Source organism: Felis catus, chromosome A3 (assembly GCF_018350175.1).
Source record: "Felis catus isolate Fca126 chromosome A3, F.catus_Fca126_mat1.0, whole genome shotgun sequence".
Taxonomy (NCBI): Eukaryota; Metazoa; Chordata; class Mammalia; order Carnivora; family Felidae; genus Felis; species Felis catus.
The window spans coordinates 114,971,814-115,073,291 of NC_058370.1; the positions used below are offsets into that span (position 1 = coordinate 114,971,814).

The window sequence follows — 101,478 nt, forward strand, 5'->3', positions numbered from 1 at the left end:
TGGGTTCTCATCCCAGCGGCGTCTCTATCTGTGTGACCTCAGTCTGTCACTTCCCTTTTCTGTGCTTTTCCTTACTCTAGAAGGAAAGAACTGGACTGGACTCATCTCTAAGGCCTTCCCTGGCTCTGAAAGTCTATAAATATACGACCCGAAAACTCCAGTTACATAAGGGATCTGCAGCTATCAGAGACATGGCTCCCTTACTGTGATGTGACATCTGGGCTTATTGAACTCTGCTTCGATTCTCACAAGTTCTAGAACTTGGTAAAGAGCACAGGAGAGGAGCAAGCATCCCTCTAGCTGTTCCCACAGGTGATTTCTTCGCTGTATGGTGCTGGGTGAACGATGTGACATCATCCTGCGCCTTCACTGCTCCAAACACCCAACCTTGTCCCAGATGGGGCCATGGCTCTGGCCATGGAGGGAGAAGAGGGGAAACTGTACAGTTGAGCCCAGCGCTTGATGCCACTAAGAAATGAAACGGTCAACTGGTTGGCATGTGAGAAATGCTATTAACCATCATGATCTCACCAAATGCGAATATCTGCCATACCTTAGCCAGTCTTCATTTCTAGAGAACACAGGCACACAAAACACTCACACACGTGCCCACACACTACACACACACACTTTCTTACAAAATTCCTTTCCTCAGAATAGTCTAGATATGCCAGCCATGTTACAGCACAGTTAAAAGTGAGGAACATTTTATTTTGTTTTATTTTATTTTATTTTATTTTATTTTATTTTATTTTATTTTATTTTATATGTAATTTATTGTCAAATTGGTTTCCATACAACAATCAGTGCTCATCCCAACAGGTACCCTCCTCAATGCCCATCACCCATTTTCCCCTCACCCCACCCCCCCCATCAACCCTCAGTTTGTTCTCAGTATTTAAGAGTCTCTTATAGTTTGCCTCCTTCCCTCTCTTTAACTCCCCCCCCCCATTCTCCTCCCCCCTGGTCTTCTGTGGAGTTTCTCAGGATCCACATATGAGTGAAAACATATGGTATCTGTCTTTCTTTCCTGACTTATTTCACTCAGCATAACACTCTCCGGTTCCATCCACATTGCTACAAATGGCCAGATTTCATTCTTTAAAAGTGAGGGACAGTTCAAGTTGAACTACTAGTTCCATGGAGATCCATGCAGGTCCGTTTCATTGACTATCTGGAATGTTCTAGAACATTAGGACAGTAGCCCAAGATGGAGATGTGTCAGCTGTTATTAGCCAGGCTGTAAGCACTGGATAATGACTGTGAATTCTCTCCTGAGCTTAGCAACAGAGGCAAGGCAGGGTGGTTAAGAAAATCAAACAAGCGAGCGCTCTGTGCGCTGTACATCACTGTTATGCCGAGGTGGTGTTCTCAGACACCTGGCCTTGCCCTGCTGTCCTAACCTGTAAACCTTCTGGAGTCTGTGAGGCAGGGTGCCTGGTGCTCCTGCCAACAGCGCCTGCAGTATCGCACCGCGACCTGCAGAGGGCGGAAGACGACCGGACACGAGACCAAAGCCTCCCCAGGGGCACCACCTCTGGGATCAGTTACCAGGGAACTGACTGAGCATCTCGGAGTGGACCGAGTGTCTTCAAAGGCCCCTCCAGGAGTTGGACCTACAGCCGACTTAGGGCTTCAGAATGGCAAAATCTCCGCCAAAGAGCCCGTGGCAGTGAGCTTTTGATGCGGGGCTAGTATGGGGAAGGGAAAGGCAAGTCTTCTTTCCTGAGCATCTGCAACTTGCCAGATGCCACATTTCCTGCTTTACCTGCAGGGTTTCCTTGAGCCCTCCCAGGGGCCTTAAGAAAGTGTTCACTGAATCTCTGAAGGAGAGCCCTACCCGCAACTCCACAGAGGACTTTCCAGTCGGGGGTGTTTACTGCTGGGGAAACACCACAGGCGGTGCCCTCGGCGAGCCTGCTGTAGACCGGGAGTCGTTGAGCCTGACTTCGCGGACTCGGGCTCAGCAGGCTGGCAGAGGCTGCCGGAGGCCCCTGGATGCTATCTCTTCCCCCGGAGGCCGTGTTGGGTTGTAACGCTGGCGTGGCCAAGCTGCTGAACTGTTGTCCAAAGGCAGCTGAGGAACGTGGCCCTACTCCAGAGCTGGGGTGGCTGGAGGGCCAGGCTGGAGACGACAGGATGCATGGAGATCACAGGAGGAACCCCAGGCAAAGGCTGGGAACAGAAAGGGGCCTAGCAATGGGGTTAGGACTGGGAACATCCCTGAGCCTTGGTTATTTTTATCTCTAGCCGAGGGGGAGCCTGGAAACCATTTGCTGCCTATTTTAGGTCCTGGGATAAGGCTATTTGGAACATGTAGCTTCCTGGACCTGCTGAAGCTTGACATCACCCTGCGGCCCCTGGGCCCGGGGGCCTGCCCTTTTGTTTTGTCTCTATCCTGAATTGGAAGAGTACGCGTTCCCAAGGCAGGAGACAGATCTTGTGACAATCTTGTCACCTGCAACACAGCAGCCCATGGGTGGAAGGGGAAATATGAGGCTTTGCCCTTGAACTGGCCCAGCCCTGGTCTTGCACCATCCCCCAGACCAACTCAGCGCTCTGGAGTGTGGGTACCATCAAGGTCAAGCTCTTTGTTTCAGACATGAGAAACCTAAGCCCAGAGAGGGTAATTGACTTGTTTGGGGTCCCACAGCCCTTCAGCGTGGAGAGACACGGGCTTACGACAAGGGTGCCAGATTCCTGGTCCAGACTCTCTAAATCACACCTCTGCTCATCAAGTGGGCCTTCTCTTATGTAAATGGGTCAGATTTCGGGGGGGGGGGGGGTCAGATAGAAATCCAGTTATGCTGGTTGGGAAGAAGATATGGAAGGCTTGGGGCCCAAGACAAACACTGTGGCAAGGGGGGCAGGATGCTAAAATGGGATTCTTTCTTAAGCCCCACAGATTGGAATAAAACAGTAAGTGGAAAACATTCCCCTCATTCCAGAGTAAGATGCTCACTCACCTACCCAAGACTTGTAGAGGGGGTGGCTGGAAACGGAGTCATTTAGCTCATCCCCTACCTCCAGGAAACAAAGGGTTGAAATGGAATTTGAGAGACTGGAGAAAGAGGATTTCTCTGAAGATAGCAAGCTGTACATCCTCCCTGCCAAAGAGGAGAGAGAGGGGTGGGGTGGGAGGGGGAGAGAGAGAGTATGTGTGTATTATAGGGGGAAGGTCTCCCCAACCAGGCCATTGGAGGGGGAGTTTCCAGTGGACCACTCAAGGACCCAAACCGTGACCGTCGCTTGAGAAGCTGTGGTTGGATGAGCCAGAAGCAGCAGGAAGGGAGTGTGAGCGAGCCACGCATTCTCCAGTGTCCAGGCAAGGGTACCAGTGTGACCACAGGGGAAGTCGAAGGTTACTCTGCATCTTGTTTACACTTGGCTTTTCCATCTTTAAAAAATGTTTTTTACATTTAATTTTTGAGAGAGAGAACAAGAAAGGGAGAGAGAGGGAGAGAGAGAGCCCGAGTAGGGGTGGGGCAGGGAAAGAGAGAGACACACAGAATCAGAAGCAGGTTCCAGGCTCTGAGCTGTCAGCACAGAGCCTGATGCGGGGCTCAAACTCACGGACTGTGAGATCATGACCTGAGCTGAAGTGGGACGCTTACCTGACTAAGCCACCCAATAGTTTCTCAACTTTTATTTTTTATTTTTTTTTATTTTTTAATAATTTGAAATCCTTTTTTATTATTTATTTTTTTCATAGGAAATTGATTGTCAAATTGGTTTCCATACAACAACCAGTGCTCATCCCAACAGGTGCCCTCCTCAATGCCCATCACCCACTTTCCCCTCCCTCCCACCCCCCATCAACCCTCAGTTTAGTCTCAGTTTTTAAGAGTCTCTTATGGTTTGCCTCCCTCCCTCTCTGTAACTTTTTTTTTTCCTTTCCCTCCTCCACGGTCTTCTGTTAAGTTTCTCAGGATCCACATAAGAGTGGAAACCTATGGTATCTCTCTCTGTATGACTTATTTCACTTAGCATGACACTGTCCGGTTCCATCCATGTTGCTACAAAAGGCCATATTTTATTCTTTCTCATTGCCAGGTAGTACTCCATTGTGTATATAAACCACAATTTCTGTATCCATTCATCAGTTGATGGACATTTAGGCTCTTTCCACAATTTGGCTATTGTTGAGAGTGCTGCTATAAACATTAGGGTACAAGTGCTCCTATGCATCAGCACTCCTGTATCCCTGGGGTAAATTCCTAGCAGTGCTATTGCTGGGTCATAGGGTAGATCTTTTTTTAATGTTTTGAGGAAGCTCCACACTGTTTTCCAAAGAGGCTGCAGCAGTTTGCGTTCCCAACAGTGCAAGAGGGGTCTCGTTTCTCCACATCCTTGCCAGCGTCTATGTCTCCTGATTTGTTCATTTTAGCCACTCTGACTGGCATGAGGTTATCTCAGTGTGGTTTTGATTTGTATTTCCCTGGTGAGGAGTGGTGTTGAGCATCTGTAATGTGCCTGTTGGCCACATGGATGTCTTCTTTAGAGAAGTGTCTATTCATGCCTTCTGCCCATTTCTTCATTGGATTATTTGTTTTCTTGGGTGTGGAGTTTGGTGAGTTCTTTATAGATTTTGGATACTAGCCCTTTGTCTGATATGTCATTTGCAAATATCTTTTCCCATTCTGTCAGTTGCCTTTTTGTTTTGTTGATTGTTTCCTTTGCAGTGCAGAAGCTTTTTATCTTCATGAGGTCCCAATAGTTCATTTTTGCTTTTAATTCCCTTGCCTTTGGGGATGTGTCAAGTAAGAAATTGCTGCGGCTGAGGTCAGAGAGGTTTTTTCCTGCTTTCACATCTAGGGTTTTGATGGTTTCCTGTCTCACATTCAGGTCCTTTATGCATTTTGAGTTTATTTTTGTGAATGGTGTGAGAAAGTCATCTAATTTCATTCTTCTGCATGTTGCTGTCTAGTTCTCCCAGCACCATTTGTTAAAGAGAGTGTCTTTTTTTCCATTGGATATTCTTTCCTGCTTTGTCAAAGATTAGTTGGCCATACTTTTATGGGTCCAATTCTGGAGTCTCTCTTCTATTCCATTGGTCTATGTGTCTGTTTTTGTGCCAATACCATACTGTCTAGAGCTTTGTGGTAGAGGCTAAAGTCTGGGATTGTGATGCCTTCTGCTTTGGTCTTCTTCAATATTACTTTGGCTATTTGGGGTCTTTTGTGGTTCCATAGAAATTTTAGGATTGCTTGTTCCAGCTTCGAGAAGAATGCTGGTGCAATTTTGATTGGGACTGCATTGAATGTGTAGATTGTGTTGGGTAGTATTGACAGTTTAACAGTATTCTTCCAATCCGTGAGCACGGAATGTTTTTCCATTTCTTTATATCTTCTTTAATTTCTTCACAAGCTTTCTATAGTTTTCAGCATACAGATCTTTTATATCTTTGGTTAGGTTTATTCCTAGGTATTTTATGCTTCTTGGTGAAACTGTGAATGGGATCAGTTTCTTTATGTGTCTTTCTGTTGCTTCATCATTAGTGTAGAAGAATGCAACTGATTTCTGTACATTAATTTTGTATCCTGCGACTTTGCTGAATTCATGTATCAGTTCTAGCATTCTTTTGGTGGAGTCTTTTGGGTTTTCCAGTTTTTCATCTGTTAAATGTTAGCTATTCTAGTGGTGGATGGATATGATTTTACAACACACTCATGCACAAGTACTGTGCATTGCATCTGGATATACACATAGAAAATATACAAACATGAATGGGAAGGATGGACACCGACCTCAGGACACTGACTACCTCCAGGCTGAGAGGAAAGCCTGAGGGTAGAAGATACAACAGAAGGCTTCACGATACTCACAACATTAATTTTTAAACACGGCAAAGAAACATTTTTAGAACTGGGTGGGAAGTGTATGTGTGTCTTTGATTTTTCTCCATGTTACTTAGGTTTGATTTATACTATAATTAATTTTTTCATTTAAGGAAAAAAGCTCTTAAAAGAAAAACGACACCCTTCATACGGAAGCAAACAAAGTCACAGTGTATCTGGTTATAAAATACACCACTTGAAACTTGGCTAATAGATCAGACATTCCCCTCCTGGGTATAACTGTGTGAATATATAGAAATGTTTTAAGAAACTGTAGTACAGAATAAATAATAGGACTGGAAGCAAATATTAAAGGTGGACATCTTCATAATACATGTATATATTGCAAGGAGGGTAATTCCTCATGCTTGGTGATACCTCTAGAGTGTCCATTTAGAAAAAGACTGGGAGATCATGACCTGAGCCGAAGTCGGGTGAGCCACCCAGCCGCTCAGGTAATTGTGACATTTTTAACCTGCCCTCTGTCTTTAGCAAAGGAAACATTTATTTACTATTCATACGCTGTCAGCACACAGAGAAGAACCTTGAATGCATCCACTGGGATCTTCATCTCCCACCACTCCGTCATCACTGAGTGCTGTTTCCCCTGCTTGGAACAGTCATGGCGGTGTTATTCCTGAAGAGTCCGATATTTACTTGTACTCATGTTTAGCTTTGGTTTTCTCATCCCAGCTTTCATAACCCACTCCTTCCTTCTGCGTTCACTTTCCTTCTTTCAGAAACACATCCTTTAGCAGTTTTTTCAGACATTATAAATGGTCAACTCAGTCTTTTGTAAAAATGTCTTTATTTTTTCCTTCCTTCTCAAATAATGCTTTCGCTGGGCACTGCATTGCAGGTGGCAGTGGTGTCTCCCAATCTTGGACCATGTTTTTTTGATGTCAACCTAAGGGTCATTCCTTGGCAGGTAAAATACCTGTGTCACTAACTGCTTTTCTTCTTTTTTTTTTTATTAGCTTTTTTGAATAATTCCTTTTTAAATTTTTTTTTTATTTTTTAAAATTTACATCTAAATTAGGTATCATATCGTGCAACAATGATTTCAGGAGTAGATTCCTTAGTGCCCCTTACCCATTTAGCCCACCCCCCTCCCACAACCCCTCCAGCAACCCTCAGTTTGTTCTCCATATTTATGAATTTATTCTGTTTTGTCCCCCTCCCTGTTTTATATTATTTTTGTTTCCCTTCCCTCATGTTCATCTGTTTTGTGTCTTAAAGTCCTCATATGAGTGAAGTCATATGATTTTTGTCTTTCTCTAATTTCACTTAGCGTAATACCCTCCAGTTCCATTCATGTAGTTGCAAATGGCAAGATTTCCTTCTTTTTGATTGCCAAGTAATACTCCATTGTACATATATACCACATTTTCTTTATCCATTCATCCATGTAGGGACATTTGGGCTCTTTCCATACTTTGGCTATTGTTAATAGTACTGCTATAAACATGGGGGTGCATGTGTCCCTCTGAAACAGCACACCTGTATCCCTTAGATAAATCCCTAGTAGTGCAAGTGCTGGGTTCTAGGGTAGTTCTATTTTTAGTTCTTTGAGGAGCCTCCATAGTGTTTTCCAGAGTGGCTGCACCAGTTTGCATTCCCACCAACAGTGCAAAACAGATCCTCTTTCTCTGAACCCTTGCCAACATCTGTTGTTGCCTGAGTTGTTAATGTTAGCCATTCTGACAGGTGTGAGGTGGTATCTCATTGTGATTTTGATTTGTGTTTCCCTGATGATTAGTGATGTGGAGTATGTTTTCATGTGTCGGCTGGCCATCTGGATGTCTTCTTTGGAGTAGTGTCTATTCATGTCTTTTGCCCATTTCTTCACTGGATTATTTGTTTTTTGGGTGTTGAGTTTGATAAATTCTTTATAGATTATGGATACTAACCCTTTATCTGATATGTCATTTGCAAGTATCTTCTCCCATTCTGTCAGTTGCCTTTTAGTTTTGCTGATTGTTTCCTTTGTTGTGCAGAAGGTTTTTATTTTGATGAGGTCCCTAGCTCATTTTTGCTTTTGTTTCCCTTGCCTCCGGAGATGTGTTGAGTAAGAAGTTGCTGCGGCCCGGATCAAAGAGGTTTTTGCCTGCTTTCTCCTCGAGGATTGTGATGGCTTCCTGTCTTACTGAGGTCTTTCATCCATTTTGAGTTTGTCTTTGTGTATGGTGTATGGTCCAGGTTCATTCTTCTGCACGTCGCTGTCCAGTTTTCCCAGCACCACTTGCTGAAGAGAATGTCTTGATTCCATTGGATATTCTTTCCTGCTTTGTCAAAGATTAGTTACCCATACGTTTGTGGGTCCATGTCTGGGTTCTCTATTCTGTTTCATTGATCTGAGTGTCTGTTCTTGTGCCAGTACCATACTGTCTTGATGATTACAGTTTTGTAGTATAGCTTGAAGTCCGGGATTGTGATGCCTCCTGCTTTGGTTTTCTTTTTCAAGATTACTTTGGCTATTCGGGGTCTTTTCTGGTTCCATACAAATTTTAGGATTGCTTGTTCTAGCTCTGTGAAAAATTCTGGTGTTATTTTAATAGTGATTGCATTGAATATGTAGATTGCTTTGAGTAGTATTGACATTTTAACTCTATTTGTTCTTCCTATCCAAGAGCATGGAATCTTTTTCCATTTTTTGTGTCTTCTTCAATTTCTTTCATAAGCTTTCTATAGTTTTCAGTGTATAGATTTTTCACCTCTTTGGTTAGATTTATTCCTAGGTATTTTATGCTTTTTGGTACAATTGTAAATGGGATCGATTCCTTGATTTCTATTTCTGTTACTTCATTATTGGTGTATAGGAATGCAACTGATTTCTGTGCATTGATTTTATATCCTGCAACTTTGCTGAATTCATGATCAGTTCTAACAGTTTTTTTTGGTGGAATCTTTTGGGTTTTCCATGTAGAGTATCATGTCATCTGTGAAGACTGGAAGTTTGATCTCCTCCTGGCCGATATGGATGCATTTTATTTCTTTGTGTTGTCTGATTGCAGAGGCTAAGACTTCCAATACTGTGTTGAATAAAAATGGCGAGAGTGGACATCCCTGTCTTGTTCCTGACCTCAGGGTGAAAGCTCTCACTTTTTCCCCATCAAGGATGATATTAGCGTTGGGTTGTTCATATATGGCTTTTTGATCTCGAGGTATGCTCCTTCTATCCCTAGTTTCTTGAGGGTTTTTATTAAGAAAGGATGCTGTATTTTGTCAAATGCTTTCTCTGCATCTATTGAGAGGATCATATAGTTCTTGTCCTTTCTTTTATTGATGTGATGAATCACATTGATTGTTTTGCGGATATTGAACTAGCCCTGCATCCCAGGTATGAATCCCGCTTGGTCATGGTGAATAATTTTTTTAAAGTATTGTTGGATCCGGTTGGCTAATACCTTGCTGAGGATTGTTGCATCCATGTTCACCAGGGAAATTGGTCTATAGTTTTCCTTTTTAGTGGGGTCTCTGTCTGGTTTGGGAATCAAGGTAATGCTGGCTTCATAGAAAGAGTTTGGAAGTTTTCCTTCCATTTCTATTTTTTGGAACAGTTTCAAGAGAATAGGTATTAACTCTTCTTAAATGTTTCGTAGAATTTCCCTGGAAAGCCATCAAGCCCTGCACTCTTATTTTTTGGTAGGTATTTGATTACTAATTCTATTTCCTTACTGGTTATGGATCTGTTCAAATATTCTATTTCTTCCTGTTTCAGTTTTGGTAGTGTATATGTTTCTAGGAATTTGTCCATTTCTTCCAGATTGCCCATTTTATTGGCATAAAATTTCTCATAATATTCTCTTATTGTTGTTTTTATTTCTGTTGTGTTGGTTGTGATCTCTCCTCTTTCATTCTTGATTTTATTTATTTGGGTCCTTTCCTTTTTCTTCTTGATCAAACTGGCTATGGTTTATCAATTTTCTTAATTCTTTCAAGGAACCAGTTTCTTGTTTCATTGATCTGTTCTACTGTTTTTTTTGGGGGGGGGCTTTGATAGCATTAATTTCTTCTCTAATCTTTATTATTTCCTGTCTTCTGCTGGTTTTGGGTTTTATTTGCTGTTCTTTTTCCAGCTCCTTAAGGCATAAGGTTAGGTTGTGCATCTGAGATCTTTCTTCCTTCTTTAGGAAGGCCTGGATTGCTATATACTTTCCTCTTATGACCACCTTTGCTGCCTCCCAGAGGTTTTGGGTTGTGGTGTTATCATTTTCTTTGACTTCCATATACTTTTTAATTTCCTCTTTAACTGCTTGATTAGCCCATTCATTCCTTAGTAGGATGTTCTTCAGTCTCATCTGATATACTCATCTCAATACTTTATACCGCTGGATAAAGTATTTGTTACCTTTCCAAATTTTTTCTTATGGTTGATTTCGAGTGTCATAGCATTGTGGTCTGAAAATATGCACGGTATGATCTCAATCTTTTTGTACTTACTTAGGGCTGATCTGTGTCCCAGTATATGGTATATTCTGGAGAATGTTCCATGTGCACTGGAGAAGAATGTATATTCTGCTGCTTTAGGATGAAATGTTCTGAACATATCTGTTAAGTGCATCTGGTCCAGTGTGTCATTCAAAGCCATTGTTTCCTTGTTGATTTTTTGATTAGATGATCTATCCATTGTTGTGAGTGGGGTGCTGAAGTCTCCTACCATTATGGTATTACTATTGATGAGTTTCTTTATGTTTGTGATTAATTGGTTTACGTATTTGGTTGCTTCTGCCTTTGGACCATAAATGTTTACAACTGTTAGGTCTTCTTGGTGGATAGACCCCTTGATTATGATATAATGCCCTTCTGCATCTCTCGATACAGTCTTTATTTTAAAGTCTAGATTGTCTGATATGAGTATGGCTACTCTGGCTTTCTTTTGTTGGCCATTAGCATGATAGATCGTTATCCATCCCCTTATTTTCAATCTGAAGGTGTCTTTAGGTCTAAGTGGGTCTCTTGTAAATAGCATATAGATGGCTCTTGTTTTCTTATCCATTTTGTTACCCTATGTCTTTTGATTGGAGCATTGAGGCCATTGACATTTAGAGTACTGAAAGATATGAATTTATTGCCATTATGATGCTTGTAGAGTTGGAATTTCTGGTGGTGTTCTCTGGTCCTTTTTGATCTTTTGTTGCTTTGGTATATATATACATATATACCATATATATATATGTATATGTATGCTTTGGTATATATATACACACACCATATATATATATGTATATATATATATTTTTTGTTGTTGTTGTTTATCTGGGAAACTTTTTATCTCTCCTTCTATTTTGAATGACAGCCTTGCTGGATAAAGAATTCTTGTCTGCATATTTTTCTGATTCTAGCTGCTTTTCTTCTGTTAAGATATTTTATTTTAGGGTGTTCCATTATCTAGGTAGGGAGAAACTTTTTATTTATTTTTTATAAATATATATTTATTTTGGGGGTGGGGAACAGAGAGAGGGAGAGAGAGAATCCCAAGCAGGCTCTGATGTCAGCACAGAGTCTGATGCAGGACTCGAACTCACAAACCGTGAGATAACGACCTGAGCCAAAGTTGGACGCTTAACCCACTGAGCCACCCAGGTGTCCTGGTATGGAGAAACTTTTAATTTATTATGCTAGGGATTTAGTTTCTTCATTCCCATGTCGACATCAAAGGATGTTGGTGGGGGTCTACTCTACATAGTCACTCAGAGTCCAAGGATAACATAGGCCCCCCCATCTGGTAGTTGCACCAACTGGGTTAGGAATCTCTTTTTGGAGCTCTTGCTCTCGACATTCTGACTTTGAGTTCCCTTTTCTTTTCCAGAACTTGGGGATTTCCCCTTCTCTCTTTTGAGCTCAGCTGGGTGCTAAATGATTTTACATTTTCTACATTTATATCCATTTGAAGCAGCAGAAGAACATTCCTTTAATTAAAACTTCATGTTGCCAGAAGTTGAATGTTTTAAGAGGTTATATTCTAAAACATTTTAGATCCCAACTTTCCTATTTATTTTGTGTACGAATTTACATCTCAGAGCCAACTGCCAGAGCGCTCAGATTCCAAGCATCCAAAAATTAGCATATCCTATTTCTGCACATTCTGGGTTTTCTTAGGCTGTCAGTTTCCATCATCAGTCGGCTACTTCTCTGGATATCTGCAAATATTTCTGGGGTCCATTACCACAGCAATTCATTTTATTAAACAATAGCCACCCATAGAGGTCATGGGACATCCTTCCAGCAAAAATTTAACAGTGTTTACCTACGAGGTATGTGCTATGCCCTGGAAGGAAAATAAAGATGAGGAAGCCTCAGATACGGCCCCAAGTAGCACACAGTCTGGTAGGAGAGACAGGACATGTATGTAAATAACCTTTATATAGGTGGACCATGATAATGGCTGAAGAAACTCAGGAGCAGCAGAATGCTTTCAGGATTCAGAGGGGACACACTCATTTATAGATGGAGAAACCAGAGAAGGCTTCATGGAAGTGGTGTTTGTACTGGTGCTCAAGGATGGTGTGTTAGCTTTCCATTGTTAGCCTAACAAATTACCACAAGTTTAGTGCACGGACACAACACCTTGTAAGGTACAGCATGGGGCTATTGTGAACAATACTGCATAGCCTGTTTGAAAGCTGCTAAGAGAGTTACTGTCCTGAAGTTCTATAGGTCAGAAGTGCGAGTACAGTGAGGCTCCTCTGGGTCCCTTGCTTAGTTTCACAAGGTCAAAATCAAGGTGTTGGGAGGGCTGCATTCCGTTCTGGAGCCCCTAGGGATGAATCTCAGGTTGCTTAGTTCCTTGTGGCAACAGGACCGAGGTCCCATATCCCTGCCAGCTGTCATCTGGGGGCCTGTCTTTGCTCCTAGAGGCCACCACATTCCCCCCTGTGTTTTATATGTCACCCTCTTCAGCAGTGGGAGGTGAGTCCCTCTCAGGCTTTTAATCTCTCCTTCTGCTACATCTCTTCTGACCCCAGCTGGAGAAAGTTCTCTGCTCTTAAGGGCTCCCGTGATCATATCTCCACCTGGAGAGTCTAGGCAACGCTCCCTGTTTTCAGGTCTGTAACCTACATTGCACCTGCAGAGTCCCCTTTGCCATGCAAGGTAACTAACATGTTTACAGGATCCTGGAATTAGGCCGTGGGCATCTTTGGAGCACCATCACCTGGTGCCTACCCCTGATGGTTAGAATTTACACATGCTGGGCCACGTCAGAGGGTTCCTCGTGCAGAGGGAATGGAGAGGACAAACCGTGGAGGCAGGAGACCACGTGCAAGGAGAGTGAGAACAGCTGGCTTTTCTAGAGTATAAAATGGCCAGCTTCCTCCAAATGATGAGATACGTGGGCAAGCTCTTGGGTAGAGTCAGACCTTCTGAACGAGAGTAAGGCAGCCACAGACCCCCGAGGGCCTGGAGAGTGACGTGCCATTGCATCAGCACCGCGGGTGAAATTGCTGTGGTAGCGCTTCTACGCTTCCTGCGCAGACTTCCTTCCTCGCGATTTAACCGTGTAAAAGCTGGGCGCCTTCAGTAAGTAACTTTTACATATTATTACATATCCGTTGCACAAAGTAGTGGCGAATCAGAAGAACGTAATAATCACCCATCACCCGAAACTCTCAGAACTGTTGCTATGTGAGATGCTAATGCTAATGCTTTGTGAGATGCCTTTAAAAGTTAGTAATGCATGCACTCAGCTTTCCATGTCTATTAATATTCTCCCTCAATGTTATTTTTAATGGCTATGTGGTTTTCTATTGTATGGGTGGCACCACAGTTTGTTTACTGCGTTCCCCGATGTTGACATTTGGCTCCCTCCCAAGTTGCTTTACTATCATAAACAACTCTGAGATGAACACGACAAGAATTGTTTTTACGGGGCATGTTGACCAGGATGTCAGCAGACCCTCGGCGGGACTGCAGAGGGGGGCCTGGGTGTGGTCCCAGCTGTAGGGTGCGTGGCCCCTTTCCCAGTTTCTTCACCCAGGCCTCTCGGCTGTGCCCAGGTGTGTGGTTTGTTGTTAACTTGATCCAGCTGCACCCGAGGGTTCTGCCTGGGACCCTGGAGCTGTGGCAGGAGGAGGGGCATGGAGCAGGGGCTGAGGGCTACGGAGGGCAGTGGGAGCTCAGGTGCGGGGGGGGGGGGGGAACCTGACGCAGGTGTGGGGGGCTGGGCAGGCCCTGAGTCCTGGTGAGAGGGGGCCTCTAGGGAGACTCAGCCGAGCTTCCCAGGAGGTCTCTTGGAAGTTGTTTCCCTTGGAAGGAAAGGGAAGAAAACAGCAAAGGCATGTTGCTTTAACAGGCTGTAGGGAGGATGAACAAACCGTGGCTGCAGGCTGTAACTAGGACAGTGACAATATTTGTGCTTCCTTGGCTGCTTCCAACTCCTGCTACCCTGTTTTCTCCTCCCCTGCCTCCAGCTGCCTGAGCAAAATGGAAGGTCTGAGTGGGAGACCGCACAGGGATCTTTCTGGGGCCATGGAAACATTCTGTCTGTTAAATGGGGTGTGCGTTTTGCATCTATTAAAACTCACGGAATGGTGCACTTAAGGGCTATGTATTTCACTGCATATAAATGATCCTCAATATTTAACAAAAAAATTAAGGGTTCTACGTTTGCAAACCAGCAGGATCTTGCAATTTTTGTGCAAGGGAACAAATGGTTTAAGGCGGAGTACAAACAGGAAGGAAGGCCCAGGAGGGGCTGACCTCCTCGGTATCCAAGTGAGGGGATCCCTGGTGAGAGGCTCAGTGTAGTGGGCTCTGACCCTCAGCCCTCATCTGCACAAAGGAGACAAAGCCCGCCTTGCAGGGGGGTGCTGTGGTGCAGGTTTAAGATCCTGTATAAGACAGCCGAGCACCGGGTCTGACGAAGGACAGGGAGTGAACATGTGGGAACCATTCCTAAAACTTTGCCAGGGATATCAGGCTGCTGCTGTGCTCTGTGATTCCCTATGCAGGATGGGGAAGAGTCAAGGGTTCCCCTGGGAAGAGGGGAAAGAAGCTAGGCCTGGGGATGCTTCTAAGTATTTCTGAGTGCCAGGAAACCCCCCATCCAGGACTGCTACCCTATGCCTTGGCAGGGTGGGCACTAGGGGAAGGGGCGAGTGGGGAAAGACTCTAAGGGGGCGAGGCAGGGCTCCAAGGACTTGGCAGTTCTGACCGAAGGTGGTAGCACGGGGTGCAAAGCCGGCAAAAAGGAAGGGCCCCGTAGCCCCGCGGGGGCGCAGTGCTGGTCACATGACTCTTCTTGAGGCCGGCCAACCCCACCCTTTATTCTGCTGCCTGTAAAATAAACCTGGTTACAACAATAAAGTATTAATCTAAAGTAAATTTTGGAGAGATTATAGAAATACACATCTGCTTTAGCTTTATATTATTCATACTTGAACAGCAAGCTGCACGTGTTAAAGTCTAGTTCCTGAGAACGCACGAATAGGCTACGCTCGTGTTGATATCTGTACCCACTACTACTATAGGGCTCACCACGCACCCTGTAATAAGTTAAATCAACAACGATGAACCAACCATAAGTTATTACCAAAGGCTTAGAAGAGCAGCAATTTAAAATCATGACAACAGGGGGCGATCCTCTGATTATAGTGAGTCCTTCTAAACCTACTGGGGACCTGCAGTGAGTTTTTTGGACATAGGCCTCATAGAGTCCACAGGATGGCCTTGTACTGCATGGCTGCCCTCTTCCTGGGGAGAACAGTGAGTTGGGGTCCACTGTAAAACTGAGTAAATTTTATTAAATTTTTTTTTAAATTTATTTTTGAGAGAGATACATAGAGCGTGAGTCGGGGAGGGGCAGAGAGAGAGGGAGACAGAATCCAATGCAGGCTCCAGGCTGTGAGCAGTCAGCACAGAGCCCAATGTGGGGTGGAACCCACGAACCCGGTGAGATCATGACCTGAGCCGAAGTTGGATGCTGAACCGACTGAGCCACCCAGGTGTCCCTAAAACTTAGTAAGTTAATTTTTTTTTATTAGAGAGAGAGAGAGAGAGAGAGAAAGCATGAGTGGGGGAGAGGGGCAGAAGGAGACAGAGAATCTCCACACTCAGCATGGAGCCCAACTCAGGGCTCAATCCCACAACCCTTGGGATCATGACTTGAGACAAAATCAAGAGACACTGAACCAACTGAGCCACCCACGTGCCCCAAACCTTAGTAAATTTTTAACATGAGTTTACAAATCCCAAATAATAGTAATTCACTTAATAACTCATTAGATAGGTATTTGCTAAGTAATCTTTTGATGTAAAATGAAATTATATACAAATGAAAGGGAGGGTCGGTGAGTGATTTACCAGAACCCTCCCAGCACTCCATGGGACTAAATATTATACACTGCAAAGCCTTGGCCTTGAGCCATGGACTTGCCTCAGCTGGTTATTGAAAATGCAGCTTCTAGCCCCCCGCCCCCCCCTTGCAGAGATTATAGGAGTTAAAAGTGGGATCTAGGAATCTGCACTTTAAACAAGCTCTTGAAGGGATGCTAATGTTAAATGGTCCATAAGTAGGAAATGATTGAGAATGCCCCGGAAAAGAGGGGGTCACTCTAGGCCAGGTGCCGTGCACACCTGCTATTCTGAGAATGTCTCCAGCATGCCTGTGTGTTTCTTTATGAGTTTTGGGTGTATCAGGGGTTAGGCTGGTTCCTACAGCCAGAAGCAGGGAAGGCAGTGAGGAAGGGCCCAAACACGGTGGGCTCTCTATTTGGGAAGAATGTTGTGGTTGGTCAATGAGTGGTGACAGCCTAGAGAGAACTCAGGGCCTCTCACTGAGGGTGGGGCTGAGGGATGAGAGACTTAGAAGTTGAGGAGAGAGGGGAAGAGGGAGAGCACCATGGAGAAGACTGGAAAGTCATGGGGGAAGTAGCAAAGGAAAAGTAATGCGCACAGCACCAATTACCTACCTCATTCACAGCTCTGAGCTGGGCACTAGCATACCCTCCTACATGTGGGGAGATGGTGCTGGGCAAGGTTAACCAATTGGCTAAAATGAATATGGATGTCAGGTTTCCATTCCAGGCTCATACAGTTCCTGAGCTCTTCTCTTTACCTAATGCTTCGTAAAGCAAGTAAATGATTTGTAGCCACTCCAGCCAATGTTTTATCAGTATTTTATTCATGCACCCAGCATGATTGAGCTTCTACTAAGTGTGAGGTGCTGAGATAGGGGCAGGGGTTTGATTGGTAAATTAAAAAGACACTTTCTGAGACTGAGTTACGTGTAACTCTAACTTTGCAAATAGTTGCAAGAACTAAAAAGGAAAATCACAGGCTTCATAAGCAAGACAGCAGGGGCTCTTAATTTAGACTGGGGGAATCAGAAAAGTCTCTGCAAGAATGTGATATTTGAGTTGAGACTTGAAAGATGGGTAGGAATTAGCCAAGCTCAAGTGTGAAGAAGAATGTTCCAGAACTATACTTCCCAAAGGAACTTTCTGTGATGATAGAAATATTCCATATCTGTGCAATCCAACATGGTAGCCACAAGACACATGTGATGATTGAGCACTTGAAATCTGTCTAGTGTGACCGAGGAACTGAAGTCTTTTTTTTTAATGCTTTATTTTGATTTCTGAGAGAGAGAGAAAGAGAGTGAACTAGTGGGAGAGGGGCAGAGAGAGAGGGAGACAGATGATCCAAAGTGGGCTCTGTGCTGACAGCAGCAAGCCTGATGCGTGGCTTGAACTCATGAGCCATGAGATCATGACCTGAGGTGAAGTCAGATGCTCAACTAATTGAGCCACCCAGGCACCCCAAGGAACTGAATTTCTAATTTTATTTAATTTCAGTTGATTTGAATATATATATATATATATAGAGAGAGAGAGAGAGAGAGAGAGAATGAGAATGTGTCACATGTGTCTAGTGGCCATTATATTGGGCAGCACATCTCTAGAACCAAGTGAAAGTTTGTGCAAAGCACTTGAGTTCAAAAAGGCTTCTAGAATGTTGGGTAAAAGGGGGAGGCAGGAGGCGGGAGCAGGCAAGGCCTGGAGGGAATGGTGTTCAGAGTGCAGGCACCTGTGGGCTTCATGGGGTTTTCAGTTTTATAGCTATGGGGACGTTGAAGGGTTTTGAGAAAAGGAATACTGTGGTCAGTTTTATATTTTAAGAAAATTGCTCAGGCACCTGGGTGGCTCAGTTGGATTGAGCATCTGACTTTGGCTCAGGTCGTGATCTCACAGCTCGTGGGTTTAGGCCCTGCATCGGGCTCTGTCCTGACAGCATGGAGCCTGGAGCCTGCTTTGAGTTCTGTGTCTCCCTCTCCTTCTGCCCCTCCCCTTCTCATGCTCTGTCTCTCACTCTGCACTGTGGCAAAAGCATTATAGCAGGTGAAAGTGGGAGAAGAGAAACCAAGGATGAAGAGATGCTGGTGGTTCACTGGAAATGATGACAAGTGGGTGGATTTGTGGTCTAGTTTTCAGGTAGAACTGATGGAACCCATGGTTTGAAAGGCACAGAATCTGGCTTCCTCGATCTGTGTTGTCTAATATGGTAGCCACCAGCCCCTGTGGCGACTCACATTTAAATTCATTAAAATAAATGAAATAAATGGTGTTGCTTGCCTGCACTGGGCACATTTCATGGGCTCAGTGACCACATGGGCCCACTGGCTGCCATTATGGGACAGCGAAGCTTTAGTGACCTTTCCCACCATCGCAGAAACCTCTACTGGATAGTGCTGAGGTCACTTGGAAAAGTATTTACAATAGGATCTAGAAAAGATCAAAGAGGTCATCAGGTCAAACACCTTCATGTTAGAGGTGATGGGCCAGAGGACACTCAGCTGATGTCCCTAGAGTGGTACATACACCAGGTTCTCAGCCAGCAGCCTCCTCCACTCGCAAGCTTTGTAAGCATCACTGGCAGAAACACCAGCTTCCCAAAGGGTTTTGCTTCCCAAGGGAAAAGCCTTGCTTCAAGAACAAGAACAGAGCACTTCTTGCTTTTCCCCAAGTTTTGTCCGGAGGAGGGGGATGGGAGCAGGGGAGAAGGGCATGCGGATGGCCTGATGACCCCATTGACAGAAGGTTAAGTAAAGAGCTACTGGCAGTGGCTGAGTAAGCAAAGCCCTCTGGAAGTCTCAGGCCTGATTCTGATTCAGACCATTTAATCATTGCATAGTAGCCTGGAAGAGTGAGATACAAACAGCAAGACGCAACCGCCATTATTGTTTCTAGCTAGCATGGCCCAGTGCTGGAGGCCCAGGGACCAGGGTTTCCATCCCTTCTGCAGAAAAGAACTTGCGGCCTTCTGAGACCACACTGCACACGGCGGGGCCCATTTTGTCATTCAGCCCTATACCCTCGCTTGGTGTCTCCAAAGACATCGCAAAGAAGTGGGTGCCAAAGAACTACCACCGGCTTACACTTTACATATGAGTCTAGACCCCAAGTAGGTCTTGTTTCCAGAGAAGCAAAAAGAAACAATAAGGAAAAAAAAAACCTGAGCTAGCAAAGCTTCCTGGTGACTTGGTAATTCTGGGAACAATGAAGTGAGTACACAGGAAGTAGGTAAAAAGAGAAAGAAAAAAAAACTTGTTTTTGTCACCTCTGAGCTTTTGGTTATGGTCAGGGCTTAGTTTCAGATAAGTCAGGTGGTAGAAGGGGAGGGGGAGGCTGCCTGAGAGCGGGCTTGGGAAGTTGAGGAACACACAGTGGAAGCCAGCAGATGTCTAAGGGCCTGTGATGCTCCAGGACCTTGACTTGCTGAACCTGAGACAGCTTCCCTGTGGACAGTGGCATGGGTTTCTCTCCATCTCCCCTCCCAGCTCAGGCTGCTCAGGACTGCAGGACTCAGGTTCGCAGCTCACAGTAGACAGCCATATTCCCCCTTGATGAAGGTAGGTGTGTTCTGATGACCTTTCAGCATTTCCTGCCACTCTCTGCCTTCTTGGACTATGGGCAGACGACCCATTATTATGACACAGTAATATGTCCTCTCCTTCAGTCAACGCTTGGATTCACATCTCTCCTATTAGTGTTGTCATCAGTGTTTGAACAGGGCAACCATCAGCTGAGCGCTGTGTGCTGGGCACTGTGGTGAATGCTTCTCGTGCATTAGCTCAAATAAACATCTCAATACTCTGTAGGACTATGTTATCTCCACTTTACCAGTGAGGAAAGTGAGGCTCAGAAAAGTTAGAGCAACCATATGATCCAGCAATAGCATTCTTCAGTATTTACTCAAATGAGCTGAAAACTTATGTCCACACAGAAACCTGCACATGGATGTTTATAGCAGCTTTATTCATAATTGCCAAAACTTGGAAGCAACCAAGATGTCCTTCAGTAGGTGGAGAGATAAATAAACTGTGGTATAGCTAAACAGTGGAATATTATTCAGTGCTAACAATAAATGAGTTATCAACTCATGAAAAGACATGGGGAAACCTTAAATAGATATTACTAAGTGAAAAAAGCCAACCTGATAAGGCTACATATTGTAGGATTCCAACTACATCCCATTGTGGAAAAGGCAAAACGATGGAGACAATAAAAAGACAAGTGGTTGCCAGGGGTTCAGGGGAGGGATGGATGAATAGGTGGGACACAGAATTTCCAGGACAGTGAAATCATTCCCTATGACACTATAATGGTGGATACGTATCATTTTTTATTTGTCCACATCCACAGAATGTACAATACCAAAATGAACCCTGATGTAGGCTATTGGCTCTGGGTGACGATTTGTCGGTGTAGGGTTCATTGATTGTAACAGATATGCTGTTCTGAAGGGGGAGGCTGTTGCAGGGATTGAGGTATATGGAATGCTGTGATTTCCATTCAAGTTTTCTGTGAACCTAAGAGCGCTCTAAAAAATAAAGTCCATATTAAAAAATGTTTCAGTACCTGTCCAAGGTCATAGCACTAGTGAACAAGGGGACTGGGACCCAAATGCTGGACTCTTTAATTCCAAATACAGTAAAACCTTGGATTGTGAGTAACTTCTGCAAGTGTTCTGTAAGATGAGCGAACATTTCTAGTAAATTTTAACTTGATAAATGAGGGATGTCTTGTAATATGAGTAGTACATGATGCCAAATGTCACATGATCACAACTGCATCGATGGTTCTTGAAATTCGGTTTGATAAACAAATGCTTTGGATTACAGGCATGCTTCTGGAATGAATTATGCTCACAAACCAAGGTTGTTCTGTACCATATCCTTCACCTTCATGCTATCCCACCTCACTATAGTCTTTTGTACCTCACAAGTAGTTTTATTTTTCACTGTGATTCCATGATGTGGCGATTAATTCCATTTTCCAGATAAGGAAGTAGGCTCAGAACGCCTAGCCAACTCACTTGAGTCACCAACTTGATGGGGGAGTAGCTGAGTGGGAACTTGAATCTATGTCAACGGATTCAAAACTCTGTTCTTATCAGATAACACTTTGACCCTCTGATCTAGAAACTCAGTTGGCCTCGAAACACAAAGTAGTGTCTTGACTGATTGCCTCCACCTCCCACGTACTACATTGCTCCATGTTGAGTTATTCCATCAGCTGCTGAAAGTGGATGGAGCCCTGTGAGTCCAGGACTTGGGTCATGTCTCCACCAAGGCAAGATGCACAAAAAACAGCTTTGTCACTGGTCCACACCCTGAATAAAGGGGTGTGTGATAAATGCAGAGAAGGGATCAGGGATGTAACTGGGCTCCCTTCACTTCTCACCAGAGAAGGCTCAGTTTTTCCTGTGAAGATAATGTGATTCTGGGCTGGCCAGACCTCCTGGTTTTGTGGGGGGAAACTTGCAACAGGGATGGAGAGGCTCTTTGGAAACACCGGGAACATTCAGGACTCCCTTCTTTCTGTGTCCCCTCTTTGGAGGGAAGTTTGACAATGCCTTCTCCTCCTCTGTGGGCTGAAATGTGCCTGAAATAAATCCTGACTACATTGGTCTTCCCCTCCTCCTTGTCTTTCTTCCCTTTGCTTCTAGGTCATGCCCCCTTCCCTGTTCACTCAGGAAAGATGGAGGCTGCTGGCCATGTCTGTAGGATTCCATGTCTGTCAGTCTGGCACCTCTCTTTCTTGGCCAAAATCTACACTCTAGCTCAATGATTTCACTGTTCTATGGGGCGGTGGGGGGACAACCTGCGAGACAGTAAAATATTGAGTGCACAGCCACCCTGCTGTGGAAAAGGAACTCAAAACTTAGGTGATAACCATTGAGGCTGCCAATGTGGAGTTAGGCAGGTTGTGCACTGTCCAAAGGTGGATGGTGGGGGAAGGAGTGATGAGTGGGGTCTGAGATAGAGACCTTCGTGTCTTGACCGAGCCGTGCCACCTCAGTCCAGAGAGGTGTTCTAATAAACACAGAAGTGCCAGGTGGCCTGAGGTGGTTTAGAGAGCAATGGTGATCACTGTTCATAATCAGCATTACTGTTATTTTTATTCCTAAATACTATTTGGCATAGCATGGAAAGGGGCTGGGCTTGGGAGTCATGTCCTGGGTTCAATCTAACTTCTCCACGTACCAGAGGTAAGAACTTTGTAAGTCTCTTGGCCTCAATGCATCACCCCAAAATGCTTCCAAATACATATGTTCATACACACACACACACACACACACACACACACACACACACACACACACCAAAGAACAAAGGCTCTGTAAGGAAAGCAAAGCATGGGTCACCATTCTTGTTTAACAGAGGTAAAGTTAAGTGATTTGCTCAAGGGCACTGAGTTGTAAATGGCAGAGAAAGGATGGAAGCTGGTCTTCTCTCTTGGCTCCAGCACAGCTCACCCCCACCCCCACGTGCACACGAAGTGCTTCATACCTGTGTGTACCAGCATGATGTTCAGAGCACTCACATGTTCATTATCTTACGTGAGTTTCAAGGAGAAGCAGGTGAGGAGGATGGTGGATGCATTTAGGGTGATCAGACAGATGTCTGTTTTATCCAACACTAGGGCATGCGTATCCAGCATTAGCCACGAGTACAGTTAGGGAACACAGTTCACCAGCCATTTGCTGAACGATATTCTTTAGTTTTTGCAGAGACCTTTGCAGTTCCAAATGCACTTCCAAATATAATATTGAAGATCTCGTTTGATCTCTACAGCTCAGGAAGGAAGTGACTGTTTTGCAGATCAGGGGGTGGGGGCTGTGAGGAGCAGGCTGGCCAGAGTGCACCCATCTGAAGGGCCAGAAGTGCCACCCAAACGGCGTTATAGTGCTGAGCCAGCACCCTCCCCAGGACACCCTTTACCAAGTCCATGGCTGCCTTTCTGTGTATCTGTGTATCCCCACCTATTCTCTCTCTCCCTCTCTTCCCTTCACACACACACACACACACACATGCACGCACACACTCTCTCTCACACATTCACACTCACACATCATTAGGCTATAGACTTGGACCTCCCGCCCCCGACCTGGCCACAAACACACATCCTAGAGGTGGGGTGTAGACTTTAGCCCCCTCCATACATGTACACACACACACACACACACACACACACACACACACACACACACATACCAGCTGTGGGGTGTAGGCTTGGACCACAGCCTGCTCCCTCCAGGGTGGAAACTTTCCTTTGCCTCAGCCCCTCTCCTATACACAGGGCTGGCTCTCCCCTACACACAGACCCGGGCTGTCCTCATCCCGAAAAGGCAAGGAAGGTCCTGGAAGCTGGAGTCGTGGAGGAGGCATCGGGGAAGCAAACTTACCAACTTCCCGACTTGGTGGTCACATAGGCTTTTCTGTTTTTACTTCATTGGACTTTACAGCTATCGGGGAAATACACAGAACTTAGTCGGGTTTCTTTCTAAGTAAGAATCAACAGGGGCGCCTGGGTGGCTCAATCGGTTGAGCGTCCAACTTTGGCTCAGGTCATGATCTCGCAGTTCGTGAGTTCAAGCCCCGCGTCGGGCTCTGTGCTGACAGCTCAAAGCCTGGAGCCTGTTTCAGATTCTGTGCCTCCCTCTCTCTCTCTGACCCTCCCCCGTTCATGCTCTGTCTCTCTCTGTCTCAAAAATAAATAAACGTTAAAAAAAAAAAAAGAATCAACAGGCCTCCTGTATCATGTCTTCTAGGACCTTCCAAGCCCCAGAAACACTTCTGTTTGCAGTCTCCTCACCAAAGGCCCTCAGAGCAAGGCCTAAAGGCCCTGTGGCAGTGGCTGCAGCCTCGCTTCCTCTTCTAGGGGCTGCTCTGTGTTAGGGCCCTGGTGAGGAAGGTGACCCTTTAAGAGCTCTGGATATTTTCAGTCATGGAGCATTCATGTGACCTGGAATGGGAAAGGGCTTAGGGGGAGCTCTGTGGGTTTTCTCTTATTCCTAGACCCTCAGTGGAGCAGAAATTCCAGGCTGTGTGTATTTTTTTAAAGGTTAACTTATTTTTGAGAGAAAGTGGCAGGGTAGGGTAGAGAGAGGGAGACACAGAATCTGAAGCAGTTTCCAGGCTCTGAGCTGTCAGCACAGAGCCTGATGCAGGGCTCAAACTCACAGACCATGAGATCATGACCTAAGCCAAAGTCGGACACTTAACTGACTGAGCCACCCGGGAGCCCCTGCGTTGTGTGTATTTAGAGAAGGCCACAGGAACCCTGAGAGAGGAAGGTAACACACTGGCCTCCATTCTGATGGGTACCTGGGAGTTCAGAGGCTTCTCCTTTCTATTCCTGATGCTCCAAACCCAGGACTCTGTCCAGGGGCTCCCCTAGCTGTGCCAGGGAGAGAGGGGAACCCAGCAGCAGAGTCTCTCATGGGCCTGGCTTTGGACCTGAGCTGTCACCCACCTCTGCCCCTGCCAAGTCTGCAGGTATTTCCAGAATGTCTCTTGTGGGTGTGCTGTGCTTTCCTCAGCCCCGGGGGAAATTGCTGCACTCTGGGTCACTTAAGGAGGGACCTGAGAGATGGTGATGCCAGCCTGGCCCCTGGTGCATAGGACTACCCAGTAAATACTCAGGAAGTGGGTACTTATTCCTGGCTGATATCAATAGCCCGTTGCTGACTCTGTATGTGAGCTTTCATTCCAGCCCCAGCTATAGCTACACCAGGCCACGTGGCAGCCCCCAAGGGTGTGAAAAGAACAGAAAGCAGGCATCACAGTCTGCTGATTTAATTACTGCTCAACAGAGCAGCCGAGGTTTGGTCTGGAAAGCTCCTAATGGCAGGTCTGTCTGTGCAACAAGAGCAGACATTGTGAGCTTTAAATAAGGGGTTGACAGGCCACTGCTCACAGCAATGTCAGACCAGCCAGTCAGGGCAGACTCCTCTGGCTTCCGCTCACTTTCTTTTTGGCCTCAGGCATCAGGCGTGGTGCTCAGATGAGCTCCACACTGGCCTGGAGGAGCCTGTGGCCAGGATGGGTAGAGTGAGATGGGCCAGCCCCTCTGCGAAAGCCGAGACTCTATTGTGATGTCCAAAATGTGCATGTTCTTTTCATTTATCCACTCAAACGTTTATCAAGCACCTAGCGTTTGCCAAATGCCGTCCTTCCCTGGGGACATGATCATGAATGGGGTCCTTTCCTGGGGATGTGATCGTGAATGGTGAATCTGGTGGTGAATGGTCAAACACCCTGTCTTTGTGAGACTTTTTGTTCTCCAGTGCACTTCAGCCGGTGCTTGTGCCTGGCTGTGAGTTCATGGAACAAAGGAGGGCTCTCCAGCCAGTGTTCTTGTGCATCATGTGGAATTTGGCCCCAGGTCTGAGGTGACTTCAGTGTTGACCCTCAAAACCCCCAGTGAAGGAGTGTGGTCCTGTTTGCATCCCACTCCCCAGGCAAATCATGGCTGCCCTACATGGCCTGAGGGGCCAGTCAGTCCAGTGGCCACCGCTCATGCTCCCCCAGGTGTCCACTTTGTGCATGTGCGTGTGTGTGGTTGGGTAATTTCATTTGTGTTCAAGCTAGAGGTCAGTGCCTCATTTATCCTACTTAGTTTTTTTTTTTCTCCTAAATCGGGATTATTTTCTTTTTCTTGATCAAGTTGAAGGCCTTGCTTTTTCTTTCTTTTTATGATGCTAGTGTAACTTTATTTTAAAAATTTTTAATTGAGAGATAGTTGACATGTAACATTATGTAAGTTTCAGGTGTGCAACATAATGATGAGAGAGAGAGAGAGAGAGAGAGAGAGAGAGAGAGAGAGAGAGAGAAAGTGAGAAATGATCACAATATGTCTGTTTAACATCCACAACCACACATAGTTACACTTTCCTCTTTCTGGCCCAGATGGCCAAACACACACAGCATGTGTTTTGTGGGGGAAGGGCAAACTTTTCTCTGTAAGGACTGGCTGTTATTTCAGATCTTCTCAGGGAGGAAACTCATAGGCAGCCGACGCATTTCCCGGGGCATGTATGTAGACTGAACTGTAGGATGTCATGACCCATCCGCTTGCATCGGGGCTGTTCAGAGACGCCACGCAAGGCCTCTGTCAGGGCTCTGGGGGCTGCCCCACTCCACCCCTCCTTCTACCCAAGCCAGCGAGAAGGAGCCACGCCATCTCCCCACGGACCGCTCTGGGTACACATCCCTTCCTTCGGCCTCCGTGGCATTGCTCTTGCCCTTGAAGCCTTCAGTCTGGTATGGCTGAGAATGAAGAACCATGCAACGCGGTGATGTTAGCATGGAGAGGATTCAGACAGGACACCTGAACACCAAAGGATCAGATGGCCGGTTCCCTCTCTCTGTGTTATTCTCCGTTTACTCTCCCAATTTCTTGTCTCACGTACTTTCATTTGAAACTAATAATGAGGGTCAACTCCGTGCCGGGTGCTGCATTTGTATGAATTGTTTGGCCCAGTATCTCCATGGTCTGACCTCAGATCTCCTGCCCCAGTCACTGCAGTATGCAGACCCTCCAGGACAGGTGATGCCCATGTCATGCGTGTCTCATTCACGGTCAAGGCTAAACTTTGTCCTTGAACCTGTCATTCAATTAGTTCAAGAAGGTGGCTGACATTTTTTTGTTTCTTGCTTATAAGACCTGAGGCTCCACCTCTCCATGCCCTTGGGTGAAACCTGCCCAGGCCTATAGCCCACAGGTCCCATAAGCATCACTTGCCTTTTCTAGGTCCACCATCATAGATGCCCCCAAAAGGGACCCTCCCTGGGGGGGGGGGTTGATGGCAAAACTACCCATGAAGTCCTGCTCCAATGTCCATTCTCTGCATGATCTTTAGGCAAGTTCATAAAGCCTCAGTCTCATCATCTGGGAAATGGAAGTAAAATGAGAATCTACCTCATGCTGCTGTTGCTGAATTATGTGCTGTATCTTGCTGTAGTCATTTAGCAGAGTTGACACATAATAAGCACTCAACAATTACTACCTATTATAGGTCCACAGCCTGTTATCTACAACTATAAAGTAGAAAAAGCTCTGAAAATTGTATGGTTGGTGTCAAAACTCATTTGGAAGCAAAGCCTATCCTGAAGTGGCACACAGCTATATTTAGAAATGCTAAAGAGCGAGTGCTCTGGAGCCCGCGGGGGCTGTTACATGATGTACACGCTGCATTTCCCGTCTAAACTCTGAAGCATTCTGAATTCTGAAACACACCTGGTTCCCAGGGTTTCAGATAAGGGATTGTGAACCTAGACTACTTAGATGTGCAGAGTCAGTATGTCCTCTGACTGACTTTCAGTAGCAGCGACTGTCAGCTCTGGAACTCTGAGAGCCAAAATCCTAGAAGGAATGGAATTAACTCTTTTCTCCTAGAAGAAGTCACAGATTGGTAATGAAGGGCAGAAAGGACCAGGGGTGAGGCCATCAGTTGAAACAATATATTTCTTGCTTCTTTGCTCTTGTGATCATTGGAGAGTTTCTACAGGGATCTGGTCCTGGAAGAGAACTATCTTTTCAGCCCATTTCCGTTCCCAGATCCCAGGGTGCCGTGGTCACTTTCTGCTTGTTCAGTGTTTTGCTAGGCAGAGCTGGGGAAAGGAAAGCAGAACAATTGTCTTGTCTCCAGTAATCTCTGGTCTTACTGAGGATAAAAGGTGTGCACTCTTGAAACAGGTGGGAAATACGTTAGAAGATTAGGTTAGATAGAATATGTTAGAAGATTAAGAAATCAGTGTTCAAGTGAGTAACAGAACTAGTAAGTTCTGTATGTAGGAGTCCAGAAGGAGACCCCCAGGGTGGAGGGGCTAATCTAAGGCCAGTTAAGTCTTAGAAAAGCCCATGGAAGGAGGAATAAAGGAGAGAAGAAGCAGCACTGACATTGGAACAGAAGGAAAAGCGGAGACTTTGGAACTCAGTCTATACCCCTTGAGTCCCAGCTGTGTGGTTTGGACAACCTGGCTAACTTTTCTGAGCCTCAGCTTCCTCACCTCTACAGTAGAGATAGAGATAGTTGATCTCACTCCAGCTACAGTTATTATACATGTTAGGTAAAATACTATATGTAAAGGGTTATCAGAACACCCCTTCTTCTTTTGGTGGCCATTGTCCTTGCCCTTTGTCTTTCAGAATCTTAGCTCTCATTGGTTCCATGGCAAAGGCATATCAGCCAGGAGGAAACAAATAACCAAACAACCATTCAATTGGTCAAAACCTCGAACAGATCTGCCTCTCCCCCCCCCCCACCCCCCCCACCCCTGCCGGGCAACATTTGACAGCTCTCTGGCACTCAGCCCCTCCCATCGCTGTAGTGAAGTCACATCTTCCATCACGCAGTGGACTAGGAGAGGTGGTTGGCCAGTGGAACTTTGCCCTCAAGTCAGAGATATTTGCTCTCAGGAGATCTCATTTTATTTTCTTCTTAGGACCTCTTGGCCTGTTGACACACAGCACCACCCCATGAGAATATTCCCCATAGATGCCAATTGTCCTGCTATCTTGATTCCAATGTCCCTGTCCAGCTTCAATAGGTCATAAAAATACCCAAACTATATAAATCCTACATATCAACTAGGGGAGAGGTCAAGGGGAAATGTAAAACAAAGGAGAGCAGAGGTTATCCTGGTAGAAATGCAGGGTGAGAGAAGGCTGAACCTTATCTAATATAGTAGGAAAAGGGGAAGAAATAGCCGCCAGGGAGGAGTTAACGCCAGAGCCAGCCACCCAAGCAGGGAGCTCAGGAAGGCTGTCTCAGTTCTGAGGGGAAGCATCCGCACCCCAATATCAACACTTTGGAGAGCTGGAACGGAGATGGCTTTGGCCGAAGGGAAGCTTTCATAGTATAGCAGCAGGAGTCTGGGAGCATTATCATCATCATCTAGCTTCATGAAGGATGAAGGTTCACGAGGATCCTTTCTCTTGCGGGGGCTGGTCAGGAAGAGCAGCACCGGCCTCTGTGACCGGTGACAGTGGGGACAGCAGTCTGGCTCACGTAGACAGGATGCTTGGTGGTTTAGATGCAGAGATTGGGGGATTTTGAACACCGAACTGAGACTTGATCTGCATTCACTGGGGTGCCATTGGGCATTGTTGAGAGATCTAACATGGTGACTAAAAATGGTGTGAAAGGAGCCCTGTGATGACAGGTGAGTGTGAATGTTTATATGAGGAAGGGAAAGAAGTCGGGGAAACTAGTAGGAATAAAAAGGAAAGGATGGTCCCTGGTGATTTTTGTTTATTTGTTTATTCCAATTTGTTTTATGTTATTTTATCCACTTAAGTTTTTATATGATTTACTGAGGTGAAATTCACATGCAATTAACCATTGTAGAGGGAACAATTCAGTTGCACTTAGAATAGTCATAACGTTGTGCAACCACCACCTTTCTCAAGTTGTAAACTTCTCCGTTACTCCAAAGTAAGACCCTGTACCCATGAGACAGTTTCTCTCCATTGCCTTCTCCCTCCAGCCCCTGGTAGCCACCAGCAGTCTTCTTTCTTTATGGATTTATCCCTGTGGGATGTCGCATCAATGGAATCACACAGTATGTGACCTCTGGTTTCTGGCATCTTTCACTCAACATGTTTTCGAGTTTCATCCACATTGTAGCACACATCAGTACTTCATTCCTTTTAAGGGCTGAATAGTATTCCATTATGTGGATAGACCAGATTTGTTTACTCGTTCATCTTTAGTGGACATTTGGGGTGTTCCACAATTTGGCTATTGTGGACAGTCAGTAAGAACATATGTGTACAATCCTGATGACATTAAAAAAAATTTATCTATTTATTTATTTTGAGACAGAGAGAGCAGGGGAGGGGAAGAGAGAGAATACCAAGCAGGCTCCACGCTGTCAGTTCAGAGTCCGATGCAGGGCTTGAAACCACAAACCATGAGATCATGACCCGAGCTGAAACCAAGAGTTGGACGCTTAACTGACTATGCACCCAGGCACCCCTCCCCCTCCTGAAGACATTTGGAAGATGACTTTAATACTGTGTCTTTGTGTGTACTTTGCCTGGATGCTGTGAACCTCTGACATGTATTTCAGAGGTTAGGGGCCCAATTTTAGTCACTGGTGAGCCAGGACACCAGCATCAGTAGGCAGAAGAAGCTATACATTGAATATCCCCCATCCTGTTGAAACAGCTCCAAGTCAGCTCAAGAAGCCTGGGAGAGAGAGAGAGCACCATCTGGTCGCAAGCACCTTAGGTTGGGGTCAGAAAGCAGGCCAGTGTTTAAGTGGTGGCCCTGCCACTCCCAGGCTGGGCAGTAGCTTGTACGTCTCTCAGGGTGTGCCGTGACCCCTGCTGGCCTTCCTCATAGTGTGTTGAAAGGCTGAAGGACCTGTCTTCTGGAGGGGCTTCTCAAGCAGTCAAGGATCACGCATTTGTGCTCTATTATTTCCCTGTTAGATGATGTGCAAGCTGACACTTCTTAGTCACCCTCTGTACACTCGTGTGTTAGTCACAAGGCGTTATTTGCAAGTATTAGAAAATGAAAATGTTCAGAAGGCGACTGGGTAGCCCACAGAATTGGAGAAATGAATAATCGGGCTCACAAGGGCAGGGACCGCACAAGAACTGGGTCATTTTTCTGCCTTGCGTGGCTCCACTCAAGGTTCCCGCTCCCAGGAGAGGGTCTGGATGATGGGCTACTCACTGGACCAGGGGAGGGCAAGACTTCCTGACTGAAAGCTCCATCAGGCCTGCCCCCTGCAGGGGAGGAGGTGGCTTTCCAAATGCAAACAAGGGAGCTGGTACCAGAAGGAAGAGGAAGTGAATGCTGGGAGGCCCCAGAACCTCAAATGTCCACCAGAGACAGTCTTCGAACGGTTTGTGCAGAAGCCAGCTGGGGCTCTGGTGCTGCCCTTTTGTGCCACGTTCTGCACGTGAGGTCCGACAGCTCTGCCCGAGAAGTTCGGACCAAATGGCATCTGGCAACTAAAAATACCCTGGGCTCCGGGGAACCAGCAGAAAGAGGTCTTCCGAAGCCAGCCAAGGTCCTCGATGTATGTAGGAAACTATTAATCACACCCTGTGATTCTTCTTGGCAGGAGTTGTCTTTACACTTTAAAAATAAATCAATGTGAACTGAGGCCCACCGGCCCCTCCTTTCTTTAATTATCCATGCCGGAAGTAGTTGGTAACCCCCCCACTGTCCATGCCCCCCACCCTCCAGCAGGGTGCCCTGCTCCATGGGAAGACAAGAATTTCTTATCAGGTCAACAGGAAATTCTATTTTTATTGATGTTAGAATTAAAAACACCAAAGGGAGAGAAAGCACTCTCCTATCCGAGGCGGGCACTAAATTTATCCCCTCCCCGAGGCGCTCCCCTTCGAAATCGTTACTCCCAGCACTCAGTCCTGGGTTTGCTCCCAGCCACGGTGACGCAGGAGATGTGACATCCTGACTTGTTTTTTCCCTCTAACCTGGGGCAGCAGTGCTGCCATGAAGGTCACATGTGGCCGCAGGAGGGCCGTGCTCCATGCGGGCCATGGTCAGGCCTGAGGAGCTACGCCAAAGACGCTCACAAATCTGCTGAGACAGCTACTTCAGAGGTCCTGGCCAAGAGTGGCCCTTCAGCGCCAACACTCCCTTCCCCCAAACAGTTAGGAGAACAGCATTGGTTTGCTGTGAGAAACCAGCCTCAGGAAGATCAGGGAAGGAAAACCAACATTTACTGAGGCCTGACTGTGTGCCGAGGATGTACCTGGCAGGGCCAGGCCTTTCGATCTTCCCAGCAGCCGTCAAGTCGCATCAGCACCTTCCCCATTTTACAGGGGAAAGAGCAGAGACTCAGAGAGGATTCTCAGGCATTGGAACCTGGGTCAACTCGATTCCAGAACCCACACTCTTTTCTCTTCACCACCAATATCTTGTTTAACATCCTGCTGCAGTTCAGAAGCCAAGCTAATGGACCCAGTGGCCACTAGTAGGGGCGCTGCTGGCTGGGGGAGGGGCAGCCCTGCAGGACTCCTTTCTCTTGGAAGGGACATCTGTCTGTTGTGCAGGGAGGCTGCCTCCGCTTGGCTTTCAGTGTAGCACAAATAAGCACCTCCTGCAGAGGGTGGTAAGAAATTCTCTCAACATGCAGCTTGCTTGGACTGAAAGTCACGTGACTCCTTATAACGCTGCTAATGTACCCTGAGCCTTTTGTCTGGGATTTGTATAAACCAACATCTTATTTGCTTGCCGAGTGGCACTTTTTGGTCTCTTCTGGGTTTTGTTTTGGTTCAGTTTGGTTTTGGTTTTAGCGGTACAGCTAAAAGAATGTTGCATAACACCTAGGCTTTAACTCCGCCTCGGGGGCTGGGATCTTGATGGAATTCACTTCTCATCTTGGGGCTTCAGTTTCCTCATCTGTAGTAATAAGAGGCTGTTACAGCTGTGCCCTCAATCCAGAGGCCACGAGTCACAAGTGAGTACCCTAAATGTGACTCATCTAAACTGCGATGTGCTGTAAAATGTAAAACACACGCTGACTTTCAAAGATAGCGTCCCCCGAAAGAATGTAAACTTGCTCAATAGTAATTATATTGATTACCTGTCAAAATGATATTAGTTTGGGTATAATGGGTTAAATAAAATGTATTATTCAAATTAATTTTACCTGCCTATTTGTTTTTACTAATGTGGCTATTAGATCATTTGAAATATATATATGTGATCAGGAGAGTGGTTCTCACGGGCAGGTCGAATTACACCTCCTGGGTTCCTTTCCATCTGTGGTCTGGTCAGTTAACTTGTGCAGGCTCAGGTGGAAGGGGAGCTTCACTGAAGGCTCTTGAGGCGGCAGGGACCCCCGCCTCTGGCTGTTCCTCCTCTGCTGTTGGTCCTATGTCCTCCACGTTGCTGGCTCACAGTGGAAAGGGGCAAGTCCGCAGCCGCCAGTGTCCTTGTGAACCGGTGTCTGTGGCAAAATGTTTGCTCTGACAGGCACTGCACTAGCTCGCAGGATCTCTGCCCCCAGTAAGAAGAGGTCACCCGTACTCTGAGATCCTTCCTGCTCTGGGGTTGACCACCCCCTTAAGAATGCGAGGCATGTGGCTAATGGCTGAGGGGCAGCCCCAACTTTGCCACCGTATTCAGGAGTATGAGATAGTCTGCCACATGTTAGAACCATGATAAGTGTCTTAACTTTCAAAGAATTGGTTCTTTTTGCGCAGAGACGACCTAGAGAAAGGAGATCAAACGACAAAAGAAAAGGGCTTAAGAGCTAGTCCTGGACAGAAACACAATGACCCAGTTAAAAGGCTGAAAGTCTTAGGATACTCAAGAATGGGGGTGTGATAAGAAAAGACAAAAGAAGCCCCCTCAGGACGAAGCAAGTCCACACCTCTCCTTGTAGCGCACACCTACTGCCAAGAAACAGGTACTTTTGTAGCATCAGTTAAGGTCTGTGAAGGTTCATTCAGGGAGGGACAGCTAACAGCGGGGTCTGGTGGATGAGACCAGCAGAAGCTCCTGCCTGTGGGCAACTGTGTGGGGACCTAGAAGGTGGGAAGGGAGATTCGAGAGTGGGTCAGCGCCTCTGCCTGGCCTTTGCCCCACCTGGAGAAAGCAGTGTTGGTCATTCCCACGGGAGAGCTGGGATACGCCAAAGACCACTGTGGATCACATCGTAAGTGCCTCCTCTGTGCAAGGCACGTAGTGAACGCTGTGGGGAAGATCATGCACACAGAGGGGCACATAGCAAGGCAGACTCAGAGGGGTTTTTGTCCCATGTTCTCATTCGAGAAGAGGAGAAACTGAGGCCTGTGAGCAGGAGTGACTTACCTAGGATCACATAGCTACATCATGGTGGGGAGGGGTTGGGATCCCAGACTCCTGTTTTAGGTCCTTGTCTCACGGATCTACAGGATGGTGTCAGGAAAGAAGCATTGGACCAGAGGTTAGGGGAACCTAGTTCTAGACCTGAGTCTCTATTAATGATGGGAACTTGGGCAAGTCCTTTCACTTCTCCCAAGCCTTAGTTTCCTTACCTGTGAAGCAGAGGATGGGACTAGGTGGCCTCTTAGGTCTCCAGTTACGGCCATCAGGACAAACTAGATTTTGCCATCTCGGTGGCTCAGGAAACGAGGGCGACTTGGAGAGCCAGTAGGAGGGGCGTGTGCCTTATCTTCTAGGCCCTGAAAGTTCTGAGCAGGTCTGTGAACTTGTAAAGCAGTGTGGGGATGGCACCAGCAGCGCCAGAGAAGGGGTGGGGGAGACCAGGTAGGAGGCCACTGCTATCCTCGGGGCAGGAGGTGATGGGGATGGGGGGTCGATAGTTGACGGTGTATAAGGAAGAAGAGGGAGAAATAAATATAAGCAGGAGGTTTTGAGTTCATATGACTAGAAGAAAGGGGTATTATCTACAGAATGAATGAAATCAGGATAGGGAGCTGGTCTGGAGTGAAGGAGGTGGGGAGGTGCCCTCAGCTCTAGAAGGGGGGGTCTGTTCTCTTCTCCAGGGAGGACAGAAGGCAAGGGAGTGTGTGGAGAGCCCTAGACAATTGTCGAATGTGCAGGTGGGCTGAAGCCGTCCCCCTGGGTGTGAAATTTCAAGCCAATTTTCCCAGAACCCCCATAGGGGATCCTCTAGCTGTCCAGCCTGGGCTGTCTGAGCATGTGCAGATGCCCCGAAGGGCACCCTGTGGCTTTCCTGAGAGGGAAAAGGGGTAACTCCGAAGGCTTGGGGGGGCTCCCTCCTGAACTCTAAGGTGAGAATCGGGCTGAGTGACAGGAAGGATACTTCTTCCCGGTCTAGAGTCATGGTCAAAGGGATGGGCAAAGTGCCTTGACAAACGAAGGGCAACCCCATGCACCAGATATCCCTTCTCACTCCCAACTGGCCATTTTGTGCATTTTGTCCAGATCTCAACTTGCCATTTCTAAAGCAATGGCCCTGAGTTAATCTAGAAAAGATGTTGACACACCCTCTCAACCCCTGCTGCTCGTGAGGATCCGAGACTCGGAGGATAATTATTTAAAGTAATAATGAAAAGCAAAACAGGAAATTCTTATCTGTTTTGGCAGGAAATTCTTTAGCTGCATGGAAGGTGCTGCTCTGGGGGTTGGTGCCCTCCAGGAACTGTTTGGAAATGATTTATGGTTCAAGATGGTGCCAGTCCTTTCTCAGCCCACTGCAGTAGACAAGGGAGGGATAAGCTGGACGCTGGGAAGCAGAGCCTGCCCTATCTCGGAATGTGCGTTGCTGTTGATAACACGTTCATTGTCTCCACTCATAAGTTATGGTCCTGTTTTCATCTTGCCCCTGGAATGGGACATGCCAAATTCAGGCAAAATAAAGATGTTCCATTTCAAACTTGTTCCTTAGTATATATTTATGAGGAGTCTGAGGTAGTATGACTTAGGCGGGGAACGTTCACATTTATTGAGGACACATGAGGTCCACGTAGTGTGACCCTTATACACATGTCGCATTGTCTTCTCTAATTCTGGGTGTTATTATCCCCAATCTCATGGATGTGAAAATTGAGGCTCACTGACATTAAGTAATCTGGCTTAAGTCACATAAGTAGTAAAGCTTAGAACCAGAAGAAATGATGCTTTCGGTAGACTCTGAATTATCTGAATCCACTGTGTCCACGGCACCTGGTGTTATGGGCTGAACTGTGTCCCTTCCAAAATTCATATGTGGACTCACCCCCAGTACCTCGGAATATGACTGTATGTGGAGATACGGTTTTCAGGAGGTAATTAAGGTTAAATGAGATCATTAGTGTGAGTCTGAATTCAATGTGACTGGTGTTCTTATAAAAACGAAGCCATCGGGACACAGAGAACACAGAGGAAAGACCATATGAAGATACATGGAGAAGATGAGCCAAAGAGAAAGGCCTCAGAAGAAACCATTGCCCCTTGATCTTGGACTGCCAGTCTCTAGGACTGTGAGGATATGAATTTCTGTTGCTCAGGCTACCCAGTCTGTGGGACTGCATTACAGCCACCCCAGCAGCCTCATACCACTAGTTTCTTTCTGTGTCTCATTACCTGTTGGGCGTTATGTCCCTCTGTTGGCTTCTTGAACACTTTTTATTGCACTTTTATCTCAGAATTTGCATCAGGACAAGGCCAGTGTTGAAAACGGTCTGAGGCTCATCTTGAGCTGAGGATCACAGAAGATCCGTGTTCGCGCCTGCCTTGTCCACAGGCCCTTGGCTCTCCCCTGACATCTGAACAAAGTGTTGCTTGTGGTCAGAAGGTCTACATTCTCTTAGCAGGCCTGCCATAAACTGGCAAGCTCTTCAACTCTTTCAGCAGCTTTCTAGATCCCTATTTGTTTGCTTGGCAAAGGTTTTGTTTTTAACTGTTTTTTTTTTTAATGTTTATTTATTTTGAGAGAGAGAGGGCAAGCTTGTGCATGTGACTGGGAGGGGCAGAAAGAGAGGGAGAGAGAGAATCTCAAGCAGGTTCTGCACTGTCAGCACAGAGCCCAACATGGGGCTCGAGCCCACAAACCATGAGATCATGACCTGAGCTGAAACCAAGAGTTGGAGGCTTGGGTGAGCCACCCAGCTGCCCTGCTTTTGACTGATTTTTAAATATCTCCCTATTAAAGGACACACATTCTCCAGCTCACCACGAGACAGTAGGTCTATTGTCTTAGACCTCTGTGCTTGACTTGTCTCCATTCAGGTCTACACCACGTCTGGCTCCCACAGCCTCTGTTATGGGATTCTAGGATGGTTTAGCACACAGCATATACCATGTGCTTGGCCTCATAGGTAGCAGGCTTCTCATGGCCAGAGCACAGTCTGCCACCATGACACGTTCTCTGTGACCAGTGCTTTGCCCCTGGTGTGCTGCCATCTTGTCTGTCTTCACACCTCCGACTTACTTCAAACTTCTGTCTTCGCGAACTTGTCTCTGCTCACATTGTTTTTATACCTAGGTTAGCATTGACTGGGTTATAGGCTCTGCACAGGTCTGACTGACCTTAGCGATTCCACATTTGTCCATTAATTTATTCATCCATTCAACAGATCTTTATTGCTGGGCTTTCCAGTATGTCTTTTTTAACTGATTATTTCCTCCTGTGCTGCCAACTTATTTATGGCATGTCTAAGAATTTACAATTCCTTTTTTTAAGGTTTTCATTTTGTTTATTTTTTTTTTGAGAGAGAGAAACAGAAAGCACAAGAAGGGGAGGGGCAGAGAGAGAAGGAGAGAGAAAGAATCCACACTGTCAGTGCAGAGCCTATGCGGAGCTTGAACTCACGAACTGTAAGGTCGTGACTGGGACTGAAGTCAGACACTCCACCGACTGAGCCACCCAGGTGCCCCAAGAATTTAGAATTCTTTATAGTGTGCCTAAGAATTTTGTTTATCCTTCTCATTTGATTAGGCTGGCCCTGGGCAGTAGGTGTTACACCCATTTTACAGATATAGGAATGAAGGCTTAGACATCTTGAATTACTTATCCGGAGGCACATGGCTAACAGTAGCACAGCCAGGGCTGTTCTTGATTTTCTAGACACCTTGTTTTCTTCTAACTCCTGCAGGTATAAAGGGGAGAGGTTTGTCAACTTTGGAGAAGTTCCTAAACTCTGAGAGAAGATGCACTACACAGGAATTGTGTGCCTAACCCGTGCTCCTGGGAAGCCACTGTAGAAAAAAGTGGGTCCCAGATGTGAGAGGCTGGGTATGACACAGTGTCAAAGGGAGATTTCAGGATGTGGGCTCCATAGGGATGTCACCAGATGGGAGGGGAGGAAGGGTGAGGGGACATTCTAGAACGTCTTTGGGCATGCTGCGGGCCCGGGTGCTTCCTGCCCCTGCAACATTTCAGAGAAGCCTGGCCTGGGGCCTCGGCTCCCAGGAACTATATTTGTCAGGAACTGAGGACTCACAGTGAAAGTCTGAGTTAGAGAGTTGAAGAGTTGGAGAGCAGAGAGCTGGAAGGTTAGTGACCAGAAGGCTCTAGATAATTCAGTGAGCCAATCAAGAGCATGAAATGAGAACTAGCATAGATACCCAGACTTCACCCTGCGCCAAACTCATTGAGCAACTGAGAATGTGTTTCTATAATTCATACACCCACGTGTCCTTTGTGCACCGGGATGCTTCTCGGTAGCATGAAAATGGGCGTATGGAGAGAATTCATTGTCCTTTTTCGGTTAGCCTTTCTGCCTCTTCCAGGATCCTATAAATCTCTCTCTCCATCCCCATACTGTCCTATTTGCATTTTGTAGGATGACTTACTTATCTGGGTTTGCCTGGGTCTTTGCCAGTTTTAGCACTGAAAGTCCCACATCCCAGGAAACTTCTCAGTTCTGGGAAAACCAGGATGGTAGGTCACCCTAAAGATCTTTCCCTCCACTGGCTCTTTCCTCACCTGCGAACAGGCCCAAGACTCCTCTTCTTTAAACAATTCTGCCTCCCCTTGATGTCCTATTCCACTCCCTTTCACCTATGGATTGCTAGACTTCTTCCACATGGAATCCATAATCTCACTATGTCCCTTTACTTTCCAGACAACTTCTGAACCTTCCCTATCAAACTTCACCAGCCCTCATTCTTGATAACCACTGGGTTCTGGGATCCCATTTTCTCCTTCTGGCTCTGAAGCTGCTGCTTCTCTGTCTCAGGTCTAGGGCATGAGCGCTCCCTCTGCTCTCTCTCTGCCTATTTGCAACACCCCTACAGGCTCAGGTCTTGGCCCTGTGCCCCCACTGATCTGCACAAATGCCTATACAGGTTGGGCAGGTAGGTAAGGTGATCTATTAGGCAGACTGAGTAAGGATAGGGAGAACTGGAGACGATGTGCTCCATCTAGAGAGGTTTTCACATTAGCAGGTTTTCATGAGAATTAGTCACCCTTGGTTTGAGTGCGCAACTTTTTTTTAACGTTTGTTCAGTTTTGAGAGACCAAGCCAGACAGAGCATGAGCAGGGAAGGGCAGAGAGAGAGGGAGACACAGAATCAGAAGCAGGCTCCAGGCCCTGAGCTGTCAGCACAGGGCCTGACGTGGGGCTTGAACCCACGAACTGTGAGATCATGACCTGAGCTGAAGTCAGACGCTTAACCCACTGAGCCACCCAGGCGCCCCTTCAGTGCACAACTTTTGAAGTTCGGCTATTACATGAAGTAAGGAGAAGGAGACCTTATCAACCAACCTGGGAATAGAATATTTCCACCCAAAAGCATAGAAGGAAATCTGGATATATCTTTGTCAAGAACTCTGAGTTTTTGGAAATCTCCTGTCCTTCACTTGGGAGAAGAGTTCTTGTCCTTACGTTGGCATGAGAAGGCTCTCTCTTCACCTGCCTTTGTACCCTCCCCACCCCCAACCCCTGACATGTAATCAAGTTCCTAATCACAAGGCTCTCAAAGTACAGTCAGGACCCTGATGGGGACAGGTAAGAACCAGCTGGTCAAATCCTGGGAGCTCTGTTCACATGGAAAGCAATTCTCCTAGTTGATAAAGCTCTTTTCACTCATCGCAGGCTCATTCATTTTTCCGTTGGAATTCAGGGGCAGAACGGGGCACTCCAGTGAGTGATGATGGTCGGAAACTAATGAACAGGTAGGTCACACCAAATTGCAGACATGAACAAGGTCAACAGCTTGATTGGTTAAGCTATTTTTAGTATCCAGTGTTAAAGTCTAGAAAGGACTTTGAAGAATAGTTTGTCTATTCTTTTTGTCTCTAGTGGAGCTGTATGAAAATAATCTCTGATTTTCTATATTCTAATTCCTATTTCTCTGAGGAGTTCACGCCCTTTTCTCCTGAAAAAAAGACAAAAACAACAAAACAAAACAGAAAACCTCCTTCGTTCTTTTATTAAGCATTTTTTTGTGTTTAAAAAAAACTATATAGTTGGATATAAGACAGGTAGAAGGTATACTTTTTATCCTTAAAAGTCTCCAATTACAGATGGAAAGACAAGGCATACATAAGAATAACAACTCTTGAAAAGACTTCCTGTTGCTTTTCCTAGACTTGCCACTTAATGGACGTCAACTTTGAGCAAGTAACTCTGACATCTCATCTGAGACTTTTTAAATTTCTTGCCTGTCTAATAGGGGTCATAAGAGTGCTTACATTACGAGACTGTTCTGGGGTCCAGATAGCCTGGTATACAGTAAGTACTTAACAAATGTTAGTGATCATTAATAACTTTAATTCTTACAAAAGTTCTGGGGTAAAGCATCATTGTCTTTATTTTATAGGTGAAGAACACTAATATTTAGTCACTCGGGGCTAATATATGGTAGATTTGGGCTTCCAGCTTGGGTCTCTGACTCCCTAGAATCAGTAGTTACGCACAGCTGGATGAGTACCTTCCCCATGCAGGGTAATAGTGCCTCCCTAACACCAAGAGCTCCTGGAAAGTAAACTAGAAGGCTTTTGTGCTCGGGGAGGTGAATTTCACAACTGGTCCAAAAGTAAGTGATGGTTATAGAAGTTGAGGTTATGTAGGTTTCTGGGTATCTGGAGTCTCCAGTGGGGAAAGGGAGCCACTGACATCAGGCACCAGCTTGCCTTCCAAGATCTGTCCTTGTTGCCTTTGCTTGCCTCAATTTCAGAGGATAGAAGAGGCACAAGGTTTGCATATGGGAGGACTGGAGAACTCTCCTCTAGTGGCCAGAACCTCAGGCTTCCCAGCACTGTTGTGTGTCCCACACAGCCCTGCTGTGCTGGAGACTTCTCTGGTGGCAGACCTCCCGGGACTCAATTGTCCCAATTTGTCCAGCACCAAACACCCAGCCTCAGGTTAGTCCAGGCAGTTTAGGAGGAAACAAGAGGCACAGGAAACTCCAGCCTGCCTTCTGGTACCATATAGTCTGGTTGGCAGACAAAACAAAGACACTTGAGACCCTTAATAAGCAGCTCAGCTTTTTGTTATTAGATGCTGACTTCTTGGGTACTATCAAGTTCAGGAAAGGGAGATCCACTGTGGACTTGGAACCGGGGCTGAAAAGAGGGGAAAGTGGTGACAGCCAGAGCGGGCTCATTCCCTGGCCATTTTGTGTGGAAGTGTGTCCAGCAGGCAGGGCCGGGAGGGAAGGGTATAGAGCCATGCCTTGGCCCCAGTGCTACAAAGAGGGGAGGGGGAGGAAGACGATTGCTATTTATTGAGCATGTCTTCTGTGCAGTTCCATTGCAGACATCCTCCAGTTTTATTCTCGGGACAACCCCATGACAGTGGGTTAATTATCTGTAGTTTACAGATGGGGTTCAGAGAAGGGTTCAATTACCTGCCCAGATGATATGCTGCAGAGGCACTGGTAATGCGCTTGGCGGCCTTGAGAGAGGACTGTTTCATAATATGTAAACATTATCCTGAATCTTCAAATTGCTCAGCTGGAGGCACTTTTCAAAGTTGCTTTTCCAAAGCCAGAATTGCTTAATAGAAGCAGGATTGGAAGGTTCTGTTACGGCATTTTGCAAAGTTGTTCCTGAGGACTCTCCAGAGCTTTGGTACCACTTAGAGAACCAGGACAAAACTGTTAACACACACATGCACAAATAAACACACACAAGGCACACACACAGATGAACACAGTCTCTCTCTCTCTCTCTCTCTCTCTCTCTCTCACACACACACACACACACACACACACACACACACACTCACAGATGCTGAATCCCTGTAGACACTGCAGTACTCCCAATACATACTTTGCCAAAAATGTTGGATTAGGGCCAGAAACTACAATAACTGAAATAACTTTGTAAGAAACCCTTGCAGCCTTGCGGGCAGTGGGAAAAGCCAGGGGAAGGGCATTAGAAGGATTCTCTTACTTTTCTTGCTTGTTTAATGTTCACAGAGAAAGGAAGCAGTCTGAAATTGATCACCCTCTCTAACCCAAGCTCTTTTTTCATTAAAACAAAAAAAAAAACAAAAAAAAAAAAAAACGAGACAATGGTTTGAGACACATGAATGATACATTTGGTTTTCAAAGGAAATTTTATTTTTGCATTGGGAGACATTTAAAGAATTTTTTTTAGACTTATCTAGAGAGTTGCATTTCCTGAGCTGTAAAGGAAAATTCTTTCCCTTCTCGCAACTTATCTCCTTTTCTTTCAACAACAAGTCATCTTGAGTAATTTTTTTTCCATGCCCAGACCAAACGGGACCCACACCAAAGCGAAGTGACCTCAATTAAAGAACCAAAGTGGGGTGCTGAGAAGGGGGTCGGGGGACAAGGGAAACCCTGTGTGCCCAAGATGAGTTGCCCTTGTAAAGATAAGGACATTGCAGATAATTAATTAGATGAGTATCTATTTACATCTTCTCTCTTTTCTTTTTTTTTTTTTAATTTTTTTTTTAATGTTTATTTTTGAGACAGAGAAAGACAGAGCATGAACGGGGGAGGGGCAGAGAGAGAGGGAGACACAGAATCGGAAACAGGCTCCAGGCTCTGAGCCATCAGCCCAGAGCCCGATGCGGGGCTCGAACTCACGGACCGCGAGATCGTGACCTGAGCTGAAGTCGGACGCCCAACCGACTGCGCCACCCAGGCGCCCCATCTTCTCTCTTTTCTAGACCCAAATTCCTCCAACTCGAAACCCAATCCCTCACAATACCCAACAATCATGCATTTTATTTTGCCTACATGAGATGGGAAAGAGCCAGGGAACCCAGCTGGTTGACCCCAGAGTTCATGCCCACAGTGTGTCTGTCAACACTGCATAGAGGTATTAAGCTCCACGTGTACAGGGAGGGCCTGACTTCTTTCTTCCTTTCTTAAAATTGATAAACTATTTTCAGAGAAGTTTTAGGTTCACAGCAAAACTGAGCAGAAAGTACAGAGTTCCCATTATACTGCCTGTCCCCACGCAGACACCTGCTCCCCTCTCTCAGCACCCCACACAGCACGGTCCATTGTTACATAGGAGGAGCCTATGCTGGTGCAGCGTCATCATGCAAAGCCCACAGTTGACATTAGCTTGCTCCTGGTGTCCCACATTCTATGGGTTTTGACAAGTGTGTATTGACCCTACTTTCTTTTCTGATGCAGTTCTATGTGCCTGTTGATAAGGCAAAGTATTGTAATAACCAGATAGTGACTGCAGGAAGATATTGCATCCAGAAGAAATAGGTCCTGACATGTGGATGGCCAGGGACAGTCATAAGGTGACAGAACTCCATTGGTGGGTGTCTGAGGCTGTGTGGACACGATGATTTCTAAGGGCTCATGCAGCTCCAGGTTCTGTGGTTCTATAACCTGGCCATCCACAGTCAGGAACAGACCTATGAAGCCGTATTCCATGGGGGCGCTGCTCCCCCATTCTGCCCACTCTGCCCAACAAATCTTTATCATAATGATCAGTTGGGATTCATGGTGTCCAGGCTTCTATTTGTTTGATATATCTTTTAAAAAAATTTTTTTTAATGTGTATTTATTTCTGAGACAGAGAGAAACAGAGCATGAGTGGGGGAGGGGCATAGAGGGAGACTCAGAATCTGAAATAGGCTCCAGGCTCTGAGCTGTCAGCACAGAGCCCAATGTGGGACTCAAACCCACGAACCATGAGATCATGACCTGAGCCAAAGTCAGACGCTTAACCGACTGAGCCACCCAGGCACCCCTGTTTGGTAGTGTCTTATGAGGATTGTCTCTTGCCACACTTTGCAAAGATGATAAAACGATTGAGTGTATGGAATAAGATCTGCATGGCTTATTACACTATTAACTGTGTATAGCATATCATTGTTTATATAATAAGCTTCATATAATATGCAGTATGGCTCCGGTATTAAATCTGATTCCCATCACCAGGGCTTTTATATCAAATGTAGGAACGTTAAAGCATCTATATGCAGTTGTCTGAGCTCCAGCTTAAGGACAGCCTCTCCAACCCGTTTTGTTCCTCAGGACGCGTCCTTCCCTCTAATGCTTACTTCTTGAGAAGCTGGGGCTGGAGTTGCGGCCCAGGAAAGAATACTGTCTCCCCCGACTACTGATCTCTGTCTCTCTCAGAGCTGTGGCGCGTCCCAGAACGCGAGGGATTTGCTTTTGGTAAGAAGGGCAGAAATTACAGATTGAGGATGGCTTGCAAAATGGTGTCATTCTGCGCAGAGTGAGAATCTTGCGGCCTCTCACTCGTAAACAGCCTTCTGGCTGGAGCCACCTGAGGTGTAATTCCGAAATTCCGAAGCCATCTCTGGCTTTTCCCGTATGTGCCATCGCTTCAGCTTCTCCCGATAACTCAAAGCGGCCTGCCAAGTGGGGTCTGGTGCCCCGTGGCACTCATTCCCTGGCAAGGCCGCTGCCCCTATTTGCATGGTCAGCTTTCTAGTCCCCGTGAGGCCATCCCGATCGGATTTGCCACAGAGGCATTGGCTGTTCAATTATGCCAATCAGCATTTATTGAGCAGCTCCTGTTTGCCGGGCCCTCTGCTGTAGGTTGGGTGCCCTGGGGAAGCCAACTCTGAGATGGAGTTTAGCATGCAGGAAGTTTGTTAGAGAATGCTCTTGGGTTCAACACTGGGAAAGGGGAGGGGAAGGAGGCAGAGTGGGCGGAGGCGGTCACCCTGCTGCCGTGTGGTCACGAGGGCTCAGCTACCCCGCCGGGAGTTCCGAAGCCCGGATGGCCCAGCACAGCTATTCCAGGTTGGGGGATATTTCCTCACTGACCACTCAAGGATGCAGCTGTCCCGGGAAGAGGGTGTGGCCCCCACGGAAGCAGATTTCTGCAGCCGAGAGCAATTTCTGGGGTCAGCCGGAAGTTGAGGGCTGGCAGCTAGCAGGACTGCCTGCGGCGGGGGCAATAAACACTCCAGGACGACTTAGGGGGTGCGGCGAGGAGGCCACAGGACCGTGCTCGGCGCTCTGTGTCCTTAAGGAGCTTATTGTCTGGACGGCGGAGTTCAGTAATGCCAATGACAAAGCTAGCAGGCGGTGGCAGGCAGATGGAGGGGAAGAGGGTGGAGGGAGACGGGTCACATCTGCTTGGGGAGAGTATTTGGTCTTTTAATTTTTTTAATGGGTATTTATTTTTGAGAGAGAGCGAGACGGAGCACAAGTGGGAGAGGGGCAGAGAGAGAGGAGACACAGAATCCGAAGCAGGCTCCAGGCTCCGAGCTGTCCGCACAGGGCCCGACGCAGGGCTTGAACTCATGGACCGTGAGACCATGACCTGAGCCGAAGTCAGAGGCTCAACCGATTGAGCCCCCCCAGGCATCCCTTGGGGACAGCATTTGAATTGAGTCTTGGAAAATACTGCCTCGAGTTTTGTCATTACCCTGTCCAGGTAGCCTGATTGAAATGGTCGGTGCATGACGTGGGGCTTTGTTTACACAGACCACTGGGCCAAATCCCAAACTAGACGTCAAGTCCATCCCTGGGACTGAGGAGTGCCGTCTGGTCCAGTGCTGCGGCTCAGAGGCGGTTTGCTTGCTTTCTCTTTATCTCAAGAAGTTCCAGGAAATGTCGCTGAAGAGTTCAGGGCTGCTGTTATCTCAGGCCTCACTTCCTGTGGCCACTGGACACGCCAGGGTATCAAGAGGACAAGCCGCATCTGTTCTGGGGCCTAGGCAGCGACTCTGCTCGGGGACAAGAGTGCCAGCTGACCTCCCTGGAGTGAATTCTGTCTTTTCGTTCCGCGGCATGTTCCTGAGGAGTAGGATTTTCTGCAATGAGGGGAATTACTGTGTCCTGCTGGGAAAGCTGTGGAGGCATTTAGGAAGCAGATAAGATCCAGAGGGGAAGTCTGCATGTGAGCAGGTGCCGGCGTGGGGTCGTGCCCCAACACCTGCCTGACCCTGACGCTCTCACCTTCTGCGCTGCCACATTGCCAGGAACCTCTCTCACTGGGCTCCTGCTTCACTCCTAGCTGGGATTGACCTGTGACCAGAGTCCCAGCAGCAGCAGATCCCACGGTCACACGAGCAGACCCTTGGTTCCCCAGATTGGCAGAGCGAGACCCAGAGCAGACCCTTGCGAACGGTGCGTGTGTATGTGTGCGCGTGTGGGGGCGTCGCTGGCCTGCACAGGACAGAAGCCCGGTCAGGAGAAGGGAGGTGCTCTGGCCTCCTGGGATGGGGGTGGGAAGGAGAGCAGGAGCAACAGGGAAGGAGGTGGCAGTGGCCTAGAAGGGAAACCTGGACCGAAGTCACATTTTACCAGTTTCGTCATTATGCCAATACGTGTGAGATTTTCTCCAAGGTGAACCGAACCCCGGTTCTGCCCCAAGATGGGACTGGGGTGCAGTGAGGGTCATCTCTCTACATTGAGCTGGCCTTTGCTACTTAAACAAGGATTGAGAAATGCTAGGAAAAGACACTGGCTGGCAGAAAAGGAGCCTTCACCTTACACAACAGCGTGATCCGGAAACTTTGTGGAGGAAGAGGTTTGCCATCTGGGTTGTATATTCAGTGTGCCCCGGGGTCAGCCGTCACCTGTGAAATTCTTGGGTGGCCTGCATGGGAGTCCATCGTGTCGCCACCCTCCCCTGCCAAAACCCACCCGGATGGGTGCTTCTTGAGCATCCACAGCCTGCTGTCAGCACGAGCTCACGGTGGCTAGGAGGCCAGGCAGGGGCCACAGAGGGCCAGACCTGCAGGTCCCCATCAGTCTCCCCGCCCCAGGCCACCGTTCAGATATGCAAGCACTCTTCCCTTCCCTGATCCTCCACAGTCCCTTTCTTCTCTGCACCTTTCCAGGGCTTTCCTTCCTGTCCGTGGGATTCTCACCCCTTCTGGAAACGAACCTCTTCTAGCGACATCAACAGCACTCACACATGCGTTAGTGTTCTGGGGAAACTGTCCCTCTCTTAGCATTCCTCACGATATCTCCGAAACACTGAAATGACCCCCACCTAAGGGGAAAGTAGATGGAGGCAGAGAGGCCACACGACTTGTCCTGAGCTGGAATCAGGGCGTCTGTTGTTCCCTGTCAGTCACCTGCTAACCTGGCCTCAGGCCCTGGTTCCACCTTAGTGCTTCAGTACGTCCCCTGGGGTCGGGGTGTGAAACCACCCTGTGAAAGTGAAATTCTGAGTGAGGAGAGAGAACTGCTGTTTTTAAACATTTCTTCGGGGCACCTGGGTGGCTCAATCAGTTAAGCATCTGACTTCTGCTCAAGTAATGATCTCACCGTTCATTAAGTTTGAGCCCCGTGTCAGGCTCTGTGCTGATGGCTCAGAACCTGGAGCCTCCTTGAGATTCTGTGTCTCCCTCTCTCTCTCCCCCTCCCCCACTCACACTCTGTCTCTCTCTCAAAAATAAGCATTAAAAATAACATAAATAAACATTTCCTTATCCTATGGTCTCAAGTGTTCTAAGTGCACACATTCCTACCATCTGGATCCTTAGAAAAGGATTATTACTTTGAAAGTTCCCCAGCCATCGTTCCCTCTGGAAAGCCCTGCGGTACCCTCTCCTCCTCACTTATGCAGCAAGAACCACTGCAGTGCATCTTTCCAACACACACACACACACACACACACACACACACACACACCCTCCAGGAAGCCTCCCCTGCTGCAGTCCGGGTCCCCTCTGCCCATCGCAGCAGTGCTCAGGCACCATGGTTAGGTAGGCAAACACTAGGTGGCACATGGCCGATTACCACTGCTTCATCTGTCCTCACAAACAAGACTCCCAGCCTCTTGAGCGTGGAAAGGCAGCTGCAAAGCCAGGAAGATGTTGTGTTAGCTGCCGGGTCTGCCTCTGGTGTGGTCTGCTTCGGCAAACTCTCCCATGAGTGTATCTGGTTGGCAGGGCCAAAATCATATCCTGAACCTGGTTGCAAGGGGGTCTGGGAATTATAGTTTGTCTCTTTCCAACCTGCACACCCTCTGCTTAGCTCTAGGCAGACGAAGGCCCTGTCAGTCCCCAGCATCTATATCGTTGCAGAAAAAAGACAGGTCCCCTCAGTGTCTGACTCCATTGGTGCCAAGTTCCCCAGCCTAAATGGTGATGTTGAAGGGCCAGCAGTGATGTTGGGAGATGCTACAGAATGTGGCTCAGGCAATGAAAGACGGAACAATTCTCACATGTCTTCAGCTCCAGGTGGCCTTGGTTGTTGAGAAGACGGGAGCTCCGTCTCCCAGAAGTTCTCTCCTTTACACCCACTCAGTGAGCTAAACTACTGGAAGAACTCACCGGGTACCTTGGTCATGATAGTCTAGGTTATGAGGTGGGATAAATAGCCCACAACCACCAGTGTTCTGGCATTAACATGACCAGGGCTTCCATCATGGTCATGCCACCTATCCAGGGCAGACTGGTCAGGGACTTCCGAGTGCCCCAGGGCCTTGGGCTGACCCCAGCTCCCTCTTCACGCCCGCTCCTGCATGCATTCCTGGCGAGGCAGGAAAAATAGAAGGTGGCCAACTACACACTCGCTTCTACAAGGAAGGGACACGTTGTTTACACTCGTGTTTCCCTAGCCCAAGCAAGTCGCACAGTTTGCCCAGCGTCAAGGGGGTAGAGCTTCAATCTTCCTTGTGCTGGAAGGATGGAGAACCAAAGTGTAGTGAACGACACGATCACCTCTGGTGGGAGGTGGACAGGAGAGCCGTGCCCTGTCCACTGTCCTGGTCCCCTCATGGCTCCAGCTGGGGCAACTTAACATTCCTCTATTACCATGTTTCTTCTTCCTCCAGGCACTGAAAAGTTCAGCTTTAAAGATACTGATAGTTTTTTCTTGAAAATGGCCTGTGAGAAACCATCACAGTCCCCAGAGGCAAAATTCTCATCATGCTTTTCTTCAAATGCATCTGTGGTTCTCAGTGGGTCATGATTTTGTGGGCTGGGAATGCTGCGTGTTTACTTTTGCATAAACACTCTGCTTATCTTTCCTGAATTAGGGAGGGAAGGTGACTGGCACGAAAGACGCAGCCGGGCAAGTTTCTCAGGTTCAGGTCAAGTGCCTCACCCCCAGCCAGGCTTGCTCGGACCACCTTCTCCCCAGCTGGAAGCCATCTGCTCTCATGAGTCCCTACGTGGCCTGTGCTCTCCCCACCCCCCACCCCTGGCACAGTCTCCTGCTGCATTATCAACGTTTGTATAAATGCCTCACTTCCCCCACTAGCTCTTCGAGAGCCAGAACTTGATTTGATCCATGTAGAATTGTCCCTGCAGCACAGATGGTGTTTACTAAGTATTTTTGAATGGGTCAGAGAATGAATCTCTACCTTAGGGCTTTTTCTGCTGGACAGTCTCCGTGTCTTGTGACTCAAAGAAAGGATGGATGGATGGGTGGGTGGGTGGGACAAATGAAAGAATAAAGGATTGAATATGTATAGAGGCCAGTTAACCTCTCATAGGGAAAATAAGCAAGCCTGTTCTCTCCAGATGCTTCTGCTGATTCTGACCAGCTAACACATAAATATAGACTCTTGGAACAGAGGGGACAGGTGGAAGTGGGGTGTCTCGGGGCAACCTCTCTCCACTCTACAGACTGGGGCGGGGCATAGGGCATTGCTCTCCCTGACGTTTTCCGTGGCCCCCGCTGAGTAGTGTGGGGGAAGGAGTGACAGGACATTGGGTCTCTAGGGATTCCTGCCTGTGAAACTGCCGTGCCCCTGTTTTCTACCTCAGATAGTTTCCAGGCTGAGGCCCGAGCTTCAGGCCCCGAAGCCTGAAGGAGATCAGTAGGCTGAGACAGCAGGAGCCAGAGGGACGGCTTCAGAGAAAGTGCCTTTTGAATGTTCCCTCGACCATGGAGAGGAGCCTCAAGCACCATTTCCTCCTTCTCAGGAGATCGGCACCACGCTCCCACACACTCCCCTGCCTCACAGGTCCCTCGAGGCCAAGCCGGAGTCTTGAAGAGGCGGGGAGGAGAGGCAGATATATGCGGGGCAGGAAGGTGCCCACGGGTCCAAGTGGCAAGGGGCGGAGGGGCTACACACACCCTTCTTTCTTCCGCGATAAAAAAACAAACACTTTACCTCTTTTCGCTGCCTCCTTCGTCTCAAAGAAAGGCATAGAGCTGAGAAATGGTCCCTCTGCTGTGCTTAGCTCTCAACTTAGAGGAGGTTAGACCTCTTGGCTTTGGTCTTCCCTTGCCCTTCATTCCGTGAGAAAGCGAAATGTGCATGCAGAAGGGAACGCAGAGCTGGGGGCCATCTGCACTCCAGAGGGCAGTGGTTCCCTCCGGTCAGCCTGGACGGTCCCTGGGCCTGGAGGCTTCAGGCCAATGGGATGCTCCCTCCCTCGACCTCCCCCAGCCTCCTGCGGAATGATGCTCTGTGGCCAAGCAGGTACCAAAGGATAAATGTGCTATATTAACGTGAGTACGACGGACAAATGCACTGCAGTAGTAAGCACGTCATAGATACATAGAATATTGTCTCTCTAGTCTGAACATAGATAGAAAATAAGTTATACTTGTTTTTGTTTTCCATCACAGTAGGAGGATAGCATACAAAGTGATTGGTTCAGTGGCCACAAAGCAAGCCAAGGGAGAAACCATAAAGGAGGGCGTAGGGCACGGAGAATGGTGGCGATGTGCCAAGGACGCTGCAGAGTCGCGGGGGCTCCTGCAGGGAACAGGACCTCAGACCTCTCAGGACAGCCTTCTGAGTTAGCACGAGGTCCCACTTGACGACAGCCGGTGGCTGCATCTGAGCTGGGATGATTCAGGCCCCTGGGTGGGCGGCAGAGCGGGGACGGGCGCAAACAGCATCCAGCAGGCCAGCCCACTCTCCCGCTGGCGCTATTGGACTTCTGTGATTTTAGGAACACGGGCCGCAGAGCCAGACGGCACGGTTTGCTTCTGTGATGTGACAGATGGCCAGACTGATGGCCCACCACATGCTGGCTGGCCCTCCTCCCTCACCAGCCGGCTCTGGGCGGCCGAGGTGCCCTGCGTGCTTGGCCTGTTCTCCAAGGTTCATAGCCCACTAGCGATGCTGGGATCCTGCACATATCGCCACAGCAGAAGGAAGGGTCTGAGGTCTTGGCTCTGAATCCTTTCTCTACCACGTGACCTCTGTGACTTCGGGAAGGTCACCTGAACTCCTCTGAGTCTCAAGTTCCTCATCTGCAAAGTGGGGGGGACTGATGCTTACTTCCTTGGGGGCTGGCAAGGGCCGGGTGGGATGCTGTATGTAAGGTGCCCAACATGGCTGGCTCCTGGCACACAGGAGGGGCTGGATACATGGGAGATGGATCTGAGCTTCCAGACATCAGGGCTGGGTGAGAAAACACCAACCTCACAAAATCTGGGGAATAAAGCCACCTTGACTGGCTTAGGGTTGAGGATTTAGGGCAATTTCTTTACCTTCTTTCCTGCCAATTTTTTCTCCTCTCTCCAGGTCTGGGATTCTTTGAAATGAAGTAGGGGTAGGGTTCAAGGGCAGGTCTGCCGAGGCAGACACAGCCCGAGCCTAGGAAAGCACACAGCTCAAGGTCATGTCTCTTCACATCTGGGACCAGGTAGAGGATGCTTCTTCCTTCCCCGCCATCCCTCCCACCAACCCCTGCTCCCCACAGCAGCCCCTAACTCCCATCTCTCAGACCTGGACCATTTTTCCCCACTGGGAAGCCGAAGAGTGGGGGACGGCACTGAAAACAGTGAGCGCCTATTGAGTGAGAAGCATTTTCCATCTGTTCTGAGCCCAGGGAATCTGGAGGTGGATGGGCCACCCGCGGACAGGTGAACTGCCTCTGCGGGTGGTGGGAGATGGGAGGGAAAGAGGGATGGAGACCTGGTCTTGAACCTGGGGCCCTGGGAGCACTCCTGTGCTTCTACCAATGCTGAGAACTTGGAGATGTGTCCAAAGACCAGCCTGGAAGCCTGGGGCTCCCTGTCCCCTCTCATCTGCAGTGTACTTCTCAAGATCTGTGTGTGTACATGTGTGTGTATCTGTGTGTGTGTGTGTGCGCGCACGCACACATCTCATTCTCCCCCGTCCCCTCTAACACCTGCCTGCCCTGAACCTCCTCCTCCGTCCATCACTCAGCAACTTTCCTCTTGGATGGAGGCAGCAGGTGGGCGGGCAGCTCGTTGGGCAGCTCGTGCCCCTCCAGCTTGACCTTGATCAGGTGGTTGGCCAGTGCAAACTCCTCGTCATCCAGCATGCCGTCCTTGTCGATGTCAGCCAGCTTCCAGATCTTGCCCAGCACGCTGTTGGGCAGCTTGGAACGCACCATCTCCTTCTTGGCATTGGCCCCTGTGATCTTGCCGTCCACCGGTGACAGGGTGTAGAAGATCTCGTCGTACATGGGCTTGTCCCTGGCCACCACCCACTCGGCGTCATCGATGCCCTCCCCAGCCCCCTCCCCATAGCCATGACCGAAGGGGCCGTGCAGGGTGCCCTCGAACGCCCCGCCCTTCACCATCTGCACAGGCCGCTGTGTCTCCTCCTGCCGCACCAGCACCATGAGCTGGGCGATGTCGTGGGCCAACATATCATCCACCACCTCCAGCAGCTTGCTTTTCAGTGGCTGGAATTTGCTAAAGTCCTGGGCCTGCAGCTGGTCCTGGGAAGAGGAAGAGAAAAGAAGGTGAGCGTAGGAGGCAAGGGAAGGAGCTATTTCCCCTTGTTGGGGATGCTGCCTTCTGCTAATGCTGGAATGTTCACAGCCCTGGAAGCTAAACTGATCGCAAAATAATGAAATATTGAAAGATAGAGGAGAAGAAAAAAAGGCACATTGGCTCTTGGTGGAAGTTTTCAGGAGAGGACAGTCTCAGGGTCTAGGGAAGAAAAGGAAATGGAACAAATATTGGTTTGATCCATTTATCTGGATTCCCTTTAATACGCTGGAAAGCAATTACATTTCTCTTTCAGCTAGTTTTGGCTATTGAGGGATGGTTCCTGAATGCTTTGTCCTCTGAGACCGAGGCGTATGTGTCTCTGTGCTCTAACCACGGTGGTAGTACTGGGAACACTGCAAATGCCTCACTGCGTGATCTCATTCGCTCTTCCGGGGTCTTTCTGAGGGAGGGGAATCACATTCTATCCCCATTAAGGGAAGGAAAGACGGAGGCACAGGCAACTGAAAACAAATCCTAATAGAAGCCAAGGCTCATCTCCAAACCAGTGATTCTTACTCATGCTGCTCATCGGAATTAGCTGGAGAGTTTTCAGATACCTGCGTCTCCCCTGAGGGTTCTGACACAGTAGACACAGGCGGGCAGATTCTGTAAAAGCCTGCCTTCCCGTGACACCCACACCACATGGTGGAAGAAATATGTTCCACTTGGCGCATCTCTGCGATTTTGAGGCGTCTGAGTCGAGAACACCCGGCTGCTCCTTGGCCTTTTCAGTGACAAGGTGAGAGCTTTCTGCTCCGGCCGTTGGCTCTGACCACAACAAGCTCAGGACACTGGGCAGAGGCCAGTGCACAGAAATCTCAGGGACAAGCACATCGAGTTCCCGGCAGAAAAATTCAGAAAACACCCACGGCGACATTTTAAGAGCGAGTGTCAGCTTGTGCGTTTCTCACCTCCCCTCTAAGGCAGGGCCAAGCCTAGGAGGCAGGTGGGGGCCGGTGGGGGTGTGCAGGGCAGAAGCAGACTAGCCCAAGGTCCCTGGCATCTCTCTCAGCCCGTCCACGTCGAGGTGTGTTTGGTGGGCTCCCAAACGGGCAACCTAATATCTTCCAGGGGGCACAGTGGGTGCTCCCATCACCCCACATCGATGGCCCGCCAGGCGGCCATTTACATGGTTGGTTCAGGGCACCAGACGACAGATCCTAACCTGTGACTGGCAAACAGATAAGAAGGTGAAATCTGTATGCGGCAAAAGGATTCCTCACATTAAAAATGGGGTCGTGTGGTCCCTTTCGAATGCTATCTTCCTAAATGTTTGCTTCTAGAGCACAACATTCTTTTCTAATTTTAATTTGTTTATTTTAGAGAGAGAGAGTGCATGCACGCACATGAGCAGGGGAGAGGACAGAGGGAAAGACAATCTCAAGCAGGCTCCATGCCCCCAGCATGGAGCCTGATGCAGGGCTCGATCCCACGACCCTGGGATCATGGCCTGAGCCGAAATCAAGAGTCGGACGCTCAACCGACTGAGCCACCCGGGCGCCCCCAGATCGTTACCTTCTTAACAGAAAGAGGAGCTGAACGTTGAAGTATTCCAAGCCACGGCTGAGTGACAAACCTGAGTTATGTTAAAGTAATTCTGAAATTAGTAACTGGCTTGTGGTAGGTGGTTCCAGGAATGAATGGATACATGAACGCATGCACTATTTGAATGTCTATTTTTTTCTCTTCCTTTTAGCACATAGGAAGCTAAAAATGCCTGTTTGGGACCGTACTGATGTTCTGAACCTCCGGTCTTAAACTGAGAAACGATCAAAAGATCAAAACCAGCAACGAGAGCAAAAACAGTTATTACAACTACATGTGCTGCTATTCTTAAAAAAATTCCCTAATTCTCAGAAAACTTTTTTATTTTTTTTAATGTTTATTTATTTCTGAGACAGAGACAGAGCATGAATGGGGAAGGGGCAGAGAGAGAGGGGGACACAGAATCCGAAGCAGGCTCCAGGCTCTGAGCTGTCAGCATAGAGCTCGACTCGGGGCTCGAACTCACAGACCATGAGATGATGACCTGGAGCCGAAGTCGGACGCTCAACCGACTGAGCCACCCAGGCGTCCCAGAGAAAGCTTTTATTTTTAAATAATTACAGAACCATGAGATGCTGCAAAAATTGTACAGAGAAGTAGGTCCCCGTGTTCACCACTCAGCTTCCCTCAGTGGTGACATCTTACCTAACTCGAGGCTGCATTTTAAGAGCCAGGCCCTGGGCTAAGCACCTTGCAAATATTATCTCACTGATGATGCTCACAGCGTACATCTAAGGTGGGTGCATCGGAGCCTGAGGTTACAGATGAAGAGTCAGAGGCTCAGAGAGGATCCAGTTAGCATTGGTGTGGTGGCTTCTCGCTTGGACTGTGGGGATATTCTGGCTTTTCTACCAGCAGCCTGTGTGAACAGCGCACTCAGAAAACTGCCAGCCATTAATTACACAGGTCAGTTAGCTTTGTAGACCTCAGTTGGCTCCTCTGTAAAAGGAGGAAGAAGAATGCCTCCCTCAGAGGACGGCTTTGGGGACTAACGTGAGAAGCCAGGTGTGATGGTGCTAGGCCAAGATAGGAACCCACGGTGTACCCCAAAGAGAGCAGGCTTCAGTGCAGGCTTCTGCTTCTTCATGGCTTGTGTCCCAAACTGCTCCCAAGTGGGAGCTCAGAGGTAAACTTAGGCACTCGAGGGCCTGGAGACCCTGTGTCAGGTGACATTCCATATCACGTGGCATGGCAGGGATTTCAAGCTTGTGGTGGCTGTGACTGGGGGAGGTCTAAACTGGAGGTATCGGGTCCCAAGCATCATGATACCCCAGCCTCCCTGGGAGCATTGGGGCTCTGTGTTCTCCCCAGACCCAGGTAGGACACCTGCTGGGCCAGCAGTGGTCCAGCACGGAGGGCAGACCTGGGGCCATCTCCTTGCCTTCTGATTCTGGGCAATCGGACTGTCCCTTGTCCTGGAGCCCCAGACCCCTAGTTACCTGCATCCTTTTCAGGTTGGGAAAGTCCCCAGGTGAGATCTGGTGCTCGCGCTCGATCCGGCCGTAAATCTCAGCCAGGTTGTTCACCAGCTCCTTCTTCTTATTATCCTTTCCGAATACCGACGGCATCTCCTTCTTCAGGGAGCTGATGATGTAGGCATGAACCTGAGAACCAGGAGAAGAGAGCAATCTTCCGATCAAGACCCTTGATCCGTTTCTTCCCTCCAGGGTAGCTCTGGCCCCCTCTCTTTCCATAAATCCCTCCTCCTGCTGCTACCTCTGCAATCATTTCTATCTCACCCCCTTGCTCTCTCATCGCTTGCAGCGCTGAGCTGTTTTCCTAGATCACATGGGAAAGGTGAGACTGTGGGGGGGAGGTTAAGGTCAAGGCAGTTATAGGGATGGTAATACTGGTGATGATGTTGAGGACGAGGAAGCCAGCAACAGCTAACGTTTCCTGAGCACCTCTAACGATGCCAGGCACTGTGACGGGGCTGTGACATTCCTTACCTTACTTCACCCTCCCACCCCTTCATTTTACAGATGTGGAAAGAGGCACAGGGAGACTAAGGACCTTGCCAGGTTGGGATCACATTTCATAAACTCCAATCTGGCCACCTGACGCCAGGGCCTGTGACCAGAACCACCACACTATCCTGCCCCCAGCTACTGGGGGGCTCAGCTGGTGCCCATGATGCAGGAACTAGAGGACACCGACCACCCCAGCAGGCGATAGCTCAGGGTTGCAGGCGGCAGCCCCTGACCGACCCACCCCGAACCTCCCCGTCTTCCGGGGGACAGCCTCACCTTGGCCAGCCTGGCTCTCTTGATGAGGTCGTTGAGCTTGCGCAGGGCAGCATTTCGCGGCAGACTCTGAATATCTCGGAACAGGTCCTGCTCCTCCGCCTCGAAGAGCTTCCGGTTGTCGGGGATGAGAAGGGGGTGGGACCAAAAGGAGCCGATGTAGACCCGGATCACCTCCGGGGTGTTCACAATCTTCCCCAGGGACCACATGAGGGCCCCGTACACCCGCATCAGCTGCTGCGTCTCGATCTGGTCCGCCTTGTTCAGCACCACACGCATCTTGTCCTCGTGGTTCTTGAGGGCCTTGATGACCTCTGAGAACTCATCAGAGATGTCCAGCTTGTGGGCGTCAAAGAGCAGGATGATGCGGTCCACCCGCTCGGCGAACCACTCGAGGACGGCCGCGAAGTCGTACCCTGCGGCAGAGGGGCGGTCAGGAGGGGGGGAGGGGGGCTCCGTGGCACAGGGAGGGGCCTGGGGACAGGAGGCCAGGCGCCGGACACAGAGTCTAGGAAGTCACACCTGGGTTCCAGCCCGCCCCCCCCCCCCCCACATGTCCACTCTTTGGCCTTGAACATGTTAGTGTTCCTGACTGTTCTCTCACCCATAGATGGACATACTAATAGTAATTGACTAATGGAATTATAAGGACTAAATACACTCCGAGCCCAGCACATAGTTATTAGTAACATCATTATTCCCATTTATTCTTCTCGTTCAGGCAAAGAGGCTCTTTCCATTCAGCGACAGGGCTCAAGAAAGTGCTTCGGGGGCGGGCTCTGCCCAGCAACCAGGCAGGGGCGTGGTCAGTGCCACGGAAATATGGGGGCACAGTGACTCAGCCAAGACCACCTTGCTGGTAGGCAGCCGCTGGGGCATGGAACCCAGCTCTCCAACCCCAAGTTCAGCGCTTGCTCCGGCGGGCAAGACGTTCACTTCATGGCCCCATTTCACCCCCGCAGCATACTTTGAGATCCGCAGGATGAGGAGACTCACCCTGGCTTTTCAGAGGAGAAAACTGAGGTCCAGAGATGAGGTGACAGTCAAACGGTCCCTAAGCGGTGGGGCCAGGGCTGGACCGCACCACCTGGGCCCTGGGCTCCCCGAACATGCGGAGGGCAGCTGTCTTACACATGGCCACCTCCCTGCCTCTCCACCCTTTCTCCTTCCCTCCCCAGGGCCCAGGCTCACCCAGTAGCTCCCACAGAGTCCAGGAGGCCTGTGCATTCCTGCTCCAGGCGAGCCTGCAGCCTGCACCCACTCTCCTGCTCTCTGGAGCCCGGAACCAGCAAGCCTGCCCCCCTTGGTGGCTGGGGAGGGCAGCAGGGCTCATTCCCAACTGTGGCTGTGGCGTGCAGGCCTCGGGCAGGGCAGCCCAGAGAGCACGCTGCAGCTCCTTGTAAACAAATCCCAGAGTGGCCACTCCCAGTCGGCTGGGCAGCTAGAGCCCAGCACTTAGTCGACAAGGAAGCAGAGGCTCAGAGAGTGCACAGGGCCCCCAAGGGAGGGGTGGAAGCAGGGTCATGTCTCCCCACTTCAAATCAGGCCCTCTGGTCACCCCTCCATGGACTCAGGAAAGCAAAGGGGCTAAAGAAGCTGTAAAGAAAAGAGGCTCCCGCCTCTCCCACCTCTCACCAATCGCTGATGGCACCAGCCATTCGGGGGGCGGGGGGGGGGCGCTGCAAAGGCTTTGGGGGAAGTAAGGGCAAGGCTGACCAGCCCCCACTTCGGGGTGGGGAGGGACAGTAGTAGCTCAGTGTGGCCAGAAGATGATGGCCCCCTGCCCATTCCCGTCAGCCCAGTGTTCTCGAGGTAGGATGTGCTCCGAAGGGGTCGCCTGAGTAGCACTGGCCTGGCAAGCTTACTTCTAGTTTCTGTTCAGCCATTAAGGTGCTGTGTGTTCTTGGGCAAAGAGCCTTCCGTCGCTGGTCCCCGGTTTCTCTGCCTGTCAAAGCAGGGAGCTGGACAGGAAGACCTCTGAGCTTCCCTTCTCCCTGCTTCTAAGACCAGAGGGGTGAGGGTGGAGAGCAGGACGGATGAAGGGGAGACACGAGGAAGTCCTTGCCAGACAGGGAGAAAGGAGGCTGGGGGCCTCTGTCTTAAACACCTTGGGGGGGCCTGTGTGAAATCTGCTCTTGCTTGAGGACAGGCTTCTGGAAACCTTTTCTGGGATTTCATAAGCACAGAGGCTTCCTATTCATCTTCCCACTTTTGCAAATTCTGCATGCTGTGACGAGTGCTATCAAACTACAAAGTCCGTAATGCCAGGCGCTTTCTCCCGAGGTTTGGCCACGAGGACCCGAGGACCAGGTGATGAGGGCGTAGCCTTCCTCAGAAGCTCAGCCTCCTGCTCCCAGCTATTCAGAGCCTAGCAGCCTCCAGGACAGGTAATTATCTCTGGGATGGGGGGTGGGGGGCGGACAGTTCTTAGGCACATCCAGGAATGGGAGCATCTGAAAGGCACAGATGGACCCATTAAGCAAAAGGCAGGGGACTAGCTCTCTCATTTATCTTCTGTGTGACCTTAGCAAATCTGAACCTCAGTTTTCTCAGCTGTCAAATGGGGATGATAACACCTGACCAATGAGGGGTCAGTGATAGAGCCACGGCAATAGGATTCAAGAGCACAGGGAGGGCCTGGATCAGTCTGGAGGCTCTGCTCTAATGTCTGGGGTCATAGGTCCCCTTCCCTGGCTGGTCTTGGGAATGGCTCTGAGACCCCCAGCAGGGACTCGTGAGCACCTGCAGCAGCTCAAGGGCTTATAAGACATGAACTAGGAGGTGGAGGGAGATTTAAGCCCCGAGAGACTGAGCAGCAAAGCTGGTCTTCCCGGAAACCCTGGGATTACGTGCAGCAAGTCTGGCTCCAGGAGATCTGGTCTGCAGGCATCAGGGCCAGAGACCGCGCAGCCTGCAGCGACCTGGGGCTCTCCCCACAACCCTCCAGGCTCCAGAGGACTGGAAAGAAAGCATTTCTAGGTAATGCCAGGCAGGAGGAAATCAATGAGACAAACACAATAAGCAAGGCAACTCCTTAATCACCCACTGGCTTCCCGCATATTCTGAAGAGCAAAGCAGGGACGCTGACAGGCAGCACATTTCTTTGTATTTTCAACCACACCATCTCATTTGATCCTCATAACTGTCCACATGCCGGGAGCTACACAGGGCACACAGGCAGGAAGGGGAGGGGACAGAGAGGTTAGGGGCTGGCCAAGCTCACACAGGCAGGTTGTGGCGAACTCGGGACTAGACCCCAGACCCTTGACTCGGGTCCACACTCTCTTCCTATGCATAGCCATGTGTGAGGCTGGAGCTCAGAGGTCTGAGCCCTCAAACCAGGCACTTGTGGTGGGTGCATAAAAGGTCCTATCCTGCCTCCCAAAATCCCTTTTGAGATTTAAAGACATTTTAGCAGAAGAGAAATAAAAGGGCATCAATTTTCAAAACGTGGGAAGAGTTCAGATGCCAGTGGGGAACAAACACCACACTACATGCCTCCGAGAAGTAACCTTGGAAGTGGCCTGAGAGACTCATCACAGGCCTCCGATGACCATAAGGCTGCCGGCAAGCCCTTGTGACATGCCTCAGGACTCTGCCGCTCTGCCCTGGCTTGTGGTGCCCACCCAGGAGCATAGATACAGCATGGAGTCTGGGGCCCCACTCCAGTGAGGGTCCAGGGACAGGCCAGGGACGTGAGGCTGCCAGGACCAGCCTGGACCCTCCAAGGTGCCCCCGGGGGGACTGGAGATGAGAGCCGGCCCCATTCTACTCCCCAAGCTCTTCCTGGGCAGGTGATGATAAACCACTCAAAAGCCACTAGACTGGGTCTAAGGAGACCAGCCTGCGTTGCAGCTTTATAGCCCGGGCTTTTCCCTGCTGTGGCCCTGCTGAGCTCACCCCCACAGGGAGGAATGTGAGCCCCAGGCCCAAGGGGGTGCTTTTCTAGGGCGGGGCCTGTGGGGATTCTAGCTGACAAGTAGCCAGGAAATGAGGGTCCCAAGTGTGAGGACACTCAGGCTTCCGGAGCCCCTCCCACTTCTGCTGCATTTTGCTTCTTCCCAGTAATGAGCCTGGGGCTGGGCACATCCTGTCACTTCCAGGAACTGCCTCCTCTGCTGCCCATCCCAGGTCATCTTCATCCAGAGACAAGTGCTGGCCCAGGACCTCCTGAGCTCAGATTCCCGGACGTCCCCTGCTTCCTCTCTCCCCCTCAGACACCCACCCGAGGCCTGGGCGCAGGGGCCATACCCTGAACAAGGGCCACGCTTCTTCCAGCTCTGGCCCAAGGCTGGGTGCTCCCTCCCGTGAAGCTTGAGGCCTGGGGAGCCCTTGGGAGCAGCTCACTTTCGAGAATGGGGCACCCTGGGGCCACCGGGCGAGAGGCGGCTCTGTGCAGATTTGATAATGGTGCCGCTTTTGGCTGGTGAGACACAGCACTGTGCCTGGCATGAAGCTCAGTGAATGGAGTGTGGGCTGGATTGTAGGCTCTACGCGCCTCTCAGCCAGGTGAGCTTGTACAGGGCACGACCCACGGGGCCATGTCCTGTCCTGAGCTGGCTAGAGGAAGGACAGAAACACCAGATCTGTGGTATGGCCAAACCCAGAGCTCTGAGGGCCCCAGGCAAGAAGCCGTACACAGAACATTTGGTTCTGTGAACACACGGGTGTGTGTGTGTGTGTGTGTGTGTGTGTGTGTCTGGCAGGGGGGGGATAGTGTATATGGAGGGAGTGGTGGGTGCGTGTAGACGTGGGGGTGTATATGTGTGTAGGTATAAACCAGAACTGCCAGGTTCTATGGCAGAGAAAGGATGAGAGGTTCTGCATACTGGAAACTTTCCTGACACCTGAGGGTATCTGATGCCCTTTCATTCCTGGTCTCCTTGGAGCGCTGAGGGCAGCACTGCCCGGGCTGGCGATACAGTGCCAGTGCCCAGCTCCCAGCTCTGGTTTTTATCACAGGCTGCAGGGAAGGCAGAGGACTGACTGGCTTGTGTAGCCATTCGTGGGCCACCACTTCTAGAGGTCAGTGTGGGGTGGGAGGGGACAGGAAGGCAGGTAAGGAAACCAAGCACCCAATTTGCTGAGGGCAGCCACTGAGGTCCAAAGATCAAAGCAGGCAGGAAAATACAAGAACAGGGAACAAATGGAATGGGACAGGAGCTGAGGAAGGCAGGAGTCCCTAGAAGTAGGCTGCCATATACAGCTGCACAGGCTGTGCACTGCATTCATAAGGGAGGCCATTCATACAGATTACTCATTACTGTATAATGGGCAACCCTGGCTGGCAGATAAAGGGGAGAGAAGGGAGCTCACTGTCATCCAGGCCCAGAGCTGATGTCTGGGTTTCCATTACCATCTGTAGGCCTCACAAAGTCCTATGATAGGTATCATTATCCCTTGTTACAGAAGTGGACACAGGCTCAGGGGAAAAAATGTGGCCTGTTGAGACCCATACTGGTTCTAAAAACCGGGGCTTTGACCTCCCAGTCCAGTGCCCTTGGAAATCCCAGAGGCTGAAGTCCTCCCTGGGCCTACCTGCCAGGCTGCACTGCCTTACAGGTCTATGTGCCACCTCCCCGCTCCCCAGCCCCCAGGTAGTTCAGATTGAAAAGTAGTCAGATTGAAAAGTCCTGAGCCTTCCTTAAGGACACCCAGGCGGCTAGTGTGAAACAGTAAATCAAATCCCCTTTAGGCCTAAACTCAGGATGGGCCCAGATGAAACTGGGGCAGGGCGGGGGAAGGGGGGGGTGCTGGTAAGGAGGGAGGGGAGTATTTAGGGAAACAAATAGAAGCCACGCGGAGAGCCACCAGAGCCTCCCCTCCACAAGGGTTGGACCCGAGCACCGCAGTGCTCACGAAGGTCCAGAGGAGAGGGTAGGTGAGCCTGTCTTCCCAGGGCCATGGGCTCTATGTCTCCAAACCAGCTCCGCCTCAGCCCCAGCACCACCCGGAGCCCAGGCTCCCCCACTGACGTCCCACTGATTACGTGGCATGTTCACACAAGGCCCCTCCTTTCTTCTTCGCCCCTTGTCCCAGGTGTCACCTCCTCAGTGAAATGGGAGGGAGACGCAGGGCATTTTTGCTGGGGTCTCTGCCTACCCCTGCTCCCACCTACTCCAGACTGAGGTCCTGACAGCAGGTTCTGTCTTTCCTGCAGGACAGACCGGGGTCCAGAGGCCCTGGAGCGGGCTGCTGACCTGAGGGCCTCTCCCGCCATCTTCCCTGTCTACCCTCTGTCAGGCTGGCTGTACCCACCCACATGGCCATGGGGGACACCCCCCCCCCCAACGCCCAAGGCTGAGCTGGGTCCTGCCACCCCAGAGAGCGACCTGCTCCCTGCAGAGAGGAAGCCAGGCCAGCTGGCAGGAATGCTCAGGGTGGCCCAGCTCCGAAACTATGGGCCTGTACCCAGGCCAGCACCAGTGGCACTTGGGCCCCCTTAGTACAGACCTGGGGGCACTGGCTTGTTGCCAGTGAGGCAGTGGGCTCTCCTCCCGGGGGGCCCGGGGCTAAGCGGGTGCCGGCGCCTGCAGGCCATGCCCTTGGAGGAGGGGGTTTCTGGGCCCCACCATGGCGGCACAGACATGCTGCAGGACAGACCTTGGCAGGCTGCAGAGCACAGGGGCCAAGGCACATGCGGGAGGGAAGCAGACAGTCACCTAAGGCCACTGCCCAGAGAATCTCTCTGCCAGTCCCAAGACTTTCCTTCCCGGAGGCTGACTTCTGAATGCGGACTTGGCTCCAGCCCAGCTCCTGGCTCCAGTACTGGGGTGGGAGTGGCTTGGCATGGCTCGCCAGAGAGACAGCCCAGAAAGGGCAGGGGGGCTACCCAGGGCACACAGCAGGAGGTGGTGGGAGAGGCTGGGGTGGGGCGCCAGGGGCAGACTTTTAGTTTTGTACAGCATCGTCTAGCATTTTAGAGCTAGAAAAAAAACCAGTGATGATGATGATGATGACGTTTATTCATGTTTACTGGGCACTTGCTACGTGCCGGGCAGAGGGCTTTTTGTACCTATATTATTTCTTTTAATCCTCAAACAAGCCTATAAGTAGAGAGAACAATTTCCCCCTATCTTACAGAGGCGTAACTGAAGAACCCTGCCCGAGCTCACGCAGCTAGGATGCGGCAAGGCAGGCTCGGCACGCTGGCCGTCGGGCACCAAGGTTCCATCCGCTAACTGCCATGCCTGGGGACCTCCCTTAGTGAGCAGTTACCCCATATCTGTCTGGAGTTTTCAAAGTGCTGTTACATACCAGCTCCCCACTCTTAGGCCCAGAGCACGCTCACCTCCCCACGTCACTGGATGAAGTTCTCTGCAGGCATATGCCTTCCCTGCAGATCTCCCCAGGCCAGGGACCACAAGACCTTCAGAAGCAAACCAGGTAGTGCCTCTTGGGGAACGTATCAACCCGATGAGGTAAATAAGGCAGATAATTGTTGTGTCCTTTTACAGAGGAGGAGACGGAGGCCGGCTGTCGCCTGAGCCACAGTGGACCCAAACTGTCCCCTGGCCCCTGCCTAGGACTGTCCCCACAGCACACCAGGTGGTGCCAGCTCATCAAGGTAGGGCAGGGTCCTGGGGGTCTAGCTCATATATATATGTATATATATATTTAATGTTTATTGATTTTTGAGAGAGAGAGAGAGAGAGCGCACGCAGGGGAGGGGCAGAGAAAGGGAGACCCAGAATCTGAAGTAGGTTCAAGGCTCTGAACTGTCAGCACAGAGCCTGATGCGGGCTTGAACCCACGAACTGTGAGATCACGTCCTAAGCCGAAGTCGGACGCTTAACCGACTGAGCCACCCAGGCGCCCCGGGGTCTAGCTCATAGTACGGAAGCAAAAGAACATACCGGAAAGGACACAGCACAGAGCCAGAGTCCATCCTCGCAGGTGCGTCGCTTACCTCGGCTGATCCTCTGTTTCTCCCCGGAGAGGATCCCTGGGGTGTCGATGACGCTGATGCTCTCCAGCACCGGGTTGGGCAGCTGGGCACACACGAACCTGCGCGGGGCGAAAGCAAACCCGCGCTGTCCTCTCACCGGCTCCCGCACACCCTCACACGTGCAGACGCACGCCAGCCTTCCCAGCCCTGGGGGGCGGACGTCCAGAAGCCTGGCTGCCTTCTGACACCGACCCCCAGGCTCCAGTCCAGACTCAGCCTTAGCACCAGGCCCGGGACCTGCACTTTGAGGAAGCTCCCTGGCTGATCCTGAGGCAGCCGTGGTCCTGAATTCGTGCAGCCCTGCTATCAGGGACACTAGGATGTCCAAACCTCAGTCTCTGCCCCCACGGCGCACAGTCCGGTGGGGAGAGGAGGCACGTGCGTGGGCCACCACAATATGAGATGGGATGGGACCAGCATGTCGAGGGGGGTCAGGTAAAGGGCTCGGGAAATCCAAGGTGCAGAGATGGCTTCCAGGGATGGCTTCTTGGAGGACGCGGCACGGGAGCTGGCCTTGATGGAGTTCCACACCCGGGAACATTTATTTGGGCTTCCAAATGCACCGCTATCGAGATAGTAGTCAAGCCTTGTGAAAGGAAATATTTCTAGGGCTACATCCTGAAGTCTCAGAACACCAACTGGTAAACCTAACGTAGGCTCTTCTTCAAGGCCCCTCTCTTACACGCCGTTTTTGGCAGAAGCCAAAAAGGGGTCTTACTATCTCAGGTTCAGCGGGCCTCTGCTGCCCAGCGAGATGGTAGAGAGGCAGGGTAGGTGAGGAGGCTGTGACACGCGGACGGGGGCATTAGGGAGGGCTTCAAAGGAGGCCAGAGTGGGGCCAAACAGGGAGGCAGGGTTCACATCACGGGGGCCTTGAGAGGTCTGGGTTTTATACTGAGGGCAACAGAAACCCATTTATACTGAGGAACATTTTACGCAACAGAGTGACTCAGTCAGATACGACGGTTGTCAGCAAATCCAGTTCAGTTCATCAGATCTGTATGGAGTGCTTGCCATCTGTATGGAGTGCCAAGTGCTGGGCTAGATGATGGGCTGGAAGAGAAAATGACACGGCCCCTGCCCTACCGAAGCCCACGGCTCCTCAGGCTCTATGGCACACCCAAGTATCCTACAAGAAACCCCACATTTTGCTGAAGCTGGCCTGAGCCGGGTTTCTGTCACTTGGTGACCAGGTAGCCATGTGCATGGGGGCTGGTTGGGGGCGAGGGCTGTGACTGAACCTTCACCCAAGCTGAGCTCCTGGAGTGAGAAGGGCAGGGGGCTGAGGGTGGACCCAATGAGGGGGACACTGGGTCACAGGAGCCAGAGAGAAAGGGGACAGAGCCGACAGGGAGGCCGCAGGAGGGCCAGGGAGCTGAGAGGGAACAGTGGCTGAGAGAGACCCATACCAAAGAGAGGCGGGGTGAGGTAATGGTGGGAAGTGTCCGCTGTTCACCATCACTGAGAGGTCATGGTGACCTTCACATGGGCAGCTGTGATGGGGGAAGCCATGCTCCCCAGGTGGTGGGGGAAAGGAGGAAATGAGGAGGTCTAGTCAAGAAACTTGAAGGTGGTAGGGTCTGCTCCAGGGCTGTCAAGAGGAGATATTTCTACATGGGAGAGGGGGGAGAGGGTGGTGTCGTTGGAAAGAGGGAATCCCTGATAGCATGGTCCCTGAGGAGCTGGCCCGGAAGCACCTGTGGGGGGGAGAGGAGGTAGACGCGGAGCGGAAGAGAGGACGCAGCTCTCTGCAGACCGGTGGAAGGGGGCGGGGACAGAGGCAGGGGAACACTCCATGGATCCTGGCTTCCACTTTCTCTAGAAGAGGAGGCAAGGCCATCTGCTGAGGGAGAAGGAGGTTACGGGGGTTGGAGCATGTTTGGAACACGACCCCTGGGCAGCACTAAGATGGGAGCCAGATGTCTGAGGTGCAGCCTCCCTGGGTGTGGCTGCGGGGAACTGGAGGTGCCTGGAAGGGGGCTTCCTTCTTCCCTCGTGTCCTTCCAATGGACATGGCTGGCAGATCCCCCTCCCACATCAGTCTAAACACCCGTCCTTTCAGCTCCTGAGTGCTCTGGGAGGAAGGCGCAAACCTCACAGTGCTCGGTCTTCTGCTCCTAGGGCTCCTGCAGCGAGCCATATTCTTCCATTCTTCTCTGCTCACTGGGGTTTTTCCCCCCAGTTTTCTCCTGCCTGAGATGTCCTTTTTTCCCACCCAGACCCTGGAAAGGGCCATTTCACTCATCATTGACCAACCCACGTCAAATGCTAACTTTCCCTCAGAGGCCGCGTCAGTCCTCTCACCTGGGAGAAGCATATTACTCTTAGCCTATTTTACAGACGGGAAAGGCGAGGCATAGAGAAATTAGGAAATTTGTCTAAGATCCATGGTGCCGTTTTGATAGGATTTGGGCCCAGATTATCTGATGTCAAAGCCCATCATCTCTGCCTTTACTCTAAATACCTCCTATTAAAGAAAGTAGTTCAAATTGTTTAAGTACAATGCACATGCGAAACTGTGGCGTGGCTCTATATGACAAGCGTGACTGGGCGGCAGCCTGCATTCTGGTTACGTAAATAACAGGAATGTTGGGCCAGCCTGCCAAGCATTCCCTACAGCTTTTGCCACTCACGTTGACACAATACCCCTGGTGACTGCAGGCTTACCCTTGTCCCAGGGGAGGGGAGGTGACCTGTCCAAGGTCTCGCAGTGAGTTTAGTAAAGAGGCAGTGCTCAAACTCAGGACTTCCACCATCATCCCACGGTTCCTTCCACCCAGTAAGAACAACGTCCAGGAATAGAGAGGAACCTTCCTCTACCTCCTTCCAGTTGGATGCAAACCCCTTCCCTAGACAGTTGACCCTGGAACAATGAGGGTGTTAGGCGTGTCATTTCCCCCACTCTGCTCGGTGGAAAACTCACATATAAATGGACCCATGCAGTTCAAACCTGTGTGGTCAAGGGTCAGCTGTATAGACAAAAGCTGGGAACTACCCAGAATAGCCCTCTCCACTTTCATTGGAGGGAGGTTTAGATTAGGGGGGAGGTGATCTAACTCCGGTACCCTTCCCTGCTCCATGATCAGGAATTAGCCCTATATCCCTAATCCGTAGTGACCAACTCAGTTACACCCCCAGCAAGAAAGGAACAACCAAGAGATGCTGGGTATGGAAAAGGCACCGAGCCTCCCAAACCCCTCCTCTTCCTTCCCATACTCCAGGAAGAAAAATAGAGAACACCCAGGACACGTGCTCCCTGAGCACTCACCTATTCAAGAAGGCATTGCCAAAAGCGTTCAGCTTCCTGAAAGGTTTCTTAGGGTCCACCACCAGGGCATTCCCAGGGATGATCCCCTCCACCTGTCCGTGCATCACGGCAATGAAGGAGTCGGTGGTCGGCTCAGGCCCAATCCGCATGCCTGGGAAATCCTGTTCCAGTAGGTACCTGGCAGAAAGATGCACGGTTGTAAGGTAGGGACTCTGTTCAAGCTGCACGTCTGCCACAGGCAGGTGAGGACGTGAGTCGTGGCAGAGGGGCAGAGGGACCGCGACAACATTCCGCGGTAGGGACGCATTTTCACGGATGGAGAATCCAAAGACCTCTCGTGGAGGAAGTGGGATTTTAGCTGCACTTAAAATATCTAATCTGTCCCCCTGGTCTTTACCTGTTATCCTCTCGGAATCAGTAGTCGGAGAGCAAGGAGATGCAAGATTTGGCTCAGAAACAAGGTGTGGGTTGACACGGATTCCTGCAGGGGGCGCAGTGGATTTTACAGGTGGAGGCAGCCAGCTAAGATACCGGCAGTGAGGCTAGGTAGGAAAGAGACCATCCACAGACCGTGCAGGCTTTCCGTAGGTCCATATGCCAGCCATTTAATATGAGACATAAAGACAGCTGCTGCATCACCAGTGTGAAGGGACACTGTGCCAGGCCCATCTCCATGCCGTCTACGAGCGCTGGTCCCACTGTCTAGCGTCACTATGAGGCTGTGGCCTGTACGTACACCTCTTTGCTCTTCTTCAGGCCTAAGCAGTGAGAGCCCAAGGCCACTGCCCCTTTCCACAGCCCCTTTTAGAAGTCAAGAGCAAAGGCACACGGCGAGCCAGAGAATGAAGAGAAGGAACATGGAGGCCTCCTGGGCCAGTGGTCCTCAGCCCCGGTGGTGCGTTTGAGCTACTGTGTAGCTGTAGCCAGTGGTGCCCAGGCCCCAGCCCGGAGGTGCTGTCCCCCCTGGCTCAGGGGTGGGGCCCGGGCCACCAGACTGTTCTAGTAACTCCCTTGAGGATTCTAACGTGCAGCCCCGGGGGACATCCTGCTCTAGACCAACCTTCCCATTTCACTGATAAAGCCACTGACACCGGCACTCAATAGCATTTCCACCTGCCAGATACTGCGCTCATCACTTGGAGGACGTCATCTTCGACAGGCTTCACGGCTGCCCTATGGGCAGGTACTGAGGAAGCCGAAGCTTCGTAGGGTTATGTGGCTTTCTCCAAGTTAAACAGCCAGTAGTACAGCTGGAATCCAAACCCCTATCAGTCTAACACCAAATCCTTTGCTCTCCGGCCGTCTTCCGCCCTGAGAGCAAGCTGATCAAGGCCCCACAGTTTGGGGCAGAGCTGGGACCGGATGCTACGACTCCAGGGCCTGAGCTCTCTGCCCACCTTACACCTCCCCAGAACGGGCCTGGGGCATGGGTCCTGCTCTGCCCAGCAGGCTGGTAGCCGAGGATTTCCTCTGGCTCGTCTACATCCTCCTTGTGCCTTCGGGAAGTGTTCTGAGCTACTCGTTTACTCTGAGGCACAGGGCGGTTCGAGCCGGGTTGCTACGGGCTCCCTCCCCAAGGAGCCAGCAACGAGCTGCTGCCCAGGAGGCCACCCCCGCCCGCTCTGGAGGGTTTTCCGCCGCCTTGGGAAGCCTCTCATCTCCCTCCCAATAATCCAGGTGTGAAGGTAGGATTCCCTCCCGTCAGAGGACCATTTTGAAAGCTGGCTCCTGGGTTGTGCTAACAATAAATGACAGCAGCTGCACACTTGGACAGTGCATCTGGCTTTCTCAAACACACCTTCGGGGCCTCAGAGGAGAGGTAGGGCATCTCAGCAGCCCAGGGCCAGTGACCCAGTCTCTCTAACCGCGAGGGACATGCCCTTCAGAAGGTACTTGCCCTCTGCGAACCTCATTACCTCGCTCCATAACCTGAGAGATTATAGTTCTGATTTATGAAGCACCTGCCATATGCTAGGAGATGTTCTAGACTTTCCGTGCCTTATCCCACTTCATCTTCCCATCTCTGATGTGAGCACCATTGTCCTTACCATCAAATGGGCCTGATAAGAAAGCCCACTTCATAGTGTTGCATTAGATACAGACGCTAAGCACTTAAACAAGCACCTGGCACCAAGATTACCACTCATTGTAAAAAGGAGGAGACACGGTCACACAATGTGCCCCAGGATATGCAGTCAGTAAACAGCAGAGCTGGGATTTGAACCTGGCACGTGGGCTTAAGAATTCATGCTCCTAACCACTACATTCACTGTCTCCGTTCCTGCCTAAGGTCCCTCGACCAGGAAGTGCAAAAGGGCTGAGCCCCCCTAGGGGACCAGAAGGAGGCGTGGAACAAGAGGACCCCAAGGGGGAATGATCTGGCAGGAGGCTGGCCAGGAGCCAGGCTTCGATGCTCACAAACCCAGGAACGTACTCTTCTCCTGAACACCCACCTCTGGGGTTCACTGCCCAGTCTCCATGAGTGGGATGTGGCACACAGAAGTGGCTGCTATCGGGCACCAGAGCAGGGCCAGGGCCACTGGCTCTACAAGGCCATTCTCGGAACCTGAAGCTGCTTCATGAGAGTCAAGGCTGTGCCCGGGAAACCCCACCCATTCTTGCCTGTGCTAGGAAGCGGGCACCTGTGTGGGCCTGGGTCCCGCAGGGAGTATGGCAAGTGTGAATTCTGAGGCTGGAGGAGGGTGCCAGATGTCACCAAAGGCCTCAGGGACAGCCGAAACAGAGATGGACGGAAAGAAACATTTCTGAGGCAGCCTCAAGAATGCCCAGCCTGAAGAGGGCCAAATACAGTGACGAAGTATCTTCCTGACACAGGCACCTCAAATTCCAGCCGAGAGAGACGTGGTGTACCAGCAGATGAACAAAGGGTGACGCTTCCCAGCATCACAGAGGCCACTTTCCAGGATGTTCCAGAGCCGCAGCCTCAGGCAGCCAAGCGAGGGCCTGGAGGCTGGGCCCGCTGTCCTGGCGTCTCGGCTAAACCCACATAACCTCCAATTTGCTGACCACACACGGGTCTGGAGAAACACAGAATCCCACGAAGCCACCAGCAAGTCCAGGGACACAGTCGGGCCAGGCAGAGAACCCAGGGCTTGGTAAATTCTCAGGGACATCTGCGTATGGCTTGCAGCAGCGAGCACCCCCTTAACAAAGCCACCACTGTGTCCAGAAAGGAAAACCTATTGAGAGAGCTCATCACTGCTTCTCTATGGGGAGTGATACAGATCGCCTCTGTTGCCAGGCAAAAAACGTTCCCACAGTAGTGTAAGAAAAGAAAAGTGAATTCAAGCCTGGGTGGGAATGGCTGAGATGGGGACACACAAGAATCAAGAGGGCCAGGCAGGCAGGGTACCCGCTGTGGGGTAGGTGTTGTTCTGGGACCTTTACCCAAATGACTCCACTTAATTGGTCCCAGACGCACCATGGGATGGCAGCATTATTTCAGTTCCACAGTTGAGCAAATTGAGATAGAGGTTGCTCAACTTTGGGGCCAAAGAACACTACTGAGAGGCCCTAAGAGCTGAAAAGATTTGGGTAGCCCTCCTCCCCCCAGCCATCCCATGCAAAATGAATAAATACTAAACCACAATACAGGTGTAAGGAAGTCCCAGGAAATTCTGAGTTTTCCCAGGAGGATGAGTTTTCTTCATGTTTTTTTTTAAAGCAAATTATTTTCTAACACTTTCCTCATTTGTTTGTGTCCCGCTTGGCTGGCAATCTAAGCATGTGGCCTGCTTTACTGGTGACCTAAGCCCCCAGGGTAAAGGCGTAGGGCCAAGAATCTTAACCCGGTCTGCCTCTGGAGTATCCATGTCTGCAACAGCGGGGGCCAGACCTCAGGCTGCAGCTCTTACTTTACAGATCTTTAGACTCGAAAGGCACATGTCACTTTCTGCTCTGTGTTCCAGGTATCTGTGTTGTACATCTGTATCTTTGGTCTCAGTCTCGGGGTCTGAGCTTTTGAACGGGGTCAAAACAGTAATACTTGCCCTGTTGGGTAATACTGGCCTCAGGAGGTTTTAGGGACACCGGAAAGCACCCCATAATCACAAAGTGAGGATGGTTGACCCTCGATGGCCGTGTTGAGGGCTGAGTCGGCTCTGTGCTCCACGGAGCAGCCACCCCTGTCCCCACCACACAGCAGCCTCTGCCATGGGACAAAGTGGCCCCAGCACAGAGGAGACTCATGGCTGGGCTTTTGAGCCTCCCATTAGCCTCCCCTTGCCTCTGTCCACCCTGCCACAGGCTGACCCACCCAGTCCACGACTAACCCCGCAGTGCCCACAGGATCCCCTTGCCACCCCTCCTCCAGCCCTTGGAGGTAGAGGCAAGATCCTTGCCTCCAAAAGGGGTTCCCCCCCACTCCTGAGGGCCGGTCTCTAGGCCTCTGCTTATAGAATCAGCTTGAAAGGGGAGAGCAAATGAGAAAGCCCTAAGCACAATGCTTGGAACATAACTGGCACTATATTGGTTCTTTCCCTTCCTAACTGGAGAGTAGTACTATGAGGTGTTCGTTGCTATTCACATGTTAGAGGTGAGGAGACTGAGGTTTGGACAGGTTAGGCCTTCCTGACAAGGCCTCTTAGCTAGGACTGTTGGAGCCTGGATTCTGCTGAGCCGGACTCTGCTCTTTCCATGGCCTCACTCCATTGTCAATGGGAATGGATGGAGGTTTCTCCAGAGGTCCCCTCCTGCCGGTGAAAGCTTCTCTTGATGACCTCCAGACACCTGACTTTCAAGGCAGATCTTAAGCCAGACCTGAGGCAGGTGGCCTAGGGCTGTCTACTCCCTTGAGTAACACTCAGGCCTTATAAGAGGTGGGCAGATTGCCACTCTGCCCCACTGAGGGACCAGCAGACCAGAGCCCTGATGGGAAAAGATGTCCCCTGACCGCAGCGGGAGGATAGGAGTGAGGTGTGGCAGGCACTGTGGCTGGCAGGATAGACCTTGCAGAGGTCACTGGGTCTACGTGGAATGGTGGCCCCTGTCTCTAGTCGTTTGGCTTTCTGGAGGATCATCTTTCTCGTGGTGGTGATGCTATAAAGCTGGGGATGAGGCCTGGGCAGGGGGGATGCCAGGGCTGTGAGGAGAGATGGTGCAACACAGCCAGATGCTGAGTCACCTTTGTGGAAGGATGCAGAGAGCCCCCTGAAGAAGTGGGGGAGTCCAAAGCGCCCACTGAGTAGCCCCCCACCTCACCCCTGCAGCCCCACCACGCGCTCATACTTCAGAGTCTGAGTCTCGTTGTAGAAGGGCTGCGGGATCCTCAGGACCAGCCCGGACCTCGCTGTGCAGACCCAGGCAGCTTAGCTCTGCCAGCCTCAGGCCCCACACTTGATCCCATAGTCCTCTCCTTCAGCTCCGCGGCCGCCCAGCCAGGCCTCCCTTCTAGCCCACCAGAGCACGGGGGTCTTCCTCAGCCCCCGGGGCGGCCCCAGATGCAGCTCTGGGACTGGGGGGGCCAAGTGTGCAAGGGAGCAAGGGTTGGAGGCTGCCAGGGCCAGTCAGAGGAAGAGTGAAGGGAGGGGATCAGCAGAAGCAGGAGGAAGGCTGCCAGAGCCAGAGGGACACAGGGCTACTGTATCGAAAGAGGCAGCCTGTGTGGAGGGAGCAGCCGCTAGGCCAATTGATTGTTTATTTTGTGAGTCGGGGTTGCCGGGCCTTAGGCCAGGGAAGTTATTTCAGGCAGAGAGCATAGCACATTAATTAGTTATTAGAAGAATGTCCTTTTCTGCACGTTCTTCCTGAGATGAGAAATAGACCCTGTGGCAAGTACATATAAATGAAAGTGGATGGACACTCGGGAGGCAAAAGGCCAAGGGCCAGGGAATGAAGAGGCAGGTCTGTTTCCGAGGGAAACATCCCTCACAGGTTCAGGCCTGGCCGGAGCCTGTGAATCGGAGCCTGTGAATCACGGTGCTTCAGGCAAGAAGCAGGGGGAGGGAGCACCGCCTTAGCTACTCCAAGTGGAGCCTTCTTTGCTCTGGGGAAGGGGTGTGGTCTCACCTTACCCTCTTGGAAGGCAACTCAGAAATAGGATTCTTAACACCAAAATTAAACATAAAAAAATTAAAAACAAAGCAAAACTGCACAACCCTTGGCCTAGTGATTTCACTTCTGGGACTCCCTGAGAAAACGTGTGGAAAAATATTGCCTGTAGAGTGAGTCGACAATAGCAAAAAATTAGAGACAACCTAAAACATGCAAAAGGAGCGGACAGGCTAATGAATAATTTGCATATACATATAGTGAAATATCATGCGGCTCTTAAAAATATTGCTTACAAAGACTTTTGAATTTCCGTAAAAAATGCTCCTTCTCCAAGTGAAATAAATTAGCATATAGAATTACATTATGGCATGAGCTCAACGGTGTTATAAAATAGCTAAAAATACTAGAAGGATAGATATATACATATGATATTTAAAATGGTCTCTCCCGAGTCATGGGATTATGGGTGATTTTTTTTTCTCCTTCCTCAAATTTATTCTTGTCTCCATTTTCCAATGGGGGAAAAATAGCTGTTCAGTGGATTTAATGAAAAGGAAGGAAAAGATATAATTTGGTTTTGGAGGGATTCCCTATGCTGTAAGCTTTGCTACTCTGCTGGTGGGCTCGCCCTCAAGGCGGGTGGCTTTGACTGCAGGAGCTAAATTCATTTACTACAGGATCCAGGAGGGAGAACTTTTGTACTTGGGGGATAAGAAAGCGAGGGAACTGCCTCCCCCCACCCCCCTCCGTCCTTCCTGTCTCTCTTAGATAAGGAATAATCCTTGGGCAACTCGACTCTGCCCCTCTCTTAGGCCCAGTTAACAGCCAGCATGACTCAGGCAAAGCCAGGGGAGTGTCTCAGTCAAGAGGCACTTAAACCTGTTCGCTGCTTCAGGATCCTGCCCCCAGGGACACTCGCCTTTTCCCCCTCGCTCTTCCCTCCCACTCCGTGAACCTCTAATGGGAGCCTCCCATAGCTGAGACCCCAGGCAAGGCCTCAGGGAGCGCAGGCACAATAGCAAGTTCTGGTGCTACCGAAGGAGAAGCTCTAGATAATAATAACGTACTAAGAGTTATAACCGAGGCGTGTCCAGAGGGCCAAGGAGGGCTGTGCAAGGGCAGGAGTCATCTGTACATGGGAGGACGCGGGGTACAAAGGAAACCTTTGTACAGAACCTAGGTAGCTCTGAAGTGCCTTTGGCAGGAACTAAGGGAAATGGATCAGATCAGGGTTCTTGCCCTGAGATTACATGTAAATTTGTGTATGTGCATTTTTCGACAGGGCCAAAGCTTTTGTCAGAATTTCAAAGGATGTCCTGACCTTTTAAAAAGTTGAGAAAGCAATGGATTAGATTCATTGCTAAGAGCCCTCGGGCTCTAACAATGTCAGCTACCCAAAAGCCAGTAGCTGCCCACCCCCTACCTCCCATACTTCTTTAGAAATCACTCAGCCCCTCAAAGCCACGGAGCCCAAGGCTGTCCACCCTACAAAGAAAGGCAAGCCCGATCTGGTGTTCTGTTCCGACAGGACATGGAAGCACGGGGCAAGCCCTGCTCCCAGGCTTGTGTATAAGCTTCGTTGTTAGGGAAAATTGGTAGCTAGAAAATTAGGAAGCTGACTGTTAACTTTTCTGCTCTCCTTGCCAAGCAAAGCACAGTGCTTTGCATGTTGCAGGTGGCCCAACTATAGTAAGATTTGATTTGAATAGAAACAGGACCCCTGCCTTGAAACCGGCAGGAGATGAGCACCGCTGATTTGGGGAGGCCACTGCACCCACTGCCTCGCTAGAGGGCTCTGACTCAACACAGAGGGCCAAGGAGCACCTGCAGCAGTTTGGCAATGGCTGTAAATGAGGCCAAAGAAAACCTCCTGGCCTTGAGAATTGTGTGGTCTGAGGACTGGGGAGGAGCCTGTCCTGTAAAGATGGGGAAGACTGTCATTACTCCGGTGGGCAATGCACAGAGCTCTCTGAATGCAGGGTGGACAAGCTGACTCCCCGAGGATCCCTCCGGCCCTAGGATTCTGTCACTCAAGGGAATAGATGACTCACCATCAAAGCCACAGGCATTTAGCCAAGCGTGTCCTCCCATGCATCTAGGACCAGCCTCCCAGGTGGGCCTCCTACCCAGTTAACACAGCATGGGACCGTCATTAAGCCCTCTCTGCCTCGGTCATTTCACCTGCTGGCTGAGACGATCACCGGTGTCCCTTCCACCTCTAAAAGACTTTAATGTTATTACTAAGCCATTATGATCAAACAAGGGAAAAGAAAAAGGCATTCTGCTTCTGACACTGCTTCTGTCCAGTCTCTGAGAGACAGATGTAGGTCTGCTCAGGGAAGGAAACTGGTAAAAAGGACAAGTGGCACTACTCAGCAAGGGCTCCAGAGTCCCCAGCCCACCTCATCAGTGGCAACTACAAAGCCCCCAGGGGAGTGGCTGAGCCCTCTAAAAGGCAAGGGAGGTGGTCCTCGCCACCAAGGACATGTCCCTAAAAAGTGAGGGTGTGAGACTCCCCCATCAGCAAAAGGTGCTCTTGTGACTAGGAGCTTTCTCACTTGTGCCTCCTGGACCTCAGGTTCATCATCCATAAAATGGGGAGAATAGGGATGACTCTGAACTTCTAACACATCAAACCGACCTCTTGAGTCAAGGGCAGGGAGGCACTAGGTAGGGGAAGGGGCGGGGGCAGCAATGAAATCGTGGGGGTAAAGCTTTGGACACACAAACACCAGAATTTCTTCAGCGCCCTCACAACGGAAGGCTTCCGGTTTTTCCCCAGGCAGGAGGGGTCACCGGGAGGACCTAGGCGCGGGCGGCTCACCTGATGAAGGTGGTCTTCCCAGTGGAGTACTGGCCCACCAGCAGGACCATGGGCTTGTTGTCGAAATCAGCATCCTCCAGGGCGGGCGAGTGAAACTCGTGGAAGCGGTAATGCTCTTCCAGGGGCAGCAGCTTGGTCTTGTAGAGTTTCTTGAGCCCCTCGCTCACCGTCTGGAAGACCTCGGGGTCCTTCCTCCGGCGGTCGTCGGAACCCAGCCAGCTGAACATCGCGGCCGCCGCTCGCCCCCTGCGCTCAGCCCCGCGTCGGGCGCCCTCGGCTCCTGGGAGAAGGGGCCCCGCAGGACCCACCAGCCGCTGCGAGCCGCGCCGCCGTGTCACCCGAGCGCGGGGCTCGGCCGCACCATGGCCGGGAGCGCGGCGCGGGGGTCCCCGGGGCGACGGGAGCGCGCCCTGCCCAAGCTCCTGGGGCCCAGCCCAGCTCCCGCTTCAAGCGGAGACCCAGGAGCGGGGGGGTGGGGGTGGGGGGTGGAGAAGAAATTATCTGCGCCGGGCAGAAGGGCTGCGATCTCGGAAATGAAAGTCAAACCTGCAATTAAACTGCAAGATGCCGGGGTGCGATGCCGGGTCCCCGATCTCCCCCCCCACACAGCTTGCCGACCTCCCCTGCCCGGGCCCTGCTGCAGCGAGAGGATGCTTCGGCTCGGCTCCTGCGCGGCCGGCCGGCCCAGGGGAGGAGGAGGAAGCGCTGGCCCGCCCGGGGACAGCTCAGCATCCGCAGCCGCAGCCCGCAGCCCCAGGCGCCGGTTTAAATGCCAGCCGTGCAGGAAGCGGGCTCGCGGAGGAAGTCCCCGAGTACTGGCAAGGCCAGCCCGGCCCGTCGGCCTCGGTGCCGAGAAGCTGAGCAGGGCGCCGCCATGTGTGTGGGCAGGCGCTCCGCTGGGGACCGGCGACCGCAGCCTGGGAAGGGAGGGATGCGGAGTTCTGTGGGAACGCTCTGGCATTTCAGTCCGGGCCTCTGGAGGTTTGATTTGGGAACAGCGCCCTCTCCGGGACAGCTGCGAAGACAGAGCTGGCCCGCGCCAGCCTCTCCCAGCTTTTAAACGGCCCTTGCTTTAGTTGCAAGAAGACGATTCCTTAGGAAGACCGGCAGGTACTCTAGTATTTGGGAACATTTTCCTTGGGGCATGGAAACAAAAGAGGCCAATATCAGGTTACACAAAAATGACCAGACTGCCACTACCCAAGCTTTTTGCTGGATCTAGGGTGAAGTCAAAACCATTCCCATTCATTCATTCATTCATTCATTCCAATAACACAAAACAAAAGGAGCAAAACTGCCCCAAGCGTGGGGCCGGCGTTATGGGGGAAGACACAGTTCTGGTGACTGTGGATCCGAAGTCAATCACAAAGACCAGCACGGACTCTCCCTTCCGGGAGCTCCGTGAGGAGGCAAGAGCAGAGGGTGCGCAGGGACAATTTTTTGTCTGTATAACCTGAGGAAGGCTTCCCGGAAGGCATGACTATGTGCCGGATCTCAAGTGATGAATCAGAGAAGCAGGGAAGACATCCCACGCCGGGTAAAGGGCGAGAGTCTAGGGATCAGGAAGGTGGAAGGGAGTGACCCAGGCCAGGGCAGAAGGCTCAGCTTGCCAGAGCAGAGATCATGTAGGGGATGAGGAACCATAGCACTGCTGTTACTCTTACTTGTTAACTAGGTGCTTACCGTGTGGGGGGGCCTGGGCTAAGTTCTCAGCGAGCGTGTTGCATTAAACTTTCACAGCAGCTGTGATGCGGCACGTATTATTTCCAATGTCACACTGAGGAGGATGGGGGTGGGAACACTTGGCCACGTGTAGGCAAAATTCAGTACGTGTCTGTACGGAATTTAAACACCATAATAAAACCAACTCGACCTCATTGGCTTTATACTGGCTCCGCTCTAAGCAGTGCCAGGGATAAACCACTCCTCCCCGCCGGGCGGATGGCTCCCATACACTGCCTTGCCACAGATCAAGACCCAGCAAGCTAATGGTCCAGGCTGGACTGCTGATGCAGGCAGCGGTCAGGGAGGGGCCGGAGGAGCTAAGGAGGAGGGAGACCAAGAGACTGGTTAGGAAACTTTTAAAAAATTTACAAGACAGCGGCAATTAGGATGGGGAAAAGGTCTTTTGCAAGAGACTTGTAATGACATAGAACTGACAGACCTTGGTAGGCAATAGAGGAAGTGAAGGTAAGGCTGAGTCTGGGATGGCTTCGAATTCTCTACTGCAGGAGATAAGACGGTTAGAGATGCTGGCCCACCAGTCAGAGGAGTCGGGAAGGGGGCAGAGTTAGCAGTTAAAGATGATGTGTTCAATGACTGGATCACATGGTATTTCTATTTTTAGTTTTTTGAGGAAACTCCCGACTGTTTTCCACAGTGGCTGCACCAATTTGCATTCCCACCAGTAGTGCATGAGGGTTTCTTTTTCTCCACGTCTTCACCAACACCTGGTATTTCTTGTCTTTTTGATTCTAGCCATTCTGGCAGGTATAAGTATCTCATTGTGGTTTTTGATTTGCATTTCCCTGACGATCAGTGATGTTGAGCATCCTTTCAGGTGACTATACTTTTCATGGCGAGCAGTGAGTAGTGTATAGAATCGTTGACTCATGATCTTGTATACATGAAACAAATATACCCCTGTATGCTAATTGTACTTCAACAGCAACAAGAAATTAAAATAAATAAAGATGATGTGTTTAATCTGAAATAGGTTGTGGTCGCAATAGCCATGGGAGCTCTGAGTGGAAGAGTCTGGTGGAGCTGTAGGGATTTGGGTGGGGCTATCAGAGATGGGTGCTGGCTAGAATCTCTCCAAGTACAGCTAAGATCTCCTGACTCCCTCCTTGAAACCCAGAGCCGATTGCTTCTTTGCACCCCTGTTGGAGTAACCACTCAGGTGAATGTTTCGCCCTGGGTGTTGATGTTAGCACTGGCATCTGAGCATAGGGGCGACGTCCAAAAATAACAACTCACATGGCTGGCGTGGGAATGGAGCCATCAGAATGGAGACACCTGGGGCGCCTGTGTGGCTCAGTCGGTTAAGCGTCCGACTTCAGCTCAGGTCATGATCTCACAGTCCATGAGTTCGAGCCCTGCGTTGGGCTCTGGGCTCTCTCAGCTCAGAGCCTGGAGCCTGCTTCAGGTTCTGTGTCTCCCTCTCTCTCTGTCCCTGCCCTGCTCATGCTCTGTCTCAAAAATAAATAAAAACATTTAAAAAAATTAAAAAAAAAAAAAAAGAACAGAGACACCTGCCTTCCCAGAAGAGCCTAGCCTAAGGTCCCGTGCTGTGCTGGGTGTAGAGATACAAAAGAGAGCAAAAAGATATCACAGTACATAAAGCCAACATAACAGCATCTATATAGTTAATGCCTGTACATCTATAAGAAAAACGAAAACATTCGAATAGAAGAACCACTAGGAAAAAAATGCCAGAAGACACAAAAATTCCTTCTACGAAAGTGTTTACGTGAATGTCCTATAGAACATAAGAAAAGATGTTAAACCTCATTAGTAGTATCTGGAGCTTGGGGAGGTCTGGGTCTGTCCAGGATGGCCAGAGTGCTGGGGAAGAAATCAGGGGATTCCACTGTGGAAATATTTCAATATTTTAGTAACCGGCACAGCTACACTGTTGTGTGCCACTGAATGTCAGCCCCGGGTGTCTAATTTCCTGAGTGCCTGTTGACACGTCTAACTCTAGCTCTCAATCCTGCATGGTTCTTTGGGAAGGAACCGAGCTGTGGGGCAGCATTCCTATGTAGTAGCAAGAGTTACAAAGGAGAATCTTTTCAGAAGATACAGTTTCCAAAAAAAGGAAAAAAAAAAAAAAAAGCTTAGGGATAAATCTAACAAAATATGTGCAAGAAAATGATAAAACCGAATGGAGAGACCTTTAAAGAAGTTCTAAGTAAATGGGAGAGCCGCACCATATTTAATTATGAAAAGATTCCGGGTCTCAAAGATGTGAATTTTTTACAGCATAATTGCTAGATTCAATAATTGATAGGATTTAAATTAAAATCTGAATAAGGTTTTCCCTGGAAGATAACAAGGTGATTCTAACAATGGTCCAAGAATAGCTAAGGTATTGAAGAAGAAGGAAGAGGAAAGAACTGAAGGAGGAGGAGGAGGTGGAGGAGGAGGAAGCAGAAGGAGCAGAAGACAGTACCATGAATAGAAAACAACTAGGTGAAGGGAACTTGCCCTAGTGGATGTCATCATCAAGTTGCAGTGGTGAAGATGGTGTGGTTTGGGTGCAGGGGTAGACCAAGAGAACAATGAGCCAGCAAATGTGGAAACCTGATATACAGAGAAATTACAATAGAGGCCACACGTATATTGCTACAAGGTCAGGAGAAAGGTTTTCAGCAAAACAGCAGAAGTACAAACTGCAAAGGAAAAGATTAATAGATTTGACATTGGTGAATATAAGCACTAGTATTCAACTGAATACACAAAGACTGTGCCCCAATAAAACCTTGGGGCACCTGGATGGCTCAGTCAGTTAAGCATCTGACTTGGGCTCAGGTCATCATCTCGCGGTTTGTGAGTTCGAGCCCCTCACTGGGCTCTTTGTGGTCAGTGCAGAGCTCCCTTTGGTTCCTGACTCCCTCTCTCTCTGCCCCTCCCCAGCTCGTGCTTTCTCTCCATCTCAAAAATAAATTAAAACAAAACAAAGTGAAAAACCTCATTAGTAGTTAGAGAAACGCCAAGCCACCATTAGATAACACTTTACACCCACCAAAGTGGCCAAAAATAAAAAAAGTTGGATGATACCAAGCGGCAGCAAGGATGTGGCACATTGTGTGATGCGTAGATTGGCACAAACGCTTTGGGAAACAATTTGGCACTATCTGCGCAAAGCTGGTAATGTGCGCGTCCTCCACTCTGCAACTCCACTCCTAGGCGTAATCTGGAGAAACTCTGCACACGCACCCAGAAAGATCAGTATGAGGCTGTTTATGGCAGCTTTGTGTGTGGCAGTAAAATATTATAAACAACTGAATTTCCCTGACCAAGAAGATGGATAGACACATTTCGCCGTGTTCATTTCATAAAATAAATTTCTTACAAACAAAATAGATTTCGTATAATAAAATAAATATGACACAAAAGGGAAAATGAGGGAACAAGGGCCACCGATGAGCAAACACAGCGCTGAGTGAACAGAGCAAGGGGTGGGCTGTTATGTGTAGCCTAACGTCACTTCTCTCGAGTTTGAAATCTCACAAAAACCACAGTGAGTTGTTCATGGATGCGTAGGGGTTTTTGAAATGTGAAGTGAGGAAATATAAAACAGTCAGGAAAGGGGTGTCCTCTGGAGACTAGGAAGGGGAAAATGGACCTGGAGATAGGCACATGGGGGGATCCAACTGTATTTACAATGTTTTATTTCTTAAGTTTGGAAACGGATATTTGGCTGTTCGTTTATAATTCCCCTAGTTTTGAAAAAAAAAAAAAATCTGGTCGTTGGATGCACAAAATTCTATTTGTTTCATAGTCTGTACCTTCAGATAAACTCTTTGTATCTGGCTTTTCCAATGCATTTTTTCTTTCTTTTACTTAATCCATTTTAAAATAATATAATGAACACCCGGTAAACCCATCATCCAATCCAAGGACTAGGAAAATAAGTGATAATTCACACCTACTTATGTGTTCCTCCCCTATGCTGCTTCCAGCCCACCCGGAATTTGGTGTGTTCTATTTATTTGCCTTGTATGTTAATGTTAGCACATATATATGTAAGCCTAAACAACATATTGCTGATGCCCAAGGCTTTGGAACTCGATAAACAGCGTACCAACTGCACACAGTCTCCTGGAACTCAGTTTTTTCCTACTCACCATTATGTCAGCAGGATTGCTTTGCAGCCCTCTCTGGTTCCTGGGTGCCCCTCTTCTGCCAGTGCCTCTCCCAACACCTATTTCCTGTACTCTGTCACCCTGCTGGCTCACGGAAGTTCCCAATCAGACAACACAGAATCCTGGTCCCCCAACATGCTTGCCATGTGATCTTGGGAAAGTGGCTCCACTCTCCAAGCCCCAGCTCCCTGGTCTCTGAAATGGAGAGCATAATAGGATTTTTCAGGATTGGAGGAGAAAATGGATGTGGAGTGCTTAGGGCAGTGCCCAGTCCGTTGAAAGTGCTCAACATACACTGTTAGCTCTTCACGTGATGGTCACCATGACTTTCAGTCACCGCGTGTGCGCTGCCCTGTGTTCTGGACCTGTTTAATAAGCAAGCCCATAAGCCAGTGGGTAGTTCTTTTGGTTCTTTTGTATCTTGACTGAGGATGGTTCACTGACTCAAAAGAAAACAATTGCTAATAGCAGAATCTGTGGCATTCACTGTAGGTTCTTGGGAGCGATACTATCAAATCAGGGAGTTTCCCTTCTCTTCCCCTTTCTCTGTCCTTTCTCACCCAGATCACCAAGGTCTGGCCAGAAGGAGAGGGAGAGAGATGGAAATTGTAAGGGCAACTTGGAATAAAGGTTTGAGTGGCTCGGTGGGGCTGGAGGAGTTAGGATAGTTCAAGTGAGCGCCCAGTGTCCACAACCCTAAAACCCAGACCCCTCTCAGGCTGGCCCCTGGGTAAACCATAGTTCATTTTGTTGGCCTCCATTGGAGGGGAAAGTTCATTGAGTCAGCCAGTTCCTAATTGTTGAGAATTAGGCAAAGCTATTTAATCTCTTTATGATATCATCATCTGTGACACCAGACCTAAGAATGACACAGTGCTATTGTGGGGATGGAATAAAACAGTGTAAGTCGGGGACCTAATAGTTTTGTGTTTTTACATCTCTCTATCTATTTATAGATATAATTCTAGACTAGATATACAGCACTCAGTAAATAGTAGTTCACTTCCCCCCTTGAATGAGTGACACCTGAATACACACAAGGACAGGGAAGCCTGGAATAAAAATAAAGAGATTAGCAAATCGTGCTCCAGAAGTTTATAAAAAGAAAAGGAGCTGAAAAATAGGATCAGGCTGAGTGCAGGTGTTCAGTTGTCCAGGAATCGCTTTCCTCATTCATGCCATTACTGCCACGTCTACTTAATTGCTGGGACCCGTGTCTGTCGTACACGGGAGCTCTCATGGGCAGGACCATAGCTTCATCCTTCAGTGTATCAGGAGCAGAGCTAATCCGGAAGATCCAAAAACCCCAAAAGGAAAGCCCACACCATAGAGCAGTGGTGTATGCCTGCTTGATGAGCCCCCACGGTTCAGTTTTCTTCCTGAGAACCTCATCTCCCAAAGGCAAGACATATATAACTTGTGAGGTGTGAGCTATAGTTAGAAGACCTCCCCACCATTACCTTCAGCCTGACTCTGCTTGTGTAGCACCTGTGGTTGGAGTGGGGGAAGGGGAGTGGGCCAGGAGGGGCCATTACTCTTGCAGCATCTGGTCCTCACAGCAATCCTGAAAGTGAAGATAGGGATGTTTCCCAGAGAGGGACACTCAGGCACAGAGAGCTTGAAGGCTTTGCCCACCCGAGCATCTTGTATGGACCTCGCTATCATCCTATCTACTTTCCCCTCAGTCCACAAAATGTGTGAGGCAGCTTACCCAAATCGCTGGAATTCTAAAAACTAATTTAACCCTTGAGGCAGTAGATAGAAGGAGAATGAGCAGGTAGGTGGGTGGTGCAGGGAGAATGTTGGGGGAAGATGAGTTCATCCCAGGGCTCCTTGGAAGTGAGGAACATGGGTGGCTCCCAACTCCTTGATCAAAGCAAACACGGAAGCAAGTTCTTGGTCCACACTCAGATACATCGATCTTTCCCTACTAGCAGCATTGGGCCGCACCATTCTGCTAGACAACCTCCCTGGGGTGAGAAAGTGACAAAGCAGTGAAACACCAAAAACACAAGAATCCAGAGCTGAAGGAGCCTGGTACCAGCCTGAGTCAGGAGCGTCTTTCCCAGGAATAAGTCTTGTCCATCTTTCCACTAGGGGGAGCTAGAGGAAGCTCTTGGAGGAGGAGGGTTGGGCCTGCATCTCTTAAAACCTAGCTCAGGCGCTCATGGCTGGCTCCGTAGGTAGACCACGCAAGGTTTGATCCTGGGTTGTGAGTTTGAGCCCCATGATGGTGTAGAGATTACTTAAAAAGGAAAAAAAAATCCCTAGCTCAGGGGTAGCGATGGCCCCCAAACTTGACTCACGATGGCAGTGGCTCTTGATGAGCAGAGACTAGAAATATGAGTTGCCTGCAGCTGGCCAGTGATTACAAGACAGTAGAGCCATCACCATCACAAAAGATGCAGGGGCAGAGGGAGTCTGATAAAGGCAGAAGTTATAAGCGGTCATTATTTTAAAACACGCATTGAAAAAGCAGACAACAGTGGAAGTTATAGCCTGCTCACGTCTTTAAAAGTCGGCTACTCAGCAGCTAAGTCTTGTTTTTTTCACTATTTAAAATTGTACGTGTTTTAATTTTATTTAGTTTGCATTTTGCTAATTTTTTTTCTATTAAAAATTTTTTTTAATGTTTGTTTACTTTTGAGAGAGAAGGAGAGAGACAGAGCATGAATGGGGGAGGGGAGAGAGAGAGAGAGACCACAGAATCTGAAGCAGGCTCCAGGCTCTGCGCTGTCAGCACAGAGCCCAATGTGGGGCTTGAACTCATGAACCATGAGATCGTGACCTGAGTTGAAGTCGGATGCTGAACCGACTGAGCCACCCAGGTGCCCCTTACTTTCTAATTTTGATTATATATTTTTTAACTTACTGAAGTTTACCATTGTTTTATGATTGATACTATTGATTTTATTATTTATGATTCCTTCTATTACTGCACTAAACTTAGAATTCCTTTGCTCAGAAATCTAACAATTTTTTTTCTCAAAATTGTTCTGTAGTTTGACATTTTTATAGGTAACTTTTAAATTCATCATTATTTTTTGTTGTTGTTGCATAAAGTGATGGGATGGTTCTAGATGCTTTAGCAGTTCTTTGCTAAATAATTTTCCATTCTCTCTTACATGGCAAGTCTTCTTAAAAATAAATTGGTACAGGGGCACCTGGGTGGCTCAGTTAGTTAAGCGTCCCATTCTTGATTTAGGCTCAGGTCATGATCTCTGGGTTCGTGGGATCTAGCCCCACGTCAGGCTCTGCGCTGACAAGTGTGGAGCCTGCTTAGGGATTCTCTCTTTCCCCACACCCCTCTCTGTCCCTACCTTGCTCGCTTGCTCTCTTTCAAAATAAGTAAGTAAACCTAAAAAAAAAAGATAAATTAGTACAAATGATTGAAAAACATAAAGCCTGTTTCAGAATTACCTGTTTTTATTCAGAATTACCTGTTTTACAGAAATTTGTCTGTTTTTAGTAACATGCCATTGAAATCACTATGATATTATGATACATTTTTATATCTTGTATGAATATCCACCCTCCCTTACTTATGTGGGTTTGAAATTTCTTAGATATTCTCTTTCCTCTTGTCCTCACTGTCTTCCTCCTCCTTCTCTCTTTCTTTCTCCATGTTTTGTTTCTTCTAACTGAAAAGTAATTGTGAAAAGTAGCTGTGCTGTTTTCCCCAGTCAACATCATACCTTGAGTATTTCACATATCCTGGAAAATTATTCAAATCATTAAATTGGAATGAATGTTAATATTCAACTACATGGAAATTTCATTAATTGAATTAGCCATATTCCATGATGGACATATAAGTCATTTGCAGAATATCATCAACAACAATAAAAGCTCTATTTCAAAGTTATCTATTCTGTTTTAATGATCATCAATGAAAAAGGAGTATTTTTGTGCCTGTATCTTCACCCATGTTTTTTTTTTACTTAATACATATTTATAAATGGAATTATTGGGAGGCGCTTAGTCGGTTAAGTGACCAACTCTTGATTGCGGCTCAGGTCATAATCTCACAGCTCATGGTGAGTTCGAGCCTTGGGTCAAGTTCCATGCTGGCAGTGCAGGGCCTGCTTGGGATTCTCTCTCTCTCCCTCTCTCTCTGCCCCTCCCCTGATTGCTCTGTCTCTCTAAAATAAATAAATACACTTTAAAAAATGGAATTATTCAGAACATTATCAGTGCTTTTGGTGCTTACCACCAAATTGCTTTCCAAAAGAGGTACATTAATTTATATCCCTATCACAATGATATCAGAGTTCCTAGGGTTTTTTTTTTTTTTACCCCTTTAGCACTGTATATTATTAGTTAAAAATATTCACCAGTTTGGGAAGTGGGCAATGATACCTCATTTTTAAAAATTAGTATATGCATCATTACAAAAAGTTTGGAAATTTTTTGTGTGTTTAATAACCATTTATATTTCCTCCATGATTGTTTATTTTTGTTTTTCCTCCCTTTTTCTAAAAACATGTAACATATTTCTCATTGTTTTGAAAAGAACTCCTTATTTACAATAAGGACATTAGTCTGTCATGTGTTTATTGACCAACAACAATTTTAAAGAAGTTTTGCCAATGAACTTCTCTGTTTCTTCACCTCTCTGCCAAATGGAATCCTTGGGATTTTTACAATCAAAATCTCATTAAAGCCATAGATTAATTTTAAGAGGATAAACATCTTCTTAATATTGACTTTTTCCATCCAAGATGGTATGACTTCCTATTTATTCAAATGTTTTCTACATCTCTGTACACTTTTTGTAGTCTACATCAAATGGGTCAAAATATTTCCTTTAAGATTATTCTGCTGTTTTCTATTTTTATTGTCACTCTGGATAAGGTATTTCTATTACGATAACTGCTAACTGCTTATTGTTGTATACGGGGATGTTGTTACTCTTCGAATATTTGTCTTAAGTATAGTTATCTCAGTTAATACTCATTAATATAATAATTTCTAGTTTATTTTTAGGCTTTCTAATTATATGAAGATCATCCAGCTAGTGTTTTTCTTCTTTATTAACACTATTTTAGTTTATAATTATATTTCATGTTTTGGCCAGAATTTTCAGAACCATGTTGAAAATTTAAAAAGGAACATTCTTGTTTTGTTCCTGGTTTCTAGATGCCTGTCTAGATTTTTCTTTCTTTGCTCCCCTGGCTTGAGAGTTGTGATCTCTAACAGCACTCTTTTCTTTTTGGTCAGATAAAAAATATTCTACTACAACCAGAACATCTAGGACGTAGCATCCTAGTAGTTAAATCCTCTCAAATTTAACAGGCACATGTATTTGTGTGCCTATAGAATCCTACACACCTAGTTACATGTATACGTATGTACTCCAAGTGTTCTTTTTTGGAAGACTGGGTAGCTGGTGATGCATTAACAGAAATGAGATCCCAGGAGGAGCTTGGGGAGTTACCTAGCGATAGTGACCAGGACACTGAAGCATTGTCCCAGGATCTCCTCAAAGGGTCTTCCTTTACAGGACGGGCCAGAATTCACATGTTGAAGAGACATGAGATTTAACTTATGGAGAACTCAGCGTGAGTCAACACTTAGATGTGGTTGCCAAAAATAACCAGGACGTTCTAGCTGCATGAAGACAAACATAGGGAACGATGACTGTCAGTGCTCACCAATAGCCTGATACATATGCTAGGTGTGCTCACACAGATGACTCATGTCATTTTCTCGAGGCCAGTTCGAAGTGTCAAGGGAGAAACCGAAGATTAGTACCTAAAATGAGGCAGAGCAGGGGACGTGCCACGGTTTTGATGAAGTCTAGGGCCTGGAACTGAAGCAGTACACCCAAGATAGAGCTTGATGTGGCACGTTCAACAGTGAGGGAGCCTCCATTGTGTTGTGAGGAATTTAAAGCACTAAAAAATTTAAAGTTTTTTGGAAGGGCTATCACATGAAGGGCAAACTCTATGGATATAGAGTGAGCCCCAAACAATCAACCTACTCCTGAGCTATTACTTGCTTGCAGATTTCAATTACCATCTATCTTCATGCTGGTTAATCATGAACTATCATATCTGCAGCCCAGGCATGCCCTGGATGTCCTGTAGGCAGCACCCTCAGTCTTGGGGTGTTGAGGGCTTCTCAAAGGCCCATCTGGAAGCACTGAATCCAATCATATGGAATAGTCATAATCATTATTTTAGTAAAATTTGTTGAGTGCTTATTATGTACTAGCCACTGAACTAAATACTTTGTATTCATTACAAAATGAATGTTGAATTCTTCCGCTCATCTTACCAAGTATGTATGGTTACTACCTTGCAGAGAATTTGAGTGAGACCCTCAGAGGTAAGTTAGTGTCTCAAGGGTAGCTATCTGCCTGAAACCAGTATCCAAAGGGTTAATGAGACCAGTAAACACAGCTGCAACTTTTCACCCTGGCCTTTCCCATTTGCCTTTAAAGTTGCCTGACTTTCCTGGAGGAGGTAGATTTGGGGCATTGTCCTCTTGTCTCCACCTCTGGCTTCCTTTCAAATAATCCCTTTCCTTGCTGTGTCCTCAAGGTCCCAGTGATAGTCTCTTCTGTGCATCAGGCAGATGAACTTGGGTACAGTGATACAACCAGTAAATGGTGTAGTTGGGTTCAAGCTCCAGGTTTCTCTGGCTCCAAAGGTAAGCTCTTTCTAGGACACAAACACCACAGTTCCAGAGAGGGCAGATCAAGGTAGGAGGCACCATGCACTGGGGAAGCCCAGACACGAGGGCCCTCTAGGTGCCTGATGTTTTAACAGCTGCTGCCTCATTCCAGAAGCCTATCAGAAGTATGCTTTTCAGTTAAAGGGATGTTTGGCCTTTTATGTTTTGAAAGGCACTCACAAACCCTTCCACGAAACTGTGGGAGGACAACCTGTTTCAACAGAAATCCCTGCCATGTTCCCGTTGAAGGCTTTCGCCCACACAACTCCATAAAAGCCTGTTGTTTTCTGGATGTAGAGAAACCCTTTTATTTCAGAGAATGCGAGGGTGAGGATGGCTAACAGACATAATTGTTAAGGTTAGGAATTCCTTCGATTGCAGACCCTGCAGCCTCCACGATAGAGACACTACTTTGCATGGTTATACACATGACAAAACTCTCAGGAATTAGAGCCGCCATACTGGCAGATCTGCTGGAGTCATCACCCATCTGGGATGCTGAAGACTTCAGGATGTTCCCCGCCTTCCTTCTGGGATCTTCTGGGCATTAGGCACCTGTCTTACTCATTTTTGTATCCCTGAGATTAGTCATGGTTTATTCACCATCAGGACTTCTTTCCTAACAGAAACCTTGCCATCACCTCTCGGAAGGAAACGTGGAAATTGTGTTGTTTCTCCCAGCCGTCAGTTTTCCCTATCATGACCATGACAGTGGCAAACAAACTTTCTGCCAAGAAAGATAGGCCAGGTCACAAGTCAAAAGGAAAATAAACAAACCAACCCAAACAGATATATAAGTAAAGGTAACATTATAAGACACTCAGGGGAAAATGATGTCAGGAACAAAGTAAGGAGCAGGGAAAGGAATGGTTAGAAATATATTCCATAGATGTGTATCGATTTGGACAGGTTTAATAATGCCAAGAACACAATTAAGAATAGAAGCAGAGAAAAACATGTCTACAATGAGACACTGAAAGAAAAAAGTCTAGACAACATTTTTTTTATCTGTTAGAGAACCAGACTTAGAGCCAGAAAAGAAATGAAAACAAATCATATTGTAGACCTTTTAAAAAGTTTCTGTCTTTGGATGTTTTTTCTTTGCAGGAATAGCCAATAGCTTCATGATTGTGTGATTTCTGGGTGTGCTAGGAAGGCCCATCATGCTATTTGTTTCCTTCACCTTGAACAGAGGTGTGTCAAATTCTCAGGAGTGTCAAAGGAGGAAATGGCCCCTGGGCCTTGCCCTCTTCCACACAGTTTATGACGAGCCCAGTGACAACCTAACAAAAACAGCTCTGATGCAGAGTGACCCCAACCCTGCACTAGGTATGGGGCAGTGTACCCAAGGCTGAGAAACAGCCCCAGCCGGAAGCTCCTGAAACAATGACCGACAAGTGAGGGAAGATCAGTGCCAAGGTGAGGAGTTAAAAATGAAAACATTATGTCTGAGACATAACTTGGAGACTAATAATAACAACAGTCCTCTGCATGCGCATTGATCCCTGCAGTTTTTATAAAACATTTTCACAAGCATGACGTGATGTATCATTAATAGGGTTGAATCATTATTCTGATTTTTCAGAAGAGAACACTGAAGTCTTCTTAACCAAACAGGATTTTATCCCCTGTCTGATGAGTCCTAAGCCCACTACCCCTGCTGTCCACACAACACCTTCAGACCAAATAGTGTAAGGATGGACTGGCTGTTTATTTATTATTATTTTTTTAAATTTTAATGTTTTTATTTATTTTTGAGACAGAGAGAGACAGAGAATGAGCAGGGGAGGGGCAGAGAGAGAGGGAGACACAGAATCCGAAGCAGGCTCCAGGCTCTGAGCTGTCAGCACAGAGCTTGACGCGGGGCTCGAACTCATGGACTGTGACATCATGACCTGAGCTGAAGTCGGACGCTTAACCGACTGAGCCACCCAGGTGCCCCTGGGCTGGCTGTTTAAACACCAGATGGGGCAAGGGTTCAAAGAACTCTGAACTCAGGAGGAAAGCTTTGGGTTTTACTTACCTGTGACAGAAAGACATGGTTTCTTGATCGATATGCTGAAAAGTTAGTGGACCATGATACACCTGGGACTGAGTTCCTTCTCTGCTGTTTACTAGCTGCGGGTCTCTTGGAGAAGTTACCACTCTGTGCCTCAGTTTCGTTTTTGTAAAATAGGGACAATAGTACCATCTCAAAAGTTGTGCGGGTTCAGTGAGATTCTGCATGCGGTGTACTTAGCATTGTACCTGGCATGTCACAAGTGTCCCGTAAGTGTTGGAACGCTGGCTGTTGTCTTAGTCTGCTCAGAATGCCATAACAAAAAATCATAGACTAGGTGGCTTAAAGGCAGAATTCTGTTTTCTCATAGTCCCAGATCGAGGTCTGGCAGGGTCCGTTTCTGGCGAGATCTTTCCTTCTGGCATATGGACAGCTGCCTTCTCACTGTACCTGCATATGGTATGCACACATGCCGAGAGAGAGAGAGAGAGAGAGAGAGAGAGAGAGAGAGAGAGAGAGAGAGGTATCTCTGGTGTTTCTTCTATTGGTTTGCATGTTTCTATGACCTGATTTATTTCTTCATTTAATCCAAATACAGCTACACCAAGGGGTTGGGGCTTCAAGGTGTCAATTTTCTGGGGAGACACAGTCAGTCCATCACATCTATTATTACCAGTGTTATATATTTTCCTTTTCAGTACTAATAAAATCAGTGAGGTGATAGATAGTTGCACAAAAAGATCGAGGTATGAAACATTAGAGTCAGAGCAAAGACTGCTGCAGAGACACGGAAGGAAGAGGAGGAAGGAGTTCTAGAAGTGAGGGACTCTTTAATTCCTCTGATGGTATTGAGAACTTACTAGGCATTTCTATGTCCTGGAGACCCAAGGAGTGTAAGTGTGGAGTCAGGCAAGTGAGAGCCAACTTCTTTGTGCTGAGCTCTGCCTGAGCTGTGCTGGGAGACGAGCATGAGGGTCCTGCGAGAGCCAAGAAATCCTCATTGAAGGGCAAATATGGGAGTGCCACGAAATGCTTCGAGGGAAGAATAACCAGCGTGGAATGCAAGAAAACCATCAAAAGAGATCATTTCTAGCCCTGACTGGCTAAAGACAAGGAGACAAAATGGACAGAAATGGGGGACCCAGGAAGTAGGGTTGGGAAAGAAGAGGGAGATCTCTCAACAGCACAGAGGAATCACAGTGCTCCTTTTCAGCAGGAAACAGCCCTGAGGGCTGCATCAAACTCCAAAGACCACACACACAAAAATAAACACTGTATTATTTCCTGTAATGAAATAATGTTCTAATCAAACCTCCAAATGCCCTCCCTTATCTGGAAGTGAGAAGATGACTAATTTTCTCTTGTCAAGGCATTACTGGAACAAGTTCTGTCTGTATGGTTTTCTAAGAAAATAATTGGATTTGTATAATACCTTCACAAAGCCTGGATGTCCCCTCCCTTCCAGAGAACATACAGTAGGGAGGAGCCAAGGCTCTGGGAGCCAGGAACTCAGACTCACAGCTAAGCACATGTGCTTAAAAAGGCCCATATATAAGGTTGGTCTTGGGCAGGAAGACTAGAGCCTGCCCATTTGCTTAAAGAAGCAAGATCTTCAGTGCAGGTAAATTTCTTTAGCTCCAAGAGTGGATCCAGTTTAGCCCAGAGCCCCTGGGGACCTCCAGAGACTCTGGCTTCAGAAGATGAGGGAAAGGTAGCTGCTTCTCCTGGCTTGAACTTTGCAGGTTAGAGTGCATATGGAAAGAGCCGTGGAGTCTGGAGACCTGCATTTTGTTCTCAACTTTGCCATTGCGAATCCGTGTGACCTTAAGGAATAGACTTCAGCCCTTTGGCCTCCGTCTCATCATTAAAAGAAGGGGGTCTTCGGGCCTAGGGGATCTCTGAGGTTCCTCCAGCTTTGATTTCTATCCGTGGTTATTTGTGGAGTGACTCATACTTCTAGGTGCTGACATTTCCCGGGGCTCAGAGCATTCCAGGGGGCTTCAGAGCTTCCTTGATTTTGGAAGGGGTCGGGAGGTGACTGGTTCCTGTCTGGAGCCTTGTGAGATCCTGATGTTCTGGGAGGTAGGCTCTTCTCTGGGTGCGAATAGGGAGGCTGGTTTGACTTCTGTGAAATCAGATGTGAAGACTACAACAGTGATGCTGTTCACATTCTGTGAGAGGGAGATAGTTCCTGAAGGAAACCAGAATGTGCCACCCTAAAATGTGCCTCTTTGTTATAAAAAATATGTTGAGCTGAAGGCAATTGAGCAGTAGTAAACACAGAAAAAGTTCTCCCTTTTCTGCCTACAGTCAGGAAATGAATTCTCCTTTTATTGGAGACATGCTCTTACAGGACCAGAGAAGGCAATAGACAAACACACCTACTTAAACTAACCCTTATCTTCCTTGTTCTTGTCCTAGATAAGGAAGTTCATGTCTTAGTTAAAGAGGTTTAGGACTAATTAGTTTTAGTTGGGCTACCACTAGCCCAAACTCCTTTGTCTGGTCAATTATTCTGATTTATTATTTCTTTGTCTAAAAGGTATGAAAGCTTCCTGCTTTGGCCACTTTGGGTCTTTATCCCATGTTCCCACATAAAGACCCCTATGTTCATGTAAAGAGTCAATAAATCTGTGTGCTTTTCTCCTGTTAATCTGTCTTGGTCAGTTTCATTTTCAGACCCAGCCAGGACCCTAAAAGTGTCGAGGAGAACTTTTTCCTTCCTTACATCTCTCACAGAGTAGTTATCTGTATGGTGCTAGAACTCATTTAGACCAGAAATCTAGAAGTCACTGTGGTTGGAGCCATTTGCTGGCCTCTGGACATTAGAAGTCACTAACTGAAGCTCTGGATGATTCTAGAGGAAGGCAGTCAGCTCTCAGCTCAGTTTGTCATCCTTTTTTGTGGTTTGGGGCGGGATGCACCCTGGATATGGGTTAAACATTGTTCCAGAAATGCCAGGTGTAGTCTTCAGGAACTCAAGGCTAGGACAGTGATCCTAGCCTTGAGCCAGTGGAGTGGACCTACCTTTTTTGATCTGGGGAATCTCCCTGACAAGATAGGGTGAGAGGGTGTCTTTGACTTTTAGAATGAAGATTCTTGGACTTGGTGGGTGCTGACCATTATACAGAGTGAGCACCTTGCAGTGAAGAGAAGAAGGCCCTCCCTAGAGGGAGAGCCTGGCCACTGATCTTGATTTCCTTGTAGGCAGAAACTCTAATTCATCCTGTACTCCTATCATCAAGGGCAATGCTGGCCCATATAGAGGCACTCAATAAAGCCTTGTTTAAATGAGTTGAATCTACCACTTTTCAATCTCCCTGTAAATCTCTCTACTGACCAATCAATAGAAAGGAATAGAATAGACTCATCTATTAGTGGCATAATTGGCTTTGTGATAAATGTGTCCACCCCAAGGGTAACCAGTAAACTGATTCCTAACACAGAGATTGGTTGTGCCTTTTTTTGAAAGTTACGTAAATGTCATCATAGGGTCGTTGTGCCTGGATTTTTTCACTCAGCACTGGTGTTTGTGAATTCTATCCGTATTGTACCAAGTAGTTCTTGTTTGTTCATTCTCAATGCTGTGTGGTATTCTGTTGTGTGAATGTAGCCCAATACTATTCATCCATGTTCACGGGCATATGGGTAGTCCATATCCAGTCCAGGCCTAGTTTGAATAATGCTGTTATGAATGCTGTTGTATATGTATTTTTGTGCATAAATTTAAGCATTTTTATTGGGTTACATCCAAGGATTGTTGTATCATAGGATGGGTATATGTTTAGCTTTAGTATTTATAGACAAATAGTTTTCCTAAAAGATGTTTTTGATGGACTTACTTTTTCCAAAGTTCTGTCTTAGTTTCTAACTACACAGCATGATATTCTAGAGTAGTATAAATCATAACTGAAGATGTGGGGCTATCATTCCTCAAGTCTGGGACAGAGCCTTTGTGGGGGCAGGGAATGCTCTTACTCAGCATCCTCCTACCCTGTTCACACACTTGAACAATGGTCAAGTAAGCGCTAGGTCATGACAGATTCAGGACTGTCCTTTCCAGGCAGCTCCTTTTACAATGGTCTCTGTTGCATAAGATCAGAGACCCTTAGAATACCTTTTCTAAGGTAATACGTTGGTGCATCAGAGAGGAGACTCACCTGTGAGGAGAAGATCAAGTGTGCTGGAGGGGCAGAGAGGACTCTGGGGAGGAAGGGAAACTTGGGCTGAACTTTGAAGGATGGATAGATACATTGGAACCAGAGAGAGCAAGAAAAACCCTGTGTCTGTGTGCACATAAAAAGATAAGTTGAGAGAGAGGAGAGGAGTGTGCTGCAGGTTGTTTACACAGAAGGGGGCCAAAACACCAAGAGGTGAGCCATTTTCTTTGAGGCTATGGACTGTGTGGATCTGAGGGGAGTGGTGTGGAATGGCCACTCAGAAGCAAATGTAGGATCAGTTGGAAGAAAAACTACCTCTGTCTGACCAGGTAATGTAGCACTAAGTCTTGGACGCTTTTAAGATGCAAATGCTCTGGAAAAAAATAAGAGGAACTAATTTAGATCTGTTTTAAAACTGATTCTTATTCAAATGTGTTTTGAAATGTTCAGAAAGGAGACAAATCAAAGGGGTTGGTCCATTAAAAGTGTGGACGGTGGTGGAGAAACATGGGCAGGGACTGACCCTGGGTGGGTGCTGTAAGACCAGAAGCAGGCTTGAGGGAACAGAGTGACCCCACTTGGATTCTAGATGAGGGCCTCACCCCCATATGGCTAAACAGGCTGAGGGCCCATTGAACTTCCTCAGATGTCTCACGTGTACACAGAGATGCTGAATGGGGTGACCACCAAATTCCTTCTAGCCTGATATTTGGTTCATATGCAATGAGTGACACCATTCCACACAGCTAAGTCAATATTCCTAAGCCCAAGGAAAGCTATCTCCCCAAAGGTGTCTGTATTTCTACGAGGCCACACATTTGTGGCTGTGCAGTGTCCCATGGAATCAGATGGAAGATGGGGCAGTTGGGAGTGGTAGAGAGCTCCAAAAAAGTTTAACATCTCCAAATAGGCATACAGTCAGCCCATAGGAACCTTCAGGAACACTAGCTAAGCAGGAGGCTTTCTGCCTCTCCTCCTCCCAATCTATTCCCAAGGTGTATGTTCCCTTTGGAGACTCCTTTCTCCTTGAAGGCTGACCTTAATTTTACTTTGTTCCCCAGGGTGCTTTGCCTTAGAATCTGCATAATTCCTCTGGAAAGTAACCCCAAAGCCAGCATGGATTAGAAGGGAGGGCTGTTAATGAAGCCCCCGAAAGCAAACCTCAACCTAAATTAGTCCTTAGGGATGTGATCAGAACAACAGAAGAGCAGCCAAATGATTGACGGCTCAGAAAAAAAAAATCACATTTTATATCTCATTTAAGCTTCACATCAGGAGGGGCAGGGAGGGCAGGCTTTTACCATTCTTTACGTTTTGCAAATGAAGAACCATCCATTTGTTCATTTAGTCAGCCTGTCAGCAAGCATTTATCAAACATCTGTTTATTCATGATATATTGCCTGGCTTTGTTGAATCCAGAAAAAGATATATACCATTCTTATCTTCAATAGCTCATAGTTGGGGCACATTCCTCATTGTTTCCTCAAAGACAAATGTCTCATCCAATAAATAAAGGAATGCTTGAGGTCTTCTGTTAAAACTATATCTAAATTAGACATATCTAAATAGTAAAAAATTTCATGATCCTTTCAAACCATTAATTTTGCTGTTGGGGAGGAAAACTTTCCTCTACCCTCCCAGATTCTTTTGCCTGGTCTAAGAATTAAATTGACATGAAACAGATTAACAAGAGAAAATAAAATTTAATTATGTAAGAGGGGTCCAAAAGAATATGGCAATCAGGCAATTGAGGCTTATATGCCATTCAAAGCTAATGAAAAGGAGGTAGGGTTGAGGACTTGAAAGGGAGACAATCCACAGGAAGATGAAAACGAGTAAATGTTTGGTAAACAAATGTTTGCTGAGCCTATAGCAACAATGGGAGACAGAGAAGAATTTTAACCAACAGACTTTTCTAGGTCCTACCCTGTCTACCACACCTAATTCATACTGTACTGTAGTTATCTATGGTAATAGCTCCTTTTCTGAAATAAGTCCTCTATCTAAACTCTCTTACTTGCAGTCAGGAGAGAGGCAAAAAAAGAAACACTTCTTGAGTCCTCCGTTTCTTAAAAATAATCAGCCTAAAATATTTCACATGCCAAAGAGACAGTTTGGGGCGGCAAATTTTGCTCCCCTACACTGCAAAATAATTTTCTTTTTTACAAACAGGTCATGATCTGTTCATAGAGATGTGGGTTTTCCTATTCATAATCAGTACCTGCAAAACCACGTGAAAGCTGCCCAGGAATGTCTGATGTCATCACATCTAAAAAAATTAATTACAGACAAGACTTTAGCACAGAGAAATGGCAGGCCACATCTTCAAGTCTTTTTGAGACACACATGTAACTGTAAATGCTAAGAGTCTATAAAAAAGTAATGAATCAATTAGAGAAAAAGTTCTGTTGCATTAAGATAAATTCTTCATGATGGACCCAGTTAATCACATTTTATTCTCTGAATTCCTACTTGGAGCCTACCCCTGTGCAATAACAGTCTATGTGAATTACACAGCGCTTTAAGCCAACTTCTCTACAAAGGGCCAGCCAGTAAATATTTTAGGCTTGTTGAATATATGATCTCTGTTGCAACTACTCAACTCTGCTGTTGTAAAGTATGTTGCAGAAATAGCCACAGACTATTACCTTGAACAAAAACAGGTAAGTGTAGCTGTGTTTCAGTAAAATTTACTTACAAAAACCAGTGGTGGGCCAGATTTGGCCCATGGGCCACAGTTTGCCAACTCCCGCTTTAAAGTTTTTTTCAAACTACTTTACACAGTTATCTCTTTTGAGTTCTGAGAGGGGACACAGTATATGTGAGCTCCATTTTACAGGTAAGGAAACCAACTCAGAAAAGATAAGGGGTCTGCCCACGGTCACACAGGTAAGAAGGGACAAACCCAGCCACGTTCTGGGTGTTCTAATTCCACATCTAGTGCTCCATGACCACTGTACCTCGCCAGTGACACAAAAGAAGTATAGTCCCTGCCCAAGATAAATCAGGCAGGGCTGACACGTAGTCTTGTTCTTTTGTTCCAGCTGCCAAGAGCCTGGGATTGATCATGTTTCCAATCCGATGCTTTTTATCATGCAGACAGACCATGGTGTGAGAAGCCTAGGTTTCTTTTCCAATTTTACCTCTGACAGTTTGGTGGGTTGTGGCGGGACGCCAGAGTTCTCTGGCAATCAGTCATCCCCTAAGAGGATTCTTTAGGTCCGTAGCACCTGTGAATGAGAATGTGGTTCTTACTTCTTTTGTTTCTTTTCCAGAGCCCCGTCTCTACCCTTATGTGAGTTAAGGGCTAAGTGTATGTGCCTAGCGTGAGTACAGTGTTTGGCACAGTGTAGGTGCTCAGTAAACATCTGAATTCACTGAACATCAGGGCAGGGACTCAAGGCATGGAACACTCAGGTGTCTCACCTGGCCATGCCCCTCAGTGTTCACCAGCCAGTTAGCACCCAAAGGCCTCATCTGGATTAGGAGCACGAGGGACACCCCATCATAAATGTCCCTCTTGCCCCAAACGTCTATCGCGAAGTCAAGGACAACCAATGTTCACAAGTGAAGGTGGAGGCTCTGAGTACTAATTTGCTGAGTATGAGTGAACCCTGACATGAAGAACGTGACAGAGGAGTCTAGCACCCTCTGGGGAGGCAAGGAAAGGACGTTCAGGCATGGGGGGGGGGGTGTCTCTAGGCTGCACACTTGCATATCAGGTGCCCCGGTCAGCTTTTCCACATTCATTTGCATAGTCTTATGCTAATGGCCTGCTGCAGCACTGTCTACTTACAATAGTTAAAATTAATTTCCAAATACAACCAAGATGCATCTGGCCCTTTGCAGAGAGCTGTGGCAATCTGAGAACAAGCTGATTTCACCCACAACTTGTAACATACAGAGGACATATAAGAATCGCCAACTGCCCACATCTGGGTGTAGACTCTCCTTCAAGTGCCTTAGGAATACTTATTTAAAGGCAAGATATATGTGTGTGTGGTTTCATTCTGAAATTTGGAGGGTGAGAGGATCTTGTGTTGGGCACTTTATCCTCTGAGCCCCACAAGGCACCAGGACTCGTTATGTGATGGGATGTTTTCGGGCATGGGGAGAGATCTGAGTGTGAGCCAGCCCTTGGGAAGGAGGGCACGAGCCTGGGTCAGCTTCTGAAGCTGAGGGACCTGTTATTATTTGTCATGTCACAAGCTGTGAAGGATTGCCGCTCAGGCTTGAAGGGACAAAAACAGCAAGATTTAGCCTCTCTGTGGCTCTGTGTTTGTTTATAAGTGTAAATGTGGTGCAGGAAGCTTCGCCTGATTGTCCATATCAGTAAGCAACTCGCGGGAAAAACACAAGGCCCCAGTAACAGTGTTTGGATCCCTGTAACCCCGGTTGGGACGGGGCTGGGTCTTCCCCCAGGAAGCATACCTGCAACCGTGACACAGAAGAACAACCGGGAGTCAGGCTAACCTCAGAGAGAGGTAAGGGTGTGAGACAAACGGCATTCCGCCGGCGTTAATCCTGTGGGGGATGAAAACGGGTGTTAGACAGGTGAGGTTTCAGTGTGTGAATCACTCAGAGCAGAGCCCGCAGGGGAATCCAAGGACAAGGCTGTTTCGTGAACTGGTCCCTCACGGCGCTTGATGAGCTAAATACAAAACCAAGGGTAAGTGTTCAGGAACTTTTATAGCAATGGACCAAATAATTGTGTTTCTGTTGAATCTGAAAATAATTTTTAAAGGAAGGCTTGTATTTTGTATATCTTTTTTTTAAATTTCATTTTTCTAATAATTTATATTCATTAATTTGTGTGACAAGTTGAAGATAAAAGAATATAGGTACTTCACTAGTGATAATTTGAGAAGCACCAGTTAGAAGCACCAGTGTCCTAGGTGGTAGGCAGTGGGTCAGTAGACAGGCAAGGTGAGGGGAACTCAGTGAAGACCGGAAAGTCAAGGAAGGCTTCCTGGTGGAGGAGATAAATTTGGACTTTGGAGGATGGGTAAGACCTTGACAAATGATGAGGACCCTCAGATCATCCTACCGCTGTGAGGGAGTACTTGTACTTGGCATAGACTTGATGGCAGACTGCTTTGAGTGCATATACAATCGGTCCCAAGCACTGTACTGGTGCAAATGAGAGCTGTTTGCATTGAGGGCTGAGAACTGTTATGGGGATCAGGGCCCTGGGTTCTGGATAGGGCTCTGGTGAAATTTTCCCATGCAACCCTGGGAAGATCATTTGATCCCCACTAGGCAGGGACTGCCTCTGGGGAATGATGCCTACCTAGCTCAAGCTCACCAGATGACAAATTCCCAGTAAAATTTTTGATGAGCCAATGGATGAATGGGTTTTGGTTTTCATACTTAAAAAATGAGTGGGGCTAGATAAGACTGGTGGGTTTCAAACTATAAAATGAGAAACCTTGCAAAGATGCACTGTGGTCCAACCTGCCTCTACCCTTGAGTTTCTATAGGATTTCATTTGAAGAAGGAACCCCACAGCTAAAATAATTTGGGGGAAATACTAGATTTGATGATTTCGAAAGCCTATTCTAGCTTCTGACATTTTCAGATTCTAAGTAGACAAGAATGCAAATAATAGAGGCCATAAAACCATTGACTTATGGAATCACCACTGCACAAAAATAGATGTAGGAGATGTAAGGAAGCACTAGAATATTGGGGTTGGTGGGGTCCCATTGGCTTGCAGAGCTCTTAACATGAAGCTTGTTGACGAGCTTCAGAAGGAGGATCCATTGATCTCACGAAAATGTATGTAAAATTTTGCATGCCATTGACTGTCACTTAGGACTGCTGTGGTTGCCTGTAACAGACACAACAATGGTTGACGTAGAGAACCCTGCAGAGTCTGGCCACCACTATGGCTTAAATAAGCAAATGGCTTATCTTTCTCGTGTAATAAGTCTAGAGGCGAGCCACCAAGGCTGTACGTTTGTTCAGGGAAATCATCAAGATCCAGACTCCTGGCATGTGGCTTTCTCCTAGTGATCCCAACACAGCTACTCTATCTCCAGGTGTTACATCTGCTTTCCAGGAAGGGGAAAGGGCAGAGGTCAAAAGTGGTGCCAACTGGGAAAGCTGGTAAAGTCACAGCTTTTCAAAAGCCCCACCTGATAGATTACCATGTTGATCTAATTGGCCAGCACTGTATTGGTGGCCAATTTGTCCTACAAGAAGGTCTTGGAAATCAAGTTTTATAATTGAGTGACCCAAACTGAGATCCTATTAATAAGGCAAAGGAGTGAATGGGTAGGTAGAGACAACTGTCAGTATTTGCCATGATATGTGTGTGAATGTTTTTTTTTTTTT

At 48.4% G+C, this 101,478-nt stretch overlaps 1 protein-coding gene and 1 long non-coding RNA gene across 2 annotated transcripts; one reads left to right on the forward strand and one right to left on the reverse strand.

The window, feature by feature from the left end:
* The first annotated feature begins 11,355 nt into the window (after positions 1–11,355).
* Positions 11,356–73,751, forward strand: LOC123384563. The gene is made up of 4 exons (XR_006595844.1): positions 11,356–13,358; positions 58,667–58,770; positions 63,841–63,950; positions 69,890–73,751. It is a non-coding gene; the product is annotated as an uncharacterized LOC123384563 (long non-coding RNA).
* On the reverse strand, positions 50,318–77,357 carry EHD3 (EH domain containing 3). Its single transcript, XM_003984350.5, has 6 exons — positions 76,436–77,357; positions 67,600–67,776; positions 64,293–64,390; positions 56,387–56,799; positions 55,580–55,744; positions 50,318–52,540 (listed from the first exon to the last, which is right to left on the reverse strand). Exons 1-6 carry the CDS (start codon positions 76,660–76,662, stop codon positions 52,013–52,015), a joined length of 1,608 nt encoding a protein of 535 aa, XP_003984399.1. The 5' UTR covers positions 76,663–77,357; the 3' UTR covers positions 50,318–52,012.
* Positions 77,358–101,478: the final 24,121 nt, after the last annotated feature.

Excerpts from the sequence above, each read along its gene's own strand:
- EHD3 (XM_003984350.5), bottom strand. The coding sequence starts at position 76,662 with ATGTTCAGCTGGCTGGGTTCCGACGACCGCCGGAGGAAGGACCCCGAG. Across the intron at positions 67,777-76,435 it reads GGGAAGACCACCTTCATCAG|GTACCTACTGGAACAGGATT; the intron begins GTGAGCCGCCCG and ends TCTTTCTGCCAG. Across the intron at positions 52,541-55,579 it reads CCAACCTGAAAAGGATGCAG|GACCAGCTGCAGGCCCAGGA; the intron begins GTAACTAGGGGT and ends TCCTCTTCCCAG.